At 38.7% G+C, this 144,179-nt stretch overlaps 2 protein-coding genes across 7 annotated transcripts; both read right to left on the bottom strand.

The window, feature by feature from the left end:
* Nucleotides 1-44,557: 44,557 nt before the first annotated feature.
* On the bottom strand, nucleotides 44,558-91,808 carry LOC141917957 (uncharacterized). Of its 4 annotated transcripts, none has more exons than XM_074811755.1 (13): nucleotides 90,277-91,808; nucleotides 82,559-82,650; nucleotides 79,079-81,547; nucleotides 76,410-76,592; nucleotides 72,807-72,974; nucleotides 71,001-71,102; nucleotides 67,405-67,515; nucleotides 65,573-65,751; nucleotides 54,268-54,425; nucleotides 52,971-53,013; nucleotides 49,942-50,128; nucleotides 47,916-48,051; nucleotides 44,558-47,180 (listed from the first exon to the last, which is right to left on the bottom strand). In XM_074811755.1, the coding sequence occupies exons 1-13, from the start codon at nucleotides 90,384-90,386 to the stop codon at nucleotides 47,081-47,083; spliced, it is 4,038 nt and encodes a 1,345-aa protein (XP_074667856.1). In that variant the 5' UTR covers nucleotides 90,387-91,808; the 3' UTR covers nucleotides 44,558-47,080. The 4 variants fall into 4 exon arrangements, with proteins under 4 accessions (XP_074667856.1, XP_074667858.1, XP_074667857.1 ...); XM_074811757.1 differs by having other exon boundaries at nucleotides 91,339-91,388; XM_074811756.1 differs by lacking the exon at nucleotides 90,277-91,808 and adding an exon at nucleotides 84,965-85,608.
* Nucleotides 91,809-91,946: 138 nt separating this feature from the next.
* On the bottom strand, nucleotides 91,947-106,758 carry NUDT12 (nudix hydrolase 12). Of its 3 annotated transcripts, none has more exons than XM_074811761.1 (7): nucleotides 106,458-106,758; nucleotides 105,306-105,519; nucleotides 101,175-101,770; nucleotides 100,121-100,288; nucleotides 98,225-98,338; nucleotides 96,515-96,714; nucleotides 91,947-95,254 (listed from the first exon to the last, which is right to left on the bottom strand). In XM_074811761.1, the coding sequence occupies exons 2-7, from the start codon at nucleotides 105,509-105,511 to the stop codon at nucleotides 95,144-95,146; spliced, it is 1,395 nt and encodes a 464-aa protein (XP_074667862.1). In that variant the 5' UTR covers nucleotides 105,512-105,519; nucleotides 106,458-106,758; the 3' UTR covers nucleotides 91,947-95,143. The 3 variants fall into 3 exon arrangements, with proteins under 3 accessions (XP_074667862.1, XP_074667863.1, XP_074667861.1); XM_074811762.1 differs by lacking the exon at nucleotides 106,458-106,758 and adding an exon at nucleotides 106,310-106,443; XM_074811760.1 differs by lacking the exon at nucleotides 106,458-106,758 and adding an exon at nucleotides 106,137-106,270.
* Between the last annotated feature and the right edge of the window lie 37,421 nt (nucleotides 106,759-144,179).

Genomic DNA, 144,179 nt, shown 5'->3' with positions numbered 1-144,179 from the left:
GTAGTTCCCTGGATCCTCCTTCTGGTCCTTCTTGTAGATGGGCATCACATTTGGTCACTCCCCTCGTTTGCCAGGAATGATGATAAATGATGAAAAGTGTCTTGGTGAGCATTTTCATCAGCTCCCTCAGTACACTTGTGTAGATCCCATCTGGTCCCATAGACTTGTATATGTTTAAGTGGTGTAGCAGGTCACTAACCATTTCCCCTTGGATTATGGGGGCTTCATTCAGCTCCCCATCCCTGTCTTCCATCTTAGGGGGCTGGGCACCCCAACAACAACTGGTCTTACTATTAAAGACAGAGGCAAAGAATGCACTAAGTACCTGAGACTTTTCCTCAGTCTTTTTCACTATGTTTCCCCGTGCATCCAATAAAAGATGGAGATTCTCTTTAGCCCTCTTTTTGTTGTGAATGTATATAGAAATATTTCTCATTGTCTTTTTATGGCAGTAGCCAGATTAAGTTCCAGCTGGGCTTTGGCCCTTCTAATTTTCTCCTTGCACAACCTCACGACATTCTTGTAGTCCTCCTGAGTTGCCTGCCCCTTTTTCCAAGGTCATAAACCCTCTTTCTTTTCCTGAGTTCCAGCCGAAGCTCTCTATTCAGCCAGGCCAGTCTTCCTCCTCGCCGGCTCATCTTTTGGCACATAGGGATGGCCAACTTGTGCACCTTCAAGATTTTCTTCTTAAAGAATGGAATTATCAACAAGATCATTTTCCACATGCTTTCATGTCAAGGTAGTCTGATGGTACCTGGGGTGTTTCAGCAGCCATAAGCGTGAAGTAAAAACAGCCCTCTTTAAAACCTCTTCAAAGGCTAAATGGCCAGCTGTGAAAATGGCCAGTTGTAAAAGGAAAGAAGCACAAAAAGTAAGGAATTTTTGTGGTGAATTATGAGATTTGTAACAACAGCTCAGACGTTTGTATTTTAGGATGCTTTATCTTGGAATGTAACTTTGCAGAATGAATATTCAAAATTTTAATGGGACAAAAAAAAACTAAAGCCAAAAGCCTGAATGTATTCTTTCTTAAACTGACTTTACAATTTAAGTGAATCCTCCCTTTTCAGTCTGGGCTTCCAGAGAAGGCCCAAGTCTTGTAGGGAGTAGTGTCAGTGGTGAAGCAAACAGCTGTTCCCACTGAGATTAGTTATGCCCTCGAATGGTGATATTGGCACCTAAACTGCTACTAACAAATGAAAAAAAAAATTCACTGAGGTTCACTGAGGTCCTTGTGCTGTATTTTCAAGGTGATGAATGTTGTACTTGATGATGTAGCTGTTAGATACTGTCTGAGAAAACCTGAATATCCAATTCAAAGCATTAAAATATTAGTCTAATTTTTACAATATTTGAATGTTTTTATCTGTTGTCCAGTTTTGGAAGATCAGTGATGCATTTTATATGACTCTTTTTCTGTCTTCTTAGATCTAGATTTAAAAAACTTCAAGAGAAAAAGATCTTTCTTAGCCTAACATGTTCTTGAAGTACAACGTATGCTTTGTATTACCAACTGCAGACTAATCTAAGATGTTAATCAGTATTGAAATCACTATTGCAGTCATTGATAATTTTACTATCTGGCCTCAAAAAGAGAAATTTTTTTAAATGCATCTAAATGGTATCATGTTCCCTACTTTTATGATTTAGCCTTCAAGTCAATGGGAAAATGGCCATTGGTTTTAATGATAGAGGATCTGGACTTCAGAAGCACAAAGCTGTAACACTCTATTTTGACATCAAACCTTCAATCAGCTGCCTGCTTCCCATCTCCTATTTTGTGGAGTTTTTATTGATTAATTTAGGAGAACTTCAGCCAGAAGGAGGTTGTCTCAAGTGGGCAATTTTCAAGAGGAAAAATCTTACTTGGCTTATGTGTTTGAGAAATGTTCTCAGTTGAGACTTGTCTATCTCAGGGGAAATAATTTCGGGGGGACTGGTGCCTTTTTATTTTTATTTGATAGTGAGCTGTGGGAAGAAGGCAGAAACCTTAGTCTGATAACAGTTAATGCTTAATACTAATTTATAAAAATCCTGCCACAAAAAAAAAAAGCAATAATTATATATGTGATTAACTAGACGAGAGATGACAATGACTTCAGACAGTAATTGGAACCACATGCCAAAGTGGTTCTTTTAAAGACAACTTAGGAAAACAAACCAAAAAGCATAGGTATCTGCAGTATTCTCCTTGCATAAATGAAAAGTTTTCTCGTATCTTTGATCTGGGGTGAAATGATAGTAATCCTGACTGATCAATTGACAGAAGCTTAAATTTCCTGTAGTGACAAGATCCGCAATGCTGTTCCCTGACGCAATTTCAACACAGCAAGTAATCCTTCCTATTAAAGCTCCCGTCGAGACAGAATGTTTTCTCTGATTGGAAGACTAAATCTGTCCTTAATCATCCAGATAAGATGACATCACCAGCATGCTATAAATTGTCTGAAAGATTAGATGCCCACTACAAAGTGCAAACCTAATCCTGAAGTTGGAAAACCAAAAGGCTGCTTTTTTTAGTTCCGTAATCACCACTAGTTAACATGAACTATAACTAAATACTATAGCTGAAGAACAAAATCTCTATTAGAGTGTGTGCTAAATATAGTGAGAATTTTTTTGGACTTAGTAGATAATTGCCTTCTCAAAGAACTGTTCTTGGACAATTTATGGAAAGATGCTCTTCTGCACTTGGTCTCAGGTGACACTGAAGACTTACCCCAAGACATATTATTGGGATACCTCTGTAGTTAAAATTACAATACAGTTAGGTTTATAACTGTAATAGGAGAGAGGAGGTCAAATAAATCACACGTGCAGAATTACTCCACATAAATTCAGCATGTGTTTTAATTATGTAAAAATGAGGCAGTCCAAAAAGCAAGAGAATGCTGGAGATGACTTAGTCAAGCAACAGTCAGAAGCCAGTGTGTAATATAGACTTACCCTTCAAGTGCACTGGCTGCAGACAGATATTTCTGCATGTTTTGCTGATTAAGGATACCAATTAAACTCAGACACCAGAGTGAAAAGAGTAGGCGTATTTTACTAGAAATAACTAAATAATATATCAGAATAATACAGAAAACATGCAGTAAGAAAAGACAGAATAGTGCACTCAAACAAATAGGAAGATACAGGGTAATGTATCAAGTCATTACTACCTGAGAGAGAGAATAGTGATTAAGAAAGATCCATCACCACTTGCATACGTTACCATCATCCAGATCCGCAGTCGCTGGGGAGCCCCGGTTACAGCGAGGATTTGGAGAGCCTGTCCCGGCAAGTGGGAAATCCTACGCGGTGCGTCCACCCATGGGTGAGGCTTCCAAAGTCGCTGTGAGCGGGTCCAGCCTTATATACCTGAAATCAGTAAGCCAGAATAACTGGCACCTTTGTTTCAGGCAGAAATATCTGGTTTAAATTTCACATTAGGTTCCCCCCAGAGCCTGGCCAGGGCTCAAGGGAGAAGGTAAGGGAATTTCTCTGCTTATCTAATTGGATTATGCGCAAGGTCTCACATCTGGCCACAGTGTCAGACAACGGTCTCCATGACCGTGTTATTTTATCCTCACACAAAGAAAGATAAATATACATTCAAGATAGCTACATCTTCCATACATATTTCACTAATGATTACATACTGAGTTAGCAGCTTTGGCTCAGGGCCTGTTGTTCAGGCTTCAATACTTCCACTTTTTACGTCAGAATAGGTGGTTTGTTATAACTTAGTATAATACCTATCAGCACAATGGTTATCAGTTATAAAACATACAGGATTCATCTATAGGTCAACACTGGCTTGGGCCTACTGTCCAAGCCTTAGCACTTCACTGCACCATCTAGTTGTGCTTTAACAGCTGCTGCTTGATCTGCACACTTAAATACATTTCTAATCAAGAGGACAAAGGGACACAGGAAGGACATGTGTGGCTGCCCATCATAGCTGAGGTGGTGCCAGGCTATATTATCTTGCAGTGGCTTAAGTCAGCTAACAGTACAGTCCAACTGGAGACACAGTTAGTGCAAAAAGACGAAGGTTACTGAGAGCTTGGAAGGGGAAGCAGGGGCTTTCAGCAGCAGCAAGTTCTTAGGTCAGCCCAGCTGTCCACAACACTGCGACAGCAGTTACTGTCAGGAACCCAAATTCTGAAAAACATGGCCAGACATTTGGCTGCAGCATTGCCAAGCTGCAGTCCTGATGCCTCATTTATCATTTGACTTTTAGCTTTGATGTCCTTAAAAACTTTGTCTTTAATACATCATGCTTTTATTACTTAATACTTGCTATATGAGACTATCAGAGAGAAACAGGAATGCAATCCAGCTGGCCTAGTGTCAAAAATTGTTTTGTTTTGCCATGTCATGCTATACTGCTTACTCTGTGAGTGTCTCATTGCATTGTCCAAACACCTCTTAGAGAGTCAGTCAGTGCACTGCAGGCTTCTACAGCAGCTAGCAAAACTGCGGGAGTAAGGGTCTCTTTTTCTGGCTCACATCCCCCCCCTCAAGCGCTGCTGTGACTCCACTACTTGGTTTGCACATTCAGATATTTTTCTCCAGTGTTGAAACACAAGAATTATCTGTTTATTTATTATGTCAAAAAGGAAATGATTTTGTTAACAGAGGTCTTTCTCTGGAGGCATCTGTGTATTTTTAGAGTGAGAGATCATGACAGAATACAGTAACTTATTTTGCCAGGTGGTCTTTCTTCTGCTTTAGTGCTATTTTCACTTTGATATTTAATCACTGAAGGAAGATTTTGGAAACAGTTTATGAGACAAAGACAGAAAAGCTTGTTATCCATGTAGCAAAGATGCTAGCGGATTTTGGTTAGTGTTGGACTGCAAGTAAATGTACTCTTTTTCCAGTATCATGAAATTAATTATGTTATCCTTAACAGGCAGAGGAAAAAAAATGCATTAATACTGAAGCATGCGATTGCACTGAATAAAAAGCCAAATGAAGTTGCAATATATTTTGTATTTATTCAAATCTATATTTAATTAAGTATTCATTGTTTTGTGAGATTATTATAGGGCATGTCACCATTGTCACCCTTTCCTTTAATTTCAGGGTAGATTCTGGACATGCAGTGTACCATATTAAACTGTTAGCAGATTTTATAAATGTTGCAAGTTTAGTGCCAACTGTAAATTAATTTTACAGGTTCATCAATTGCTCTGCTTTTGGTTTCATTAGATTTTGCAATTAGGTTATATCTAGAAGAAGGAAGAGACTGATAACTCATACTCTTAGCAGCAATATATATGCTGTAAAAAGTTGGTAAATGTATCTATGGAATACAAGCTAATAGAAATCAATGATTTCAAAGTACTTTCAATACATCTATCAAATGAAAGCTAAGACAACTGCAGAAATGGATGAAAGGAGATAAATAAAAGCAGGTTTTTCAAAGTTGTCTTGATTAATGTAGTTAAGTAACTTAAAAATTTTGCTTTATTGGGCAGCAGTGAAGGACATAGACATACAGTTATATCTATAGGGTCTTAGCTGTTGCCATTTAAGTCAAGAATCCTATACAGTAGGTTTAGTAACAGCAACATTGTAAATTAAAGGGAGTGCTTTTTAGAAGTTAGTGGGAAAACTGTTACTGATTTTATACTAGAAAATCTTTATTACCCACAGTAATTAAATGTAACTATCAGGGGAAAAATGGATTTATGGATAAATTCTTTTGGACCAAGTGGCACACTCATATACTTGTGCTCTGGAATAGCCCCATACATATTATTCCCATAGTTTATTTTGGAATTCTTACTTTCCAATTACCCTAATGGTCCTAATTAGTTCTATTTTTCTCTGCATCAACACAGCGCTAACTTAATCTCAAATTCAGAGTTAACAAATGATGCAATCAACTCTCGAATAGTAAAATTAGAAAGTACATGAAGCATTACTTAGAAATATAAATGCACACCTTGCATGGGTATTAATCTTCTGGTGTGTATGTGTGTCTGTGAATGTAAGCTATTTCTCAAGATCAAAAGCCAATAAATTTCTGTAATATGCTGTGGAGCCTGGAGGCAAACTGAGTCCCACGTGATGTGGCAGTTGTTAGGGTAACTAGCATTATTTGTGGATGCTGAATCTAAGAATTTTTATTAAATCAGAGGGGATTTTTTCTTTCTTTCTTCCTTCCTTTCTTCTCTTTTTTTTCTTGCTGAACAAAGGAATGATAAGCAGCAGTCCATTTCCACCCTGTTTTATGTGGTGATGGGTGTTTGGCCCTTACTTTAACAAATAGAAAAAGAGAGGCCTTCACAGGTGTGGGCCCATCTATATGCAAGTTATGTTGAATTTTAGAAGAGCATATTTGACTTTTCCATGCTTTTCTGTGTCAGTAAATTTTACTCATGCTGACAGCAGAAATGCTTTAAGTAGAATAAAATTAGCTGGAAAATGTTGAGCTCTGTCATCTTGCTTCTTATTATAATTCACAGTCTGATTTCACATGAATCCAAAGCAAAAACCAGCATTTGCAAAAAGAGGATAAAATGTAACAATTTCATAGATTTTTACACTAGCAGCTATGGAAAGAATACAGTATGTCACCTATTCATAGCAAAAAAAATGAGAGGACTATAATCAATGCAACGAGTTTGCTTTTAATTTCTTCCTTCTGTTTGATATCTAGTTACTATTAATTTTAAAGCACATTTGCAAGAAACTTCTCCTTAAAAGTAGTATATCTATTTCTGATCCTTTTCATAAAAATTGTGCTCACTGAGGACAATTTTGCACAAAACCCAACAAAATATTTTTTACTGTGAAACTGGTAGAAATGTGCTATTTGATATGATTTTATAGCCAAACCAGCATTTTTTTTGTTCTTTGATGAAAATAAATTTGGAGGGAACTTGAAAAGAGTCCATTATTTCCAGTGCAGCCTTAGCAACCAACCTGCTTGGTTTCAGAGGATATTGCAATTTGTTCTACTTATGTGAAAATTAAATGTCACAACAGTTTCTTTAAATAATTAGTAAAATAATTGCCTTGCTTTCAGTCATTTTTCTCATATCCTATGAAAAACAATGCTCTTTGAATCTAAGCACCAGCATTTTAAGTGTATGTGAATTTAGCCGTTACTCCTGAACGTGAATGATGTTTCATTAAAGATATGAATACCTGCTGCTTCCGCTGGAGACAGCAGGTTCAAATATCAAGCATGGGTGCAAATTAGGTGATTTTAGGTATTCATGTCTGAAAACTGTAATTGACTTAAGCTGAACAATTCTGCTCTGAAAGAAGAAGAGATTGAGTCCTGAGTCCTCCTTATGGTTTGGAACCATACAGATGACCCTAATCCCACTCACCAGAGATATTCTTTCTTTTGGTTTTAGGCATGGTAGTTGACGTTTTTAAAATAAAGAACATATTTCTGAAAAGAAATTAAAGACAGGAAAAAATTATTTGAAAGATCTGAATCAAAGTGATAATTGCCTTTAGACGTTATCAAGTTCAGTCTGAATTTACCAAACAGTTTTAAATGAAAACACTGCTGAAAGTGTTCTCTTACAAAAATGAAGGAAGCGCTCCATTTTCACCCACTAACAAGTTCCTTAAGAGAGACAGAGTTTGCCTGCATAGGTCATCTTGCAGGATCAGAGCCTGAATTTTAAACTCTTCTTGATGGATCTTGATTCTCAATGCTGCATTTAAGAGACATTAGTGGTTCTATAAATTAGATAAATTGAAGAACTAGTGTTGTATTTAATGTAGTAGAACTAAAGCTTAATTAATGTAAAAAAACACCTTAGGGTTTTTATGTAGGAGAGCTTATAAGAAGACACAGTTATGATAACATTTCCTATTTTAGATTGTGTATTCATTTATTCCAGTGAATTTGTGAAGTGATTTGATATTTCTGCATGTCTCTAAAAAGCCGATGTCTAAATGGCAGAATAAAATACAATGGTGGGAATCTATTTTTAAAAACAACCCAGTCAGAAATGTCTCTTGTAGTTATATTTAGTTTTATAAACAATCCATGCATGCTGGTTTTGACTGGGATAGAGTTAATTTTCTTCATAGTAGCTAGTATGGGGCTATGTTTTGGATCTGTGCTGGAAACAATGTTGATAATACAGGGAAGTTTTAGTTATTGCTGAGCAGTGCTTACACAGAGTGAAGGCCTTTTCTGTTTCTCGCACCACCCCACCAGCAAGTAGGCTGGGGGTGCACAAGAAACTGGGAGGGGACACAGGCAAGACAGCTGACCCCAACTGACCAAAGGGATATTCCATACCACATGACATCATGCCTAGCATATAAAGGTGGGGGAAGAAGAAGGAAGTGGGGCACGTTTGGAGTGATGGTGTTTGTCGTCCCAAGTAACCATTAGGCCTGATGGAACCCTGCTTTCCTGGGGATGGCTGAGCACCTGCCTGCCAGTGGGAAGTGGTGAATCAATTCCTTGGTTTGCATTGCTTGTATGCGCAGCTTTTGCTTTATCTATTAAACTGTCTTTATCTTAACCAATGAGTTTTCTCACTTTTACTCTTCTGATTCTCTCCCCCATCCCGCTGTGGGGTGGAGTGAACAAGCAGCTGTGTGGTTCTCAGTTGTCAGGTGGGATTCAACCACAATACCATGACTGCTCTCTTTGTGGAATGACCCTCATAGGATTCATGCTTCAAAAGAAAACAGAGCTATATATCAAAATCATATATTCAAATGTATGACTATTAACAGAGCAATTTAGTTATTTCTCAACTGAATCAAATTTACTTAAAACAATGTAGTATAATCATGAAACTAAAACAATGTCTGTCTTGGATGTAGCATGCATCCAAGCTTCATATATAAGGCAATGAAGAACTATTAGAGCTCTAAGAAAAAAAAAATGTTGAATTGTTGAACTGTTAACCTATGAAGAAAGATTATAGAGGCAAGATATGTGTCACAGCTTAAGAATGACTGGAACAGTATATTCCTCATGCATTACTACTGCTCCAAAATCCTATGGTAATATAAACAATACTGTATAACAAATATCTGGATATCTGGTGCCGGGCTGCCACAAATGCTAAAGAACAGCATGTAATGGTACAAGAGCTTGCAACCTAGGACATCAGGGATTATAATGCCAACTAAAACCAATATAATAAGAATGAGTATTAAGTTTTTCTTTTGGCACTTTAATGTAATGAAATAAACTGATACAATAAACTGAGTCATTTGTCTCATCAAAATAAGCACCATGATTTTAGAAGGATGTTAACTGGAGATGACTCTGTAAGATAGACAATTTATTTATTTAATCACATTATTTAATGTCATCTGTGTGATAGCATGAAGTATATGCTAAATATTATTGTGGGTTGATTAGTAAGAGGAGAAATCTGAGGTAAGACAAGGGGAAAGGAGGTGATACAGTGATAGGTATTAATTTTTAATAACCAAATATGAATTTTCTGTGACTGGCCTGTGTTTTCACACATATAGCTAATTAATTTTAAGATTGCTAAGAAACATTTTTAAAAATAAGTAGAAAAATGGTGGTAAAAGATCAACATTTCTGCCCTTAGATGTTTATTTTTGTCTGTATTTGGGAGCAGAAGTTGAAATGTATTTTTACAGAGAAGTTTTCAGGCCCTCTCAGGTGAAATGAATTCATGTACTCCAGTCCAACACTTTCTGTCTTCACTTCCAGATTCTAAACATATTCTCTCGAAGTGTTGCACAGCATGAAACAGTAGTGGTGTTGATTTAGTTGCATGATTTCTGTGTGTGTGCACACAGCTGAACAGCTTGGTGCCCCATAGCATCTGTAGCTGCATGGTAATGCAGATGAAGGCAGTTTAAGTTGATCATATGTTACAGCAGTGTTTTGTGCCTGTGTTACCCCAGCTTGAAACTCATGACAGAATGAAGTTATTCCTCTCTCTTTAAACATTTCTATCAGTTAAGTAAGCGGCAGTTTAAAATCGCATCACTTGTGACTCAAGAATATCTAAAATACAGTGAAAATTCAGATAGGACTTGGGAACAAAAAAAAAGTGGAAGGATTGTTAGACTGACTATTGGTCATGAGCTGAAATGTTTTTCCTGGGAACTGAGGGTTAAATATGGCATATCTAGTGAAGGCTGGAGAATTCCTGCTACAAGTGTTTTTCCGCTCTCAAAAATATGAAAGAATGGGGAACCTGAATGTTGTGGCCTGGCTGGGCAGTAGGAAATTGCCTCTCTGATTTAGGTATCAGAGGTGGATGCTCAACTTTCTCTTCCACCTGTTCAATCTAGAAATCAGGAGCATTAAGGAAACATACAAGTAAGATCAATTTTATTTTGAAGAAAAGTTGTTTCCCTGGAAGGGCCTAAAGTATTTTGGCCTAGATATCATAAATGAGAATTTTTGTTTTCAACAGCTTCCTAATTATTTTCTCTTTTCAGTTGTGACATGTCTATTTTGATCTCATTTTTAATGAACAGAAAATACATGCATGAACAGAATTAAAATCCTCAGTATGGTAAAAATTAAGTGAGTAGAATAAAAATAGCCAAAAAGAATGATTTAGTTTTGTAAAAGATGCCACTCTTTTTCCCACTGAGCACTGACTTTTTAGATTATTTCCTTGATCAATTATTGCTTAAGACTGCTGTGTAATTATTCACTCACAGTGTCATAGTGCCTTTATGGGTACATTGCATAAAATGGTATACTCAAATTTACTCCTTCTCTCACAACTAACCATCTGTAAGACCACAACTAATTTGACTGTTTCAGTTTAGTATTTCTTCCAGCTAAAATAACACCATTATTTTTAGGCCAATTATGTCTCTGAAGTCATAATTACTAGACTTCTCTGAATATATATTATAATTTGAGTTTTCTGTTAAATTATTAATAATTGCATCTTCCCTGGATAAAAAACACCTCAGGGTTGAGCCTGAAAATTGGGATTTTTTTTGTCAGGATGTAGTTGTCCTGATAATCAGGAAAAAGAACACATTGAAAAATTGGTTTACTCCAGGCCACTGACATAACAAGAAAGCACCTTATTATTATTCAATTACAATATTTGAATTAGTTCCCCTACTAGCTGAGTATATCTCCTAATGCAAAAGATACCAGCTGCCAGGTTCTGCTTTGTGGTCAAGGGCTGAGGACCTACAATGTGGTCAGTCTAATGTCTTTTGGCTGTTTATATGTGTGTAATGTGGCAGCAGACTGGATGATCCTGTTGATTTTGGCAGGAATCATAAAACAGGAATGGGGTGATGCACTTGCCTGGTCGGCCCACCTTCTCCCCATCCCAATTGTCCTCTGCGGCCCAGAAGAGCTTTGATGCCATGTTGTAACGTTGGCACCATGAAGACTTTTGTTGATCTCACCCTAGTAGAAAGGTATAAAATAGGAAGAGGGAAATCTGTCACAGGAAAGGAAGCATGTTGTCCTGTGCCCAGAGAATCCTTGCTCAGGCAGGAGCCAAACTAGTGGCTCCTGCCTGAGCTGGTGGAAAGGAGAGCTGTGGGAGAAAATGGTACCTTTGGTATGGGACCAAATATGTAATGTAAGCTCATAGAGAACTTGTATGTGAACAAAACATACAAAAGTTAGAAAGAGGGGGACAAACACAGTCCTGGCAACAGGAAAAAAAGTGAGCAGGGCAGGAGTAAGTAATGCTTAAAAGAAAGAGGAAGCATATAGAGCCCATGACATGGGAGTGAGCAACAAGTAGGGGACAGTGGTTTTGAAGAAAGTGGGACAACAGAGCACTTTGAGCCCCAACTTTGAACCCTGGCAGGCTCATCCTGAGGGAATTGCAGGGGATTTCCAAAACCAGAAGGAAGTGTATGGAGGATTGTTTTGCTGATCAGGGATATCAATTAACCTCAGACACCAGAGTGAAAAGAGCAGGCGTATTTTACTAGAAATAACTAAATAATATATCAGAATAATACAGAAAACATACAGTAAGAAAAGACAGAAGAGTGCACTCAAACAAATAGGAAGATACAGGGTAGTGCATCAAATCATTACTACCTGAGAGAGAGAATAGTGATTAAGAAAGATCCATCACCACTTGCATACGTTACCATCATCCAGATCCGCAGTCGCTGGGGAGCCCCGGTTACAGCGAGGATTTGGAGAGCCTGTCCCGGCAAGTGGGAAATCCTACGCGGTGCGTCCACCCGTAGGTGAGGCTTCCAAAGTCGCTGTGAGCGGGCCCAGCCTTCTGTGCTAAAAATCAGCAAGCCAGAATAGCTGGCACCTTTGTTTCAAGCGGAAATATCTGGTTTAAATTTCACATTAGGTTCCCCCCAGAGCCTGGCCAGGGCTCAAGGAAGAAACTAAGGGAATTCCTCTGCTTATCTGATCGGATTATGCACAAGGTCTCACATCAGGCCTTGAGGACAGACACCTGTCTCCATGACTCTGTTACTCTATTCATATACAAAGGAAGGGAAAGATACATTCATCATAGCTCCATCCTCTATGCATATTTCATTAGGGATTACATACTGAGTTAACAGTTTCGGTGCAGGGCCTGTTGCTCAGGCTTCAATACTTCCACTTTTTACATCAGAATAGGTGGTTTGTTATAACTTAGTATAATACCTGTTAGCACAATGGTTATCAGTTATAAAACATACAGGATTCATCTATAGGTCAACTCTGGCTTGGGCCTATTGTCCAAGCCTTAACACTTCAAGGATTCATAGGGAATCTGGAAGAGAAAATGAAAAGGGAAAAGCAAAGGCCTTCTGGAGATGTGCAGTGAACCTGAGCTTTCAGTGGATAGAGAGCACTCAGGTCCCTTGTTCACACCACCGCTGGAGAAGTGGGGCATACAAGTGTGGGTCTGCAGGTAGAACTGTGACAAGATAAATAGTAACAAATGCCATGTGTATAGCTAGGGTGAAACGTGCAGTGGCTTTAGGTGGAAAGCCAGGAGCTGCTTAAAATCATATTTTCAGAAATTTTCTGTGTTTGTTTCAAAAACTCTTGGACATTTATTATGATTTGTGGTAAGCTGTTAAACTAACATGAAGCTTTTTGCTAGGCACTCTTTTATGCCTGTAGATGCTTAGGTAGGGCTTACCTGTTTCCATTAAGATCCCCAAAACAGAGGTTTTTCTATCTGATTTAAATCAAAGTCCAGTGGAGCAGTTAATCAAATGAAGAGTTGAAATATAATCTTAAGGACATATTCTAAGATTTTAATGAACAGAAAGATGAATGTGAGATTCATAGAGTGCTGAATACTCTGGATATAAATCAATTCCTGTAGCATTCAAGTAGAGGACTGTTCTTCTACTTTCTTTACCATTGTACTGGGTCTGGCTGAGCTGGAATTGGTTTTCCCCTATAGCAGCCCTCATGGTGCTGTGTTTTATGTTGGGAGCTGGCAGGGTGTTGATAGCACACTGGTGTTGTGGCTACTGCTGAGTAGTGCTTACACAGCACCAAGGCTCTTTCCAACATTTTTCCCCCCTCAGTGGGATGGGGTGGGCAAGATCTTGGGAGGGGACACAACCAGGACAGCTGACCCGAACTGACCAAAGGGATATTCCATACCATATGACGTCTGCTCAGTATAAAGCTGGGAGAAAGGAGGAAGGGGGTGGGGTCACCCTTGGTCCTCCGAGGCAACCACTACGCGTATTGGAGCCCTGCTTCCTGAGAAGGCCCGACATCGCCTGTTAATGGGAAGTAGAGAATAAATCTGTTTTCTTTTTGCTTCCACGTGCAGACCTTTGCTTTGCTTTGCTTATATTAAAACTGCTTTTGTTTTACCCACAAGGCTTGTTTGTGGTTTTTTTTTCCTATCTTATTTTCTTTCCCCTCTTTGCCCTGTTGAGGAAAAAAAGGGGAAGGGGGGGGAAGTGACAGAGCGACTTGGTGGGTACCTGGCATTTAGCCAAGGTCAAACCACCACAGTCTTTTTTTGGTGCCCAACATGGGGCAAGACAATGGCAGTTTTATATTAATTGTGCTATAGCTATAACAGTTATTAAGCGACAAGCTCTTGTGCTGGTCACGGGTTTGTTGATTGCGCTGCTTATCTTTATTTTGCTAAGCTCGGGAATATGCTGGAAGAAATTGGGAACATCATGGGTGGTTTTATTCTGCAGGCTCCCGAGGTACTTATTCATTCTTATGTTAGCTCTTTGATACTGTTCATTAATGCTGTTGGCCTATTGTGGGTTGTGTGGAGCTCAGTATGTTTTTGGTGTAAGAGAAGGCAAATTTTGGGTGAGTCAATGCCAAAATGTGCCCTGAGGTGGCCTGTCCCTGGGTGGTGGAGGGAGTGGAAGGATTTGGGCAGATTCCTAGGATGGTTATCACCTCCTGTAGACAGGGATCTTACCCCTGAACAGGCAAGCAACCCCCAAAATTGACACAACACCTGATAGAAGGGTGTCTTGCTGAAGTGCTAAGGCTTGGATGATAGGCCGAAGCCAGAGTTGACCTATAGATGAATCCTGTACATTTTATAACTGATAACCATTGTGCTAATAGGTATTATACTAAGTTATAGCAAACCACCTATTCTGATGTAAAAAGTGGGAGTATTGAAGCCTGAGCAACAGGCCCTGAACCAAAACTGCTAACTCAGTATGTAATCATTAGTGAAATATACATAGAAGATGTAGCTTAAACATCATAAAACATGTCTATCTTGAATGTATCCTTCTTTGTGTGTGTGAGCAAGATAACAGGGCCACAGAGACAGTTGTCTGGCCCTGTGACCTGGTGTGTGACCTTGCTCATAAATCAACTAGATAAGCAGGGAAACTCCCTTAGCTTCTCCCTTGAGCCCTGGCCACGCTCTGGGGGAACCTAATGTGAGATGGAAACCAGATATTTCCACTTAAAACAAAGGTGCCAGCTATTCTGGCTTGTTGATTTTTGGGTATATAAGGCTGGACCCGCTCACAGCGACTTTGGAAGCCTCACCCATGGGTGGACGCACCGCGTAGGATTTCCCACTTGCTGGGACAGGCTCTCCAAATCCTCGCTGTAACCGGGGCTCCCCAGCGACTGCGGATCTGGATGATGGTAAAGTATGCAAGTGGTGATGGATCTTTCTTAGCCACTATTCTCTCTCTCAGGTAGTAATGATTTGATGCATTACCCTGTATTTTCCTATTTGTTTGAGTGCACTATTCTGTCTTTTCTTACTGTATGTTTTCTGTATTATTCTGTTATATTATTTAGTTATTTCTAGTAAAATACGCCTGCTCTTTTCACTCTGGTGTCTGAGTTTAACTGATATCCCTAATCAGCAAAACACTTGCCTATCCCAGTGAAAATCAGCAACTCCTAGCGCTGTACTGGGGCCTGGCCTATGCTTATCAAGCTGCAGCTCAGTACTCTCAAAGGACTGCGGTTGAGATGGGAACTCAACCAACAACAACAACAACAAAGATTGCCCCAGTAGTAAAAAAGAAACAGTGGACAAGGAGAACAACAGGCCCATACCCTTGATTAATAAGGGAAGAGAAAGAAGAGGAAGAAGTTGGTCCTTCAGCAAAGGGATTGGAAGAGGGAATAACAGAACTCAAACAGGAGGCAGAAACTACTCGGTCCCTGACATCATCAGAACTGCGAGATCTGCGGAAAGACTATAGCTGCCAGCCGGGTGAGCGGATTGCTGCCTGGCTGCTTCGATGCTGGGATAATGGGGCTGATGCTCAGCAGCTGGAAGGTAAGGAAGCCCAACAGCTGGGTTCCCTTGCTAGAAATCGAGGAATTGAAAGGGAAATTGGAAAAGAGACAGCAATTTGCAGTCTGTGGAGATGGCTCCTTTCAAGTGTTAAAGCAAGATATCCTTTCAAGGAAGATCTTATGGACAACTCCTCAGGGAATTGGACTACTGCAGATGAAGGTGTCCAGTACCTGAGAGAATTAGCTGTGCTGGAAGTCATCTATGGTGATCCAGATAATGATGAAGACCCTAAAAATCCAGAGGATGTCCTGTGCACATGGGCCATGTGGAGGAAGGTGATTAAAGGTGCACCATCCTCGTATTCTGTCAGCTTCGCTGCAATGTACTGTCCAGAAATGGATGTGGGAGAAGAACTAAGATGTCCACCAACTGTGGAGGCAGTCTCTTCCTGGCTTCAGAACTTTGAAGAGAGTCTTGGTACGTCCTCATCTCTACGGGCGAGCGCCCTGGATGTCTGGAGCACCCCAAGAAATCAGTTCTCTTCCGCCCCAGTCAGAGGGAAAGGGAATCCCAGGCACATGACACGTGTCAAGCTTTGGTTCTTCCTGTGTGACCAGGGGGAGGACATGAGGAAGTGGGATGGTCAACCCACCTTTAAGTTGGAAGCTCGTGTACATGAATTGTGAGGAAAGACCCCTGCCAAGAAGAAGACATCCAAGAAGGTTGTTAATGTAGCTGGTGTAAAACCACAGAAAGTAATCAGCGATCTCCCAGATACAGGAAGACTGAGATCACCTCCCTTGACCCTGATGAAGGAATCTCCGGCCTGGCATGGCAAGGGTCAGACAGTGAATACTCCGACCAAGAATGGGAATAGAGGGCCCCTGCCTCCAGCCAGGAGGAGGAAAGGGATGATCGGGTGCATTGGACAGTATAGATTTGATGGCCTGGCACATCAAATCCACAGAAGTACCAGGCTTTATTTGACATCGGGGCAGAGTGTACATGAATGCCATCAAGTTATAGAGGGGCAGAACCTATCTGGATCTCAGGAGTGACAGGCGGATGTCAAGAGCTCTCTGTACTGGAGGCTGAGGTTAGCTTGACTGGGGACAAGTGGGAAAAACATCCAATTGTAACTGGCCCAGAAGCCACTTGTGTCTGGGGCATTCAAAGATGCAAAAGGATACTGATGGGCTTTTGGTGTGGCCAGTGTGAACACAGAGAAGGTCAAACAGGTGACTAATCTGCCTGGCCTCTTGGAAGATCCTTTTGTTGTGGGACTGTTGAGAGTTGAAGAACAACAGGTGCCAATTGCTATGAGGACCGTGCACCGATGGCAGTATCGCACAAACCAACACTCTCTGGCTCCCATCCAAGAACTGATTCGTCAACTGGAGAACCAAGGTGTCATCAGTAAGACACGTTCGCCTTTTAATAACCCAATATGGCCGGTGCGAAAGTCTGACAGAGGGTGGAGGTTAACAGTAGACTATCGTGGCCTGAAAGAAGTGATGCCACCACTGAGTGCTGCTGTACCAGATATGTTAGAGCTCCAATATGAACTGGAGTCAAGGGCAGTCAAGTGGTACGCCACAATCGACATTGCCAATGCATTCTTTTCAATTCCTTTGGCAGAAGAGTGCAGGCCATAGTTTGCTTTCACGTGGAGGGGTGTCCACTATACCTGGAATCAGCTGCCCCAGGGGTGGAAGCACAGCTCCACTATTTGTCATGGACTAATTCAAACTGCACTGGAAAAGGGTGATGCCCCTGAACATCTACAATACATCGATGACATCATTGGTGGGGCAATGAGGCAGAAGTGTTCAAGAAAGGACAAAGAGTAATTGAGATTCTTCTGAGAGCTGAGTTTGCCATAAAGAAAAGCAAGGTCAAGGGACCAGCCAAGAGATTCAGTGCTTGAGAATAAAATGACAAGATGGACACCGTCATGTGCCTATGGATGTGGTCAACAAGATAGCAACTATGTCTCCACCGACCAACAAGAAGGAAACATAAGCTTTCTTAGGGCTTGTGGGATTTTGGAGAATGCATATTCCAGGTTACAGTCAGCTTGTGAGCCCTCTCTATCAAGTAACCCGAAAGAAGAACCATTTTGAGTGGGGTCTTGAGCAACAACAAGCCTTTGAGCACATCAAACAGGAGATAGCTCGAGCAGTAGCTCTTTGGCCTGTTTGGACAGGACCAGCTGTACAAAATGTACTTTACACATCAACTGGGGAGCATGGCCTCACATGGAGCCTCTGGCAGAAGATACCAGGTGAAACTCGAGGTCGGCCATTAGGATTTTGGAGCCGGGGATATCAAGGATCAGAAGCCCACTACACTCTGACTGAAAAGGAGATACTGGCAGCATATGAGGGGATTTGAGCCACTTCAGAAGTTGTTGGTACAGAAGCACAGCTCCTCTTGGCACCGCAATTGCCTGTATTACATTGGATGTTCAAAGGAAACATCACTTCTATGCACCATGCAACCAGTGCTACCTGGAGTAAATGGGTAGCATTAACCATGCAACAAGCTCGACTGGAAAAACCCAACCGTCCAGGGATCCTGGAAAAGATCATGGACTGGACAGAAGGTAGAGATTTTGGAGCACGGCCTGAGGAGGTGGCTCGTGCCCAAGAGACACCGCCATATAACGAGTTACCAGAAGATGAAAGGCGTTATGTTCTGTTTACTGATGGATCTTGTCGTGTGGTAGGAAACCATCGGAAGTGGAAAGCTGCTGTGTGGAGTCCCACAAGACAAGTCATTGAGGCCACTGAAGGAGAGGGCGAGTCAAGTCAGTTTGCAGAAGTAAAAGCGATCCAACTAGGCCTAGAGATTGCTGGATGAGAAAAGTTGCCAATACTGTATCTCTACACTGACTCCTGGATGGTGGCTAATGTCCTGTGGGGGTGGCTATAGGAGTGCAAGAAGACCAATTGGCAGCACAGAGGTAAACCCATCTGGGCTGCTGCCTTGTGGCAGGACATCGCTGCCTGAGTGGAAAACGTGGCTCTAAAGGTACATCATGTAGATGCTCATGTGCCCAAAAGCTGTGCCGCTGAAGAACATCAAAACAATGAGCAAGTAGACAAAGCTGCCAAAATTGAAGTAGCTCGGCTGGACCTGCACTGGGAGCGCAAGGGTGAGGTATTTGTAGCTCGATGGGCCCATGAAACATCAGGGCATCTCGGGAGAGATGCAACGTACAGGTGGGCTCGTGATCGAGGGGTGGACGTGACCATGGGGGCCATCACACAGGTCACTCATGAATGTGAAACATGTGCTGCAATCAAGCGAGCCACACGAGTAAAGTCTCCCTGGAACAGAGGGCGATGGCTGAGTTTTCGATATGGTGAGGCCTGGCAAATTGACTATATTGGACCACTGCCACAAACATGCCAAGGCAAGCGCTATCTACTCACCATGGTAGAAGCAACTACTGGTTGCTTGAAACGTACCCTGTAAATCATGCCGCTGCCCAAAATACCATCTTAGTTCTTGAAAGGCAAATTTTATGGCGACATGGTACTCCTGAAAGAATCGAATCAGACAATGGGACCCATTTTCAAAATAATCTCATAAACTCCTGGGCAAAGAAACATGGCATTGAGTGGGTGTGTCACATCCCTTATTACCCACAAGCGTCTGGAAAGATTGAAAGATGCAATGGACTGTTGAAGACTATGTTGAGAGCATTGGACAATGGGGGATGGAAGCACTGGGATATAAATTTATCAGAAGCCACTTGGCTAATTAACACCAGAGGATCTGTTAACCGTCCTGGTCCTGCCCAAACAAAACCCCTTCATACTGTGGGAGGAGATAAGGTCCCTGCAGTACACACAGGGAAATGGCTGGGGAAGGCAGTGTGAATTGCTCCTCCCTTGGGAAAAGGCAAACCCACTCGTGGGATTGTTTTTGCTCAGGGACCTGGATGTACTTGGTGGGTAATGCGGGAGAATGGGGCTACTCAGTGTGTGCCTCAAGGACATTTAACCTTGGGGGGAAAATAATCTGTGAGGTGAGTTGTATGTTGCAGGAAGTGATGGAGGAAGTAGGAACGACGAAGAGTGAACCAGATACGTGCAATGATGACCCAAACCTAGCCGGTGCTGGAGTCCAACAGTCAAACATACTGCTCCTGTCCTGAACATCCATCTTGACAGATGGCAGCCAAGTCACTGAACATCTGGAGGAGTGAAGAAAGTTTACGGAATGAATAAATGAGTGTTATGTGGGACCTGGGCATGACGTAAATGGTATGGAATAAGGGGTGGAGACTGTACCGGGTCTGGCTGAGCCAGAATTGGTTTTCCCCTGTAGCAGCCCTCATGGTGCTGTGTTTTATGCTGGGAGCTGGCAGGGTGTTGATAGCACACTGGTGTTGTGGCTACTGCTGAGTAGTGCTTACACAGCACCAAGGCTCTTTCTGACATTTCCCCCCACAGTGGGACGGGGTGGGCAAGATCTTGGGAGGGGACACAACCAGGACAGCTGACCCGAACTGACCAAAGGGATATTCCATACCATATGATGTCTGCTCAGTATAAAGCTGGGAGAAAGGAGGAAGGGGGTGGGGTCACCCTTGGTCCTCCGAGGCAACCACTACGCGTATTGGAGCCCTGCTTCCTGAGAAGGCCCGACATCGCCTGTTAATGGGAAGTAGAGAATAAATCTGTTTTCTTTTTGCTTCCACGTGCAGACCTTTGCTTCGCTTTGCTTATATTAAAACTGCTTTTGTTTTACCCACAAGGCTTGTTTGTGTTTTTTTTTCCTATCTTATTTTCTTTCCCCTCTTTGCCCTGTTGAGAAAAAAAAAGGGAAGGGGGGGGAAGTGATAGAGCGACTTGGTGGGTACCTGGCATTTAGCCAAGGTTAAATCACCACAACCATTCACAGACTAGACAGAAAAAATCTTGATTGAATTAAATGTTAACCTCAGATAATTTTGCTTAAAATTTTTAAGTAACATTTAAATGTTTTATGAATTAAATACTGAGCTTTCAAACTGAAAAATGAAAAGAAATTTTTTTCTTTCTTTTAATGTTATTTTTTAATTAAAACAATGGAAATCCAAATTAATTTTTAAAGCAATTTTCCCAGTTAAATCCACATATTTTAGAGATTAGAAGTTTGGCTGAAAAATCTTTTTCCAGGTCAACTAAAGAAAATCATATACGGTGGGACTCTCTTCACTAATCTGTTAATAAACTAATCTGTGATCATGCCATATACCCTTCTGTGTTCAGATTATCATTGTTTCCTGTGTTTTTTTCTGTTACATATATTAAGAATAATAATAAAAAAACCAAAGCAGAAAGCCAAAATAGTCAACTAAATATGTTTGCTTTGGACTTAAATAAGTTTGTTTTTCCTGTTCATGCAGGTATGTACTCAAAACCCTTTGGACAGGTTGAAATGACTGGGATATGTCTATATGAGGAGACTAGAAGAGTGTGGAGCCCACAGAATGTTGTATCCATCCTTTTATGACTCTTATGCACACTGTCACGGATGAAAGTACAATGATTTAGCAGCAAATCAGGATTTATTAATGACTAGCAGCACTTAATCATTAACCAGTTTAAAGATTTACAAAACAATTCAGTAAAATATGTTAAAATTAAAATAGTGACTTAACTACAGATTCAAAGATGACAGGATTCACACTAACTTACTATATGGTACCTTAAATCAATACATATATACATGTGCATTCACAAACACAAGACAGACAAACACACAGACAAACAAAAGTGTTTGCATCCAGTGAATTAAGTACGTACCCACAGTCATGAAAATAACTGTGTATACCTAAACACACTGGTAGGTAGAGAGAGAGAATGGGTGAAATAGAAGCTAGGTCAAAGTTTGAATTTCCCTCTTCCTGAGTTTAGAGTAAATACAGTGCATCAGCATTCCTCAATGGGTGATAACTGAGACTGAGGAGGGTCGACTTCACCCCGGCCTCCCATCAGCATTAGCGGCAGACAGTACCTTAAGGTTTTTTTGGTACCTGAGAGGCATCCCAGCTCAGGGGAGGTTCTGGTCACAGGCCCGCTGCGATCCAGGAGAGCTCAAAGGGTCTCACTTGGGGTTGCTATTTTTAGGGTCCAAGATAACTGACTTTCATCAGGTACATTTCCACTCCAGCCCAAGTCAACTGATGAAATATTCTGGTGTTTCCACCAGTTGTGCAGGCTCAGACTTTCTGGATGTGCAGTTCTGTTATTGCCCTCCGTCGGCCACATCCCAGATACAGATGTACCAGCCGTCAGGAGGTGATGGACTGTTATTACCATTCCTAAGCGATAGGGGGAGCAGGACCCCGGCACGTCAAGGGGGTGCCTTATCGCTCTGGTCCACTACCATTTGCAACCCATACTGTCCTAGGTTGGTATGTGGCCCAGGAGGGGGGTTGGACTCACACCAAGCACTGAGCAACCTAGTAAGGAGAGGCAGGGAGGAACTGCACCAGCAAACACACAGAACATGACTGAGGGCTAGGGCTATTGTCTTGCGCCCAGCATTTGGAACCATAGAATCATTTAGGTTGGAAAAGACCCTTAAGATCTTCAAGCCCAACCATAAACCTAACACTTCCAAACCCATCACTAAACCATGTCCCTAAGTGTCATTGTCTGGATCCACTGTTGGGGGAAGTTTGGATATGATCCCAAGAGCAAGATTAAGACACAAACGAGGTCAGATACTGTACACCCAAAACGGTTTTTTATTATTAAAAAAGTGAAGAGGGGTAGCGATAAGACAGGATGGGAGGAAAAGACAGAAAAAAAGCAAAGATGTGGGATAGGGCTGCAAGAATAGTCACCACCATGGATCCAGTGGCATCCCATTGGTCCTCAGTCTTCAGTTCTTCGGTGGTGGGTGCACATGATCTAGCTTCGATGGTGGATGCACACTGAGCAAAGTTTTCTGTTGCCTTTTTAAGTTTATAGTATTTGCTATTAACATATCTGCCCACCTTTAGTTTTTTTTCTCGGGTCCAACAGGTTTTGTTGCATCTGGCTTCAGGGCAGGAACGTTTGCCTCCTGTCAGTTCATTAGCAAGGCATGCATGGGGTCTGGCCTACACAATAGAGCCACAAATGGCTACAGGATGGGGCCAGCTCAGCACACGTCTGCCCCTTTGAGGCTTGTCTAAGGAGTCCCACAATGCAACTGCAGAGAAGTCAGGGGGGGGGGTGGGGGGTGGGGTGGGGGGGTGGGGTGTGTGAATCCTTCAATACACTCCCCCTTCGCTGGGCGACATTCCTCAGACCAATTCACAGGCCGCAGCAGCTTCTCTTGGAGGTTTGCACAGAGACAAGCAAGCTTTGAGACAGTCATATGACATTTCAGTCTCTCACAGACACATCTACATGTCTTTTAAATATCTCCAAGGATGGTGACTCAACCACTTCCCTGGACAGCCTGTTGCAATGCTTAATAACCCTTTCAGTGAAGAAATTTCTAATATCCAATTTAAACCTCCCCTGCCGCAACTTGAGGTCATTTCCTCTTGTCCTATCACTTCTTAGGAAAAGAGACCAACACCCACCTTGCTACAATCTCCTTTCAGGTAGTTTCATTTGTTTCATCCTGAATGGATGTGAAATTTGTTGTTGCGCTATTGCCAAATGGAGACGTGGTGTCTTCCTGGCCTAATGATCTGGGTCATCCCTGAGGTGATTTATTATCACCCATGCATTCACTCTACTCTAGGGCCTGAGTTCTGGAGCACAACATTAACACCAGCAGAGATAAATTTGGCATACAAACAGACCTGTCCCGACTGCTGAGAGACAAGAATTCAGGCGCATAAATTGGAGCACATGTACTTAGGATCTGAACTTTGTTTCCTCTGATCAGGTAATCTTATCAGGAAATGATCTGAACCGTTAATATAAAATGTGCCATGGAAAGACCCAAGATAGATATAGAGGTTTAAATGGGGCTAGGAGAATAAAGTTCTCATGCACATTGTTAAGGCAACTCTTAAACTGATCTATTGATGAATATGTAGGAGACCTGCACTAGTGGGGACTGTATCTGTTTTGAGACAATATGGAGAAATGTCTGGCTACTGTCTACATTGTGTGTAAACATAGTCAACATAAAAATAATGTATTTCAGACTAAGAGAGTAAATGCAAAGGAATAAAGCTATAAAACAAAATAATTCAAAACATCCCACCTGGGAAGAACTAGCATGATGGTATAAACTGGGAATAATTACCATGTTTTTCTATAACTTACATCCACACAGGAGTTTCTTATAAAACTGAACAAATACTACATTAATAAATAAAGCTACTGTTAATAACTTGGAACAATGAAGACTTTTGTAATTGGATATGTAATAGAAGAAAATTTATTGTAAAGCATGCTAGGAAATTATTGGTTATAGAACCATTTGAAAGGATATTTCCCTCACTGTATTGAAATAGATATTTTAAATCTGATATTAAACTGGTTTAGATAAGGTTTTTAATTAGCATTGAGATAAGAGCATACATAAGAAGTCATGCTGCTCATAGATTTCTGATAAATTGCATTACATGTTGCATATATTAATATGAATATTCATGAAAGTATCTCCTTGATGTAGATTAACAGTACTGACACTGACAAAAGGAATGGGATACATGTCATTTTAAAATGGCATCTCTATATTTGTGGGGAATGTCTTGAAGTGGTTTTAAAATTATTTTTCAAATGATATTTACCTTTATTTGAATTTCCACTGAAATGATTTAAGGAGCCGTTGCCTGACAGCTGATTTCTGTGTTTTATCTGAGATGTGTTTGTTACCTGTTAGCACCTTTGGCCAAGGCTGAGCCAATCAGTGATGGCGGCTGCATCTCTGCAATAATGTATTTAAGAAGGGGAATCTGAGATGGGGTTGGGACTTCTGAGGAGGAGTTATGAGAAGGTTACTCATGTGAATACTGAGGTGTGTGGAAGGAAGAAGGAGGAAGAAGGGGCAGATATGACAGAGCAGAGAGGCCCCCTGTATCCTGTGGTGACATGGGAGGGCCTCCCTCTCTGCCACCCATGGAGGTCAACAGAGGAGCACCTGTGGCTGGTGGAGGACCCCTGGGACTCCATGGGAAGAAGAAACCCCTGCTGTTGTAGTTTGGTGCTGGAACAACTGCAACATGTGGTGACCCATGCCAGAGCATCTGGAGAAGAATGCATCCTGTGGGGAGGACTCATGACCGAAAGCTTGTGGAGGACTGTCTCCTGTGAGAGGGACACCACGTGAAGCAGGGGGCAGAATGCAGAAGAGTGCTTCCCCTCGTTCCGTGCAGGACGAAGCAGTGGACTGACTGCACCCCCTATCCCCTGCCCCTGTGCTGCTGTGGGCGGAAGTGGAAATATCAGGAACAAAGCTGAGCCAGGGAAGAAGGGAGGGGGTGGAGTAGGTGTTTTTAAGATATGGTAACACTTCTCAGTGTCCCATTCTGTCTGTTAAGTGTTGTTGGTTTCAGAGTTTGAATTAAAATGATGTTCTTTTCTTTCTTCCCCTAAGAGCCTGTCTTTTGTCTGTGCTTGTAATGGGTGAGCTACCCCTCCCTGTCCTTATCTCAACTCCTGAGCCTTTTGTTTGTTTTGCTCTTTCCCACAGTGGAAGGGAAGGGGTGAGTGAATGGCTGCGTGGTTGCTCAGTTGCCCTCTGGGCTCAAACCACAACAATCTCAATCTCAATCTCAATCTAAAAATCATCTAAATCATCTAAATCTAAAAGCATTACTCCTTGTCCTATCACTACACTCCCTGATAAATGTCCCTCCCCATCTTTTCTGTAGGCCCCCTTTAAATACTGGAAGGCCTGTATAAAATCTTCTCACAGACTTCTCTTCTCTAGGCTGAACAACCCCAACTGTTTCAGCCTGTCCTCATAAGGAAGGTGCTCCAATCTTCCAGTGTTTATGAATGGCCATATACCTATCCTGTATGTCATTTGTGATATTAAAACAATAATTTTGATAGCCAGTATCCCTGATAAGTATAATAAGTAAACATTTTAAATGTCAGGATTGTTGTTTTACCTTTGGTAAAGAATAAAATTTTGAACTTCATTTGCAGGCAGAAACCTTCTGATCTCTTTTCCTAAAGCTACGGTATAATGCACAGGTTTCCACCATAGAACAACTGACTTTAAGGTTATTGCATTTTTTTCATTCTTAGAAAATACGTCACAGTTTCAGATCATGCAGCAGAGTGATTTTTGGCAATTCCATTTTTTTGGTAGTTGGGAGTAGCATACTACTTACTAATACTAGTACTACACACTAAAAAATATAAAAAGTTAGAATAAACCCTGCTGAACAAGCTTATCAAAGGCCAGATAAGAAAGTCTTGGTGTGTTATACAAATGATCAGTCTGGACGTGCATGGTAAGAGATGTGTTTTTAGGGTGAGTGAGTGGAAGCCTGGTTACAATCTTGTCACGGATGAAAGTATTGACATGGTAATGATTTAGTAAGAAATCTAGGTTTATTGATAACTAACAGCAATTTATTATTACAAAATAATTCAGAGATACTGAAAGAAAGAAAAGCGACCTATTCACAGATTCTAAAATGACAAGATTCACACTAACTTAACGGCACCTTTATACACATATATATATGCGCATACACAAAATGGACAAACACACAGAAACAAAGGTGTTTGGATTCAGTAGAATAAACAGAAAACGGACAAACACACACAGAAACAAGGGTACGTACCCCCCCCCCCCCCCCCCCCAATAAACAGAGAAAGGACGGGTGAAAGAGAAGCTAGCTCAAAGAAAATACAATGCCTTGGCATTCCTCAACAGGTGATAATTGACATTCCAGCGGGTGGACTTCGCCCTGGCCTCCTGTCAGCTCTGGCAGCAGACGACACCTTAAGGCTTTGGTACCTGAGAGGTGTCCCAGCTCAGGGGAGATGCTGGTCACAGGCCTGCTGGGATCCAGGAGAGCACAAAGGGTCTCCCTGGTGGTCGCCATTTATAGGGTCCAAGATAATTGACTTTTGTCAGATACCATCTGGTGCCTTCCAGCAGTTGCACAAGAACTTCATGAATGTGCAACTCTGTTATTGTTCCCATCTGACCACATCCCAGGCACAGGTGTGCCAGGCCATTGGGAGATGATGGACCATTACAGCCCTTTCCAAGCAATCGGCAGGGGGCAGGAGCCAGTCTTGTTAACGTTATCAGTCCTTATCTCCACAGACTGGTGTATATCTCCGGGGATGTGGGTGGAATCGCACCTAGCACCAAGCAGCCCAACAAAGAGGGGCGGGGTGTGTGTGTGTGTGTGTGTGTCTGTGTAAGAATTGCACCACCAAAATCTGCAGTCCATGTCCCTTGTACTCTCCCAACATCCATAGTCACCATATTAAGGCTGTTAGAAGATACATTGCTGCTTCTTCCACCAGTATCTCCTTAATGGACCTGTGGTCCATCAATTTGCCTTGCCCCTCTTTGCTGAAACTGTCCACTTTCCTGCCCATCTGCAAGTTCCAGATACTCACTATGCCCAGTATAAAAAAAAGTCTACTTTCTTATGCATGTTTTAAACTGATCTCCCTGTTTCACTGAGTGTTTCCTATTTGGGGTTTCTAAGATTTGGTAACAGTTTTGCATTCACCTTATCTGTTGCCTTTATGATTTTGTAAATCTTGATCATATCCCTCCTTGCCTGGCAAAGCAATTACTCCTTGGTGGATAGCTGCTTCATTTCTTTGTTCTCTTTAGTCAACATTCTTAGCACCTTTCCTCTGACTCCTCTACCACCTAACTAAGTTGCAGAGGCCAGAACAGCCTATAGTATGCAAGACGTGATTGTGCCAAGGTTTTGTATAGCAGCAAGATGGATAGAACAATGTATCTCATCACTCAGTGTCCTTTGTGATCATGGCCAACATTTTCTTGGGTTTCTTAACTGCCATCGGACATAGAGCCAAAGCTTTCAGAGACCTTTCAGTGACGACTCCAAGATCTTGTTCCTGAGTTATAATCGCCAGATCTGAGTTCAGCATCTTTCAGGCAAGATCTAGATTATTTTTTCCTATAGACATCATCTTAAATTTATCTTTGCTGAAGGTCTTCTGTCACCTTTTTGATCACTTACCTTTGTAAAGTTCTTCTGGACTATGTTGCCATCAGCATGGCATTTGACATGAATTGAATAAGTATCTCCCAAAGACAGGATCCCCATAGACTGTCAACCTCCTGCTGTTCACCCCATTCTCCAGGCTGGCTATTTAAAAGCAAATAATTCTGCAATAATTTTTCATAATTATTTTTTTGATGAAGTGAACTCTGCTACAATTAATTCACTTTTCCAAGTACCACCTCAAATTTTGCAGCCTCTTCAATTTGTGGTATTTCATCTTAAGAAGCGGAGCAGGGATTGAATGCGTTACTTGGCTGTTGATCTCAACAAAGCACAACCAAAAGGTGTCCTGGTTCAGCTAGGATAGAGTTAAGTTTCCCCAGCAGTGGGGAGGAAGCTCTAGATGGGTTATTCAATACCATGCTGACATCAGGTCCGGGCACCCAAGCGCGGGAATATTGTTAACCACGCGGTGTGTTAACCACTCTTCTCACTGCTGTATTGGTATATCTTTGTTCTGTTTATTGTTATTACTGTTATTGCTATTGTCATTATTCTTGTTGTTGTTCAGTTTGTTGCTGTTACACTGTTGTATTAAATTTTTCCTTATCTCAACCCCGGGGTTTGTATTTCACTCCCTGCCCCGCCTGGTTGGAGGGTGGGGGAGGGGCAGCAGCAATGTGGTCTTGGGTCACGGCAGGGCCTAAACCACCACAAAAGGGAAAAACTTGTGTTTCTTTGTGTGTACTGTCCAACTGTGTACTACCCAACTTCTTTTTTCTACTTTTTTTTTTTTTGGTCTGAGTTTTGCACCTGACAGTGTATGTACAATTTCTTGTCCTAGATTTGGCTCTACTGAAGTTTTGTTGTTTGTGTATACCAGTATGTATCACTCTACCAGTCTTTGTGTTATCTATAACCCTGTATTTTTTTTTCTTCCAGGTAATTGATGCAACTGCTGAACAGCTTCTGGCCCTATACTGACAATGTTGGAGATACTGATTCTGTACAGGAAACTACTTCTGGAGGTTTGCCACTCACTGAATTCTTAATGTGTAATAAAATGTTGGGGTTTGATGTTGGATGGACAAATCATAGTATTCCTGAAAAGAACATAAACAAAATAAGCACAGAGGTATCTTGTTTTCTCCCCTAACATATCTAGAACATTTGAGACTTCTGTGGTACAAAATTCAGAGATACTCTCTGAAGAATCCTTATTGTTTATATGTTTATGTTTGGAAACTTAGAGCTAAAATTTAATCTTTAAAAAAAGTATATGATCGGGAGATGTTTAATACTCTATTAAGATTATAAACAATGATATCAAAAGAAAACTGATCTCTGATGTTTTTGAAGAAATCAAGTGATTAATTCTTTCCATTTGGATAACTTCCCTTTTTCATAGTTTTAAAAATGTGTCTAAGAGCCTCCAAATGTATGATGACAAGAAATTGTATTTAACCTTCAGTAGGGTGATACCAATGGGAACTGTCCCCTCTTCTTCACAATGTTTTTCTGTAACAGCTGTTCTCTTTTAAAACCTGTGTTTGTGCCCCTTGCAATCTCTTAAATCTACTCTAAATACTATCTTAAGAAGTCAAGAAGCTTTTTCTGACAAAAAGCAAGAAAGGTTAAATTCTCGATTCACAGAACCCAAATGTAGTTATAATTTAAGACAAAAAATCATTCTCAGTTGATCAGTTGATTTAACTAGCCTGCAGGGCTCTCAGTTTAGCTCTCAAAAGTCCAGGGAGTTCTTTTGTTACATAATTTTTTTTTCTTTTCTTCTTTTTACATATCTATCCACCTTCTTGATTTTTTTTTTTTTTTTTAATAATGAGGATTCTGGATTGAACTAGAATTCTTCCTTGTTGAACCTTTAGAATTCAAATGCAAATGGAGGAAGTGATATCTCTTCTCTGGGAGTTGATTTCTTCTCTTTCTCTGGATGCTTTTCTTTTCTACTATGTTCCTTGGAATTTTGGAATTCTTTATTTGCCTGTTATTCTTGCCATTAGTGTGGGGAGACTTGCCATTAAATATTAAATTATTGTCTGTTCAACAGCTTTATCCATTGTTTCACTGCAGAATTTATCCTAAATCTAATTGTAACAAACATAGAGCTAATTACTGATTTTTTCACTTCTGTAGATGAGAACTTATTTGCAGATATGGCCTCTCCTAACCACAGCAGTTGTGGTTTTTATTTTAAAATATTCTCCATAATACTTAAAAATGTATTGCTCAACACAGAGTTTTTACTAAAATATTTGTAGTATTCTCCCTCTATTTCAGAACACAGCTTGGTTGCCAATTTTAAGGGGAAATTCATTAATCATCAGAGAAAGATATAAGACACGAGAATTGGGTCATAACAAACATTTTGTCTGCTGAAAAGTGTGTTTCTAAAAATGGGTATTAAAATAGCAAAAGATTTTTCTTAATTTACCTATAACAGAATGTGTTTAGATCAGTGAGATAAATAACTTAGAAGAAAAAAACCTTTTATCAGGAAAAAGTCACATTCTCCGTACAACTCACACTGGTACACAGTCTTTTTGTAAGTATGCTCTAGTACTCTATGCTGCCAAAGTAAAGGGGTAGAGGAATTGTCTTCATTTCCTTTTGTGGATTGCCAGGCATACTGTGACCTCTGCAGTCAGTGCTTTGTCAACATACTCTGGGCTCCATTCCTCACTTGCTGACCAGTACAGCTGAGCAGAAACTAGTTTAGCTTGTTACTAGGATGGGCCACCAACATGCTAAAATAATCTTTTCAAGAAAGGTGATGTTGCATTTTGAAACACCTTATTCTGTAGATGCTAGTTCTTTGGATTCAGGATTGTTCAGCCTGTCTTCATGCATCAGTCTATGAGCACCATCAACAGCAACCATGAAGGAAAAAACCAACATTAGTGAAAAACTGATTTCACTTCACTTTGATCTCAGAAGAGTTAGCAATAGTGAAGGACCACTGTCTATCTGGGTCTAATACACCACAGTAGCCTGCATAGAAAGGACACTTACAACCTGTCCAATCTCTTGAGTTGAATGTTTTCATTAAGTATTTGAGAATTAAATGTGAACACATTGTGAATGATCTATTTTAAATGCATTCTGCAAATAATAGTTACAAAGACTAAAGATAGATATATCTGAAACACAGATTTCCTCAGAACGTAATCCCTTCACTGCTGGATTTGATTCCTGTCTGTTCTGCTAGTGCTCATCAACTCTGCCTACAGCTACTAATGCAATTAATTAGACAGATTTCACACAAACATATACTCTTGCACATCCCAGATTTTTTCTCCTTTAATCATAACAATAAACAGAAAAAGAGGGACAAAATAGAAGTTCTACAGAGAGGAATGGAAGGCTTTATCTGGCCTGCAATATATAACTCTGATCTCAAAGTACATGACAGGTAGGTAAGTGTCAGGTTCTACTAGGTGCAGAATTATAGTCTTCATAACTGAAGTATTTTTTCTCTGTTGGTCAAAAATGGAAGGAAGATTTATCACTGAATTTAATATCTTGTTCCACCTTCAGAGTCTTGGCTTCAGTTCTGCTGCTTATTGTCTGAACTGGCAGCTGATACTCAAGCTAGTGCACCACGGCTTGGCAATGTTTGTGAGGAACTTGCATTGCATTTTAATATCTTTGATCTCTCAGTCATGAGTGAGGCAGCATTTGAATTAATTTGTTTATGAAATTTTTACTGATATCTTTCCATACAGAGCAACATTTTACAGTTGCAAGTTCTCTGACAAACAGGCTATACTGCCTAACGGTAGCATATCTCAGTCACTATTCAGAATTCGTACCTACAGGGACAAGCACTGTATTTCAAAACAGCCAGCTCAGCTTTGGTCAGGGTCTATGTTTAGTTCATTATCAGTTTCCTATATTTCCTGAAAATAAAGAAAGCTTTGGGTATATGAAAATTCAGCTTTTCATGAGGCATATTTATACTGCACCAAGGGTTGCTAACATTCATGGGGTTTTTTCAAAATTTTCTGTATCTATTAATTAGATATATAAACATATTATATGCATATATGTTCTCTATGTTAACTGCAGTAAATTCAGCTTTTTGGAAAACAAATATGCAATACTGAGACTGAAAATAACACAAAATAATTAAAAGGTTGCTGACAACATAGGTAGAAATTGTGACATACTTTAGCTTGTTATAACAGCACTGTGAGAAAATCTACTGAAATTTATAGCTCTGCTTTTTAGAGAGACCAAGTGCCTGCAGGCCCCGTTGATTCCTGCTGAAGTGGATATTCAGCCTTCCTGGCTCTAAGTGTCTGCCACAAATATCTTTAAAATAGCCATTACTTGTTTATAAAGAGTATTGGCCATGAGCTCAGCAGTTCCCAGAAAAAAAGTCTGTCCTCCTATGATTCTTCAGGAACTGTTAATGAACAAACACTACTCCTTCCAGAACTCTGATATTATTACTGATGATGCTGTTGCACAAATGTGTTTTGGTGTGATAAGGAGCTATGTAAATTGAAGATATTTTTCAAAACAAGAGGTGTTTAGTTTCTCCCAGTCTCAATTTTGTTTCCTTCTGTGCTGCTTGCCTCACCCATTTAAAAAAAAAAAAAAACCAACAAAAAAGCAACATAAAAATAATTAAGATAAACTTATTTAAATGATGTGTGCATTAGAAGGAAGAAAAAGTTGGAAAGAAAATACTGTCTGAAACTTTTAATCAAAATGTATTAAAATGATGTCAGTGTGAGTATATATTTTGTCTGATTTGACGACCATTAAAATCTATCACATATTTCTGGGTCATGTATACAATGTATACTGCCTTGAACTAGATTATGTTACTTCTTGCTTTAGTGGAAAGGAAATTTTGAGTTTCCTGTTATAAGAATATTGACAGGGGGAAACTTCTAGTCTCTCATATCTCTACTAATGGCTACAAATACGTATTTAAGGTGAGACACTTCAGCTAAGCTCGTTATAACTCAAATTTGCAGGGAAGGAGGGTGACCTTTGAAAAGGGTATGGAAAACAGGGATGATTTCAACACACTGTGGAAGAGGCTCATTGCATGTTTGGGCTGTAATTACAGAGATTTTTTTCAGTGCTTCCTATCATTCTCTTCTGTGGCTGCCAGACCGGTAAGTAAAATCTGCACTCAAACTTTCCACTGTAGCTCTGTAGTATGACGTCAGATGCATGGATCATGAAGCTCAAGACGTTTTGAGTAACTAGGGAATGCTGTCTGTATTTCTTTTGTACCTGAATGACAGGTGGTTTTGGCCTAGTTTCTGGCCTTTGACATTACCCTTGCAGGACACAATCAAAGTCTCTGTGCTTTGACGCTTGGGATTTTAGTGCTGATTTCTTTTGAAGAAGGCTGATTAAGGAGTGTTTCCTGATTGCAGTCTATTTTTCTGGTTACAGGATGGAAAGTGAAATGTTGCCTATCACTAAAGCGCATAGCATAGCTTTTTTGTTGAATTTCACTAGCTTGGTTTTGACTCCAAGATGATCTACTGCTTTCTGCTGCCTTTAAGAATAGGTATCTGCATAGGTAGATAACTATATAACCATATAGGTATAGGAATGGGTACAGCAACTGCATTGGCTCTTTGGTGAAATGCATTTAGTATAAAATTCTACACGTGCAAGAAGAGCTTTCTGGTGACATGACAGGTGTAGAAACAATTTAACATTTCACACCTATTTCTGTTTACTTGTTTAAAAGGGATTAATCTTGTGTTTAACTCCAAGGAGAGAGAGACAAAACACAAACACACAACACAAACTCTTTGTTGTGAGAGACCTCAATGGAATGAGGTAGCACCAGAGATAATGTGTAGATCTGAAGTACCACAGTTAAGTGTTTCCTGATGATCGCTATTGGCAATGAAGGCAAATGAAGAGTGTACACAGACATGATTTGAAGATATGAATGACTGGAAATAATACTGCACTGTAGAGCAGGTCATATGTTTTTACCAGGTTTGTTGACAATGACTTGCTGCAACAAACAGTTCATTCTGCAGCATGAAGCCTGCTGTCATCTTTATGTGTTCACACTGACACTCCAAGGTCATCTAGAAGCTGAAATAAGAATTCAAACATTTATTCTGTGAAGCACTATTTAAGTGATCTAACCTATTTAAGTTAAATAGGTTACAGTTTTAATGGCTGTCTTTCCAGAGTTGCTGTACAGAGGAAGGTGTGAACAGACTTTTAGGTTACCAGTTTCTTCAGGTTTTACTGGTATCCGTCATTACACAAAGATGACAGTGTGTCTCAAGCAAGGACAATCTGTCAAAACAGAATGTTCCCCTCCCCCACCACTGCCTGAAACATTTAAAGATGTCTTTGCTGTGCATGCAATAGTTATTATATGTTATTTGCTCACTTTGCACTCCTGTCAGCCTTGCTCCTCCAGTCCACATGAAGCAGCAGCTTTGCTAAATGACTTATATTCTGCAGCTTGGCCTACCCCACCACCTTCATGGCTGGCTGTCTTCGCTGGCATTGTACTTGTACCACGTTTCCATGTACTCCACAAATTCTCCATTTTTTTTGTTTTGCTTCTCTTCCCCCATCTGTTTTTGCCTTTCCATTTTTCTGCCCATCATTGTCTCCCTATAGTCTCTGGCAGGTACTTTCTCTTATGCAGTCCCTTTGCTCTGGTTAAGTCCCTGTACATGCCACGTGTTCTAATCATCACTGAAACCCTCAAAATTAATTTCCTCCAAGAAGCTGTTCTAGTTTATTTGACTCACCTGTTGTCTCATTTCCTTGGTTTGTTTGGGTGTCTGTCCCCTCCCTTTTCTATTTGACCTTTGTTGTATGCTGCCATAATATGTGGCACAGAAAACACATTAATCTGGGATTGAGAATCAACTGCGTGTTACTCAAGGCTGTGGCAGGGTCACAGTGCCTTTTCTGCCCTTGATCCACCAAAGATACAAAACTATTATAGCTCGGGTCAATATTTTATGCTTTTAATTTTGACAGTTCAGTTGGTTGGCCAATGCAACAGCTGCCACACACATGTTTACAGAATTTCTTTCATTGTCACCAGTGGCTATTTGATTAAAAAGAGATCAGGATGGTCTAAGCCTGGCTCTAATGAAGTTGTTACATAAGTTCACTAATGATTGTTTCCTCCTCACACTTTCTTGCTTGCTCTTTCAGCACATGGGCTGGACCAGTTGGTTTTTCCCATCCTAGGACACCAAGGATGGTGGATATGCTGCTGGGGCTAGAAGGCTGAAAACTTGAAGCTGACTTGTTGAAAGACTTCTTACTGCATCTGTAAGATACCTTTCTTCTTTGCATACCCCCTAGCAAATACTTTGTACTCTTTGAAACTGATATACCATTGTTTGCTTTAGTGGTGATAAAGCCCACCTTTAGATTTCACTCTGAGCTGTGTGTGGGGTTCTATGTACACAATATGTGTTCAGACAACATATAATCCTTTTGAGACTGGCACCCTAGAACTGTTTAAGTTTTGGAACCCATCATGCTTTTTGTTTTTAATATGCAGCTGACTATAGCTGGTTTTGCTGTATGCAGTTATTTGTTTCTGTTCTACAGTCTGAATGCGTTTACGTTACTAACTCATGAGCATTTTCATGAACTGCTTGCTCTCTGGCATTCAACGTACATGCCCCACATTTGATTTGAAAGGTTCTTCACCTCTGAGTTGAATCCTTTTCCTGCATTCTTAAGAGAAAAATGTTAAATTGCTGCTGGTTGGAACCTCTGGAAAAAAAGCCTGTGGATATACTTATGAGTGCTTTTATTTGTATAGGAATAAATTATTTTAAGGTGTGTTTTAGTGCTTAATGCTTTCTAATTTTGCCTTGCAGAAGAAAGAGTAACTAATAGGAAGAAAAGTCACGTGGAGGGAAAAGAACCAGCAGAAGTAGTGGGTCTCTTTGCACAGTTAGAACAAAAAATTATCTCAGATGATAGTGCAGAGAAAAAGTGTGATTTTGGTGCATATCACGTGATCAGATACTGTATAACCACTATTGTGAATAGTGACCCTGAGATAAAGACCCCTAAAGGTACGGGTTTTTACTAAGATTGTTTCACAGCTGATAAGAAAAACTACACTGTGTTTTCCCCCTCTAAATTTGCTTAGTATGAAAGATTTTTGAAAACTTTAAAATCTTAAATAGAGGCTTAAATTATTATAAATTCAGTTGGTTATGAATAGCAGCAATAAATCATTTTAGAAAAGAAATTACTCCTCCCATCAGCCTGTAAGTGCAGTTTGAAAGCCCCTTCAGTGTTTTAGGACACCTTTATGATATGGCAAGATGAGCACTAGCATGTATAAAAAGTTGCAGCATCTCTAGCAGGTCTTTCCTGGTGTGAAATACTTTACAAGTTCTTTTCCCCTGATCTTCACTAATTACATTGCATTACTTGTCACCCCTGAATACTACTTCAGTGTCCAACACCAATACCCTCTTTATTTTGTATTGTAATCTTACTTCCTACAATGCGAGAGCTTTATTTTCATTGCAGTGCCATTTAGAAGATGTTAAGGGCAAGCAGTTGGATGCTGTGGATATGTATAGATATTTCTGCTGCATGTTCTTCCACTGATACAGCAATTAGACTGAAGCTGCAAAGGAGCAGGAGAAGAAGAGCTCTTCCTGTGCAATTCTCTCTATCAAGCTGCACATATCTGAACTGAAATTTCTGGGTTGTTTTTGTCAGAATGCCAGTTAGGCACTCTAAGCAAACAAATGAGCAAATAAACTGAAACCAAGTAAATGCAATTAGGAGAGGTCTGGTGTTCTAGTATACGTTTTATCCTCTCAGCAGCTAGTATGGATATCTTCAAACTGTTCCCTTGGGGGTTTTTTGGTAGAGAGTTTCCACTCTGTAGAAAAGCTTTTACTGGACAGCTATCTCCAGAGAAAATGTCTGAGCTACTAGACAGTAAACAATAGCACAGTCCCACAGAGTCTAGGGTGACCTGAATAAGGTTAAAACTAAAGGTAGCAGTACAATCATTCCAGAGTGTCTCTGCACATGTGCATGTATAATGTTGACTACGAATATTTTAAATAACCTTGGTCAAACCTTGTCGTGTTTTGAGCGCAGAGGGCAATTGGGCACCACGCAGCCATTCACTCTCCTTCCCCTCCAGTGCTAGGAAGGAGCAAAAGAAGCAAAAGTCTCAGGAATCGAGATAAGGACAGAGCTCACCCATTACAGGCACAGACAAAAGACAGGCTCTTAGGGGAAGAAAAACTGACCTCACTTTAATTCAAAACACTAACAACAGGACACTTAACAGACAGAATGGGACAGTGAGAAGCATTACCATATCTTAAAAACACCTCCCCCCACCCCTCTCTTCTTCTCTGGCTCAGCTTTGTTACGGAAGGGCAGGGGGCAGGGGATGGGGGGTACAGTCAGTCCACTGCTTTTTTCTGCAAAGGCGAAGGGGAAGCACTCTTCTGCATTTCTCCCCCTGCTCCACGTGGTGTCCCTCTCATGGGAGACAGTCTTCCACAAACTTTCTCTGTCATGAGTCCTCCCCACTAGACACATTCTTGAGATGCTCTGGCATGGGTCATCTCCACGTGTTGCAGTCCTCCCAATGCCAAACTACAACAGCAGGGACTTCTTCCCATAGAATCCTGGGGGTCCTCCACAGGCTTCAGGCAGGTCTCTGCTCCTCCAGTGACCTTCATGGGTGGCAGGGAGAGCGGCCCTGCTGTCTCACCATGGGATGCTGGGCCCTCTCTGCTCTGGAGAGCCTCCCCTGCTTCCTCAGCCTTGGTGTTTGCATAGGTGTCCTTATAACTCATCCTCAAAGTCCCAACCCCCTCTGCCATTTCCCTTCTTAAATACATTATTGCAGAGGTGTGGCCACCATCATTAATTGGTCTGGCCTTGGCCAGAGGCAGCTCCGACTTGGAGCTGGTGGAGCTTTTTGAGAAGCTTTTCACAGGGGGCTGCTGCTGTAGCCCCCTCTGCTGCTACCAAAAACCCTGTCACACAAACCCAGCACAAACATCAAGCAAAACAACTTACTAGCCACTGTGAAATAAAGGACGTTTTTGATATTTACTTTTATTTCCATATATAAATAAATTTGGTTACAAATGTGTCAGAGTATGTCTTTCTCAGTCCTTCCAATAATTTATACCATTTACTCTTTTCAGCTGTTCTTTCCTTGTATGTAGGTGCTCCATAATGATGTCATGATGAATATGATTAGATAACTTTATATATCCTTGTCAGCACCAGCTTACTGGACCTTTCTTAATAGCAGAAACAGTGAGTCACTTTCCCTCTGGTAAAAAAAGATGTGTATGCTCCATCATATGCAGTGGATAATGGCTCCTCTGCTCTGGGATGCAGCTGTGCTTCACTGAATTCTCACCATGATCAGGCTGCTCCTCCACCCCAGCCAGAATCCATGACACCCTATCCTTGTAAACACCACCCCCCCCCCCCCTGCCCCCCACCCCATATTTTTTGTGCTTTTGTGAGAAGGAGAGAAGAGTCTTTTGCTGACTTTGTCCACTCAGTGAGGATCCTTGATTCAAATCAAGATCCTTGATCTGAATTGTTTTTCTGCATGACATTTTTCTTCTTTCACATTGAATGTATTCTGTGGGATCACCTTACTTGCACTGCCCTGTTGTAGGTGAAACTCCTACATATCCACCTATTCCTATCAGCTCAAAGAGACAGTGCTTCCTAGATGGACCCTAAAATGACTTTTAAAAGCATCTGGCCATACTCCTTCACTCTGCTATTACTACTTACTGTTTGGATTATGCTGTACTTGGCTTGCAATCCAGATAAAATTGTCAGTGACCTAATGATCTAACAGAGTAACTGCAAATAAGCAGCCTTTGCAGCAGTGAATGTACTCTGCATGGGAAAGAGTAACTGTTGCATAACCATATCCTGGGCTACATCAAAAGAAGTGTGGCCAGCAGGTCAAGGGAGAGGATTCTACCCCTTTCCTTCACTACTGAGAGACCCCACCTGGAGTACTGTGTGAAGCTCTGGGCCGCCCTGACATAAGAAGGACATAGACCTGCTCAAGAGTGTTTGTATAAGGGCCATGAAGATGATTGGGGGGCTGGAGCACCTCCCTTATGAGGACAGGCTGAGAGAGTTGGGGTTGTTCAGCCTGGAGAAGAGAAGGCTCCAGGGAGACCTTATAGAAGCCTTCCAGTACTTAAAGGGGGCTACAGGAAAGATGGGGAGGGACTCTTGGATCAGGGAGTGTAGTGATAGGATGAGGGGTAACAGTTTTAAACAGAAAGAGGGCAAATTTAGATTAGATATAAGGAAGAAATTCTTTACTGAGAGGTGGGTGAGACACTGGAACAGGTTGCCCAGAGAAGTTGTGGCTGGCCCCTCCCTGGAAGTGTTCAAGGCAGGTTGGACAGGGCTTTGAGCAACCTGGTCTAGTGGGAGGTGTCCATGTCAAGGGAGTTGGAACTAGAGGATCTTCAAGGTCCCTTCCAACCCAAACCTTTCTATGATTCTATGATAAATATGCATACTTTTGTTTTGCTAGCACTGGTATTTACAGTCATGAAGGCATAGGAGGCTGGAATTCAGTTTTACAGGCATTATAGGTTTTTGTTATGATTTCCAACCTGTGCAGGTGGATGGCAGCTTGTCTTGTGTCTGTTAGTATCTAAAGACAAACTAGGGCAGATTTTCCTATCCCTTCTATAACCACACTCTTTTCTTGTCGGATGTTTGTGTATCCAGTCACTGTGTGTACTGCTGATCTTTATTTAGTTAATGGTGACTACCTAACTTTTTTTTTTTTTTTCTTCTACCTTTGCACTGTGGTTTTAGTCAGGATGTTCTTCATTTCAGCTTTCATGCTGTCTCCATGACAGTGGATTATAACGAATGTAGTTTTGGCCAGGGCTGTTTCTTGGGTTGTTACAGACTGAGTTTGAAAACTTGTTGCCTTCTGGTGGCTCTTACTGCTTCAATCCTTTCCCTCATCAGACTGCTTTGCCATTTCCTTAGAGTGAGGTTTGTTTTGTTGGCAAAATCTAGGCTGTTTTTCAAACTCATTTGTGAACCACAACTTGTGGTATCTCTAGCTGTCCTGGTTTAACCAGGATAGGGTTAAGCTTCCCCAGCAGTGGGGGGGGAGCTCTAGCCGGGTTATTCAGACACCATGCGGAAGTCACATCCTGGCGTGGGAGCGTGGGGTGCGTGGTTTTATACATCTGCTCCTCTCACTCCTGTATTGGTAGATATACTTTGCTCTGTTCATTGTTATCACTGTTATTCTTATTGTTGCTGTTTGTTGTGTTGCTATTGCACTGCTGTATTAAACCTTTCCTTATCTCAGTCTTGGGGCTTTGTGCTAAAGATTTCACTCCCTTTGTGGGGGAGGGGCACCGGCCGCGTGGTCTCAGACCCCGGCAGGGGCTAAACCATCACACTAGCCTACATAGAAACACAAAGTTCAAGCTGGTGTGCTGGCTCTTTCACGTGGTGCTCTATAGAGTCCCACTGGACCTTGCTTCCATCAGTCATACAGCCTTGCACTGGCTGCACTGCTAGTTCCAGTAGTGAGATATTACTAGCTCTGATGCCTGCTCCCTGTGTGCTATAGATATGAATTTAGAGACATACCTTTCCAGATACATGCTTTTTGCTTCGTGAATATACTACTTCATCTTCAATTAGTAGTTCCTTTTGTGTTTCAAAACCATCTTTGCAGCAATGGCAACTGCTTATTTGGAGAAGAGATTTCAGGACATTTGCTTAATTAAGGTTTACCTATTTTATGAGCATTTTTTCAGTGCTTAGTTCACCGGGCCACCAGCAAGTGGTCTTTTTGCTCTGTGTGATTTGACTAACACGTGCATAATACCAAATTTCCTTAAATCATTGGAAAATCATTGGCTATGCTTGCTGATCACTGTCAAACACTAACACTTCTAATGTAAAATGCAGTTGTACAGAAGCATCAAAGACCTGGTTTGGTATGGGTCCTAGACCAAAATGCCCAGAGCCTCACTGGTTATAATTTGTTCCCACTGAAAAGAATTAATTTGTATCATGTCAATGGAGAGTCCATAACAGGCTAAGCATGCTGTTTTCCCTGTATGGCATATTGACTCATCTGGCCTTCTAGTCTGGTGAGGAGTCTGAGGAAGAAGATGCCAGAGCAGTGCATCCACTAGTCTTTCTGCAAAAGGCCTCCAGGTGTACAGAAAGGGGAATCACACTTCATTGACAGGGAGGTGCAACCTGGGGGAAGTAGTTGCCTGTGGAGTATTTAATGGCTGCCCTGAGAAATTGTCCTTCCCAAAAGCTAATTTTCTTATTTCTCCCCATGTAGCAAAAACCATCTTAATTGTAAGAATGGTCCCATGGCAGTTGACAAGTAGTAAAATAACTGGTTAACATTGGGTCTGAGTACAGTTATCTGTCATCATATTATTTTAGGATACCCATTGCTATGGCAACTGGTTGTGCTTGTCCTGTGTCAGGAAAAAGTATTTTTATTTGTGAAAATGAAGATCAAAGTAGTGAACTGAATCTATTGAATCTGCATAGTACACCTGCTAAAGTCCCGAGGGCAGCTACAAGTTCAGCAGCTATACTGTACGTGTGGAATTATAGAGGTTTATCAGGGTTTGCAATTTATTATTTGAGGTTAGCTTTTAAAGAAAGAATATTTATCTAAAGACTTCATAGTATTGCTAAAAATGTTGCATGTCTTCTTATTTCAGAATTTGGAGCAATGACACTATTTATAGAAAAATCCCAGCCTACATCCAACAGAAGATTAAAAAAAAAATCAGTAACTGGTTGTATATCCCTTAGTATTTACTCAAAATTCATAAACTTATTTCTTAGTAATCACATATCAAATTTTGTTTTTTATTACTAGATAGAACAAGGTCAAGTATGTTCAAAATTTCTTGCAGAATATCCTTCTTCCAAATGTTTGTTTCCAAACATTTTCATTTAGAAATGTAGAACTTAATTTATACTTGAAATATTTCATTATTCTTTAAGTGTAAAAAGGCTTACAATTTATTTTTGATTGAACAATATCTTCTTCTCTATCAGGTTTTCAAACATTTTTTCTAAATTACAGTGGCTGGATTTTGTTGTAATGAAAACAAGACATTTCAGCTGGTGCGAGATAACAGCTGTTCTCAGAAATGTAAAGTTAAGAAAATACTAAATTGTAAATTCTAAAAATATATATGATATTATACATTGTTATAACTGACTCCCTAGAATAAATAATATAATATAATATAATATAATATAATATAATATAATATAACATAACATAACATAACATAACATAACATAACATAACATAACATAACATACCATAACATAACCATAATATAAACATAATATAAACATAATGTAATATAAACATAATATAAACATAATGTAATATAAACATAATATAAACATAACATAATATAACATAACATAACATAACATAACATAACATAACGTAACGTAACATAATGTAATATAATATAATATAATATAATATAATATAATATAATATAATATAATATAATATAATATAATGTAATGTAATGTAATGTAATGTAATGTAATGTAATATAATATAATATAATATAATATAATATAATATAATATAATATAATATAATATAATAATATACAAATAAAAAACCCACCAAATATGATTTTCAAAACCTCTAGCTGTCCTAGAGTACTAAGAAATTACTTTAGGACTTTTTTCCTGTGTATTTTCATAAACAGGAGACCTTGTCCTAAATGATGAAACCTTTAGGCGAAAGTAACATTTTTTTCACAGAAAAATAAAAGTATTTCCTGGCTCTGTCAGCATGAGGTTTTTTTTGTTACGAAGTATCTGTCTTGGCTGGCATAAATTGCCCTTGAGAAGATCATCTTGAATAAGAGATGTGAAATTCTACATACTGCTGAAATCTTTCCCCTCTGCTCAGATAAAATTAGCATGTCATCTTGTGAATGAGCACAATGCCAAGGGAGGGAATAGGCATGTGTTCATGTGTCAGCAAAGTCAGATTTCTGTCCTAGAGTGCTGCAATGTTTTGGCTTTGGCTAATGTGTATCTCATCATTGCTGTATTTGAAAGGTGGATTAACTCAGGAAAATTCAGTATTTTCCATGAAAATGACTTTCAACTTCTGTTAAATGAGATTCCAGGGTCTGGGAGAAAGAAAGTGAAAAACTAACCTCAACACCTTTATCCTTCAGAAACATGCTACAAAAGGGAATTATGCACTTCACAAAAATGTTTTTGTGGCCTCAAAGTGATTCCTGCTAAATAACTTAGCCCTTTGTGGAAAATGCCTTTGTGACCTTCTGTGGCTTTCCCTCTACAGAACTTTGTACAGATTTTCTGCTGAACAGGGCAGAAAATGGGTTCCATTGGGGTGCAGCAAACATCTGAACAAATCATGCTTCAAGTACACGACACAATTTCTTCTCAGTGGAATATCATACTCTGCTAATGGAAGTGTTCTGGTTTCAATACAGTTATATTTTTCCTGGCAGTGAAAGGAAAACCTTGAATGTGGGTATAACAAATATAAAGTCTTCTATACAAACAAATGAGCCATGGTGACATACTGGCATACAGAGATTGCACAGCTGTGCTGATCCCTTGCTGACATGAGACATCAGTGAAGTAGCTTGCCCCAGTTTTGCTTTCCATGTTTTGTTTTGAAGGAATTGCAACAAAAGCTTGTTAAAAGAATTACAAATGGCTTCCACATTTAACTACATCTACCATCTAGTAACTTTAGCACATTATAGGTACCAAGTTTGCCCTGCGATAAGTGAAAGGGATGTTTTTTTGCTTTTGAACAACTGCAATTTCTCCATCAAATCACCTTATCCAGTGCATTACCCTTTCCCAGCCCAATAGATCCAGGTTTCTCTACTTTCTTCCACAAAAGCCTTACCCAAAACTTCTTCATCACTTCTCTCTGCACTTGGTGTAATAACATTTCCTCTAGTATAAAAGGTATTTGGATTAGCTGCTCAGGATAGTGAAAGGTAAGTGAGCAATCTGGGTATCCTTTCGTTGGTCTCTCTCCTACCTTCAGGAGACATTATTGCATGACTGAAAAAATGACCATTCACTAGAGACAAGAGACACATTAGTGTTTCACTACAGCAAATACCATTTGGCTGTGTTGCAGAAAGGATTAGAGTTAACAATCTCACTTCAACTTTTTTTTATAAGGCATAGCTGACTTTATGACTATGAGTAACATTTGTCCTGTAGTTATATTTATGCCAAGCTCAGTGCACTTTGTCTCATACTAGAAGTATTGTCCAAGAAATGGTGTGAATACCCATTAAAAAATAACAGTAAAAGCAGCTATTGTAGTGAGGATTCCTCTGCTGACAATTTTCATGCTATTGATACAGAGGCAAAACCTCAGTATATTTTTCAAAGTGCTTTTGGTCCTGATAATAATGGGAAGAGATGAAGCGTGTTACAAAAATGACTGGATGGCAGCCTTCCTCTATGGAGATCATAGCTACTTCACAGGAAAATAAGAACAGCCCATAAGCTACTCTGATCTCTTCTCAGATGTACAGAAAGGAACCAGACTTGTTTCAGAGAAATGTAGCAAGCTTGGCTCCTCCTCAATTTTCTTGGGTTAGAAACTAGATAATTCCAAAGTCTGATAGCTTTTTTTTAAAGAATTTACATTTTTTGTAATTTTTCGAAGTTTATGGTCATTTGAGAAATGATATCATTTACTACACCTTAGTATTTTATTTGAGTTTGGCAGTATAAAATCATAGAAGAGAAAGACAAATCAAGTCCATTAAACAAAAAGATTTCAATAAACTCTGCTGATACAATACCCAGTTAAGCAAAGAGACCCAAGAAGTCTACTGTGTAAATACACAGTTTTACAACAGAAACAAGATTTTATTCTATTTAGTACAGGTCTACACTTGTGGCATTTTTGATTCATTTTTGACTTGCATCAAATGGGAGGAATTACATACATTTTTAAGTTTTCATGTTTGTTGTTTGTAACACTGAATAAAGCACAAATTGCTACTGTAACACTAATATACTTTGGAAGTTATTGTAATTATGGGGGAAAATAAACTCTAATTTATTAAGGACATTATAATCATGAAAATTTAGTGAGACAATAAGAGAAAAGACCATATACTGTAACCTTTACTCCCATTGAACAGCTCAATTCTTTTTGAACCCTGCTATTGAGGTTATTGAATCTTTCTTTGCTGTCAGTTCTTTGTGCCACATATGTCATTATCATATGTGTCTTCAAAGGTTTATGTAAACAAGATATTTGGTAATCATGTGATTCTTTCTGAGGATGGCTGTAAGTGGCACTTGTCAAAAGGAAAATGTGCTGAGTAAGCCAGTAACAATTGAAGAAACAACTGGATCCCATGGGGTGACTCAGTTAAATATTCGGGGTTTGGATTTTGGTGTTGGTTGGTTTTGTTTGTTTGTTTGTTTGTTTTAATGGGAAGAACATTTGTTGTGTTTCTTTCTGCTTGCATCTTTTTTACCTATTGCTTGTTTTTCTGCTTCCTAGCTCTGAACTGCCATTCTAAATTGTTTATTCTTCTTCTTCCTAGCTCTGGACTGTCATTCTGAATTGGATAACTGTTCCTTAGGAAATGTTGTTAGTTTCAGGTCAACAGCACTTGTATTTCACTCATATGTGCTATTTTCTCCAATGTGGAAAAGAGTAAGAAAAAGAAGTCATTTATACCTACTTCGTTACTTGTTCTGAGAGTTGTAGCAGAAATATGAATTTCATTCCTGAACATGAAAATTTCAAAATACTAGCAGTAAATGTAGAACATGACTGAGATGACTGCTTGTTTTCAAATACGGTTATACATTTTACCTCAGAGCACAGATTTATACAAAACAAGAGTGTTAACATATTTGGGGTTGGGTGCCTGTTTTCTGAAAATTGTTTACACTGTTCAACTAACCATTCTTATTTTTGAATTAAATCACTCAAATCACTGTAGCAAACCATTTGAACTGATTAACAGCTTTCTTTGAAGTACAATTGCTTCAAACATCTGAGGCTAATGAATAGGTCTCCTAAAAAATTACATTTGTGGTGGTTGGGGTAGCACCACTTGCTTTTTAGCTTTTTATGGCATTACAATCGATATTTTCAGTCTAATAAGAGCAAGCATGTAGCTGAGGTTCTGGTGCGGTCAAATGATCTCAAGGTCTAAGGACCATGATAAGAAGACCAAGTATCACAGGCTTTGTAATAAAATCTCACAAACTGGCAATTTTTTTTGTCAGTATTGGGTGCATATTTTTTTTTCCTTTCTGTACTTTGCTGCAGCATTAAATTGTAAATTTCTTAGGATGAGATACTTAGTTAGCACATGTCTTCAATAAATAAATGGAACTAACTTTTGTTATTTCACTTGAATTAGTATTTTGGGAAGCCTGGAAACTGAATACCCAGATTTATTCACTGGAGGAATTATTTTAATGTTAGGAAATAATGTCAAACCCTATGTATATGACCAGCTGTAATAACCACAGATGTCTAACCCTGATATCCCTGATGAAGATTTATGGTGCTGTCTATTACTGCTAACTTTGGAGTAAACAGTATCTTTGATTCCTGAATTGATTTCTCTCCACAAATGTGCTGTACTGTGATGGGAGGTGGCTAAACCAGAACCACTGTAAAATTAAAATTTATGTTAAGATAGAATGTACAAGAACAAAAGTATTAATCCAAATCATACAAGTTTATTCCATTGCCCCAGGCATGCTGTAATAGTTATGTAGCTGCTAACCTTTCAGTCAGCCCAGCCTGTCACAGCCTTAAGCCCCACACCGCCTAGAAACTTAAAGGCAAACTCATATATGAAACTTCTTGATGGTAAAGCAGAAGTCTTTGCAAAGGGTGCATTTGCAAAAAAAGGGGTGCAGATATAAAACATTGGGGAGTACAAAATGTATATTGAAATACAGTGCTTTCTGTTTTGTCTGTGTCAGATAAATGTTGATGTCAGTTCACTGCTGTAAAGCAGGCTTTATATATGGTCTGAGTTGAAGCAGAAACACAAAATAGAGTGCCACAAAGAAGGCAACATTATGTTTATTTACTAACATTTACAAAAGTTGTGAATCTATAGCAATGCTAAATATTACCTGCTGCTAGAGCATCTTTTGAGATGAATCATAAGACATAGCATGGAATTTTTAAAGGGAAACAGAAATTGAGGGGAAAAAATGAGCTTTCTTCTCACATCCTTGTCTCCTCCAGTGGTCTGTTCATGAAATCTTGGATTGCCTGGTGTAGGGGTAACCACTTATTAATTGAAGCTTTCAAAGCTGTAATCCACCTAGAATAAATGAAAGACCAACAACTGTCCCTGATCAAGTGTTATGCATGCATTTTTATGTTATTTGAAACATGCCTTTTATAAACAGTGTTTGTATAGCTGTGTTACTATCTATGCTTATAGTAAATGGATTGGAGCAAGGCAGGAGATAGAGGAGTTGACTATAACAACAAATCTTAACACCCATTTCCAACATACAGAAAAGCTTTGTCCTTTGTTCATTAAATTAAACCCCGAATCATGTAATTAGTAGGCTTTAGACAAGAAGAACTCCCACTCACAGCAGTGGAATTTGGCTGATTATGATGAGGGAATTCACCCCAAACTTGATTTCATAGGCCAATTTTCTTTTTTAATTCTAATGGTCATTGTTGGAAGTAAGTCATTCTTGGGAATGAGGAGGATATACTTTCCACTGTCTCTAATGAGAGGTACCATAGCATTCCTGTTCAGTGTAGTCACCCACACATCATTATGAAACGCATTTATCCAGGTTTCTTTATGAATCTCTGCAAGCCAGCCTTGCTGTAGTTCCAGCACTGACAATAGCAGAACTGATGACTCACGTGTGCCAACATTTTGTACTGCAGTTTAACTAAAGTTACAATTAAGAGGAAATCTGGGGGAACAAGTGCAAACAGAATGAAAAGTTGTCCCTAAATCTTCCCAAAGCTACAGTGTTCCTGCTCTCCTAAAGTGTGGCAAATAAAATTAAAAAAACCCTGTTTGATTTACCTTTTGTTTTCATTTACATTCTCTGCACTTAAGTAGAAAGTTTTAAATTCTTCAGATGGAGGTTTGAGTTCAATTACAGATCTCTTGGAGCCCAGAGGCTGCTCGCTCACAACATACCCCTGTAGGTAAAGACCACCTGCACAGAATAAAATAGCACGCATCATTTATATTGCAGATACCATTTATGAAATTATTGCCAATTACAAGCATACAAACAATTCTTGCAAGTTGGATTTTCAGGTGCCTTCTGTTGGGTGTTTCAACAGGCTGTACAGAATTTTCATGTAGAATATTTAAAAATGTGAAAGTTCAGTGGGTTTTTTCTGAAAATTGATTTGAAAAGAGTGTAAAACATGCTTCCTCTCCAGCAAATGATCAGCAGTATATATATTTATATATATAATATATATTATAAATATCAGCAGTATATATTTAGCTTTTCATTAATTATGATGTGACAAAAAAATTTTCTTTCTTTTTGATATTCTTTTTCTTTCCTTTAAAAACTAAAGGGATATGAATTTCAACATTAAAAAATTCATAGAGCCATCATTGGTTCCCTTGCTGCCATTAGTAAATGGAACATCATTGCAGGCCACATTAGCCGGCTGTGAAGGAAAGGTATTAGACAGAATTTGTTCTTCAAGACATTTTGATTTTAGTTGTTTATATTTTTTTTTTTCCTAGACCTCACTTCACTTTATACATACATGGTGAATAGCCGAAAATACCTGTGGAGTATTAACTGCAGTTGATTGTTCCCATTATTGCCTTCAGGGTCTGTATTTTTTTGGGGGGGGTTTCACATTTAGTGACAAGAGCAGCAAATTAATGCTATACCATTGAGAATGATATGGGGGAGTGAGAATCTGTAGTGAAATTGGAAAAAACAGTAGTTGCAATAACAAAAGCGAAAACATTACTATGTACACATAGTAGGATATTTAAATACCAGAGTGACATATTTAGCAGTAGGAGCATAGGCATGAGTGTCATCAACACATAAGACTTATTTTTTGCCTTTCCACTAATTCATTGCTTAGCTCTGGCAAACCTTAACTTGAGTTTCATGCAGAGAGAAAATCACGTGTATGACCTTTGACAGATGAAAAGTGCTATGTAGATGGTGTAGACTATAAAGTGGAATGCCTCTTGCCTGACCATGTGGCAAATAGCACAAACCTTAAGAAAACAGTTTTTTCTTTTAACCTGAAAGCTGGCTAGTAAGCAAAAGTACGACAGCATTTTCTTTCTGATTCTTCTGACTGCCAGCTTCCTTAGCACAGGGAGAGAGCATTTGCAGGTCCTGACTCATTCTCTCTCCCTGGGGCACTTGTTTTTTTTTTTTAAAATACCGACTTTCATAGAGTTGTGCTCGAAGGCTCTCCTCACTGCCTGAAACTCAGCTCCTCTGCTTGCAGTTGACCCCAGTAACCTCACGTTTGCTGCTTTCAGAGAGTGGCCATACACTCTCTTCTGGTATGGGGAGAGCGGCTAGATGGCAGCTTTAGCTGCAAATGACCGTGGCCACACCCTGGAGCATCAGTCTCTGCTGGAGTAGGGACTTTCTGCCTGTTGGGTGGACTAGTTTTGCCAAGGTCATGTGAAAACCTGCTAGTGACAGAGAAATCAGTCTGAGTTTATGATGTCCCTCCCTCCAAGGATGCTAGCTAACACGCAGGAGTCAACAGCTTTCAGCAGACTCCCATACGAGTCACTGACTTAAGCCACTGTAAAGTCCTTTGGAAGGGTGGATGTTGTAGCTGATACTTGCTCCTGAGGTAGTGTGTACAGATCCTGACTACCTCCGTTCCAGAAAGAAAAATTCAGACCATGGGAGGAAAAGGAAAAGAGGGGAATGAAGTGGCTATTTTATGAAAAGAGACTGATTCTGCTCTTCATTCACCTTCACAGAACAGGGTGAGTTTGCTGATAAGAAACTCATTAATGGTAAAAGTTCTATTTGGGAACTGCAGTGAAACATTTCTGCTTTAATAATCAGTTAAAATCCAGCAGCCATCCCTACCTTGGGCAGGTGTAGACCGGAGAGTGGCATAAAAGTACAAACAGCCATCCTTCAGAATGCAGTAGTGCTGAATCCAGACGTCCTTGCTTCTGTCCAGCTGGTGGAGAAGCCCCAGGCACTCTGGGTTTTTGATAGCCAAGGGTGGAAGTGTAGTGTTATGCAGTGTGACATCTACCCACACATGGTTCTGTAAAGTAAGCATGTAAGGAAAAGTTCTCATAAGAAATTAAGGAGGACCTACTAGTATGAAAAGACACAAGCTCTAGTCCCTTGTAGGACATTACCTTTCATTGTGAATTTGAAAAGTCAACACTGAAAATGCAATTAGAAAAACCTATATTTCATGGCTAATAGTGACAAATTTCTACTTTCTTCTTACAATACTAACTTGTCTTTTCTGCATTCTATTTTGTTTTTCAGTACAAGTTTTGCTGGTATAAACAGTATTATGTCAAAGCTGTATGAAGAAGCTTTTTTAAAAAAAATTGTCTTGCTGATTGTCTGACTTCAGCAGCCTTTACTGTGTGTATTCTGGCAAGACAAGGTTCATCATCTACCCTCTGGGTTTCAGAGAACATGTGGTGGTGTCTGAGGCCAGAATACAGCACTCGGATGGAAGCACTACTGCACACAAAATGTTTACAGATGCCTTCCCATCCCTTTCTGAAAAGCAGAGTCTTTTTCATTACTAAAATTAGCCTATTGTCATTTACAGGTGAAGAAAAAGCTCAACCCATGAAACATTGCCCTTGTATAGGTTATTTGTATGATAAGAGAATCAGGAAAAAATAAACTGTTGTTTAATAAGACCAAGTTGTCTAATGTGAGATTAAAGCATTTCTTCTTCTTTAAATCTGAGAGGTGTTAGGAGCTCAGCCTCTCCTAGTGTGTTTTGCTTTTCTGCAATACATGTTTCCAATTCTACATCAACCAGTGCCTTGTCATTTGAAATCCATGGGGAGAATGTAGGCAATATCAATAGCAAACTGTTTGTTTCCATGGGGGTTTTCTTTTGCATTTATTTATATTTCTTTAGTATCCTTGATAAGGCAATGATGGAAAAAAGACCTGGCACAATATAGCTAGCTGTATTCTTTGTTATGAATGGGAAACCTGCTGAGACTTATTGCAGCAAAGTGCAGAAGAGGTCTTCAGTAATAGTAACTGTATTCATAAAATAGTTGTATTTGTAGATTCATTAAGATGACATAGTATCAATATATTGGTCTGTTAAATCATTGTGTTGTGAACCCTACCGTAACACACTAGCTATTGCAAAAAGTAACAAACAGTATTGCAAACAAAAAAGAAGGAAAATATAAACCTATTCTATTCAACTGAATGGGAAGTCCAGTTAGAAGGCAGGAACAGATATACTGTTAGGCAATGAAAATGACATAGTAAATCAAACATTTCTTTCAGAAAAGGATATTGTTTGCTCAAAGACAAAACTAAAAAAGATAAAGCAGTCAAAAATAAGATGCAGTAACACAGAAAGAAGCCAACTTACTGTGTTGTTAATGGCTGAATGCCTGAGAGATCCTTCTGTCTATATAATGTTGAAATATAATAATGGAACATTTTAGCCAAGTTCTTTTTGCATGTTACACTAAAGAATGACTCATTTGATGTGTTTTCTTTTGTGCCTTCATCCTCCTTTTTGGCTCAGGCTATTTGTTGTTTATTTCAGCTACAGTACACACTTTAAGTGGTTTGATTTATTTTTACTATTTCCAAGTATGTGGATTGCTTTGCATTCTTTTAAGAAACACTGCCAGGTAGAATATACATAGAAACAAATCTGGCTTTGCACTTACAATCTTATCTGAAAGCTGAAGACAAAAGAAATCTATGTTTGATTAATTTTGTTTCAGTGGAAAAGGAATTAAACTAACAATTAACACCTCCTCTCACTGTTTGGAAACCCATTACTAAAGCACACTGCTGAAGGAGTAACTCATGTGCCCTGAGTTGAGAGAAGGAGGAAATTAATTTTCTTTTTTCTTTTTTTTTTTTTAAAAAAACCCTGCATTAATCCAGGTTATAATCTGTACCTTGCAATATTCTTATTTTTTAATTGATGATTTTATTTCATCTGCAAAAAAGGTAGACTTTGATACTTACGCTGCATTTGAGCCTCACATTCTTTCTGCTAAAAACCAAGCTCGTTCAGTAGCTAAGCATTTTTAAAAAAAGATTTTACAGATCACCGGCATATAAATGCGGTCTGCCTATAGGAGGAAAGAATAAGAATCATGGAGCCAGGCTAAAGTGGATTTGACCTATATGGTTACAACCCTGGAAGTACTAAAATGAGCTTTACAGTTCCCAGTTCAGGGGTCAACCAGGGACTATTCATACTAAATTATGTTGGGCTGAGCAAGGTCTCTCTGTAGCAGCTTAAGATCAGTTATGGCTATGTTTCTCCCAGCTACAGGGGCCAACAGAGACTGTAGCTGTATAAAGAGATAGGGAGATAAGCCAAAGTTCATCACCTAACTTATCTTTCTTCATCTCTGAAAATATGGAAAAGAAGAACTGAACAGTGTGTCGTCCCGTCCCCCCCCCAACCCCCCCTCTTTCTAACATTTTGTCACAAAAAGCAGGTAGCTTGCAACCAAGGCAGAATTGCAGGGCATACTTAAGAATATGTAGCCCTTCTCTCCCTTTACTCCAAATAGTATTACCTAGGGCAGAACATGTGGTTGTGAGTCATCTCTCCCCTTCCTCCCTTACTGATACCTTCATTTTAGGTTACGTTTCTGAACCAGCTTAAAGCAGCTGATACCTGAAAAGGGAACATTTTGATTCGTTTCACCATATGGCAGCAAAGCATATTTACTGAGTCACAATCGTGTCTGTATATGGCTTTAAAATTGAAGCTGACTCACGACCCAGCAGCCCAATACAAAAAAGTATGCAGCTTCCACATTGCTGTCTGCATCTGACCATATACAAATACAAGTTCTGTCTCTCAGTCTTCTGCACAATCTGGTATACATATGCTTCTCATATAAATAAAGCATTACCTGATGGACAGGATGCACTGCTTTATCCATAGCCTCCAGCCATCTATGATATGACAAAAAAATGAGAATAGCTTAGTGTGGTAAGTAGAATAAATGTGCTTCACTGCCTCTTTTAACTCTTGCTGACAAAGACAGCATCTAAAAGGATATGCAATTTTCAGGACCATTCAAGGCTTCAAAATAGGAAAATAGTGGATTAAATCTAAATAAACATTGCTAACTCTCAGAAAAATGTCTCAAAGCTTGCTTTGTAACACACTGTAACAAGTTGTAATATTGCAAACAAGGGAATCTGTATATTTTGAATATGGTTCAACATGTCAGGTTAAATGATTACTCTTCTTGTGTCTTTGTTATAATGTAGGTAAGGAATTTGTGGGAAACATAAAGAGTTCCTGAAATTGGAGACTACAGAATAAAGCAAGTTATTAGTTGGCAATGATTTTTGCACTATGTATGATATAGAATTTGGAAGTGGAAAATGATCTGATATTACAATGGTTGGTGCTATGCTAAGTAGTAAGATGTCATACAAAGATGGGTGGATGAATACCAAATGTCACCCCACTTCACAGCTTTCTATTCTGATAATTCACAATAAAACAAAAAGGGAAATAAGATTAGATTTTAGTACATATTGAAATTAAAATCTAAGAAGTTGTTACTTGTGGTTTGGGTGATTTTAGTCTGTTTTGTCAGCTATAGTCCTTGGGAAATGCAAGAATAATGTTTTTTAAGTTTAACTCTGAGTCAAACCCAAACTCATTGCCTCTCATCACAACCAGTATGCTTTTGTGGCATACTTGCATTTTAAAATACTAAAATGATAATATGACAGAATGACAGTAACGGAAATGGAAGATGGGATTATAGTTATATTACTAGCACTGTCCTTGCTGGGCAGAAGAGAGATCATTTGTGTGAAATGACCAGTAAGCAACTTTCCATCTACAGGAAGATTTACACTTCCATTTGATATAACAATGTGGGACAGGGCATGAGAATATGGGTGAATATTTTTTTCTGGAGATAAATCAAGAATTCAGGGGGATCTTGAGCAAAGCATGAATATTAAAGACTTTATGAAAAAAATATTCTCATTAAAAAATATGAAGCTGAAAAATAATTTTTGAAACTTCTGTAAATGAAAATAAGGACACCATCTTCCCATAAGTAGCTGACTATTTTTTTTTCCTACTGATCAAGGCAGGTATTATGAACATCCTCCAAAAATTCAGACTCCCTCTCTCTAAACTGGAATAACACAACTGACCTTGTAAAACGAAAGATCACTTACCTCTTCATTTCTTGGTTGGAAGTTGCACAGAAGTAGAAAATCCTGCTTCCAGTTTGAGGTACACATTTAAAAACAAATGGTTTACCCAGACTGGTGTCAACACCAATTTCCGCTCCTTCCAGCTTTGTTACTTCCAGGGGTCTGCACTTCCCTTCATCCTGCAATTAGAGAGAAGGAGTGCCAAACTTCAGAATTAACATGAAACCAGTCCCTGTGAGATGGGGATAAACTCAGGGAATATTCAAAGATATAGAAGCTGGTGATAAGCTCTTATGCTTTTGAACCATCATATGGTTTAAAATGATCAGTAGCCTCAGAAAATACAGTGCAGTCACAAAAGATAAACTAGTCAAACACCCTCTAAATTTGTATCTCTATTTTTAATCTTTTAATTGGTTTTGGTTCATCAGGAGTCATATCTGCATGTGGAAACACATGTAAATATTCCAACTTTTGAGAGCGTAACTGAGTGAGAGTGGGATTTTCAAAGTGTGCTGAAGAATCTAGGAGCATGAGACCCTACTAAACAATGCTGCTTGCAGTCTGGGTTTATGCTGAAAACTTCACCTTGTATGTGCTGATAGAGGGAACAAAGGCTTACATTCAGAAAACAGTGAGCATAACTTAAAAGGCTGGATTTCAGTTCCTTTGCAGAGTTGACCTAAATATCATTATGTTCATAACTCTTCCCCTTCATTTCAGACAACTTTCAGTGGAAAGCATTTCAAAACCTTTTGTACCATATTGTTCCTGATTGAGTAAAAGCTCTTTCAGACTGAAGGGCATTGTAAATGTCGTTGTGGTTAGTTATAAGAAGCCATTAAGCTCCTTAATGTAAGAAGGTAGCTGAAGCTGTTCCTCCCCCCACTTTCCCAGTCCAGCTTCCCTCAGGTATGTCTTAACTCAAAACAAAGGTGCACACATCTGGACAGTGAACTCTAGCTGTGTTTTAAACAATAGTTAGCTCTCTTGCTTGAAGATTGCTAGAGAGCTTGAAGACCTATGACTGGAGCTCTAACAGTTGCATCAGATTTGGCAGCAATAAAACAGAAAACATGAGTTAATGATGGGACACAGGAAGAGCATTAGTGCCACTGGTAAAATCGTGGAGTCTCTTAGAATAAAAACAGTTGATTACTGGGAGTTAATTAAATGTTGTGAGTAGGAGCTGAATTGTAAGTGCCCTGTGTAATTTTTTTATTATCCTAAAAATAAATAAATATATTTTCCACAAACAAAATATGCACCTGTGACTATTAGATAGTTAAATACTTGTTTGTATGCTCATCAGCACACGTAATTATACCTTTGTTATACATGAATCTTCTGTAGGAACAAAATAACCCTTAATACTGAAAACTAGTATAAATAAACCTTCATGAATGCATTTCCTAGGTTCTTTTGCTTTCTTCTTTTTTCCTTTTTTTTTAAAATGCCAAACTAAAGTCAGTACAGAGGATGAAGGCAATCCTGAAAGTCGTCAGTGCTGTGTGACCTGCTTTACTTATAATGTCTTCAGATACAAAACTACATTGCAAAGACAGCATAACCAAAATATGTATTCAGGCTCCAAATCTCATTCCTAGTGTAATAAGAACAATAAGTGCTAGGTTGATGAAGTGTTACTCAGCAGGATCCTGTCCAAGGCAGATACTGAAGTGGCTGTATGACCACTATGATTGCACATCCCTATAAACTCCTTTTCTAAACACTTTCTGTGCTGTCTAGAATGAATGCAGATAGAGCTCTATGGCATCAAGAATGATTTATGAATACTCCATTTCAAATGAATACACTTAGGAAAGGAATAAGATGGATATAAGGCATTCAAAGTGAGACCAAATGTCCTTCATTGACTAGTAGGCAGTCATGCTCCCCTAATTCTGATAAGCCAATAAGGGGCATTTCTTTTCACTCATATGGCTTTCATGAATATGTCCTAAGAGAATTCCTTTGATTAATATCCCTCTGTTACAAAAAGTGCCAAAAGTATATTGCTGAAAAAAATAATTATAAAAGTAACATCTTTTGCCTGTGACTGGTGAGTAACCTACTGATGATACTGCCGCTGTGGAACCTAATATAACTATGTGATGCTGCTTGAGTTGATGATACGTGTAATACAGATTTTAAAAGAACTATCTCAGATTTTAGCTACTACTGTCCCATTCTGCACTTAAGTAAGAAGGATTTTTTGTTCTCTCAAGGTTGATGTCAGCTATTTCATGGATTCCTGGCAGTCTGCAGTATCTAACATGGATGGAGTCGTTTGGGTAGAAGGGAGAAAGCTTATGCTACTTTGGTAAATGCTGTTCTAAGAATAATAGAAACACCTGAAGTAACCCTTCCCTTGCTGCTAGTTATCTTAAGATGGCCTGAGTTTTAGGGGAAATGTTTCTGAAAAAAAAATGAAAATATTAAACAATGCATAACTATGAGAGAGAAATAAAGGAGAAATAAGAATAGAAAGTAGACATCTCCTTGCTTTATTGTATGAAATGGTCATTATGGTAATGTAGGTATCCTAGGAGGGTTCACAAATGAGCCCTATTTAATTTGGTGTAAATACTTCCAGAAAATAAATGAATCGACAGCATTTCCTGAATGAATCACTGTGTTCAAAGATTTTGAGCAGAGTTATATTTGCTATTCTTGTTAAGCTTCTTTGTCTATTAGAAAGGAGAAGCTGAAAAGATATATGAACATTTCATGCTATTTGCAGTGAAATGAATCAAAATCAACAACAGGAATCACTATGAAAAGAGACTAAAATGAATCTACACGAGAGACTGCAAGTACTAGGAAGATGGAGTAAAAGTATCTTTACAGAAAAGAAGATCAAATCCTAGATGAAATAATAGAAAAAAATGTAAAACACAATGTGAAAACTGAGCAGTGCTAGAAAGCACAAAGACTAGCAGTGGAAAATATTAAAGCAGTTGCCCCTAGGTCACTGGTTCAGACTGGTTTCAGGTCAGCAGCAGCATGACTGAATTTTTGACTGTCTTTCAAAAATGTCTTGCTGGATGTGCCCTTGTGTTCTTAAAATAGACAGGAAAATGAACTCTTTTTTTCTTTTTGCTTCTTATTTATCATTTGCCTGACTTTCTCCATCACAGCTGACATGGCCACAACTCTCCCTGGCTCAGGGTTGCAGCATTTTCACCATCTGTTATTTTCTGGTTTTCTCTGACCAGCTTTTTGCTGACAACTACTGGTGCTGCTTACTTAGTAGTACCTCTAAATTCTTCCCCTCCCTACGTCTTCTTTTTAATTACTGTGCTTTGTGGTAGGCTCATTGTTTGGGTATTTAGGAAATTATAGCTAGAGCCTGTTTGCATTTCTTCTTCGAGCTGGACACACTGGTGAAGAGGAGAGAGTAAGGCTTTTACATCTTTTCCCCCTACATCTTTTTCCTTTCCTTTCCACCGGCCTTCTTGGCCACCTGGGCACACTGCTGGCTCATGTTCAGCCGGCTGTCAATCAACACCCCCAGGTCCCTCTCTGACTGGCAGCTCTCCAGCCACTCCTCCCCAAGCCTGTAGCGCTGCTGGGGGTTGTTGTGGCCCAAGTGCAGCACCCGGCATTTGGCCTTATTGAAACTCCTATAGTTGGCCTTAGCCCATCGCTCCAGCCTGTCCAGGTCTCTCTGCAGAGCCTCCCTACCCTCGAGCAGATCAACACTCCCACCCAACTTGGTGTCATCTGCAAACTTACTGAGGGTGCACTCGATCCCCTCATCTAGGTCATCAATAAAGATGTTAAACAGGAGTGGCCCCAAAACCGAGCCCTGGGGGACACAACTCGTGACCAGCCACCAACTGGATTTAACTCCATTCACCACCTATTTGTATGGCATTTTTCTTCAGGAGAGCTGAGTTTATTTATTATTTTGTTTTGTTTTGCTTTAAACAATTCACATCTAAACTAGAGAGAGTAGAAACATACTGAAGAGCAAGACAACAGGGGAAAAAGATGTAAAAGCTCCTCTGATTTGAAGAACCTAATTATCCTGCACCTAACTGTATTGGCTGTCAGACTAAGTACAATCAAGTGGTCTTGTGATATGATTAATCTTCACATTCCAGTTGATTCTTTTGTTGATGTTGAGTAATTTGCTGCAATTTATTGCACAAAAGGTAATGAACTTTACAGGACCAAGCTTCTTAGAAAGAACTATTGATTGGGTCAAAATTTTGAACAGCCTGAATCAGGTCAAATTATATAACTGATTATGACACTTTCTCTGTGTCAGGGTATGCAATCTGTTAGTAGGCCAAAATTAACTTGAGTATCATATCAGCCAGCATTATTTCTTATTTATTAATAGAAACAATACAATGGAAGTATTGGAAACTTTGGATTCAGCAGCTCCTTAAATGTAAATTGAAAAATATATCCTGGAGCCATAGGTGTAATGGAAAACATAGAGAACAAATCAGATTGTATACCGGTTCTAAATAATGTGGCAGCTCACAGACTATGATGATAAAACTCCAAGCAAGAATGAAGAACAAATAGAAGTGGTATCTTTATGAGCAATGGCTCAGACCTAAATCTATTTATAGCTAAGCCTTTTGTATAAAGTGCTTAGGCTTAGTGATGAACACAGAGGCTTGCTCAAGAGCACAAAGGACTGAATGTTTGTCATAGATTGAAATGATGTGAAGGGTCAATGCATGGCAGGCATGGGATTTCTTTCTTGGTCTAATAATTAGACTATGTATATACCACAGAAATTAAAATAATTTAAAAGCATTTTTTTCCCTCTCTATTGTATTTCACTGGGAACAGTCCTAAGGGTACATGTGAGAAACCAGAAGCATGTACTGTTGTGTCTGAATGACAAAATTTTTGTAAATACACTTTGTAAAATGCCCTGTTTCCATTTACAGAGAAGAGAATTGTAGAAAGAAATGGGAACATCTAAGTCTGCATTTAAATTTCCTCTCTGCATTTAGGGAGTGCTTTCACTTGTTCTATGAGGCCTGGGTAGAAAGTGATGTGTCTTGATGTGAATAAAGGGTAAATGGAAGACTGGTATCCATCTGGTTATACAGGCTGTGTAAATGTTGCTGTTGAATCTTATTTGGAATAAAAAGAAATGGTAAATTGTAATACAGTTTCCAGGGGTTCTCGATAAAGCAGAGGGTGAGAATGGAATGATTTACAAACACAAACATACTCTAATAGAGACAACTAAGGAACAACAATTTCCTTCATAGAGACACTACTAATTAAAGAATATTCAGTGAAGAAAGCATTCTGCCGTTGAGAAAAAGTGAAGGTTATGGACCCCTTTGAATGTAAATAGCACTGTATAATTATGTGAGCAATACTTAATTGTCAGTGTGCTGGCTGTGTTAAAGTACAATAGACAGAGAAGACAAGATTCTATTGAGCTATTGAAATGGACTGGCTTCATAATGGAAACAGGAATATGACCTGACATCTGGTCATTTAGATGATGTAATAGCTGTTTACCAGGCTGGGATCTGATTGCTTTTAGATGTTAAGAAATGTACATCTTTGTTCTCATTGTCTTTGTCTCAGCTTTGAGAAACTTTGCCTTAGCCACTCACACTATGCCTGAGTTTCCTAGAGGCATTAAACTTTTAAGCCTAAGAAATGCAAATCATAATTCTTTTTTAAACTGACATTACTATATATAATCACAAAAAAGATAGAGAGTACAGTCCTCTCATTCATTGCTGCCACTGTGTTCAGTGAGAGTACTTCTCAAGTATATGTTGAGGCGTTCTTACATCATGTTTCGGAGCATTACAACCATGAACTATCATGAAGGCCATTTCTCTCAGGCTTGGGCTACATGTGAAGGTGACTTTGCTCTTTATTCACAGTTCAGTCTCTTGCTACGTCTGAATCTCTAAAGCATGCTCTTTTCTACTGTCAGAACAGTGATTTCCAATTTAGCTACTCCTTCCAACTTAACTGCTCCTACTTCCTTTCTATTACAGTTTCTTCTTTTGACTTTCCTACTTTGATTCCATACAAAATGCTGGTAACACACGTATACTCTTTAGACATTTATGCCTAATTACTGTTGTTCCACATCATTCTTAGCTGAGAGAGTTAGAGAGAGAAATGGAATAAATGACAAAGGTAACATAAGGACCTGACAGACAGAGCTGATTTGACTAGAATACATCAGTCTCTGATTTCTGGAAAGGAGATCTGCAAGGGAGATACATTGATAACACTTCCCTGTTTGGAGCCAGTCATTTTTATAGCTTCTCCTAGGCCATAATCCGAATGATATTCACTTCATATTTTACTTTTCAGGCACTAGATTGGTTATCTGTCTCACTTTCCTCTTTCCCATAGTCTATTTATGACAAAGGGACAGGAAATAATTCCCATGAACACAGCAAGACACAAACCAGAGAGGATCTAGGGCATTGTTACAAACATGATCTTTTGTTAATTCTTTAATTTTATCAACTCTACCTTTTTTTTTTTTTCTTCCATGACTCATAAAAATCACTTGTAATACATGTGTTTTTGACCAGCCTTACATAGCAAGAAAGCAACAATTAACTGAAACTAGGAAATTCTGGCTTTGGCTGGCATTTCTAGTGGGTTTGTAAATTCCAGCATTTAATTAGCATTTAATATTTGTAATGAGCCTAGAACACTGTTAGCTCTTGCAGGTATGTCCTCATGATAGAGGAATGCATGCTCCACAGCTTTTAAACCCCTTATTTGTTCCTGGGTCACAAGAATTATATTCCTTCTTTTTAATGGGTTTGCAAGAGCAGTATTTTTTTATCCTGAAGGCTGCTGCATACTGTAAAGTTTCTAAGCCAGGTTCTAAAGGTGACTTGGTGATGCCAGCTCAGAGATCTGTGTGAACTTACTTAAGATGTTGAGGTTCTACTGCTGTGGTTAGATTGCTTTTGTTATCTTACTGGTCCTACACTGAAGAATTCACCATAAACATTTTGTGGTGACTTTGCAGTCACTTTACTGTACTGAACAACAAAAGCTAGTTTTAGAGGAGCAGACACTGCTATCTGTAAAGAAAGGACCAATGCTTGACTATGCTGATGTGCTTTCAGCTTTCCCTGAAAAAATGTTTAAGTTCAACTTGATTGCTTATATTTGCCTCCTAATGTTAGGACTTAAGTGTACATCACTGTCTATCTATCTTCTCACAATGTCCAAACATATTTCTTTCAGAAGGAAAACTGGGCACATCACTGGCACAGAAGCATGTTTGAGAAGATCCAGTGGTCTGGGCAATGAAGGATCAGAACTGTAGTCTGTATAATGGAACTCCGCTGTTGCTAAGGTAAGCAAAAATATTATAAATCATTATATCTCCAATGATCTCAGTAATTTACACAAACCAAGGTTCTAACCCAATGTGCCCAGTAGTTCTGCTGTGAGGTGGCAAATATAGCTATGTTCACTGAGGTGGAAAATGTGTTTTAGTTACTTATATGGATTGTAGAGTCAAGGTCAGTTGCAGCATATGTTTGAGGGAAAACAAAATGACCTTGTATGTTAAGTGACTCTATCTGTTGCAATGGGTGTCACTTCACCAATATGTGATTGGATAGAGATGAGTCTGAAACAGCAGCAATTACATGGGTGAGTCAATATGTAAAAAGCTCTAGAAACATCAATCTTTTTTAATGTAGGTGGAGAAAGGAAAGTTCACATGGGTAATTTCTTCCTGTAGATAGCAATTATGAGGAAATGTAGCTCTCTGTGTTTGTTGATATGGACTAAAGCAGAAGACGAAACACTGTTTCCTTTCTCCATGACAAATCATTATATGCATCCCTTCAGGCATAAAGAAAAGGCCTGATTGTCTTCTTACATAGGTGCAAATCAGGCATGACCTTGCTGGAGTCACTGGAATTACACCTATGTAAGTTGTTGTTCTTAACATCAGAATCAAGACCTGGAAATTGATAACTGGTTAATTTGTGGGATACTGACATGCAGATTATCCTGAACTATTTTGGTCTCCCTGAATTATTCTTGCCTTCAGTGAACTGTTTCAAAGAACATCTTATATCCACTAAGCGGAAAAACTTTTCCTTCTGAATGAGTCAAGGCCTGGAACATAATGTTTCCAACTTAATCATGCAGCTGACACGTTACATAAATGCTGTGTTGAATTAAGAACATTGTTTGTAATTCCCTTAGAAAAGAAAGTGGGATGAGCAGCATCTATATGTATTGTTCTTCGTATGCCCTGATACATATCATATCAAAAGAAAGAAGTGCCAACGGGTCCAGTTGAGCTCCATCTTCACTTGGGTATTGGATCTCTTGGTAGTGAAGAAGCGTATTTGTATTTAAGTATCTTTCTTCCTGTCTTACTAAATGACTCTTCGGAGTACTCTGTAAGCACATAAGGCGGTGAAGAAGATCCTTGTGCTTTCAGTTTCTAAAACAGTTGCAATGTTTCAGTGTATCCTTTGAGTCCAGAGACAGAGAGATAGGTAACTGGCAAAAAAATGGTGTGAAATAATTTAAAAAGCAGTTGAATAGCACTAGCCCTGGATAATGCATGAAAACAAGCAGTAATTATTACTATAACATGTTTATGCGGTGCTTTAAATTTATTTACTCTTTTTAAGCAAAAACAAATGCATGATTTCAGTGGCTAAAGAGCCTGCTAGGAAAACATATGTTCGTATGATTGAAATAGCTAATTTTTTAGTGCAGTAAATAAGACAAAGCTAGCTGGGGAAGAAAAGATAATCTTAAAAAGAAACTTGCTAGATAAAAGAAATAAAAGAAAATTTATTAATGTAAGATTATGGGGCACCTTCTAATCCTCAATCCAATTTATCTAACACTCTTTATATTCAGAGGTACTTAATTGATTGGAAAGCGGAGAGCGTTTAAAAGACATGACTAGATTTTTTTTTTTACATTTAAGGAGTTTGACGAAGGACCTGACTAGGATAAAATAAAATCTTCTCTCCAAACAAATATTCTTATATTTTGTATCCTTTTTAGTGTGAGATTGATTTGTTTGTTTTTTATCTTGAGACCAGAATAGGTAGTGTTGAAATAAAGATGATGGAAAGCCAGACTGCTTTGTTGTATAGCCAGTGGTTCTGCAGCATAACCCTGATTAGATGGCTAGTGTGTGTATCATGGCATATGCATAGAAAAAAACAGATTTTCTGCTGAAAATGTCAGGTGGATAGACAATTGTAGAAGACCAAGCTCTTTCTACAATTTTTAATTACTTTTCAGAATATGTCTTTTTCCCACAGAAGTGTCTGTTTTTGATCAAGAAGCTTAAATGTTGAAATCCTGATTAATTTCAGTTTGGACATGAAACTGCAGTGCCTCATGTGAATTCTTTTCTTTGTCTTAACAGTATTGTCCATGAAAAACTATGCTTTGGATCACCCAGAGGAGGGACCAGAATGCATTGTTGGGGGTGTCAGAGATCTTTAACTATAAAGACTAACCCATGCCATCCTCCAAGTACAGTCCTTGAGAACCATTGCATCAGCATCTTTCAGGTAAAAATAATTTGATTTCTTGTTTTAACTAAAAAGGAAAAAATTCAAGTGAGGATTTTACTGGAACAGCTCTAGAACTCATGTAAAAGTGAAAAAATAGGATAATACATATGAACAAAAAATGAAATACAAAAATGGGAGACTGATGTATGAAATAGAGAGAAATGACATAGTGGAAAAAAATATATAAAGGTAGATTCCAGATCAGTAGTGAAGTATTAACTTCCCTGTTATCTACTGTTGGTTGAACTTCCTTAACACCATTTTGTTTAGATTATATTAATGTTTTTTGCAAAATTGTGCTGTTATGTCTACATATGTACATGTGTACATGTACGTCTACGTCCTTCACATGCTGAGCTGACCAGGTGGTGTGTGACCATGTTAGGAAAGATAAAAACTATTTAGAGTTCAAGTACCTGATGCCATGCTCAGGTTCTCGTGTAGTTTTTGATTATGGGTGGACATGGGTGTATTTCACTGGTATGTGTTGAAACTGTGTACTGGAGACAAACATGTTTCCACCTGCTTCTAACCAGCTTATATTTCCACTGATGCCCTTCCTAACTCAGCTAGGAGATGCCCTGGAAGCTGCATAGGCTTCTTCCAGTGATAAATCCTTCACCAAGGCAAATTTTTTCAGCTTCACTAAGTTTTCTTGAAATCAGGTTAAAATGAATACTAAGTGGATGACCTTGAATCTTTTTTACAAGCTGTAAAATGTTTTACCACAAAAAGCCCTAAACAGTCTTTGAAATCAATTTGTTTTATTTTATAGCATAACTTTCTCAATGAATAACTTCATCATGAAGTTACACAGGGGAAGGGATTAGTAACTTGTAATTACATGCATCACCCACTGAACTGCCTCAGAAACTACAGTAAAATGCTACTATAAGGCAGGTGAGTTCGCTGGTTTCACTGTGGCCAGGGCCATGAGCTGTGCCTGCTGCCTGGTGCCTGTGTTCCCCACCCTTGGAGCTAACTGCTGCAAGGGAAAACACCCTTTTTTTGTCTTCTTCTCCTTTTTTAAAGTGCAATGCCTTTATTTATTCACTTATTTAGTGGTGAATAACTGTGTAGAATACTCATATGTTTGTAGCTGAGTCGACTGTGAAGCCACTGATTTAGGGCCATTAAGAGTCATACAACTAGAGTGTTGTAAGTTTTTTATATCAAAAATGGAGCCTCAGGGTAAAGCCAAGAAAATATTTCTCTTTATGAAGCTCCTGTTTTACTCCTTTTTTGGATGTCTACTGTTAGATGAATTTAAAGTCTTATATATTACTTAGAAGTATTAAGTACTATACAGGCCCCTGCTCACATGACAGAGAATGAAGTGCTGAGTAATGCTAATCTGAAGAAACTGAGCCTTCCTAATACCTCTCTGTGCTGTTCCATGGCTTATTTGTACACATAGAGAAGTCTCATGATCATGCCTGTTTAAGAAAATACACGATAGAATACAGAGCTCCTACACATCCAAAACCATTTAATCCAAAGCCTCCTAGAGACTATTAGATTCACAGACTTCTTGATAATCAGAACTAAGAGATTAAATGTGAATCCATAAAAACCCAATGGTGTCTACTATCTGTGACTAGGATATAGGAAGGCAGAACTGCTCAACAAGCCTCCTCTATATACCACATACAAAACCATCTTCAGTGCTGGTGCTATTTTGTAAATACTGTAAGTCAAGATAATTATCTGTAAATTTGAGTACAATACTGCTTCACTTTGTAGTTCAGGACATGGCTTACTTCCTCACCAGCCTCTCTCCTTACCTTCTTGTGTTTGTAATAGTGTAGGTAGCCATTATGTTTCAGAACAAACCACCTCTTTCTCCAGCCCTTCAGTATTGCTGACTGTGTTCGTTTGTGCAAATATCCTCTGCAGGTAGGTCTGGGGGTGTTAGGGTAACGGCTGATATCTGATCCCACCACCATAGTCAGGATATCAGGACCTAAAATATTACATGAAGAATGTGAAAACATATGTCAAAACTATAATCTGTTAATATTTTCGAATACCCCTATAGAGTATGGAGCAGGAAAGTAATATTCTGTCCCATTCCCTTCACTTCCCAGTGTAGCTTCTAGAAGCAGCAAGGAGCAACCTAGGAAATGATGAATTAAATCAAGCAATATTTGGCCTCCTTTTAACAGAAATTCAAGAATGAAACTAATTTTGTGTTGAGGACTAGTAATGGAGCCAGCTATCTGAAGACACCTCAAAACAATTTTTGTGACCTACTTTTGCAAGCAGCATCTTAGGTGCTTGCATATTTTATCAGTTTAGGGAAGTGGTTGGATTTCATTGCTCAAATGGGTATACATAACTTGGGGTTTATATAAAAATTTCTGAGAATGTTCTTAGGGGCACTCTCAGTCTCTGTTATTTTACATACGCTCTTAAGAATTCTTTCTTTTCCATGTCTTGGAGTCTACTAACCTTTTGTGCTGTCTGTGCCCCTCACTGAGGGGACTTGCTGTTGGAGTCTAATCTGTGCTAAAGCGTTTACTTATAATTTGAAAAAAATAAGTGCTCAAAGGAGATGTTGGGTTGCAAGATTGTCTAAAAATGTGTTATTGTTGTCAACAATGAGTCACAATTTCATAATATTTGCTGATGCTATCAATACATCTATGGCTTTGACCCTTAAGGCCTAAAATTCTGATTATATCACATACTACTGCAGAGCAGGTGGCAATGCTTTAAAGAGGATTAAGAAATGTGACTATGACACATTTTCATTTCCAAAATATTTGCTGGATTTCTCTTTTGAGGACATTTGACTTTGGGAATGCTGTCTGTGTGCCAAGATTTAGGCCAGGGATATTCCCTGAGGAGTTAAAAATACCCACTAATCAGAGATTTATCTACTAAAAGATTCGACATACTCTTGAATATAACAGTGTGAATGGCACCTCTATAATTAAAGAACTTGGTATGTGTCAAGTTAAATTTGTCACTGTCTTGTAAAAGCATTTTAATTTATTGAATTTCCTGTGAGCCCTTGTCAAAACCATATCTGGCGTCAATAAAAGAATGGCAGTAGATTAACTTTCAGCATGCAAACATGGGTATCTTTGGTCATTTAGACTTCATTTTAGTCATCACAATTCTAGGAAGAATATATATGATTAATATCACTAACTCCTTGTTTCTGTGGTGCTGCAAAAAGATGCCTCATGAAATAACCTCCCTGCTCTCCTGACTAGACTTCAGGTCTTTATGACACAGAAATAACTGCTTGGTGCACTGAACCAAGCTGTGAAGTCCTTTCCTGAGGAAGCATAAGGCTTAAATAAGGTATTGGTGTCTCTCCAGTCACTTTCAGGACTTTCTCAGTCACTTTCTTTAAGGCAGGAGAGACAAAAGTATTACTGTCACATGTGCTCTTTGGGGAATATTTTGTATGTCCATTTTTCTTCTGTTTTCCTGGCAAGGTCTAGATAAAAAGTGACTTAAGTAGTAGTACTGTATTAAATAATAATGCATTAAACTGTTAATTAAGATTTCTGTTGCAACCATCAACCAACTTGTCTGGATGTATTTGGAGCATCATACAGCAATCCTGACCTCTCCGTGTAATTTATTGTGACCTCAAATTTACCTTTCCTTGCCAGATTGGCAGCTTCTGAATGTGGCATGCTGGTGACATCAGTTCCATTCACTGCTATCAGAATATCCCCGACCTGAAGCCCTGCTTCTTCAGCTGCACTGTCTGGAATAAAAAAAAAAAAAAAAATTATTTAGAGTTAGGATATCAAGCATGTCTATGTGATCAAGTTTTTCTAGCAAAACAGGTATCTGTACAACCAGTCAAGCTCTGGGGCCTTTGTGATATCAACTTGGAGGTGGAGCAAGTTTTTCTGAGAAAACTGTTAGTCATCTGTAAATGAAACTTCAGAATTCAGGTACTGGTTCAACACTAGATAATCACCGGCAGTGGAGAAATTTTGTTAAAAATGCCATTAGGACTTACAAGCTTTAAGATGCAAATAGGCATTTCAGTATCTGAGGATTTTGTCCTAAAGTGCAAACAAATGCCTGATGCAATGTTCAGTAAAGTTAGTAGAAAAAAAATCTATTATTCTGGTGAATTTCGGATTTAAGACCAAGAGACTACTTTCTGTCCTGATGTTTCTCTTACTGGTTAACAGAATTTGGCTATAGTATTTTGTGGGTTTTTGTCTTTAGGAGGAAAAAACATAGTAAATTAACAAAGAGTCAGTGAAGGAGGGACGGAATCAGATTTGTTAATATATCAACCTTTTGTTTATTCGTTAATTGTTGCAAAGTACAGACACTCCTAATAAAATACTGCTCAGACACATGCCAGCCAGGAATGGTGGCAATTTAGAGAAGTCATAAATACGCTTCATTCATGGGCACCAGTACACAGTTACTTAAATCCCAGTTACAAATTTCTCAGTCTGTTTTTTCCTTCTCTTTTATAATTAAGCAATCCTAATGTACTGGGAAAAAAATGGTTTTGGAAAATATTGTTCCATGTCCATATATATCACGTATATTTTTAAAGATTTTGTACCTTATTATGCAGTAAATGTGATTGTTCAGTGCATTTCTGAGGCTTCTTAAAAGTTGTAGGGAAGAGAATAGTAACAGCTTAATAATATACAGGCACAAAAAAGCTGTGGTTCACCCTCATGTGTATTACAAATGGCAGCACATTTTGAGTTGTGCTGGCCTTGAGGATCTCATACAAGACTTTATGATCATAAGAAGTCTTCAAAATATTATTAAAATAATGTCTCAGTGTGTAATCAAAAAGAGATACAAATGCAATTTTGGTCTGTTTTAATAAAATTAGTCATATTTTGAGAAAACAATTTTATTAGAAATTTGTAAAAAAGAATACTCTTTTTTTGTTGTTGCTATTTTAAAGCAACTGCATTTGAAAAGAAAACATACAAACATACAAATAAATTTAAGAGGAGTGATATACAATATGAGTAGCTATACTTAATTTTAATTAGTAGGTATTAGGGCTAATGTTGTGTGCATGACCTATGATTTATATTTAGGTAAAACACTTTCCCACATTCTAATTTGAAAGACCTCTTCCGAGGTTATACTCTTTGACAAAACAACCCTAAGGGAATCTGTATGTTTACAACTGGGAAATCATGTAAAACTTTTCATTCTAGAGAGAAGAAACATTTCTTTGCAACAGAGATAACTTTGTATGAATAGATACTGAAATTCCCATCAATCTGATAATAACAGCTAGTTGTCCAGGCACACACACATTGTCACAGTTGTGCTATTAAGACAAATGATGGCTGAGCCCAGCAATTTTGTTTTCTTAAAATAATCAGCAATGAATGATACTGATCTTTAACATTGCAGTCAAAAGTAACATTCTAATAAGATGAGCAGAACAAGTTTTTTAATGCAAAATTACTTTCTCTTGTTCACAGTAAATAATTTTTCACAGAAGTTATACTGTGAAGACTATCTAGTCTCAAGGATTATGAAAATATGTATTCTGGACTAAAATTAGGTAGCTGTTTCAGGATGAAGAACATTACATAGCCACTTTAGTCACAATACTAAGTCCTTTGTTTAGTATTCTGTAGGCAAAGGTTTTTTAGATTTACATTATCGGTAAAGCTTCAGTTGATAAGGGAAATTCCTGATTGTATTCAGACATGTATAAATACAGAATGATGTTTAGGATCTGGTGTCAAAATCATGTTTATTTTCACATAGTTTACAGCAAAATATTACAAGATCCTTTGAGAAACTATAGGCATAGCCATATAGAAAGTAAAATTACCACTTCCAACATTTTCCCTTATTTCTTTTGAACAGGTCTGTCCTTTGCCTGAGTTCCTCTTCTGGACTGAAGGCTTTATTTTAGTATTTAATAAGTAAAACATTTGTTCTGAGGCAACATTAGAATGGTTTTTAGAACTGAACAGCAGCATCATGCAAAAAGCGTGACTGAGGTATAAATCTAATTGTGTTGAGATGTATGGGTTTTTAATGCAAGTCTTAGACTTGTAAAGTATTAGTAAAGTGTTGACCTTTTCAGATATTTTTTTTTTTTTCTGTGCATATTGCTCCCTGGCTCAGATTTCTGACTTTTCTGATCTTCCCTAGTGGAGTTTAATGATGACCCTATTTAGCAGTTTAGCAGGCAGTTTTTAAAATGATGGGTTCAACTAATGGATTCACAGGCTTCTGAATTCACAGGCTTTCCCAGTGTTGTCAGGAAGCTGGACAATATAAAAAACAATGCTGGTAAAGTGACAGAGCTATACTTAGATGTCTTGCTAGAGGGCATGCACTGCCATTCTTGGTCTAGGGTGGCATTTTTCATGATATCTGCCTTTGGTATTAGAAATCTGTCAGGGTCTCCTGTACCTTCTGCTCCTTCTCTAGTTCTACTGTGTCCATCCTGAGGATGCAGAGAGCAGAACAGCAAGCAATACTCTAGATTTGGATGAACCAAGGTTTTAGGCAGCAGCAAAATGAATGTGACTCCCTGTGTCTCATTCTTACTGCTGGTACTGACAGAGCCAGCTTTTAGACAGATTTCTAGGCTGCCATTGCACATAGAGCCAATGATTTCAGAGACCTTTCAGTTGTGACTCCCAAGATCTCATTCCTGAGTGTAACTGCCAATACTATGTTTTCCATCATGTAGACATGGTATAGATAATTTCTCTCTAGAAGCATTATCTTACATTTCATCTTTGTTGAAACTCATCTGCCACTTTTTTCTCACTCATTCAGTTTTGCCAGTTTCTTCTGGCGTTCCTCACAATCATCAGACTACTCTGCAGAAGTTAACAGCATGTCTGTTAAGATTTACAGATGGCTCAGTGGAAACCCATCCAAGCAGAAGTGTCCCCAGCTAATAAGAGTTTTGGAAATATTGTTATGAGGGTCACTGCATCCTTCATTTCATTCTTAAAGGCCTGTTGTCATTAAGAGATGTCAGTCCCAAAAAGTTCTGGACTTTACATCTGGAGAGAGGCTGGATGCAGACACTTGCATAAGGTACCAACTGGCATGGAAGGACACAGAGCAGTGGAGACTGGTTTACTCACATATTACATATTATTATATAACTGATGTTCTATATGTTGTAGATAACATATATTATATTACTAAATATTATATATTTATTTTAATACATTTTTATAGGAGAATTTAACTCGTACGAACACAACTTACTTGTGTCTACTTCAGTCACAAGGATAGGCTTTGAGAACTGGATCCTGAAACCCCAAGGGTAATTTCCAGTTCCTTTAGCGATCTTCACCGTTCTTTCACGAACTGCAAAATAGGAAAAAAGACATCCCCTCTTCTCTACAAGCCAAGTTCAATTTAACAAGCAGCAGCCTGGTTTTAAAACTTTTTATCTATAGGCACTGACAGTTATTGATTTTGCAAATGGCTGGGATGCTTTCTGTATCACTCCTAGCTGTTTGGTGCTGCTCCTCTGCCAGCGTGTACCTCCCTCATGCCATGACTGATTAAATGTCTTTCATGTCAGGGCAAAGACAGACAGTATCAATGAAGTGTGCTTTCATCTGCAGTTTAAGTGCCTGGAATTTGTAATGAAGAGGTGGAGAATCATTCACATATTCCACTCTACCAATGGCGTTGTGAGAGAGAAAAGTGCTCCTGCTCTCAGTGTCAGACTTCTAAACTGCAAATACAAAATATGCTCTAAATTCTTAAATGAGTTTAAATATGTTTCTTGTAGTTTTATTCTTCTTATATTTTAGAAGGTCTTTTGGATACCAATTTTTCCTTTTGTTTACCCATTCCTGTCCGCTCCCTGCTTCCACTGCCTTCCAATCCTCTAGTCAATCATCCCAACCACACTGGCATCTCCTGACACCATGGCTGTACCCATGTGAAATGTCTTTCAAGTCAGCAGAATTTAACACATAACGGGAAAAGGAAGTAAAATGGAAGACCAGGGTCTAATTGCCTACTTCCAACATTTTCTCAGGGTCTAGTATTATTTGTGTCTCAAATGGTCTGGCTCATTAATATATCTTATACTCATGAAGGACTTCAGTGTAAATATGAATTCTCAGGGTGTCTGCTTTTGATCATTTGACTGTCTTACTGTATTTGTTTAATGGAGGGCAACTTAATAATTTATGACAGCTGTTTTGTCTTCAAATTATGTACTGTTTGGAAGATAGAAATTGCTTTAAAGGTCAGGCCAATTGATGTTACCTGTTTAAAAGAGCCTGTATACTTCAATCCCTACTTTAATGATCTCGCTGAACTTCTGAGCTCTCCCATGGGGGAAGAGGCAATAAAAATGGCTCTCCAGAATATTCTTGTATATTTCAAGGGAGATTTTTCATATCTGGAGATTTATACAGGACATTTGTTTTCTCTCATATTGTGAATGATTTATAAGCTCCATCAAAGAACTATCTCCTGGAAAGCTACAGGGTGTTTCAGTTTGTGTTAGTTCTTTGAACTCTGTTAATTTTCAGTAACTTAACATTTGAAAAGTGAAGGGAAACTTCCCACCCCCCTGAAAAAGTTATTCACTATACCTGTTTTGCATGACAGGGTTTAAACTACACACAGAGCAAAGCTTCATACCCATAGCAAACTTGATTCTTTTCTTTCTTGATCTACTATATTTGAAATTTTGATGTAGAACAGGTTTTATGACCATTGTAATATTTTATGTCCATAAATAGCTCTCTATGATTTTGCTATGCTTGGAGAAATTATGAAATCGCATTGCTTCTGCCCTTATCATGCAGCAAGAGATGAGGTTTAATTATGACCTTTTACCAGTACCAGTTTTGTCAAGTAATTATGACATTTTGAAAGACAGTAGCTAAATAAGAACTACTTATTTACTTTTTCTTATAACTTTTTAGTTCCTTGGGTTGCTCTTTTTCCTGTCTTCAGAATCTACTCCAAAATATTGATCCCGTGGAATCCTCCCAATAAATACAGTTTTATGACATTTATTACCTGCTGCTTTAGATAACTTACTTGCCACTGGTCTAGGCCTTTTGCTGAGACATCTAGGACTATTATCCGGAGAGACATCATCTCCTCTGAAAACCCAGGAAGCAGAATGAAAGTTTTCTGAATAAAAGCCTCTGTCCTCATTTTCAGAATGTAGTCTCAGATCTACTGACCGAGCATCCTCTGAATTTACTGTCATGAGGATAAAACAATTAAAAGGAATGTGAGTAGGGAAAATGCATTAAGAATAACAGACCTCATTCAGTCAGCATGGAATAATTGCCTCAAACTTCTTAATGAACTGTTTGTAACATTTGTACTTAGTTCTGCAATTTTGCTGCTGTTAAAGGGGCAGTCTGCAAAGATGTCCAAATATAAGATCACAATATTGGATGCTATTGCATATTGAACTCAAATGCCAAGTAAAGTCTTAATGCAAATGGTCGAAAGAGGAGCTTGCACCTCTTTAAGAGAAGTCAGGCTTTAGCCAATTGTTAAGCTTTCTTATGCAGCTCATTTGATTAGGAAACCAAACAAATTTTCTAGAAATTTAGTATGAGATTAGTGCATATGGGAAGAAAAGACAAACTGAAAAGTAACTGGGATGACTCAGGTAATAGTACACAATGACCATATTTGAAGTTTGCTTAATCTTAGCTCTTTCAGATCTATGTATTTAGTTTTATTAAAAGGGAGGTGAGGAAATAATAGTTTGGATTTTGTTTTTATTTAACATAAAACTTCTGGCTTGTCCTAGGCTGTTTAATATTTATATGATGTTATCATGAGGAATTTCAGGTTCATATTTTATCTTAATTTGCATTCACAATGTCTTGTAATGAGTTCACTGGGTCAAACCATGTCACCCAGATAAACACGGAGAGGGAGGAAGGCTCTAATGCTCCGCTAAAGGAAAAAGCAATAATGTTCAGGTTCACAAGGAGATAGGACCTCAGGCAGCTGAATGTGTGACAGGCAGGCTATAAACAGCAGTTTGACTGTGAAGAAAAAGGCTATGCAATAGTATGACAGCTGTTGAGCTGGAACTTCCAATCTAAAACTGGATAGTGAAAAGTATATAAAAGTATAGACCATCAGAGACTGCACTAACAGATAGACTAAAAAAATGCTTTATTGTAAATTATCTGAGGGAAAAAAAATCATATTCCTTTCAGTACAAAATGCCTGGTATAATGCAGCTAGATTTAATGCAGCTGGAGAAAGGATCTGTTTGCTTTGTTTATCCTGTGTTTGATGTGGCAATTATGAAGAATGATTTCCTGTTTCAAAACAGAAAAGGTAAAAATTAAACTTTCTTTAGTTTTGTTCAGCAAGTTACTTCCTGAATACATCTAAATGGTAGTCCTTTTTCACTTTGACAGTTTGCTTAACTGTGTCTATGTAGACAAATACTCCACATCCACTGACTTCTCCCTTATGCAGAAAGTATGAGGTGGCATGATTAACTGTATAAAAAGATGACAGGATTAACTGTATAAAAAGCTGCTAGTAAATAAATAAAAATAAGCAAATAAATAAATACTACTAGGCTGATATGTTTAAAGCACATCTTAGCTTGCTAACAGGAATTTCTAAATTAAGAAAACCTATACTAGCAACAAGCGATTCAGTACAGCACAGTTTTTTGCCAGTTTGATACAGAATTGTTATAATTGTACTAGAACTTAAAATGTGACAAATAGACAAAAACAGAGAAGTAAATGCTGCCATGCTGGCCTTATGGAATTATGCCAAGACATTTCTTGAATGTCTTTTCACCTCTCCCCTCCTTGAGCTTTCAGCACTGATGTCAAACTGAGCAGTTTATGCGCATAAGGAACAAGTTGCACTTAGGTTCTTCTCAGCTGCTGGAAGTAAGCATGTTAGGAGCTGCTGCTTCCAGATACTGATTTGAATTGTCTCAAGTCTGCAAACACCAGTGAACAGTCTAGCTACCAAAGCAAAAGGGACAGAAGGCTCAGGCCTGTAGCATACTATACAAAATGTTTATATACTAAGATATGTGACAGAATTGTCTGCTCACTCACCTGTTCTGGAGACCACTTCAGGTTCATGCCATGTGCTATCATGCCATGTGCTATCAAAATCTTTGATCCAGGGAAAGCAATGGTAGCTCTTGCAACTTAGTCGTCTTCTTTTTTTTTTTTTTTTTTTTTGGATTGTTTGTTTATTGGTGGTTTTTTTTTGTTTTGGGTTTTTTTTTTGTATTTTCTCTACGAAATCAGCATGTGCCTGATCTAGTAAAATTAATGGTCAGTCTTATATTCAACAGACATTACTGTTGAAATCAATGAACAGTTTATCTCAGTGTATCTCTCTCCTGGTAGGCTTTTGAGCTTTGGTGGTTTGACATGGTAACTTTCTAATCTCCTTGCCATGGACTTGAATCTGTCTTAGGGGCAAAGCATGGAAACTGCTACTGATAAACAGCTTTTTAATGTTCATGTGACACATCATTCATCCCTGCTGCTTTAATAACAGGCATTAAAAACTTAAGGATTGACTCAGTTATCTGAACACAGGTGACTAGTACCATATTAGATGCCTTAAGATATCTCACTTGCCATCCAGTAACTGCTTTAAAAAGACATGGGTTGCCTGTAGGTCACACATCTCAGAAATCTATTGGCATCCCATCTGGCAACTGACACCTATGTTTAGGTAGTGAATTGATGCCCTGCTGGTGTAGAACTTACCTCTTCAGCACAGGGACAGAACATATTTACAGTTTATCTTCTATTGGACCTGCACTGAAGCCTTACATCTCTCAGTCTTCCATAGGTTTACATTTAACCTTCTTCAGAAAGGAGGTTATACATTTACAGATAAAACTTCCCTTGTCAAAAGTAACCATCACAGCACAAAATATTTCCACAGAGAAGTGCACATTTCTTCATCAAAGTACTTCTTACACTACTAAAATAACAAAACAGGAGTCAAAGGTGGTGTGAAGTAAGTAGTAGCACATATGTTCTCTCCTAGACTGTACAGTCCTTCTTCAGGGACTCCATTTGCATGAAATGTAAATTCATTAAGCAGTTACTCTTTAAAATTCCTTCCCATGTGATTTAAGCTGATGAGTTTGGTACAGGCTCAAGCATATAGCAATGTGACAGATTTCTTAATGAGACAGTTATGGGAATAACTGTTTCAGTAACTAGAGGGGCAGTGAAGGACAATCTAAGCAACAGCCTGAAGATAAAGGTGGATCAGGTGGTAATCTTAGTGGAGAGAGGACTCCCAGCTCACCATGGCTTTGACATAAGCAAAGTAGGCATCAGAAGTATGACTTTCATTACACTCTCAAAGCTGCTGCTGTATGTAATTACCTGTTTGTCTGTGCTTAGAACTTGTCTTAACATTAGTTGCATATGAACAAGAATGGTACAAACAACTGTTTTTCAGTCAGATTCTTCACTTGGTTATATGAAGGAGAGAGGATACTAACTCCCATAAGTGAGGGATAGTTCAATTGGATAAAATATGCTTGCTTATGATAATGACTAAGACATAGACTGAAGTTATGAATTTTCTTAGCTGAAAACACTGTCAGAGTGTCAATCACATGAAAGAGAAAGAATACAATTGTAAGGCTGAAGTACTCACTTGATCCCTCAGTAATTGTGCTGTTTATGGAGCTTCCTCCAGTTGAACTGCATTTTTTGCTGTCTTTGAACTGTTTCCGTCTCCTGGCCCACTGGTCTATTGCTTCTTCCTGGGAACTATCACTAGCTCTGGTGTCTTTCATCAAAGGCAGCTTTCTGGTTTTATTCATTTCCGATTTCAAGTCTAAATTATAACCAGACATTTTAAGGAATGCGTAAGACAACTTAAGCAATTATACTGTTTAAAATTTTCACATTCTAAATAGGAGAATAACCTAACCAACATAGAAGTGAAAATAGCAAATAATACTGAAAATATAATATATCATATAAAATAATACTGAAAGTATATATTTTAGACTAATTGAGGTCTTCATGCAGAGAAAAGTGCATGTGATTACCTTGTGGTAGTTGTATCTGTAGTTAAATACCTAGATAGCCATTTGTATGGCACCATTTTTATGCAGAAACATGTAAATTGCTCATAGATTTTATTTACAAGTGCTCATACATTTTTGAAGTGGCCGGTATGTAGATATATGAAGTGCTGTTTAACCATTAAAAATCTTGCAAGATGCACATGCAGATAAAAGGAGAATATACCTATCTACTTTCAGTTTCTTTCTAGGTAGGGCAGTATAAATTTATTTGTTGTATTACTATTTCAGCTAAAACAACAATTGGAAAGCAGACTGTGCTGGATTCCATTCTGAAAATGCAACTGAATCCACTGGCAAGGATAGATAGGGAGAAAGTGAGCCCAGCCTCAACAGACTCCCTAGAGGACTGTGTAAGTGCTGTCTTGGCTCAATAGCCTCTTCCTGGCTTCAGTCAGATCTCCATCACAGACGTGTGCCACTGAGCCCCTTCTCCAGGGCAGCTGATTATTGCTGAGAGTTAGGAAATCAATTACTTGTAGTGCCCTTCTAGTGTCCTTTGCATGAGTCCTTGCCCCTCTGATAATGAGTAAGTTCCCACAGCACCAGCAGACTTCTAGATTGCCTGGACTCCTTTCCCCCATCCTCTTTACAACATTTGCATCTGTTTTTCTCCTCTGTTCTAGATGTTCTCACTCTTTGTTAAAAAATGACACATTTCCTTTCCAGTGTTACTGAATTACCAAGCACAGGAAGTCCCACACTGTCCCTTGTGCTCAGTGTCTTGACTAGGTAGGCTAGTATTCCCACATTACAAGTGGGCTTTGTTTCATATTAACAAGTTTTAAAACTTTAAATGCTTATACTTCTTTCTGGATGTACACATTTACTCCTTTAAGGCAGGACCTCCACAGCATTGCTAAGAATAACACGGATGGAAAATCAAAACACTGCCATAGACCAAAAGAGGACCAAAGTTACAGACCAGGTGAGGTGATAGGTTAGAGAAAGAACACACATAGATAATTCTTAGCAAGAGGCGAAAGGAGAGGAAAGAATAAAATCAAAACGCGAGAAATAACTACACCTCACTTCTGTGCTGTGTGTTTAACCATGGAGATCTAATGTATGAGAAGTCAAAGTTTTTGAGCATGTAGGCTTCCTTCAGTGTCTTCTTTCTATATCTTGTTCTAAAGAGATTTCTATTGAATTAATTCCCTATTTATTTTAGTATTTTAGATATTGATCTATATAGCAATATCTAGTTATATATCTATATAGTCTATATAGACTTCAGGTATTTTTGAAATTTCCATTACCAGTGCCAAACAGGACAACTTTAGAGGACATACCAGTAAGATTATTAAAAACTTTCTGATGCTTTTTACTAAGATTCTCGAAGAAATTTTCCCATGTATTTTTGACCAGTATAAAACTCCTAACTTCCAAACCTGCTGGAAACATTCTCTTCTGGAGAGAACAATCTTAGTTATATTTGCATATAACTTGATTAATATTAAAATTAAAGTGTTTGGAGTGATATTTCAAAAACACACACTCACATATGTGTGTGTACATATTCACAATATAAGAAGCTTACTTTGTAGTGTGCAGTGTCCCAGTATGGCTTTACATCTTTATAATTCAAACCACTCCTTTTAAATGACCAGTTATGGATATGAGTAGATGGATTACAGAAGGGAATACAAGAACTTTTGTAAAAGATTAACTATTAAAACCAATTATTTTTCATACGCAGTTTTCTTAATGACATAAAGAGAGGAGAAAGAAGGTTAAATGATCTAGTATGGTCATTCCATGACATGTAAAGACTCATCCAGAATTAGGACTGAGATGTACTTAGAATTCAGTATTCTCTTAGATCATATGGATTCCAAAACCAGATTTATATGGTTTTAAACACTGACTAGACCTCTGAGTCCATGCCACATGTCAACTGCAAAAAAACGCTTCTTGTTTTGGTATTTGCTTCTCTTACTAGAAGCATAGGATGGGCTGACTGTTTAATGTAGGAAACGCACTTCTTGAACAAAGCTGTATTAAAATTTTCTTTATTTTTAAATTTAAGTTACTTAGCTCTACAAGATGGCTCCTAGGATCCTCAACACAATAACTGTATATTATAACCAAATGGTCTAGCAAGCCAATATAATCTCTTCGTAAAGTTATAATATACCTTCATTTTCAAAAAAAAAGATGTCACCAAAGCAATAAACCACCTATGCAAAAGGTGTGTCAATGATATTAACACCCAAAGTCTTATAACACCTACCTTTCTGACTAATCTGTTTTACTGATGATGGGGGAATATCTGCATTCTGATGAAAATCTTCTTTCATTTCAACCTTTTTCTCAATTTCACCAGAGTTGGGTTTGGTTAACTGAGGTAGTTGATGTGCTCCAGGCTCTCTCTTTAAGCTATCATCAGTTGACTCTTTACTGCAAAAATTCTTTGGTCTTTCCTCGACATTTGACTGTTCTGGGAAACTCTCTTTCTTTTCTGTATATGCCAAAGAGGTAGATAATATGGCAGCCTGTGCGGAATCATTATGGCAATCAGATTCAACAAGAATATCCCCAGATATGTCTTGTATCTCTGAGAAGCTTTCTGATTCATTATTTATGTCATGCTCCTCAGGATCTAATAGCAAGGATGACAGCAAGGATTTTTCTTGTATACTACAGGGAAGTTTAGACTCTTTTCTTACTGCAGAGTCAAAAGAATCAGGTATCAATTTAGTGTCACCTTGGATGAGCCTTCGTTCTAGTTCTCCAGTTATCACAGTGATTACTGACCCTCTCCTTTTCTTTGTTACCTCAAGCTCTGCAGGGGGTAGGTGAACATTTTGCTGTAAAGCTGAAAGTTGGTTTGGGTTGCTTTCTGTGGATGCATTATTAGCACTTTCCTTGTCATTATGTATTTCACCCAAAGAGCTTCTAGAATGTGGAGAGATGTCTACCAGCTGAGCTTTGTTTTGTAATTCAGTGTGTTTTTCTAGATGGTTGTACTCTGGTGTCCCTTCATCTGAAGCATCTTCAGTAGACTCAGAGTCTTCTTCCCATATGGCTAAGTTTCTCAGAGGCTCCTCATGACCATGTTCTTTTTTCTCATTTATAGCACCACTGGACTGAAGACTCTCCGTTAATGTTTCTTCTGTTTCTTCACCTTGCCCCACATAGTCATTCAGTAAACAAGTCCCATCTAGACTTTCTTCAGGCTCAGATGGATAAATGGTAATATTATGATCAAATGACGTGAAAGCATACTGATATGAAGACTTAAGATCTCTCAAACTTCTCAGTGAGGAGGTCAAGTCAGGACATTTAGAAAGTTCTGTATAGCTGATATGAACATGTGAGTTCCTGTTACAGGCATCTCCTGCTTTGGTCTCCTTAGGCAATACTTTTAAGGATGGCAATGAATAAAACCCAGAATCCCTTCTAGGGTGAACTAGTGATGGTACATCAAGGGTAGTATCTGGGAAAGACTTTCTTCTTGCTGGTTTTAGCCCTGTGTCTTTCCATTTTTCACACATATTTATTTCTTGACCTAGTTCATTGTTCTTACTGATATACTCCTTCCCAGTGTTTGGGTTATTTAAGGTATTACTAGCTACAAAATAATTTGTACTATTTATTTTTGAGAAAAGTATTTTATCTTTTGAAAAATCTTCTTTTTCACTGGTGTGGTCTTCATAGTCCTTTTTGCTATGTTTATGAAAACAATTTTCTTCCCCCCAGATTCTCAAGGTTGTAGAGAGGCTGTCAGATTCCTTTCTGTCATTAACAGGGTACGAAGATACCCCCTCTGCAATTGTATCAAAATGCATTTTGTCACAGTCCGCAAATTCTTTAGGTGGAGGGAGAAGTGTATATTCATCTGGGAATGTATAGTCTACTTTTTCATAAAAGCTAAAAGATGACTCACAATCTGTATTGCAAGGTGCCTCTGTTACAGAGCAATCTGTTTCAATCCAATATGTATCTTCATGTTCCCTGTTGCAGGTTTTGCTCTGTGCCTGTTCACCAGGTTTGATGTTAACCTTTACATTTTTCTTTCTGTTGGTATATTCCACTTTAATTTCATTTGCTTCAGTGTTGATTTTCAGGGAGGCATTTTTATTGATGGCACTCTGAATTTTATGTTTAGAAGATCCCTTGTAATTCCCATTGTGTTCTGCTGAACGGTCAGTTGAAGAACACTGGTACTTCGAACAGTTCGAACACTGCCTTCTCTGGTGTCTTTCATGACAACATTTATTGTTTGAACTTTTCCTTTTTTCAGCTATGAGTTTTGTTTCAGAATCAAACAAAGAAACATTCTCAATTTCTACTTTCACATTAAAAGAACCATATTTTACTTCAGCAGTAATTTTGCCAGTAGCCAAGCTAATGGACTCTGCAGAGTCTGGCTTGCCCCACAATGTAATTTTTCCTGTGGATGAGCCCTCTGATTCACCAAAAGTTACTGTAGCTAGGATTTCATCTTGCTGAGGAGAGAACATTTGCGGAGGGTAGTTCTTTTCCTTCTTTCCTTCTTTTTCGCTGTCTGATATGTTATCAAGGTCTCTATTTTCAGATGCATCTGAGCTACTCTGATTCTTGTTTTCATGATCTTTTCCATCTTCTTCAGTACCTTTTACATCCACTGGCTCGGTGAAGTGCGCCAGAGCCTCATCTGCTTTATTTCCAAGGTTTCCTACATTTTGCTGGCATTTACAAATGGGTGACAACTGTTCATCTAATTTAAGGTAAAAAAAGAAAAAATATTTTTTCCATGATTTGGTAAGAAATGTCACAAATGTCTGATAAGCTTTGAGACACTTTTCATAGAAAATGCCTATTTTATCCTCAAGGTGTAGTGTATTTTTTACAACATTATTTTTTTCATTTCAGTATTAACTTCTTTTGTCTTAAGTATCTGATAAGTAATGTGAAGTCAGATAAACAGGGTAGGCCATGTTAATTCACTCTGATTGGAGGAAATTAATATATTTTTTTCTCAGAAAGTTTTACAGTTGTTAGAGGATAAGGTATTCTATTTGCATATAGAAAGATCTACCCTTTCTACTTTCATTACTTCTCTCAGTATTTACTTCATTCCTGTGAACACACTGGGACAATCAATATCCCATTGCATGTTTGCAGTTTGGGGTAAATTACATGGTAGTTGACTTTTATAATCCTTTTACAGATGAGCAAACAAAGGGATAATGAATACTGTCACACTCACACAGCAAATCAGTGGCACATTGCCAGGAGGATATGAGCCACAGTTCCCTGTTTGAAGCAGAAGAAAATACTGTTTCCTGGCTGGAGCTGTACTAGGCAAGATTTCATGGCATTCATACAATTACATAAAATTCTGCTTTGCTTGGGCTTTTTTTAGAATAGGCCATGTGCATTAGAGGATAACAGTTTACAGTGACATCTACCTAAGTAGGATTAGAACAAGCTGTTAAATTTAGACAACACTGAGAAATTTACAGCAAGAATGCTGAAAATTTGAGGCATTTAAACATCAACATCTTAAGAAAGACTTTGCCAGAAATAGCTAGGATAGCAACTCAACTAAAATAAAACAACTGGCCTCATCAAGACATTACCTGTATGTACCCACACTTGAGTGTAAATATTTCCAATTTGACAAACAGATTGGGGCACAAAGATGAATTTCTGTCTTGACAAGTAAATGGAGAATAACCACCTATGATTCTGATGTTTTTCAGGTTAAACACTTATGTAAACTTACATTCTCTGGAATCAGAGCTCTTTCTGCCCTTGCAGCTTTTTCTTCTTTTTCTACTCATTTCTAAGAACTGTGGACATCTGGATTCCACTCTTCTGTGTGGGAGGGAAAACATTGGATAATGAGAAAGTTTCTCTAGAATAATTTTGCTCTCTAGCTCTCTCAGGCTCTTTAACTTGGCTTTTCTCCTATGTAGGAACTGACTGGTTATAAGGAAAAATAGAAAAGTGCTAGAGGAGGTACTAGTGCCTCTATTCTCTTCTCTTGATTATTTGGTACGAAATTTTTAAAGGTTTCCAAATAATAGCTTAAAATCAAGGTCTGATGATCTCAGCTGTGGGGCCTGAACCAATATTCTTTGATGATTGTGTGAGATTTTTTCAGTGGCTGACCTTTCCCAGCGTATGATTTTATCCAATTCTGCTTTTTAGAGATTAATATTTTGTTTTAAGCATTCATTTTAAATTCAATTTTATTTATATACATAATGAAATACTTAGTAATCATTGTTTTTTTCTCTTGAGAAAAATTCAGACTTAATACAGGAGAATAAAAGGCCTCATCTAGGATTAAGTGCATAACTGAGTCTCATGCAGAGCAAACCAAAACCAATCTGCATCCCACAGTTTGGGTTGTCCCTTGCGTTTGTTTGTTGAAAGAAGAAAACTGTCCTAGATGAATTGTTCATCTCATAGGGGAACTTCTTAAATGTAAGATTAATTGTTAATGCTGTCTTAGTATTGAAGACCTACTCTACTCAAAATTAATTGGTAAGTGGAATACTTCTAATAATTAATTCTTAAATATTATTCTTTTCACAAAATCAAGAAAATAAAAATTTAAAAGCTTAATTTTGTTTCTCCGTGGACCTGTGGGAAATTTCACTGTCTGAATTTAACAGGCCTGAAGAAACATGATATGAAAGAAGGTTTAGCCCATGGGAAACATTATGGATGCTACTATTTGTGTGCTTTAATAATTTGAGACAAATTAAGAAGCCCTAAACCCTCAACTAGGAGCTGAGCTTTGCATCCATGTTTATTTAGCTAGTCAGCCAGTTTCTTGCAGTTGATCACTGAAGTGAGACCTTAAATTTATATCGAATTTAACAGAATAGCTAAAATCCAAAGTCATCTACCATTCCTATCATGCAATGGGGCTGAATGCTGACAGAAGGCATGGTAGTGATGGAAGAGGTCTGTATCCCATGCAACGTAGACGCTATTTAACCAATTAGAATTGGTAGCGTTTTCTGGGATTGATATTTCATTTGATAATGAAAATAATCAACTTTCCAAAATAAGTCAATGTGTTAGGATTTGTTTCTGTTTATTTAAGCCAAAGATTTTCTATTGTATTCTACATGACCTTGGAATAGCCAATTCACATTACCTGAAATTAGAAGTGTTTGAACTGCTCATTCATCATCGGGATAGTCTTGAAAATCAGTAGAGTTATGGTAGGAAAAATCAACTGACTGCAAATGTTAATAGCCATAACCATCTTTAGATGATCATCAGTATATCAAATGAGTCATTGTGGAAAGAGCATGAGTGAATTTTTCAGGCTGTGAGTTTACCTGGTGTAATGGAGATGTATGGATTTTGTTATAAAAATGAGGATTAGGATAAAGGTTTTTAAATCATTGCACTGACACTGCAAGACACATTTTACATGCCACTGTGTGCAGTTATCCATAGCTAGCCAAACAACCGGGAAAAAATTCTTCTTTCAAGATACATTCTTTGACTTCTGAAAACTTCTAATTTTGTGTGAGGCTAAATGACTGAATATGCTAGTGCACTAACACATCCATTAGCTGGCTGCAAAAGTGCAGGCATTCTCCCCCATCTTTTTGGAATACACTAGAGAGACTGAGAAAGTTTTGTATTTATTTCACAGTAGACACTTTGTAAAGTTTATATTGTCAAATTTCAAAGCTTGACAGACAGCCAAACTTGCCAGCTGAGCTCTGTTGTCCATGGGAAGAATGATCTTAAAGCCAAATAGAAGCCTTTAAAGGACACACAGGCAAAATCTGGGACTGATATTTATCTGTAGTTTTGGATATGAGACAGTGTCTATTACTTCCAGATAAAAATCATTATTCTCTTAAAGGGTTACATATGCAAGTATGTTAAGAGTATCAAACTCCTATTTAGAGGTGTCTTATGTAAGATCTGCAGATTGGTCATATATTTATGACAATAGGAAAAACAGTCTAACAGAGCTCTGAATCTGATTGTGATACTTGAGGTTTCAGTTACATTTCATTAAGTTGTAATTGAGAAAATATTTTTACTTCTAGGAATTCTCTCAATTCAACCTAAGGAAGATGCTACACACTCAGTTCCTTCCCCTCCCCTTTCCCCTTCTTGACCTTCATGGTTGTCTTTCCAAAATACTTACCTTTGTTATACTATTTTCTGTCGTTCCCCAGGAATTCCACTTTCATTTTTTTCCCCTATCCTATGGTCAGTAATGAAATGGTTAATCTCAATATAGGAAGTGCAATTGCTAAGCTTCATTGCTAAAATGCTGTTAAAAATTATTTGCAGATCAAGAACAGCTGCCTGTTTTACTCTTTGCATTTGATAATTAAGTGTACAGCTGTATGCACTACAGATTACTCTAAAGAAAATCTGAATTTTACTGAATGCTGAGTACACCTTACAGGACAGGAATATATTTAGTACATAAAGTGTTTAAGGTCTTTTTGTAGGAAAGAATAACAGGCATGACTGTAATCAGTTAGGAGTGGTTTTGAATTATGAAGGATTTGGGGATAAGGTTAGCATGGTTCAAGATGGATGAAGGACTAGAAAAGTGAAAAGACCATTGAACGATACCAAAAAGAAAAGAGGAAACACTGCAAGAAGGATGCTGAAATATTGAGGAGGTATAAAGTATTGTGGATCAATTCAAATGAAAATCATATTCATTTAAGTTTCTTCTCATAGCTATATGTTTTTGCCAGGTTTTGTCATGGCAAAACATCATAAAACTTCGCAAAATAAATTCTAGGTCTGAGATGGTCACTAGTTCCACTACTATTCAAATAGCGTTTAGTGGCATGGGACAATCTGAAAGTAGTGAAGGCAGATAATGTTGGTTCTCTGCATTCCAGGATTGTCAGAAAGGATCTAGTACCTTCTAAAACTTAATAATCTGAGCATGCAGCCATAAAACCATCAGTAGAGGTAGCCACAGATCGAAGTTGCTCAGAGTGGTAGGATATTACAGATTTTGCTATCTGGTCAAAGATGAGGCATAAGACCTAGGTGAACAGGATGATTAATCTATATTAGTCTGGATATGGTTTTTTTTTAGTTATTTCTGTAATTGGTTGTAAGTAGAACAAAATTATAATTTAGAATGATTGTTTGCACTGTTCATTTGTGATTAAGACATCTCTCAGATATTAATTTTCATATTTATATATTATTGATTTTAATCATACATGCAGTGTGTTAAATTGTTGATATCTTAAAGCAATTTTTAAGTAAATATTGGAAAGAACCTTTATGAAGCCAATAGTTTTGTTGTCTCTACTACATTTCCATATGTTAATTTATGCTTTCTCCTCTAAGGTTTACTACATCAGAAGAGGCACCAGTTCTTTGTTTTTGACTCATCTTTTTTTGTGCATGTTTTCCTTGCATTGTCTTTGTCTGTTCTTGCTTTGTTGGTTGTACAGCTGAGATGTGCTAACAGAATTAGGAATCTCATTGCCTTCAATCCTAGTCACATGAGTGACCCATTGACTTGAGTAAGGATTAGATGTATGCATCAGGACTGCAGGGTAAGACCCTGCATTAGGGACTATTCTGTCCACTGCTGGACACTAGATGAACAGTAGTCCAATTAGCTTAGATGAGAACAGAGACACTCAGCAGTTCACTAGATGGAAGTCAACATCCACTGACATAGTGCTCTACGTGACAGGTTATTCTAAACAGCACTGTTTGGGTTAGCTCAGAATAACTTCTTAATTTTGAATCAAAGATCACTCTCCACCATAAATACAGTTAAAGCTCCGTCTAGGATGTGTTCATTTTCAGTGTGAATAACATCCGTAATAGTATTTCTTTCAGGATAATGAAGGTGATGAAAAGCTTTGTGATAATAAGGGTAAAAAAATAACAGAATATTTTTCTAACATATGCCACTGAGATAATCTTGTTAGGCAGGAAAAGTTCTCTTAAAAAATGCTGGTTGGGAGTGAAATTGAGAATACAGGAGTTATTTTGCTTCACTGTTGCATACTTACAAAATGGAGATTTTATGTGAAAACATGTGTGTACTTAAGTTTTCTAAGCAAGCATGTTCAGTGAACCTATACAGTAATGATGAGACACTGGCAGAAGAGACAAACTAATACAAAGTAAGGAAAATATGGAGAAAATATTTCCTGGAATCAGAGAAAGGTTTGGGTTGGAAGGGACCTTGAGGATCCTCTAGTTCTAACCCCTTGCCACAGGCAGGGACACCTTCCACTAGATGAGGTTGCTCAAAGCCCCATCCAACCTGGCCTTGGACACTGCCAGGGAGGTCTCAGCCACAACTTCTCTGGGCAACCTGTTCCAGTGTCTCACCACCCTCACAGTAAAGAATTTCTTCCTTACATGTAATCTAAACCTTGCCTCTTTCAGTTTAAAACCATTTCCCCTCGTCCTATCACTACACTTCCTGAGAAAGAATCTCTCCCCATCTTTCCGGTAGGCCCCCTCTAAGTACTGGAAGGCTGCTATAAGGTCTCCCCAGAGCCTTCTCTTTTCCAGGCTGAACAACCCCAACTCTCTCAGCCTGTCCTCATAAGAGAGGTGCTCCAGCCCCCTGATCATTTTTGTGGCCCTCCTCTGGACCTGCTCAAGCAGGTCCATGTCCTTATGTGGGGGCCCCAGAGCTGAACACCAGCTCTGGTCTCACGAGAATGGAGTAGAGGGGTAGAATCATCTCCCTGGACCTGCTAGCCACAATCCTCTTGATGCAGCCCAGGATACAGTTGGCTTTCTGGACTGCAAATGCACATTGCTGGCTCAGTCAAGTTTTCCATCCACTAATACCCACAAGTCTTTCTCCACAGGGCTGCTCTCAATCCCCTCATCGCCCAGCCTGTATTTGCACGTGGGATTGCCCTGACCCATGTGCAGGACCTTGCACTTGGCCTTGTTGAACTTCATGAGGTTTGCACAGGCCCACCTCTCAAGCCTGTCAAGGTCCCTCTGGGTGGCATAGCTTCCCTCCAGTGTGTCGACTGCACCACAGAGCTTGGTGTCATCAGCAAACTTGCTGAGGGTGCACTCAATCCCACTGTCCATGTCGCCAATAAAGATGTTAAATAGCACTGGTCCCAATACTGGCCCCTGAGGAACACCACTCATCACTGCTCTCCACTTGGACATCAAGCTGTTGACCGCAACTCTTTGAGTGCAACCGTCTAGCCAATTTCTTATCCACCGACTGGTCCATCCATCAAATCCATGTCTCTCCAATTTAGAGACAAGGATATTGTGTGGGACAGCACAAGTCCAAGTATTTAATAATGTTGAATCAGAATAGAGTGGTGATACAATATATTTGCAAAATATTTAATGTTCTTTCAGGAAAATATTAATTGCTGTTTCAGATGGTAAGTTTCTTATAATTTCAGTGTCTTATATTGTAGAAGGCATGGCTATAAATACGTTCAGTGGCAGCTCACTTAATACTTCCCCTCTGAATCCTATACTGTTCACAGACTGTAGAATACTGTTACAGAATACCCAAACAAGCCTTTCTGAAACAAAAACCTTCTACTTCTCTTTTCTTCTGTATTTCAACCATGTCAAACCCTTTTGATTAATTTCCTCTCTTTGGATACAGAATCCTACTTTTTATCTCCATTGCCCTTAGATAACCTTAACTACACCGAATTTTGTTCTCATTGACTTCCATTGACTCTTCTTGTATTTCTCAATATTCTATTCCATACTGATCTTTGCTTTGACTTTCCTACTCAACTTAGCAACTATGTTTGGCCCCTGCTCTCACTGCTTAGTTCCTCTCCTCCTTCTCAAATTATTCTTAAAGCTTGATTTTTCCTTGTGAATTTTTCTTTTTATTCTTCTGTGTTTTGTGGCATATTACCTGCTAGTTTTTATGCACCAAGGCAGATGCCCCACAGATCATTTACTCTTAACGGAGACAATGCCATTAGAATGAGTTGTGTATGAGAGCCTAATAATGCCATACAGAGAGTAGGCAAAAAGGGCTCATTATTGATTTACCTCTTATTTGCCTCCTTCAAGTATGTCTTTTTGAAATACCTTCTGTTTTTGCCTTTTTTTTCTACAAAAATGCTCCAAATCTCTTTATCAAGCTCCCACTATTACCTTATTTGCATAATTTCTGAACACTCATTTCTGCAAGACTGTTGCCAAAAAATGTATTTTATGCCAAACACATGCAAGAAAAGCGATGTTATCAAAAATGTCTGTCTTAGCTGTGTTTCTTACTCCCTGCCTCAGCTGGTATGTATCTCATTTTCATCTATTTATAGTTTTGTCTACATATTCTCCTGAAAAGACTGGTTTTTAAAAAATGCCTTTGCAAAATGTTTAGAACAAGGGAAGCAGGCAGCCATTTGCAGGGACTGTAACAGGACCCTAAAGCATTTTCCAAAATTAATTAAAACGTGACTTATATGGCTGCAAAGAATCGGGTTCCATTCAAATGGAACTCAGTAGTTATCTGGCAGTATACAATTAGCTATGAGAATAGTGCATCCAAACGAAATGCTTAGAAAAGCATGGATAAGTGAAATTAATCTGCAACAGGTATTGTATTGGGACCCAGTGATCAAGTATTTTATTTCATGAAATGTGCTGTGGGATTTTTAATGAGCACACCAAATCAGGATTTTGCTTTGCCAGATCATGAGAAGATAGCAAACATCAGTCAATAGTATTTCTGCAGTTCTGATTCTCAAGGAAGGTTACTGTCTAAGCAACTAAGAACATCACTCTTGCCATAAATGAGCATATTCAGGAAATCCAAATCCCCTGTAATTAGATTTTGCATTATTTTGGACTCTTCTGTAAGCAACAAGTGACACCAGACAAAGTGTTAAATAGGTTTTGACCAGTATTTTCTAAAGGAATAGTGGGTATACCATTATTGCCATTATGTTAAAGATACCTTCCTGCAGACAGGAAGCTCTTCATTTTAGTTTTAAAAAAAGCTAATAAAGTAGCAGTCAGTCAAATGTTTTCAAGATTATTTTAACTAAGAATTGAGAATGTAAATGCCAGCAAATTCATGGTAAAAAAAAGTTCAGCCATCATGGGCTGTATATGCACAAGCATATTTGTCTTTTCAGGGAGAAGTCATAGGTCCAGCTTTCAATTCTTAAATTCTGCAAAACCATATATAAAAGTAATTTTCTTATAAAGCTGCTACTTACTTACTAAGCTAATCTTGCTGTTTAATTATTTTGAGCTTTTGCCACAAGAAGAAGAAATAATGTATTAATAAAGATAAGCATGCATTTTATATTTTGGAGATGTTTCATTTCTGCAACAAGATTGTTCATTTCTGCCCTCATTTAAAGATATGCACTGTTTTCCACTTCAACAAAATGGAGAAATAGGTAGCCTCTGTGCTGTAAATGGACCATACAGAGATCATGTGATGATTTTAGCACAATGAATATTTTTAGCATAATGAATATTTCAACTTACTGAGCAGATTTTTCCAGTGGTGTCAGTTTATTGCAATGGATGTATTTATTATCATGTATGTAAAAACATATTTTTAAAAACTGGCATAGAGAACATACTTTACTGTGCATTGTATCTCTGTTATACTGGGTAAAATAATTTTGTCTTCAACAAAAGTTCTGAAAAGATATAAAAAAAAAATCCCATGAATTGTCATTTCTGTTGACATTGTTGGACCTCTGCTATTCCTCTTTTAGAGACCAAAGGAAAAACTGCTAATTTGAATGTTAGCTGGATTAACCCTTTTCTTGTCAGTGAGTTTGTCATTCTGATATTTAGTATGCTATCTTGCATTTTAGTCACTTTTCTGTTTTTGCATGTAATTCATGCTTTGTCAGTATCGAACATGACAGCAGGTAAGTGAAATACCCTTCAGATGTGATGTGGCAATTGGTCATGAAATTATTAGAAATCTCACTGTAACACATGACCATTTCCAATAATGAAATATAATTTCTATACTCAAAGATGTTCCTATCAATGAAGTGCTACAATTCTTTCTCAAGCTGAACTATTCAACCTTTTGGCCTTCAGAATGTTTCATCCATTGTAATAATGTAAATCCAGAATCTTTGATTATACTTGAAACTCAGTTCACCAAAAGAAACCTGCACGATAGTTGTACACTGTAACAAGTTCATTCAGGTAGGCTTTCACTTCTAAAATTATATACTAAGACACATTAAGTCCCTATATGCTAAAATGACAGATACAGTCTTAGGAATCAAAAATCCATCTTAGAAATCCGTATAATTTAATACAACTCTCTTATTTACTCACAGTCAAAAATCCACCTGAAAAATCCCTTCTATTTGGGAAACTATCATTCTTATTTTTTCAGAAAACTAAACTATATACTGAACTATAACTGAAATGCTTTAAACTCTATGTACTATGAAAAAAAACCTGCAGAAATCCCATATTTTTAAAAGCTATGATGAGTTACAACAATTAGTAACACAGAATACTACCTGACAGGGTGTAATTTCAATTAAAAAAAAAAAAAAAAATGTTTATACTTACTGTTATACTGAGCCAGCATTCATTTTCATCAGATATTTGCTTGCTATTACGGACTCTCTGAATAGTTTGCTTTTCTAAGCTCATGAAAGATGGGCTGGCTGTATTGCTAAGGCTTAATAGGATAACAAGTTCAATTTTTTTTTTTTCCTTTGGACTTAACCGCTTCTGTACTGTCAACCCCAGTCAGCAATGATATGCTGTATACACATATCCTTCCAATCACTGAACCAATAAAAGACTACTAGTTATTTAACTCTTAACAGCTAAAGCAGGTAAGAAAAGTAACAACTAAACTTACCAGGGCTTTACAAAATGTCAGCTTTGTCTGAAAAGTCTTAATCAATCAGATTACCTAATTAAAATTAAAGATAAAAGAGGAAGCAACATTGTTCACAGTCTTGCTCCACTTCTTTTTCTATTTCTGTCTCCTAAGCTCAGAATCTGCTTAGTATATTTAATTCCATGAAGCATCATGACTGGTCTACCTTTAATCAGCCTGTTGACATCCACTCTCTTCCTTTACCTGTTGCAGAATTCAATATAATCGTTTACCAACTTGGTAATATTTCTATACAAAACACAAAATATAATGTTTGTGTATATATATATATGGTATCAACACTGGAATGATTTTATTTTCCATGTGTTTACACATATCCAATATGAAAAATGAGATAAAAGAAATATACTTATAGTGACCAATCCAAAGTCTGTAAAAATCTCACAATCCGTATTATATGAGTTTACATGAGATGGCAATACATCACATGATCTTACAGTTTAGTAACAGCTAACAGTTATTAGTATCAATTTTGTTTTGTGTTTCAACGCCATCTTTTTTTTTCTACTTTATCAAATTACTGTTCCTATTATTTGTAAATTATTATATTTTCAAAACCAGATAAAATACAGAATATTTACAAATTATACAGTGAAGTTAATTCTCACTAGTATATAGGTAAATTGGGAGAAAAGGCATCTCCAGAATTTTCTGCCTTGTACGTCTGCATGTAATGAGTACTCTTTTTGCTCTGGTACCATTGTAGAAGCAAGGGGGAAGAGAATGAGATCATTATTACACAGCACAAACAAAACCTCTCTATTTTTAGTGGTTTAAGGAATACTATTTTCTTAATGTACTGCACTAACTTAGTGGCAAGAAATAGCCTACTTGCAAAACTGCAGTCTTTCGGATAAGGCAAACAACCCAAATCTTATGGAGGTCTTGCACTGACCATATTCCAGTCAGAACCACCCTCTGTTTAACTGTTGCTGAATTTAATTTGTCACATTTCTAAATTCCTCTAGTTGCTAAATAACTACAGCATTTGGCTTTTCAGTTAGGTATTTCATATGTAATCTGCAAACAATAACTACCCTTCAGAGAAATTCTATGCATAGGTATTTTCAAACTAAAACTCAATCTTACAACCTACAAACAGGTCAAATTAAGCAATAAAAAGAAGTTTCACTTTAAGTAAGAGATTTAAATTATCAAATTAGTTTTCTTAAACAAGGGGTGTTTGTCATTTTCTCTGTGAATGGTTCATGTGTTGGGGAAGGAAAAAAGAAAAAGCTTAAAAATGACTGTTGGTTTAGCTTTTGAAAATGTATACATATTAAAAATTGTTGCAACACCAGAATTTATTAGAACTGAAAGATCACTCTCAAACTGAAAGACTACTGAAGTGTTGTTCTCTTTCTGAAACTATTATTTTTCTGCTTTTTTCATGTAGTAAAATGAAATTTTTCAAATTATTACCATTGTAATTAATTAAAGATATACATTGTTTATACAGATTCTCAATTAAAAAAATAGTCTGATTCTTAATATCAGTATTGGTTATGGATACATTCTTCTGAGTTTCAGTTACAAACCCATCTCTATAGCAACCCACCATAACTTCCTACATGAAAACCAAGTATTAGGATGGGTCTTATACACGTATTTTTAGTTACTTCAATGTGATAAATTATTTATCTTTACACTACCTATATTTGCGCTTTGCTTTATCCTCCCTCTTCCCTCTGCTCCTCATTTGTTCCTTGTTCATCCTTTATGTGTAATCATCATAGTGCTAGTTAAAAATTCATTCCATTGCTTAGCTTCCACCACTGTTTGCATACTGTCCAATGTTCTCCTTTACTTGTATGAACAACCTGCAACTAGGCTTCCTTCTGTCCCACATTTTAAAGATTAATTTCACCGATAACATGTGGTTCTGCTGGTAGCTGTAGTTCATGACAGCTTTTCTATTCCCCCTTCTCTGTAAAAGCAATTTTTAAGGGAAGCGGTGTACTGCTTCCTTCTCATTTCCAGATAGCTCAGATAACCTGTTTTTCCTCATTTGTAGGTATAGCTGAAACAAGAGAATGAAGCAATGTAATGATTTGTCAGCTGTTCTAAGGCTGTCAGAAATGCTTCTTGCTTCAAATTTTGATATGCACTGCCTTAAAAAAAAAGGCTGCTGAGCACAGTATAACATTGGATGGAAAAAAAAAAACTATTAGGACTTGTAAAACATTTTTACTGATTCCAATTTGCAGATAATTTGAAAGAAATCTGACATCATTCACTGATTCAAAAATATTAAAATTACTCTGAATAAACAAATCACCATATGATAATAATCTAATAATTACAACTATAATTGTATTTGCTTAGGGTCATTTGCATTTCTTTTTGTATTACTGCAATGAATGCATATTCACATACTACTGAACCATTACATAATGACATTAATAATACAACCAGAATACTTTTGTAACCTTCCATTTTGAAAGAATATTAACTTTTTTTTCAGTAACACAACAAATTAAGGCACAAATCTGAACTGCAGCATTATATTAATACATAATTTTAATAATATAATGATTATTAATATAAATATTTCAATTCCTATATTGCTTTTCCAGTCTTATAGCTGGGGTAAATATTTCTTTCCACTGTAAAATTCTTAATAGCAGTAACAATCTTAGTGTCTCCATTTCCATAAAAGAATTTTGTACAAATTTTGAGATAATATGTCTTGTTTAATTTATCTACCTTTCTCCTCAATTACTCTGCAGTTCTATTTCTAATTATCAGAGAATGAAATAACTCACTGCCTAGGGTCAATAAGTACATTATTATCTTATAAAAATACCTAATATTTAGGCTTTTGGGGATGGTTCTCCAATACCTTTTTCATAAACAGAATATTGTGTTATACCTTTAAATTCAGGCTGATGTACAATTGGGTAAGTGCAGCCAAATCACACTGGAGGAGTAAATACTCTTAGATTATTAACGTAAAAGATACAAAGTACTACATATTCACAATTTAAGTGTGCTATTAGCTTAAAAATAACCATTGGTAAGACTTTCAGCACTGTGCCAGGCAGAATTTAAAGAATGGCGATAGGAAAAATGAGAAAGACAAAATATGAGGATGTAATTACAGAGTTCAAACAACAGGCAAGGTCAGGCCTCTTTGTAACGCTGTGACTCCTTCCAGTGGGGGACAGGAAAGACCAAATCAAACATCAAAAGCATAATAGCAAAAAGTGTAATAATTTGATTCTAAAATGTAAAAGCAGCCTGTGCACAACAAGGTACCAATTTTACCTATTTGTTCCTTGCTTGCTTGAGATAATCACTGGGTTGTTGTCCAGTTCTAACTTAGATCTGAAAAACCTACAAAGGTTTAGCTGAGAAACCAAACGAAAAGCTCAAAAATTCATGTGGTTGCATATTTACTAAATGAAAAGCTCTTTCTAATTTATTCCTAGTTTAGCATTCACTGGAAGAAATCAATTATTTGAACTAAAGATTAGCATTCATTCCAATCCAATGTTTTATCAACTGGTGTGCAATAGCTTGACTTGGTGGTATAAAGAAAGAACGCTGGTTTCCTTTAATGAGAACTTCCGTGACCTGCAATAAAGACATTTTTTTTTTTTGTTAGAAGGTAGTATAATATACTATATGGAATCTAACATTGTATTAATGCAGGAATTATCTTACTATGATGATCAATGAGTCTATCATTACTAGAGCCACTACTAGATTCTCCAAGACAGATGCAGAGAAAAAACCACGCAGGATTCTGTGTGAACTCTGACAGTTTTGAGCTCAAATGTGCCTCAAAGGAGACCGTCTTTCTAATACAACTGTGGAGATTGACTGCTAACACAGTATTTAAGGTTTTTGTGAAGCCTCTTTACTGTAAGGACCACCAGATGGTGCTCTACACTGTTCCATAAATTATTCTGTTTTTTTTCCTCCACATGGAGTGCAGAAGGAAATGTGTTTTGCTGGTTTTCTGAAGCAGTTGCAAGCAACACAAAAATACACTTTTAATTTACTACATTTCTGAAGTACACTTATTTCCAATTCTAGACCAACCTGCATGTGACTAGCTGTATTCAGAACTGACATTCATTTAAAATAATGCTCTCAGCGTTGTCAAGAACACACTGACATTATAGGTGATTAACTTTGCCTTCAAGTTGACTTACAGATTCAAAACACTTGCAACTGCTAGGCAGAAATACACTGTTATTGAAAGTTTAGCCTGTGGAAAAACCTGTGAAGACTACATTGTGTAAGCAATCTTTCCTTTTTCCACTCATGAAATTTTTTCCTCTCTTTTATTTGACACATTTTAAATACTCAGGAAAGCTAAGTGTAGAATATCCTATTAATGCACAGTAAACTGCATTCAATACCAGAGTATCAAAGTAGTACTGCATGGAAAAAGATGCTCAAACTAAGTCCCACAGTTTTTACCTAAACCTCCCCCCTGCGAGCAACTCTGGTAGCATGCTTGTTTGGAGAAACACAGATGTTAAAAGCTACTGAATACTACTTCTGCCAAAATGAGAAGCACAGGCTTGCTAAGGAAGTGGGTTAAAATAACAATAATTTGGCTATCTCCCAAAAGGAAAAGGTGAATAGCTAAGTGGCAAAAATAATATAAAATGGGCGTGCAAGTGACTCAGAAATTACCGTAAATATCTGCCTTTCTCTGGTTGTGTGTAATCTGTAATTCCAATATAATGCAACTGTAGTATGATAAAATAGAGAGTATACATGCTCATTCAACTTGCTGAAAAAAGCAAGTATCTATTGTATGCCAGAACCAACCCTGTCACGGACTAATAAATACAAGAAGGAAATTAAATTGAACTTTACCTGTTCTCTAGTGAACCAACGGGCATCCTCTATTTCTTTCTTGTCAACTTTAATTTCTGTAGACACTGCAACAGCTAAGCAGCCAATCATTAGGGAGGAGGGCATTGGCCATGGCTGACAAGAGACATACTGAACATGGCCAACTTTGACTCCAGCCTCTTCTTCTACTTCTCTTCGAACAGCATCTTCTATTGTTTCGCCTAATTAAAAAGGGCAAAGAGCAAGCAGCTGATGAAGATACCCCAAGCAACGATTACATCCTGTGCCTTGAACTGACTTAAAAGATTTGAAACTGCCCAAAACAATTATCTATAGAGATCTAGTTCACAGATCAGGGTGCAGATCCTAAGCACATGATACAGAAGTCTAATAAGGCAAAACTAGCCACTAAAGCAAAATGGAACTTTGAAAATAGAGTGTGATTTCTCCATCATAATACTTATTTCCTGAATTGATAATTCATCATACATGCAAACTATTAGTACCACACCTAAAATGTCAAAAATTGGGTAGGAAATACACTGTTATTTTAATTACTTGAAATGCTGATCTGTTCATTTATAAATAGCAGTGTTATTTTTTTAGATTATCAGTATGATTGTAACAGCATGTAACAGAACTTGAAAATAAGTATTTAAAATTACAATAGTAAGAAAATAGAGACTTAAGAAGACTTACACACATTCCTGCATTGTATTATTCACTTTTCCTGACTCATTCTCCATTGTCTTAACACATACAGACAATTCTCCAAACTTAAACTGCAATGAAAAGCTTTACTTCCATATTCACAGAAAACTGCTAGATCTGTATGTGGAGTGTTGATGGTGATAGGCTTACATATGCATACATGTACTATGTTGTAATCACTGATTACAGGTTCATTAAACTGAATCTTTATCTGATACAGACAGTCCATGTATCAGAGATAGAAGTTTTAGTTCAGCTATGTTCAGCTGATTAGAAGCTGATGACAAGATCAGCTACTCTTAAATTTTAGTTTATATACTTCAATTCAGCATCAGAAGGTAGTAAGGCCAGCAGAATAAAGAAAGAAGTGAAGGAATAAACATCTTGACTTTTTTCAAATGATACCTGAATAAACTTATTCATGCTGTCACCATATTTCACCTGCACACAGCTATTGAATATAGTTTCACTGGTGACTAAGATGCATTCCCAATATAAGAATGCTTTACAAATTGTTCTGCAGCTACTAAAAATTGCAACTAATTCCAACTATTATTCCTGAACACAGCTAGCAAAATATCTCTTTCCTTTTGAAATTATATAATTTCTGTTTATCTTCCATCTAAACAATCAGGCCCTAAACATGTAAGCATATGCTTAACTTTATGTTAACTTTAAGTTATGCTTTAACTCTTATTTTTCCTTTGCTAATCCCTTGCTAAGTGTCACCAAAGAAAGGACCCTGTATGTGTTTCAAAATATTTTTTCACTTAAATACATGATTTAAGAGTGCATGATGAGAAAATTATTTTTAAATCATATTTACTGGTTGCTTTTTTGCTTTTTTTATAAATCAGCTGCTGGAAAGTACAGATCAGGCATATTTATTGTAACAACTTATCTAACAGGAAGCAAAAACATTTATTTGACATAACACTGAACATATTTCTATATTATTTTTAATGTACAATACTGGTATGTGAGAAAAACTGTTTGGTAAGGGAAAATGAAATTACTCACCAGGTTCTACAAATCCAGCAAGACAGGTAAACATTCCTGGGGGAAACCTCTTCTGCCTACCTAAAAGGCAGTGATTCCCATCTGGATGGATGACTTGCATTATCACAACAGGATCTGTAAGGGACATGAAAGGAATATATTTCAACGTCTGAGAGACCTAGAAGCAGTGATAAATTTCAGCCTATTCAATACCAATGCATGTAAATGCATGTACCTTTAAGAGATTGAAATCAGAATTGTACAGATGTGCAGAGCAAGTTATTATTTTATTTCACTTTTGGTTTTTTTTCCATGTAAGATATCTGTTTATTTTGTTTCACACATACATGCTTAGTAGAAGCAGTTTGCTAGCCAAGGCTTAAAATGCAGGACATACCTGCAACCAAAGCACACAATCTGTTAAGAGTATCAGCAATACTAACCTAGCCATGCATCCAGCAGATAGCAATAATTTCTACAGCAAAACAATTTACTATCACCTCCTTTACACACACAGGCCTGAAGAATGTACTTTTGTCTGAAATACCAAAGACCAGCTAGATACTCTAGTTACAATGTAAATACTGACTAAACTTTCCACTTTTGACTTTGTTGACTGTTTGCTATCAATCTCTCACCTGATGTTGCACTTTTATTTACTTTCTCACTTCTGGTCATTTTATGTATCTTTTTCTTTCTTTTCTCCTATTGGTATCATTCTTTTTGTCATGCCTTTCTTCACAGTGTTCGTCTATGATCCTTTCACCCTTTTTATTGTTATCTAGCTCTTAAAGTATCTTAATGTGTTGTTTTTAATTTTTTCTATCTACCTCTGCCTGTATATATTTGCTCTCTTGCTATCGTTCTTCTGGGACCTTTTTTTGGTCCAAAACACCAGTATTTTCTCTGTATGAAAAGGCTTGATTCAGCAACCAACAATAAGCAATAATTTCAAAGATGGCTGTCCTGCTCAAAGATATCTGCCACATGGCATAACATAGAATATGCAGTGTTGTTGTTTGTAAACTTTCTTCAGAGAGAGGCATCAGTAGAAAATGCTAGTTCATCAGGCTTTCCTATATAATCCCACTCCTTCTCTAAGCTTGTTGTGATAGAGACTGTAAAGAAACAGCCACTAGTATTTTAGCAGGCTTCACTATAGTCCATAAGACAAAAGAATATGGCACAATTGCTTTGATTACTACAAAGGTATATGTAGGACATGTAAGAGAACATCCAACACACATACAACATCCAGAACTACAACTGCAGAAGAGAGGACAGGGTAGGGGAGGGAAATGTGGTCAAAGAGTTACCAAATGATCCAGGAACAAAAGGGTAAGTTTTTTTCCTTCCTTGGTTCCCCATCAATAACATAGTATACTTCCTTTGCAACAGATGAAAAAAAGGACCTATAAAAGACTTTCTATACAAGCTTATATTCTGAGTAGAAATAGGCCTGGCAGTTTGCAACTGACAATGAATAGTGAAAGCCAGCGAGGATGACTAACACAGTCAAAACGGCACTACAGGAAAATGAGCACTGCATCAGAAATTTGATACAGGACCAAATTTCACATTTCAAGCTCGGATGGCTTGCAAAGTGAGAAAACAATATGCAGGGAAGGAAAAAAAAAAGTAAAATGTGACCCTTTGTATTGATATCTCAGTTGTTGGAACTTCTAACTGATATTACTCCATTGTAATAGATTGATTTTGTCACAGACTACTGAAAGAAGAGAAGCCTGAACTACTTAATGCTAAATAGAGCTGAGACACATGTACTCTGAGGAGAAACAAGTATGTAAGACCTGGAACAGAAGCAAGCAGTTGAAATAACAAAATAAATTGATTTACAGGTATATAATAGTACAAACAAGCCACTTTTTGACCAAGTTTATCCTACAATATTCTCACCAACTCTTGGGTATGATGTGTTGTGAACACCTTGGAGACTGGGACAATCTTCTTTTAAGCAACTTTTCTTGTAACCTCCTTCTTCAATCTTGGTTGCACTCCCACATGTTGGGCAGAATCGGTAGCGGTTGTGCCATGCTAGAACAGATCTAGCCTGGGCTACTACTCCTTTAAAGTAATACAACGAAAACACACAAAATTATATACTAATTCATGTAAACTTTTAAAGGTATAGAAAAAGCAAGTAGTAAAGTTTAATATAAAAATAAAGGTAAGACTATGGCTTGAATTGTAATCTACTACAAGAGAAGTTGAGCAAGATGAGTAATTCAGATCTTTTCCTTTGTAGCACAGCTTACGCAATAGAGCACAGTACTATGTAGCTACAGACCAATTTATGGGTTCAGAAACAAATTTATCCAGATCAATATACCCCATTTCTCACAAAAGTTACTTTGTCTGGACAAAGTGCCATAATTATATACCACACCTTTTCTAGATGACCATTTTAGGGCTACTACAGGTACTGACATAATAATCCATTGTTTCATTTAAACTTCAGGTTCAAGTCAAGCTTGCCCTTTATCCTTCTGTAAAAGCAAAATTGTTACAACTGCAGTTGTTAACATGTCCATAATGACATTAATTCACTTTGGGATCCTGACTTTCTAACACTTGCTCACAGTTTACTTCTCAGACAGGTATCCAACATACTTATTAGGGACTTCGTTTAATTTCTTGTAATGAAAACTCAGTAATGACAGATACGTTTCTTCACTTTAGAACCATAATGCCCATGCGTTAATCTTTAAATAGTACCATGATGATCCATAGATTTTACAGTCTAATACTTGCCGTTGCATGTTAGCCCTTTGCAAGCACACATTTTCTTACATACAAAATTCTTCACAAAACCACTGTCAGGGTATTTCTAAAGCCACTGAAAATACCTGATTCCTTTGCAGTGGTTTCTCCTTGCATTATACCTCAGTGAATCCCAAACCGTATCTTTCTGATTACACATTTGATAAGTGCTGCATTTTACGCATCTTACCAGCTTCTTTTTCAGGTAGCTGCAGTAGTGCTGGCATTGGTGGGTGAAGAAAGTAACAGTCCTCATGCTTCTGTTGAAATTTCTCAGCAGAAGCAGAATCTATGCTAAGAGCAAACCAAGCAACTAACTGATCCTCTTCATCTTCTTGCAGAACTCCTCCATTGCAAGCAGCGACCAGGTTCATGTGGAACTGGAGTTCAACTCCAAGAAAAATCAATGTGCCTTCTTCAGTTTGGTTCATGTACTGCTCCACATCTTTGTGGTACAGCCTGCAAAGCTTTACTTCCGGCTGCTGGGGGCTCCCTATTCCCCCTGCCAAAGTAACCAAAGGACTTAGATTTGAGAAGAGGATGTATACTGTATTTGGATGACTTTGTTTTTTGCTTAGCCACTTGGAATCTGTTCTTTTATCACTCCTTCTGTCCAGAAGTGTCAAACCAAAATAATTTTCATATTCTTTCACATCATTTGACAGAAAATTAGGCACCTGCCCACCCTTCACATTAGCCAACAAATTAGCTATGTGCTTGTACCCCCAAAGTTTAGCAATGTCCAGAGCTGTTTGCCTTGATTTATTAGTGATGGACCTGTCACACCTAAAGAAACAGAAAAGAACAGTGGTTAACAGGGTAAATATGTTTAGGAAGAGTCCTGATGCTGTATTATTCTCACTTACAGCATATACATCTGATACTCCTAAGGTGCAACGACTTTTAGACACTCTGTCTATATTGGGGCACTCTTTAGGCTAAATACTTAGCATTATGGTGATGAAAAGTAATCATACTTCATTTTCTTTTGCTAAGGCCAGATTCTACATTTGTGTTGTTCCGCTCCAGATTATCACTTACCAAGGCTCATGCAGTACTACAACAGCAATGAATTAAAATCCCACACACTGTACCATGCCAAAAAAAAAAAAAAAAAAAAAAAGGCTCAAGATCATTAACAGAAATTTGGCTACAGATCTCTTCTGAATAACCAGTAATTAAAAAAAAAAAAAAAGGCAGTTTAACTTCTAGAACATTACTTTCTAGAAGATGCTGAAAACAGCATCAAAACGTTTACAATAAAACATTTACCATTAAATAAGAACCAAGAATACAGACTCTGCTTAGTGAGAGAAATAGCACCCTTACAACTGTGTGCTGGTCCCTGTAGGGATCTCTTTGTTATCAAAATGTCTGCAGAACGACACAGATGAGGAAACATTGCCTCGTGATATTAACAACAACAAAAAAAAAAAATCTGAAAGTTTGGGGTTGATTGGGAGGTCAAAAATAATGCATTTATTTTTTGTCAATTTAAACTCAAGTGGATAAGTAAACCAGAAATTTCAGTGTAAACTACAAATTATACAGTAGATGTGGGGCCACTCATGAGTTTTTAAAACCAGAAGATGCCAGTATCAGATCATGTTGCTGATACACTGGTAGCTGTACCACTGGCAAGACTGTTTTGACTTGGGATTTTATATTAACCTCAATAGAAAAGCATTCAAAACTTAATTTAGAAGATTTCAGTGCTGAAGAAATTACCGTTGCCCAGTTATCTTTAAGGATTAAGCTTCCTTTAGGCAAAATCTTGCCTAATTTCCTTCTTAATTTCTTATTTCTCAGCAACCAAATTTTGTTCTGATTTTGTCTTCCCCCTTCTATATGCTCAGGTATGTGCAGACTGTGATTAGGCTACCTCTCAGTGTCCACAGCAGTGGCCTGAACTCTTTAGATCGGTAAGATCTTTTTTTCCAGTCTACAAACATTTCCTGTAGCTTTTTTCAAATATGGATGAATATAAAAAAAAAATTGACAAGCTTTCCAGGATGAGTCTCTGGAATGTTATGTAATATTACCTTCACAGACATTCACGTTTATATATCTAGCAATTGTATTTTCCCAAATGATTAATATGAGTAAGCATGAACTAAATGAGATCAATGAGGCCACAGCATCAGGAACTGAGTTCACCTGCCTGAAAGAAGGGGCCTGAAGGGGACATTTACAAGCAGATATTCACGGGTTTTTTTTTTTTTACAGTAAGCATAACTTAAAAAACTGTTTTCCTATTTACCAAACGGGTAAATTCCCCAAAATCTCAAAAGATTCCTCAATACACAGATGATTTCAATCCATAAAGTCTGTCAGTGAGATATTCCTCTACATGCTGGAATGTCCTCTATGTGCTGGAATGTACTGATTACAGTAGAAAACAGCAACCCCAGCAGAGGGCACAGCATCTGGGTAGGACTGAAAAAAAAAAAGGTAGGATGATCACTGAAGGCTGTGGAATGCTGTGCATCCTGAGATTACTCATAACCACAGAATGAACTAAACTTGCTTGGTTCTGTAATTAGGGTTGCAGAGAGGAACAGAGTGGGCTTGATTAATGTAGAGTTCAGCTGAACTGCAACACCCGACTCTCACCCTTCATTCTGAAATGTTTTCCATTGGAAATATTTGGATCCTGACTTTTATTTGGGCTTCAGAAGAATCTTCTTTGGTGTCTCAAGGAGAGCGTTGAAGCATTCTTTGCTTTTCTGGTTGTCTTGAAAAACTAGAACAGTTGACTTGAATATAAACAACAAATATGATAGGAAGTTTCTGACAAATGAACATGCTTGGTGTTATACTGACTGAAGAAAATAATGTGACAACTCAAGGAAGAAGGAGGAAGTGAATTGTCCAAAAACTAAGAGACAACTGAAATTCATCAAGGAGTAACTTTGGTAAAGGTGTGTCTGTCATGTCCCACTTAGCAGCCAGTACATCAGCAAACATTCTGCAGTGTAACATAGATGCAAGCGGTTTAGAGAAAAAGTCTAAGTGGAACAATCAAATACACCAAATTTATACTCAGTACAGTGGTTGGAATGGGATACTACAAATTCTGTTCTATTCTCTTGGTCTCTGCTCTGGGAGGAGTGACAATATATCCTTGAAGATCAAAGGAATAATTTTAGAGATGCTCACAACTTTTAATGAGTTTCTTAGCAAATATGGAAAGCATGCTGCAATAGTAGAATCCAGTTATAAACAGACACAGAGTATATTTTAATAGAATCATAGAATGGTTTGGGTTGGAAGGGACCTTAAAGATCATCTAATTCCAACCCTCCCTGCCACGGGCAGGGACACCTTCCGCTAGATCAGGTGGCTCAAAGCCCCGTCCAACCTGGCCTTGAACACTTCCAGGGAGGGGGCAGCCTGTTCCAGTGTCTGACCACCCTCACAGTAAAGAATTTCTTCCTTACCATCTAATCTAAATCTGCCCTCTTTCAGATAAAAAACTGTTACCCCTCATGCTATCCCTACGCTCCCTGATAAGGAGTCCCTCCTCATCTTTCTTGTACTTCAAGCACTGGTAAGGCCGCTATAAGGTCTCCCCAGAGCCTTCTCTTCTCCAGGCTTAATAACCCCAACTCTCTCAGCCTGTCCTCATAATGGAGGTGCCCCATAATCATCTTCATGACCCTCCTCTGAACTCACCTGAGTAGCTCTATGTCCTTCTTATGTTGGGGGCCCCAGAGCTGGACACAGCACTCCAGGTGGGGGTCTCGTGAGACTGGAGTAAAGGGGGAGAATCACCTCCCTCAACCTGCTGGTCATGCTTCTCTTGATGCAGCCCATGATACAGTTGGCCTTCTGGGCTGTGAGGGCACACTGCTGGCTCACAGTGAGTCCTATATCCACTAATACCCACAAGCCCTTCTCTACAGGGCTGCTCTCAATTCACTCATTGCCCAGCCTGTATTTGTGTCTGGGATTGCCCTGACCCAATTGCAGGACCTTACACTTGGCCTTGTTGAACTTCATGAGGTTTGCACAGGCCCGCACCTCAAGCCTGTCAAGGTCCCTCTGAATGGCACCCTGTACCTCCACTGTCATCAGCAAACTTGCTGAGGGTGCACTCAACTCCACTGTCCATGTCACCGACAAAGGTGTTAAACAGCACTGGTCCCAATACTGATCCCTGAGGAATGCCACTAGTCCCTGGTCTCCACTTTCTTGAGTTTTAACCCTGAAAATTCTGCTACTATCTATCTATATAAGTTTACTTTTCTGAGATCAAGTTGAAATGGACAAAAAGGGACTCAGGTTAGAGCTCTTCAATGGGATCTACTGAACAGCTTACCTTTCTTCAAGAAGAATCTGGACAACCTCAAGGTGTCCATTTCTGGCACCATACATCAGGGCTGTCCAGCCGTTATCTGCAGCTGCATTGATAAGTGAGGGATAACGACTGAGCAATGCTTTCAGTTTGGCTGCATCTCCAACAGCAGCAAAATTATGCAGCTGAGAAATGATGTCCTGATGGAGGTTCTTTTTAGAGTCTGTCATTTTGGCAACTAAGTTAAAAAAAGAAAACAAAAATGCCTGAAAACATGTCCACCGTTAGTAAAAGCATTTAAGTAAAGCAATTAACTTTAACGCTACACAGATAACCATTGTTATCACCAAAAGTATGGACACAACAGTCAAATTCTTCTAATTTGTATGACATTGCTATTTCCAACCAAATCTTAGTCACACACATCTCCAAATACAGTGAAATTTTATCCTAAAAATCAAGACTAGTTTTTAAGAGGCTTAAGGAGAGAAAGATTTTGCTGTGAAAGTGAAGCTTCTTTGCATGTGAAAAACGTGTCCTCGTTTTCCGATCAAACACAGACACAAGACAGAACAGTATAAAACCCCCACTCCAAGAAACGAGTCTGATGCGTTGGAAACAATGAAAAATAATCGCAAAAAGGCAAGTCCCTTCGCAGGCTGGGGGAATCCTCCGAACAGTGACAGATGACTTCAGTATCTTTTGCTACGCCTCCGGCGGCCGCCCACCCCTCCGCCCCGGGGCAGGGCCGCTGGGACCGCAGCTGGCAGCCGGCATCCGCGCAAAACAACGGAAGTTTATATTCCGTAGTATTCGCTCCACGATCACCTCTCAAAGACACACACAAACGCATACCACTGCCTCCACGGACCCGAAACCTGGATGACCCCGTAACGGCCTTCCGACCGCCTGGCGGTTTAGCCCTGCCCCTGAACGCGCTGCGCCGGGGCGCACACCGCGCCGGCGCAAAACAACGCCACCCGCCCCCGCCTTTCCCGCCCGCCGCAGCGGCGCGGATTTGCAGCCACCTGCCCCCGAGGCGCGCTAGAGTGGCGGCGGCCGAGTGTCTGGAGTGTGCGGGGAGCAGCGGTCACGGAGGCGCTTTAGGGCAGGGCGGGACCGCGCGTGAGCTCCGGGCTCGGCTGGTGGCGCCGCTGCCGCAAGGCACCCTGTTACCGTGCGTGGCGGGCGCGGCGCGGCGCAGCGGCCGCGGGGAGCTGGGCTCTGGGCGCTCTTCCGCCGCGGCGGGGACGCGTCCTGGGTCCGCCCCGCCCGGCGGCGGCCGTGGTGCCGCGGGGGAGAGCCGGACGCGGGTGGTGGCCGGGTGCACACAGTGGGGCTGGGCCGGCCGGAAGGCCCGCCGCGGTGCGGTGCCGGCCGTGCGCCGTACTACAGCGTCCGGTCTCTGCAGCGGCCGTCGGCCTGCAGTGCCGCCGGCTTCCCGGGGGCGGGGGGGGCAGCGAGCTACCGCTGGTGGAAATCAGCCGCGTGACCTGAGTGCTGCTGCCAGTTGGGCCAACTTGCTGGACGGGTGAAGGAAGAAACTGCCATTTTGTCTTTCAGGGAGGAAGCTTATGGTTATAGAAAGCAATCACTCTTTTTTAGCTTTGCTTCACCTGCTAGCGGAAGGCAAAACCGTGTAGCAATAGAACATGCAAGTACGTGTAAGAAAATTGGAGTAAGCGAGATATTACGGTGGGGGAGAAGAGTTAGCAGGGAAAATGGAATGATCTTGGAAGCCAGAAGATAGTTCCAGTAAAAGTGTGTGCTGTTAGGCTAAGAAAAGCTTGGGGAAGTTAAGGCTGTACTAGTCCTAGAGAAACGAACATGGGAGTGTTTCAGTCTATTCTACTGTTTGCTTCTGTTGACTACTTAACAAGCTTTGTGCTTGGTTTACAAAAGTTGTTAACCAAGTGACAAACATAGTCTCAAGTCCTGATGTTGGCCATGAAGTTTCAGAGAATAAGAACACTATTGTTTTAAAATCGCTTTACTTGAAAACAAAAATACGGGAGTTTCTTTTTACTTGCCTTTGGAATTTTTGAGTTGGGAGGATTCACACCTGCAAATTTATTCAACACCACATACCTTCCAAACCAGAAGAACTGGACAGCTTTTGTCCCTGGTGCTTTAAGAAAATATGATATATTCCAAAGTCCATATATTACCATAGTGTCATATGTTTCCAGTATTGAGTGAAGAGGAGGAGAGAAATTGTGACTGGGTCCTTTCAGTCCCAGTAATGGCAGATGTAACTGCTATATCTCATGTAGTCATGGATAGAAAAACTTAACGTTAATTTTTAAAACTCAATTTTTATCTAAGTTATTTTTATTATAAGTTATAAAGTTTATGTAAGTTACTGTTCTTTGCAGCTTGTGCAGTTCTAAATTGTTTTTAGATGGTCACTGTTAAAAATTTGCTTTTATACGTAGTAAGTGGTTTGTTGAACATAATAGACAGTACAAAGTTTATGCATGTATTGTGTGGTCTTTATAACTCCTTGATAAGCAAACTTTAAAGTTCATGATTGGTGTTAAGTTCTGTATTCTTCTTAAAACTTCCTCGGCAGAGGGTCAGCCGTGTGAGAGAAAACTCCCCTTAGAAACAATGCAGATACAAACCAGTGAATGTGCATAAAGAATTGATAAGATAGTAACAAATGAAAAAGGTAAGGGATGTGGTTTTAATTTTATTCACACAGCTGGAAACTAGCCATATCCTCTGTGATGTGGGTCATGTACCTGTAAGCAATTTTTTCCACCTGGTGAAGGGGTGCCATCAGCCCTTCAGTAGCTAATGCTCAAAGTAATTTTTTCTTCCTGTGGTGATTAATGGCTGAAGAAGAAAATAGCTTTATCATTGTAATAGACAAAGCCACATTTCTACTTCTTACTAATGTCTTAAATGTGCCATTTATGAAGTTATGACAACTCAGCCTTACATCCTGCTCTGTGTAATGATTTCCCTGGTTTCTTAAGTGGGCTAACGCAGTCTTTGTGTTCTTTATTTAACTCATGGTACCCTGTCAAGGGCTTTGAAACTTGTTTTCTTTGTGTGTAAAACTCAAGAAAAAAAGCATTCTAAATCCTGGACAACATACTAGGAGGGAGACTAAGCTGAAAGATGGATGTTTTGGGATTCAGAAAGATACTTCTATGACACAAGTATGTGCCATCTCTTTAATATTCCTTTTCAAGATAATGAGACATGTAAGTTGCTTGTGTATAATCTATATACACACAGAAAATATGGCACTGTAGCACTGATCAACAAGTATCTGCTACATGGTGAAAGAAATACTATAGACTAAAAGATCAGGTTTGGTTTGGCGAGGCTTTTACGATCTTTGGTGGTGCTTCTGGCAGTACCTTTGTCATCTATGGCACGTACAATGTGAAATGGAGTTTCAGATGAGCATCTAACTAAACTGTTTAATACCCCATTATTTAATTATGAGGCTTTTTTCTTGTAATAAATTTGTTTTTTAAAGGCTAAAAAAAATAGTGGTACTTTTCAGTATTGCTAGAACTTTTACTTTTTGCCTTAGAATTTTTCTATGTGTATATGGGTGTCAAGTTATCTCTTTTAGCATGACGCTGACTTCAGTATCAGCTAAATATGTGGAAGATTCTTTCCTTTAAACTCTTGAACAAAATGTATGTATACTTTGTATTGCATCCATAAGGCATGTGAAATCTTGCTTGTGCAATTAGGGTATTATAGCTATGAGAATGCTCCTGCCTCCCCTTTTTCCTTCTCCCCTAATTTGCTGTTAGGAAGTTTTGACCATATAAGTCATGTGTATATTGGATCCTACAGAAACTTCTGTCTCTGCCTCCCTGAAGGAAGAGTCACTTTGAAGGAATTGTACTTGTGAACTTTCTTCAAAGTTTCTTTTTTTTTTTTTTCTCCCTGTTTTCCAAACATAAAGGAATTGTTTCAGCTTTAGTATCACTAAAGGCTTTCTCAGTTTGCAAAATCTGAATCGTTATTTTCTTCCTGAATGATAAGCTATTTGGACAGAAGAGTTCTTGTTGTTAATTTTCCCAGAGTTCTATACATGTTCCAGAAGTGCAGTACAAGGTGACCAATGCTTATTTTTTTAAGGCTCCTTTTCCATTTTGGATGGAAAAACTCCTTGAAATAGAGAAAAGTTCGCATTTTTTAGAAAATGCAATTTATGTAATGAGTTAAAATTAATTGTTATACTAAAAGTTGTATAGCTTGGGGTTTTTTCATTCTTCCCCACATGCTTTCTCATATGTTAAAAAAAATAAAAAGACCAAGTAGTATCTGAGATGTCAAAATACAAAAGTGATACTGCTACAGTAAGATCTTGCAAAACTGATTGCAGTTACTCCAGTTGGGACATGCAGGTTAAGCTAAATCCAGTTCTTCCACCTGTATTACCTTTTTTGATTCGTCACTTGTACTTCAGGTGGAATTTATGCCGTCTCCCAGTGCATCATTGCAAAAATAATGTGGTACCCTTTGTCTTAACTATTAGTAAGTATAAAAAAAAATTGCATGGGAATTTAAAGTGATCATAACATATCAACTCGTGAGTTTGATAATGTTTTAGTTCTGCTGACAGCTTTAGTTATTGTGCTGGATAAAATGTTACAAATTCTTATAATATGTAGAACTTTATTTAATCACTGAGTTGAAATTTCTAAGAACAATTTAATGGTTCTTCAGAATTAAAATATGCAGTGGAAACTTGCTTTAAAAGCTGTGTTTTTCTTTGATGTATTCAACATCTGAGTAAAGCTCAGAGGTCAAAGTGGTGCCGGACTTGGGTGTGCCATGGTTCCTGAGTTTTGTAATAAATAAATAAATACTGGCCAGTATAGGATTTGACTTGACTGATTCTGTTGGCTCTTTAATAGTGGGGTGCATTGTTGTAAAGGTGTATTTGTAAGGCTTCTGGAGTCTGAGTGAGGTTGTCAGTGTGAGAGTGGAAATGGATGTTGTGCCACTAATTTACTCTGATCCTGGAGGAGACTCTGGTGGCTCTGTATTGATAATGACTAATGATAGTCTTTTCAAAATGCTTTCTGATTACTGCAGACAGCAAACAGGAAGTAATATCTGAATGCCCTGATGCCCTATTCATTTTGTGCTGCAGCCTCTAGAAAAAATTACATGTGCCATAAAGAATGCATTTGGCAGAATTGCAGTGTGCAGGCAAAAATAGAGTTGGAGTGCCTGCAAGAAGTGAGACAACATTACTCCTTTTAGCATGTTTCCCTGTTTGAGCCCATTCACTCATCCCTTCCTCCACAGCTCTGGGAAGGAACAAATGAAACAAAAGGCTCAGGAACTGTATCTGAGGACAGGGAGGGTTAACTCACCCATTATGGTCACAGGCAAAAGACAGGCACATTAGGGGAAAAAACCAAGAACATCACTTTAATTCAAATGCTAACGAAACCAACGGTTAACAGACAGAAGCATTACTGCATCTTAAAACATGTCCCCCCACCCCTTCCTTCTTCCCTGGCTCAGCTTTGTTCCTGATATCTCTATCTCCTCTGCGGGAGGTGCAGGGGCAGAGTACGGGGGGTGCAGTCTCTCTGCTGCTTCTTCTTGCATGGGAGCAGAGGGAAGCACTCTTCAGCATTGTTCCCCCTGCTCCACATGGCGTCCCTCTCATGGGAGACAGTCCTCCACAAACTTTCTCCATTGTGAGTCCTCCCCATGGGATGTGTTCCTGAGGTGCTCCAGTGCGGGTCACCTCCATGTGTTGCAGTCCTCCCAGCGCTGAACAGCAACAACGGCGGCTGCTTCTTCCCATAGGGTCCTGGGGTCCTCCACAGGCTGCAGGCAAATCTCTGCTCCTCTGGTGATCTCCATGGGTGGTGGTGGGGGGCGGGGGCGTCTCTGCTCCAGTGCACCTTCCTGTCCTTCCTTGGTGTTCACATAGGTGTCCTCCTCACAAGTGTGCCTCCCCACCTCAGGTTGCCCTTCTTAAATACGTTCTCACAGAGATGCAGCGACCATCACTAATTGGCTCGGCCTTGGCCAGAGGTGGGTCCGACCTGGAGCTGGTGAAGCTTTCTGAGAAGCTTCTCACAGGGGGCTGCCGCTGTAGTTCCCTACACTGCTACCAAAACCCTGCCACGCAAACCTAAAAGATAGTACAAATGGGAGAGAAGCAGTCTGAAGAGAAGTGTTGATCCCCAGTTGTTTCATAACCTTACCTGCAAAAGCTTAGCAATATACAGTTATTATGAAAACAGGCTCTTAGAATTACTATGGAAAAGTGGTAGAAGAGACTGCTCTCAGCCAGAAACTACTGTAAGTTTAGGTTCTACCCAAGCATGTAGCTGTTCAGGAATTCCAAATGCCTGAAGGGTTAAAAAAAATCTTGAAGAAACTTGAAGAGAATACTCTGAGCTTCCTTTGTAGGTTAAATAACAAAAATTTACTTAGCAGAAGAACAACAGTAATGATAGTAGTCCAAAACGGGTAAAATGCAGTAGTGGCTCACTGAGCGGCGACCGGTACAGAGCCCATCCCCAGCAGCGATCTCAACCCACAAGAGAATCCTGCCCAGCTAATGCGGAAACTGAAAACAACCCCCTGAGAGAGCACCCCCGCCTATATGCTGAGCATGACATCACATGACATGGAATGCTCCAGTGATCAGTCCGGACCCAGCCCTCTGGCTGTGCTCTCTCTCAGCCCATGGAAAGTTAACTCTGTCCTGGCCAAAACCAGGACAGTAAGGAAAACTAACATCTGAATATATGACTTGTGACCCTCCTTCACTGATTATTCTTAGAAGCTGTATCTCTAGGATCTTACTGTTTCAGACTCTCAAAGCCTGTGTGTCTCTTCCAAATTAGTAGTTAGAAGATAAGTGCAAAAATAAACGGGAATATGGACTACTGAATTTGGAGTATTTTTGGGGGGATGCATTCATATTGTCACACCTCACATACAAGCACTAACTATTTTTCTGTAGTGGGTTAGTGTAATCAGATCTTGCTGTAAGGTGCAGATCTTTCAATGCCTGGCTGTTAATCCTGGGAATTTAGGTGCCTGACACTGTAATGCTTTCAGGATTATGCTCCCAGGGAGAGATGGCTCTGAGACTTGCAATGTGTTGTCCTTAAATATCCTTTATTAAGTGCCATTTTGGAGACTTGTCAGTCTGAGAGACTTACCACTTCGCTACATGCAGAAGGCATTATGAACATACTGCATCTGTAAAAGCCACAAGCTATGTGGAAACCAAGAGTACACAAGAGTGAAGAGAATGTGACTGTTACTCCTATGGTGTAAATTCAATAGATTAGTCTGCCTTTTTAAGCCTAATGGGTCTTGTGCTTGCTGACCATGTCACAAGCCTTATGCAGATATCAGCTCTGCTTGGGCAGCTAATATCTGTAAAGAAAGGGGCCAGTAATGCAATTCTAGGGAGGAAAATTGTTTGTGGGTTTTTTTTGGGTTTTTTTTTGTTTGTTTGTTTTTCTGGAACTGACTAGAATAAAGGAAAGGACGTAGATATGAGGTATCTGTTTTTCAAGCCCATGTTGTCAGGCAATATAGCTGTGGTCTGAATTACCTTTTAAGTCTTTGAATCAATAAACTGGACTGAGATGTCTGGAAAAGACTCTGCTAACTATCAGTTCTTTCTGGGCTAGGGAAAATGGCTAGCTTAGTTACTTAGGCTAATAGATTTATTAAAAATAATGCAAAATCTCATTAATTTTATGTTTATATTGTTTCAACTCTTTAGAGTGAGAATCTGCATTGATTCCTTTTTAGTGTTGGGGCTAGATTACACACAAGAATATTTTATCACTTTTCAGACTCGGTAAAACAGTAGCATATCATAGGTTTGCTAGTTCTTCATTTGGGCCTGTACTTCATTCTTACCTCTTAATTTCAACATGTTTTATGAAGGCTCTCTTTTTCTGGGAGTCACTGTGCTAGCTGAAGGTTTAAAGGCAGCTCTGGTTTTAAGTTGTGCATTGGAAGAGAAACAAAGTAAGGCAGTGGACATGTGAAAGGAATGTGTTGCCAAACAGTTTATGTACAATGAGTTATAATAGACTAACCTTTTAGCACTTCTTGGTAGACGTGCTTGGTAGCTTATATTAGGGATTCAAGGCTGTTACAAGGTAAGCAGAAATCAGTATTAGCTGACAAGGTTTCTTGAACTGGCATGGCAGCATTCCGTAATAGTGTACTTTGGTGTTTCCCACCAGGACTTTGGCACAATCCAACTATTTTTTTTCCCAAGCATCTCCCTGATTGGTTTCCAGGCAGTCCTCCCTGAGAACTGATTGGCTAAAGGACCCGATCTAGGGTCCATTGGTATAAATATGAGTCACTCATGAAGAGATGGAACCTGGTTGATGTGAGTTTTCACTTTTTCTTAGGAAAGAACTGTAGCAAACCCCCACTTGCTCCAGTAACTCACGCTGGGATCCTCCCACTTGCTCCAGTCTCTGACACAACAGGCCAGGGGCATCCATGGTAATTATTATGAAAGAAAAAAAAAATTATTTGCAGATACCAATTAATTTCAGTTAACCCCCTCAAAATACTATTAGGTGTTTTTAATACTAACTCTGGGCCTCAGTTGGTAGTCTACAGAATGGGGAGAGTAAGAGTTCTTTCAACTCAAAATTATTTCAGTTAGCTAAACTGCCTTAACAGAAGTTTCATTCAGCTGTGGAGTGTACTGCAATGTATGCTGTGCCTGACAAGGAAACAGGAATGCAGGAGTGCCAATCTGCTCAGAATGTGTTCCTGGAAATTGGATGGTCTGTGATATGATGGTTAGTGAACCAAATTTTCCCCAAACAATTAATGGAATGGGGGAGGGGGGTGGGTTAAATTTGCAGGGATAGTATGCACAATGTGGAGGACTGGAAGGCAGGAGCAGGATAATCAGGACTCTGTCCTGGGGAGGTGTTAGCTTTTCAGGAAGTGGCTTTTCAGAAGCAATCACTGCTCTGAAGGGTCCCAGGTCCCTCATCTGTGAGATTGAGCACCTGACCATTACTCCATTTTTCTCTCCTTCACCTTGCTTAATTTGCTTAATCTTGATTCATTAGAGAAAGGTGAAGGCAATAAAAATGTTACTGTTCAAAGATCTAACCCAAAATGTAACCCCAAGAGGCAACAAGAATGTTTACAGTATAGTAATCTGCTGGACTCATCAGAACCTGATAGACTGTGTTAAGGTTACAGAGAAAAGAAGTGATATCTTAAGGGCAGGGATGGGTGGTAGGGTATGGGTAAGAATATTATGTGTGCTTGTGTTTTCAGTTTTCTCCCTATTCTAATTTAGTTTTGTTTGTTAAGAACTTGTATTTAATTGCTTATGAATGTGGCAGCATGGCTCCCTGAGTGCTAGAAAGGATAATTTAGCTTCTCAAGTTTCTCAGGTGGTGGCTAAGTTTGTGTTTGAATTGTTTAATATGGGTTGATTAATAAGAGTGGTTGTAATGATCTGTCAGTGTCTGGCTTACAAATGCTTCCTCATGATTAGTGAAATTGTATTTGCAGCAATTTTGAGTTGAAAGAACTGTTAACTCTTCCCATTCTGTAGGCTACTAGCTGAGGCCCAGAGTTAGTATTAAAAACATCTAACAGTGTTTTGGGTTTTTTTAAGGTGAAATTAACTGATACCTGCAAATGGATTTTTTTTTTTTTCCATGATAATTACCTTCATGCATCTTGGTTTGAATTCAAAGGATGACTCCCCTTAAATTAAAGGAAAGTTTAGAACTAGGAAACTAGTTTTACTTGTTTGGGGAAAAAATAGACTTTCTAGGTATCCATGGGAAATGGTGGAGCCAATACAGGGATAGAGCTTGAGCTCTCTAAAGCAGCTTTCATAAAACTGTTCCTTCTCTGCTTTAATTCTTTGCCTTGATCAGTTTCACCATCTACTTCCAAAATAAACGAGGCAGGAAACATGCAAATTATTTTCTTTTTCAAAAGAAAACCTAATTTTGTTCCCAGAACTCAGAGAATGTACATTCTGCATTGTACATGTAGATACTACCATGAAAAAACAGTATGTGGTCATGTTGTGGGAGTCCTGTTATCATCTATATGATGAATTAAAGTGGCATTAATTATGACACTTCCTAATTTTAGTGTTTTACTTTGCAATATTGAAAATCTTATGACTTTTTATCGTTTGGGTTTTTGTATCTGTATGTGAAACTCATGAAGTTCAGCTTACTCTTTTGTTGGAGGAGTAGACAAGGAATACTGTTTGTATTTTCAGCAGTAGAGTTGGCACCTTAAGATCCACCAGAAAGATTTTTGCGGGCTCAACTAATGATGTAGGTGGAGGTGATCACTGAAGGGACTGGTATCAGAAAAGAAACAGGGTTTTGTCACCGAGTACTCCCTGTAAACAGATAAATTTAACACAATTTTGAGAGCGCTGTCTGATACAGCTATTAAGTTATGTAGGGAGTGTGGCTGCCTCTTCTAGGCGAGGCCCTCTTCTGCCCAGCTGCTGGAGTCCAGGCTGGGAATCTGAGGTCTCTGCGCAGGCTGAGGGATGAGGGTGTTTTCCCATTTGCAGGCTTAACCAGAAGTGAAGCTGAGGACGTGTCCCTGTGACAGACACAGACAGACATGGACACACACACCGAGGACGCTGACAGCCGGTCACTCGCACTGCCCCAGAGGAGGTGCTGCCTACGACAGCACCCCCACAGAGGACTCAAACAACCACTAGGTCAGACAGCCCAGACCTCTTCTCCTCCTGGGCTGGCAGAGACAGCAGGTTGCTAGTGCAGCACACACGGGACACTCTCCAGGTTCACAAGCACATACACATTCGCGGATCCCCCGAGTACCGGCACCGCCCCTCTGCCCACCCGGCATCCCTGCCTCGATCTCGGGTGCCTTTGAAGGGAAGCTGCTACAAGTATACTTGAAATTGCTAATGTACAGGGACCTGTAAAATAAGACATTTAGTTTTAACGTTAGACATCACTTGTGTTTTACTAGCTTTTATTTTTCCTGTATTTTTCCTGTATTTTACTGTAATGTATATAATTTCATTCATACTTTTTCCTAACTACCCTTTGTAGTCATTACCCACTTATAAGATGTTTTAAAAGCTTTAACTCCTTGCCTAGTAAAGATAAGACAGACCTTGGACAGTCTGAAAAACTCCCTGAGTACATCCCTAATAGCAGACACCTAAAGAAAACAAGTGCCTAAGAAGATGCCAGTATCAAGATAAGTGACTAAAAGCTGGAGGAACAAACAGGAGCTGAAGGACGGATGAAGTAACTCTCTGACCATATATGGACACTAAAGACCTAAAGTTCACTAATGGACAGTGTGCAAAAGGCTGTGGGGACCCCTTAGGAGGGGAGAAGACCCTCACTCTATTTTTACTACGCATGCTCAGACTATGTAAATGAATTCTAATGGTAGCATAAGACTGCCTTTTCTAAGAAATCTAATGCATATGTATGCTTTTTGTGTATATTAGTCAGAGAGTTTTGTTAGTAAGCACGGCACTTGTGGTGGAGCGATCCCCAGTGCTGCCCAGCGCTGTTAGTAAAGAATACCTGCTCACAGTTATACTCAATTCTGACTGTTGAGTGAAGATCTTTGTTTTACCCTTGTCTGTCCCACAGGTCCCTGAACTCTCTGGCGGGTCCAACTCGGTGCTCGCTGCAAACACGCAGCACTCGCACGCTTGCCCCAAAGCACTCCACACTTGCAGGTCTCCCTGGGCACACCAGCACAGACCCTCTTGTGTGAGACCACTGTCCCGACCCAAGCTCTCTGACTCGTCGGCTGGTCCAGCTTGAAGATTACACACACACACGCCCAAGCACACCCTGTTTGGGGAGGATACACAGACCTGCCCCCCAGCAGTGAGCACCAGGTACATGGGCGGTTCTATTCCAGCTACTGGCGCTGAGCCTCTCACTCAGGCGAGTGCCCCCCAGTAGCTCGTTTTTGGACACACACAGTTCTTGCCCCGTGGCTGGAGGGTAAAGACCCCCACTTGCTCCAGTAACTCACGCTGGGATCCTCCCACTTGCTCCAGTCTCTGACACAATAGGCCAGGGGCGTCCATACCCCAGGTCTGACTCCAGTGGCTGGCACCAAATTCCACTCACACACACACAGGTCTCCCGAGTATCTGGCACAGAGTACTTGCAGCATGTGCACACACCTGACAGAGAGTGAGATTAGGCAGACAGGTAGTTAAGAAAAGTTTTGATAAGCAGATGTAAGAAGATAAGACAGACTGCAGCTATCAGGCATGGGGCTCAGCCAGACAAGTGTATTGACCAGCCCTTACATGTGACTGGACCCTTTTGTATTCCTTTCTGTCTGCCTTCTCTTTGTTACTCCCTGGTCTGCCTTCCCCTGCACATCTCTCCATGGGTCTGTATATAGCTCTATCGATTCCTGCACCCCTCACAGCCTGGGGCCCCTGGGTTTGCAGACTTACCAGTTTTAAAGTTCAGGTGGATCTTCCCCAAAGTGGTGGCTCTAGTTTCTTGATAGCCCATTGTTGGAAGTGTGGGAAAAGCAAAACAGCAAAAAACCTGCAAAACGCAGTTTTTTTTTTTCCCTAACACATGGTGCCCAGAACAAACACAGGATGGGGTGAAGATCAGGTGATTTGTGATGCCATGGCAACAAGGAGGCGTGTGAAGCAAGGTGGAGGCTGCCCAGTCCCATTCTTCCACTTTTCTCAAGGAACATTTGACATGACTATGCAGATTCATCTCCTGCTCTTCCCTTTCTCTCAAGGACTGTTTTGCAGTACTCTGCAGACCTTATCTCTCATTCTTCCTCTTTTCCCACAAAACCAACGCACACCTTGCACCAAGGAATGCGCAAGAAACAATGGCTTGACCACAGTCACACACACACACACATACATACTTAGATAAATACTACCCCAAGTTTATGTCTAACGTGGAGGGATGATAAACCAAATCAGAGGGACAGATCGACAGGTTTATGCTCCTCCCCCCCCCCAAGGGATGCCTCTTGGTAAGATTTGAGCCCTCGGCTATGCAGAGTGATTACCTGGGAATTAAGTGTGTGTGATTGCAATCATTTTTGTGTGTAGTGCTATATCGCCAACCTGCAATTTGTGCATTTATCGTAGGCAATCTCAAAGAATCTGTAGATGTTGCATAAGAATAAACCGTACTATTCATGAACCTGACTGCTTCTCTTGAATGCAGCCGGACCTACAGCATTCAGGCTGTTTGTGCATCTGTGTCAGGCCTATAGTTACGGCCCTAATTGGCATACCTATTAGATAAGTCCAGCCACCCCTAGCCCCTCTAATCTCTGAGGACTGGCTAGAATGCAAGGGGATTCATCTCTTACCAAATTAATTCATTACCTTAAATGCAACACCCATTGTTACTGTAAATTTGATCTCAAAAGAACCCTCTAAGGCTTAATTTGAAGTTTTAGAAGGCAGGCATTCTTTATTGCAGCACTAGATGCATGGGGAATCATTCCACCTGATTTGTGGAAAAAGACTCTACAACTCGGATAGAGTTATAAAGCAGGTATGTTTTACTCCGGCGCCGGGGTGCAAGGGGATTTCTCCACAAAGCTTGCACACCCACAGCACATTTTACCAAAAACTTATAGAGTGTGGATATACATATTCATTGGATTGCATAACACAAACATACATATGCATGAGTAAGGCTGGGTTAGTTCGAAAGGCTGATGTCAACAGTTTATGTTATCTGTTACCTGCGCAATTGCCTCCTGTGGTCGTCTTCAGGGGTCTTTGGGAGGAAGGCTCGTAGTCTTTCTCACCTTGTTTTTTCCCCGGAGCATGCGCAGATTCTCTTAGCCAATTCTCTTAGCCAATTTCTTGAACAACAAAAATGTTTTTCAGCCGGTTTACTCATCCTGTCTTATTTAGGGGAACCAATGAAACTTCTACCATCCGTATATGGCTATCTTTACTCATTACCGAGGCCCAGCTTGTTAGAGCACAGCTGTTCCTCAAGGACAAAAACATGGTATTTTGCTGAACACTGCAGTTCTTGGTAGATTTTCACAGTAAACTGCTTTGTTTTGATGGACAGAGTAGTCCTTGGTAAAATTCCACAGAACAGTCTGGGCAAGCAGGATTCTTAGCAATATTAAAAAAATACTGTAAGTAATACTATAACTTGCTATAAGTAAGTAAATAAGTTGCTAAGCGGTTTTCTATAAGTAAATAAGTAAATAAGTCTTAAAACAAGTGATCATTTCTCTGTATCACACCTAATGTGCATGCCAAAAGACAAGGGTACACTTATTACATACAATAAAAGAAATAAATATGCATGTAATTTCTGAGAAGTACACACCTATTTCCAGAGAATATAATGCATATGTTAATACATTGTGCAAGCGTACTAAAATTTGGGGAAGGGCCTCTGAGGGGTTTCCACAGGTGTCTGCTGACTTATCTGCCCTGTCTGGGACATACCCAGTTGCAAAATTATGTCCTTGGGTGCATTCTTGTCTGGGGCCCCTTACAGCAATTAGCATCAACTGCTTGCACGCATCACTTAGCAGGCATAAACTCCCCCCTTTTCTTGAGACTTTGGAGTCACAAATCCAAGGTCTCAATACTCAATACCCATACCTTATTTTCATACAGATTTGGCTACACCAGCTACAACACTGAATCATAATGCAAGCTAAGATACAGATGCAGACTACTACTATTATTACAAACAGATTTCTTAACCATACCCAATTTAGTAGCCATGAGGTAAGTTTGTGCCACAATTCTTCAAAGCTCCAGGATGTATCGTCTTTGGTGGTCTGATGCAAGACTCTTGTCTGTTCCCAAATTTCTGCCACCACATAGCCAATACCATCCTATTCCTTCTGTTCTGGGTACAGGCCACCCAGTTGAGGGTTTTGGTTTGTTTTGTTTAAATCTGTGTAAGAGAGCTAGATCAAATTGGCCATCTACATATTTCGTATAACTGTTAGACACGTTTAGTCCTACATCTATAGTACTGTTGTTTTTACAGTATGGAGTTGCATCATTTAGATGGCATCGCTGTATGAAAGTATAGTTATAGGATACTTGCTGTTCTTCTATTTAGATTTCTTATTGAGTAGTCATCTTAGCACTGCCCCACTGAAAGTTTGCGCTCATTGTAATCTGTCCATAGCTCTGGCCTTGAGTAATGGTGATATTATCATATAAGGGGGTATCGTCAGGCATTGGAATCCCTATGTACTTTGGTGTTCCTAAAGAGTGTTCTGGTAAATGTGTACAGACCCAACAATCATTTCTGTGTATTATCTGAGTAATTTTTTGTGTTAAAATTAAATGGATATTCTGATTCCATTTTGGGTCTGGCTAGACAACCCATGGCTATCGTAATTGTCACAGACCGAACATAAAACTGTCATGAACTTCTTAATTTCAATTTAAGAGGAGACTGCTGCCCCACTATCCATGGAGTGGGAGCTTTCTTGATTCTTGAATAATGAATCTAAGGGCCTTTACCCCAAACCTTGACTGCTGTATAGGTAGTTAACAAAACTTGAAACAGTCCATTCCAATTTTCTCTCAGAGGTACAGTGTTCCGTGATTTGATGTACACATCATCTACAGGATGATGTAAAGGATGTGCTGGTGTGTCAGGTTCCAAAGGTCTATTTGTCACAACGTATTTCTGGAGCTTCTGTAAGGTATTCCCTAAAGATGTCAAATAAGTTTTAAAATTTAGTTCTCCCATGATATGAGTGGCACATGGCACATGTAGAGCCTGGTGCAGTCATCAATATAATAGCTCATATGGACTCAAATTACCCTTTCCACGGGGATGGATTCTAACTCTTAATAATGCTAAAGGTGGAGCCTGTACCCAAGTCATAGGTGTTTCCTGATAAATTTTCCCAAGCTGCTGTTTGAGAGTATAATTCATTTGCTCCACTTTACCACTGGATTGTGGTCTATAAGTAGTGTGATAATCCCAAATTATATACAAAGCTTTGCTCAACTGATACAATAACTGAAGGACATATTTAGACTGGTTGTTTATGCTAACAATTTGATGACCCAGATGGGACCTAGCTCTTGAGCCTCCACAGATCCTGGGGTCATGGAACTTCAGCTCACACCGAGAATTCTCGGAAAAGACCCCGATCCCTGTACCGAAGAGCCCTCGAGGAAAGGACCACTGGTTTGTGAGTATTAAAGCATTCTTTTGAAAATCTCGTTGTGTTGCCTGCCTGTCAGATGCAACGAAAGCTACACAAGGTTGGGCTAAAATCCTGGGTGAGGGGTTAGAGTCCCCATTTGGAAAAGGGTTAGAATCCCCATTTGAAATAACAGAGGGTTACAGTCCCTATTTGAAATAAATGCTGAATGTAACTGCGATAATTGTCATCCTAACTGTTTATTTATTGTAATAATGATTTGTTTGTGTTGTTGTGTGAAAGATCCGCTTGTGTGTGTAATCTCTTGTGTTTAATCGTGATCCCTTGTGTTTAAAATGAGTACTGGATCATCTATGAATGGGGGAATTTTAAAGAAATCACCTTTGGGTTGTGTTTTGACACATTGGAAACAGATTGCTGGATCCCTGGTGCACACTTAGGAGAATCCAGATGGACCATAGCCTATTTTTCCAAACAACAGGACACAGTGAGCCAAGGATGGCCTGGATGTTTAAGAGCTGTCTCAGTGACTGTACTGATGATACACGAAGCCCAGAAGTTCACCATGGGAGAAAAGATGACTGTATATGTTCCCTATATGGTACTTACAGTACTAAATCAAAAAGGTGGACATTGACTATTTCCAAGTAGAATGCTGAAGTACCAAGCAGTACTTTTGGAACAAGATGATGTGACCCTGAAGAGCACATCTATGGTAAATCCTGCAATGTTTCTTTCAGCACAGCAGACTGAAGGGAACCTGGAACATGATTGTCTGCAAACCATTGAAGAAGTTTATTCAGGTAGGCCTGATTTTAAGGACACTCCTTTGTATACAGATGGCAGTAGCTTCATCAAAGAAGGGAAATGACTGTCAGAATATGCTGTGACAACTATAAAATCAAGAGTTGAAGCTCAGACTTACCATCCAACACTTCTTCTCAGAAGGCTGAACTGATTGCCCTGACTCGAGCCTTGCAATTGAGTAAAGAAAAGTGTGTAAATATATGAACTGATTCAAAATATGCATTCAGAATAGTGCATGCACATGGAGTTATACAGAAGGAACAAGGACTCTTGTCAGCACAAGGAACTGAAATCAAACGTAAAGAAGAAATTCTGAAACTTTTAGAAAGTGTAAATGTACCTGTTGCGGTGGCCCTTATGCACTGTGAAGCTCATCAGTCAGGACAAACCACTGTTGTTTTGGCAAGGGAATAAGTTAGCCGATTTGGCTGCAAAAACAGCAGAAAAAGGCATCGAACCCAAAGTGCTGACTTTAATACTAGAAAAGGAACTATTATTGCCGGAGAAACCAGTGTATGATAAAAATGATTTAAATCAAATAACAGTATTAAAAGCAGAGAAACGGGAAGATGGATGGGCAGTCACCCCTTTTGGTCAAGTAGTGGTACCATATTCCCTTATGAGTAATGTAGTAAAAAGAGAACTTGATGCTGTACATTGGGGAACAGAGAATTTGGTAACACATCTTCAAAAAGCAATTATCAGTTGAAATATGACAGAAATGGTTAAGTCAATCACTGAGAGTTGTGAAATATGTTGCAGGACTAATTCAAAGACAAAACAAAATTCAATTTGGAAAGATGGCAGAAGGATAGGCACCAGGAGAATATTGGCAAATAATAGATTTTACTGAACTACCTAGGCATGGAAGGTTGAAGTATGTGTTAGTTTTAGTGGATACCTATACTGGATGGTCTGAGGCTTTTCCCTGTTGCAGCAGTACTGCCAGAGAAATAGTAAAAGTGTTACTAAAATAAATAATTCCAAAGCTTGGTGTACCAATTGGAATGTCATCGGATAGAGGCCCACATTTTATAGCCAAAATAGTTGTGGAATTAAGCAGGCTATTAAACATTAAGTGGGACCTACACACACCTCCTAGCCAGTATCTAAAGGAAAGGGATGGTTTTAGTTATGTAGAATGTGTGCCAGGAAGAGCCTTCCTTCCAACTGATGAGATGATTAGGTAGTGTAGTCCCGAACATAACAATTGTTAATAAAATACACCATCATGGAGGATGGGTTCAGACTTATGTTCGGGAGGTAAAAAGAAACCCAAATCCATTAATAGACATTTCATAGTTTTGTGAGATGGCTCTTCCCACAGTTAGGGGTCAGTGAATTAAAAAAAGCCATTGTCAATGTGTCTTCAATAATAGAAACAATCGCAGATGAGACCTCGGATGCAATTAAGGCCCTCCAAGAAATCACTTCCTTGTGCAAGATAGTATTACAGAATAGGATGGCTTTAGATATGCTGCTAGCTTCACAAGGAGGAGTTTGTACCCTAATAAATACCAGTTGTGTTTATGTAATCAAAGTCAAAGAGTTGCTACAGATTTACAAAAAATTTGGGAACAAACAAAGGTCTTGTATGAAGTAAATAAGGATGATACTTCTCTGGGCTTTGAAGAAGTTTGGGACAAAATAATTGCATGGTTGCCTAGTTGGTCTTGATTAACGAAGCTCTTTTTGTTATTAATCTTCATCATAGCTGTTTGTGTGATCACTTGCATAATGGTACAATGTTGTAATTACTGTTCTAACCTTTGCTGGAAATGCAATAAGTTTGTGTAATAGTGAGGGTTGAAGCTTATTAGCTACAAACCCTCAAAAGAAAAGGAGGGATTGATACAATAACTGAAGGACATACAGTTCTTCTCTTGCTGAAACTGCATTCCTTTCCCACTGAAATTGCACAGCTAGGCCAAATGCTTTTAGATAAAGCAGCTTGTTCTGAGATGCTATCCTTGAATAGAATAAGATAAAGGGGTAATATTAGTGTAAACTGGTTCTGTAGGTAACAAGGTAGGTAAACTTAGTAAGAAGTAGGACTGAGCATGCGCAGAAGCCGAGTTCAACTAATGGACACAGTGAGGAACCACCAAAGACCACTGAAGAATATGAGGACACATGCGTCAAAGTCATTTGCATATGTTAATGAATTCCAAGAAATTGTATGAATGTTAATAATTTCTCAGAAAACTAATGAATATGTATACATTAACCATATATATTTAGTGCTTTTAGATACCCCAGCATGCCATTAGGTGGAGTTATCCCCTGTGCATCTGGCACTGCAATAAAGAATACTTACTTTTCAAAACTCTAAATTGAGTCTTAGAGAGTTATTTTGGACTGGTTGTTTATGGGTAACAACTGTTTCACAATTTCAGCAATAAAATGAGGCCCATTACCTGATGACATCCCCAAAGGTGTACCAAGTCACAGGATAATTTCTTTTAACATATCTTTAATTACCTCTTTCACTTTGTTGGTGTGACAGGGGAAAGCCTTGGACCACCCAGTAAAGGTATCACCTAAAACCAAAATATATCTATAACCGCCCCTCCCCCCCCCCCCCCCCCCCCCTTCTGGCTAATTTAGTAAAATCTATTTACCTTTGGTAACCCCTATCTACTTACCTTTGGTAACCCGAAATACTAGTTTATTGCTAGTGTTCGGGTTATTTTAAGACGAATTTCACACTTCTCTGTAATGGACCGAACAATTTCTGTCATAGCTCTGCTCATAATCATTTTCTGAAGGTGTTTCATCAAATTCTCTGTTCCCCAATGTACCTTATTATGTTCTTTTCTAGCAATTTCCCTCATCAATGAGGGTGGAATAATTACCTGTCTGGTGGGCATAACAGCCTACCCATTCACCCATTCACCTGCTCCTTGGCCTGTAATTTAGTTATCAATTTTCCATCCTTTTTATCATACTTGGGTGGTGTGTCTGGTAAATTATTTCTTTTCCAGGTACCAAGGCTAGGATGTCTTTTTCTGCAGCCTCCTTTGCAGCTTCACCTGCCAACTGATTACCCAATTCTGGTGTGGTTTTACCTGTGTGGTGGGCTTTATAATGCATTTTTGAATGCTTTCCAGTAGTTTTTGAGCATGTTTAATCACAGTTTCTTGTGCTGATAACAACCCTTTCTTTCCAAATAGCCCTGTGGGCATGGACTACCCCTAAGGTATACTTGAAATCTGTACATAAGTTGGGTCCTTTTCCTTCACTCAGGTCTAGTGCTTTCTTGAGGGCCATTAATTCAACTTTCTGGGCAGACTCCTTCGAAGACAAAGCTTGTGATTCTATTACCTTGTCAACAGTGGTTATGGCATACCCAGACATTTGCTTTCCATCTTGAACAAAGCTGCTTCCATTGGTGTACAGCTCCCAATCCAGGTTCTCTAATGGGATGTGCTTGAGGTCTGGTTGACTGGAGTAGACTTCTTCGCTGGTCTGCAAATGGTCATGCTCCGGCACTCCTTCTACTTAGTCAGTCAAGAGAAACACAGCTGGGTTAACGATTGAGGTGGTTTTAAGATGAACATCCTCCTGTTCTAGCAACACCACTTGGTATTTTAACACGCGGCTGGGAGCCAGCCAGTGCCCTGCTTTTTGTTCTAACAAAGTAACTACCATGTGTGGAACACATACAGTAATCTTTTGTCCCAGAGTAAATCTGTGGGCTTCCTGGATTAGCACACTGTCGCTGCTACCACTTTAATTTCTTAAATGTAGTTCTGGCATTATCAGTTCAATCAAGTGTAGGAGTCTGGGCTGCGCTGAGGGAAAGTTAGTGCAGGCAGAAGAATGCAAGGACAAAGACAAGGCCAGCAAAATAAGGCTGGCAAAAACACACAAGATAGCAGATAAGTGAGAAACACCTGTGGTCAGCAAAAGCACACAAGTCTGAGCAAAACAGGGTATGAGACAGGGGAGTTTTTGGCAAGTTTTGGGCTTTACGTGCTAATTGCAATTAACCAATGCAAATGCTTGTAGAGGCACATGAACAGCGCATGTAGATAACCTGTAGCCTATTAGAAGATAGATGGGTGCGTGTACGGAACTTAGTAGGATATAAATGTAACTAGGACTGGAAAAAAAAAAGATGGACGATCTGATCGTCACATTGGTGTTGTGTCGTTCCTGTTCCCACACGAAGAAATAAGGACCCTGGCTAATGGTAACCCCGACAATCAAGATACTCATTGTGGGAATCTTTTAACATCTCATACAGAAATTTCACTAGTAATCCATAGTTAATGATCCATAGGCAGCACCAGCCCACCATTCCCAAGAATGCCTGTAATTCTTTAGAAGTTTTGGGCTCAGGGAGGTGGCAGATGGCCTCTTTGTGCTGGATCCTAGCTGTCTCTGGCGTTTCAGGATTTCAAATCCCAAATATGTAACCAATTCTTGGGCAGTTTGGGTCTTGTCCTTTGACACCTGGTATCCGCTGATGCCCAGGAAAATTGAAAGGCTTCTGATCAGGGCAAGATATTGTTCCTCAGTCTCTGCTGCAATCAAAATGTCATCCACATACTGTAATACAGCTCTTTGGTGATTTTCTTTTTTCCAAATTTCTAACTCTTTTGTCAATTGATTTTGAAAGATTGTTGGGCTATTCTTAAAGCCATGAGGTAAAACCGTCCAGATATATTGTGTTTTTCTCCCTGTTTCTGGATTTTCCACTCGAAAACAAAGAACTCCTGACTTCTATCAAGGGGAATGCAGAAAAAGGCATCTTTCATGTCTAAGAGTGTGAACCAACTGTGTTCTTCAGTGAGGGTTCATAATAATGTATGGATTTGCCACTACAGGATGAATATCCTGGGTTATCTGATTTATTGCCCTCAGGTCCTGGTACAGAACATGTTCCCCTGTATCAACTAGGAATTTAACTGTCTCATTCCCAAGCTTAACTAAAACCAGGGTTTTGGGCTGAGGAGTTTTAATTCCTCAACCCCTGGTCCCCGTCAATCCGAGTCTTCTGTACCAATCATAAACAAGTCTGCCTCCAGAACGGGTGCAGACAGGGGTATCCAGTTAACTGACTGTTTCTCTGGGCATTCATTTTTCCAGTGTTACTTTCCCTTGCAGATCACACACTGATCCCTTCCCAGAGGGATTCTGTTTCTCAGATTTCCTCCTGTTCTTCATCCTCTTGGGAAACCTCTTCCCCAGAGGAGGTTTGTGCTTAAGCAAATGCGATTGCTAGAATTGTTGCATTTTCTGTTAATGGAGATGTTGACATTCCAGACATGCCTTTTACTTTTGTGACTTTCTTCTTATAGCTGGTGCTGACTGACTTATGAACAAAGTAGTCAGCTGTTGATACTGTTTATTCATCAATCTGCCTGCCCCTGTGTTTAGATTGCAGCCTGGCTCTTGTGCTGGCATAAAACAGTCTGGACCATCCCTTGTATTTAGTCTCTCTTCCTCCTCCTGAGCTTTTTCCAGCACCACTCTCTTTTCCTCAGGCGGGACCAGCAGACTTCTTCCAATTCATTAAATCTGATACTGAAAATGGCACCTTTATTCAACTGATCTCTCCGTGCTTGCCTGAGAGGGGCTTGTATGTTCTGAGCATTTCCCCACCTAGTCCTACCCACCACTGACGTGAAACCTTCCTGCTCGTTGCAACTGTCTACGTCACTATTCTTTTGTTCCCTTTGCCTTCCATTCACCCCCTTTTCACTTCTCCAATATATCACTTTCACTTACAATCAAACCACATTCCTTATGTACATCATCATTATCCCGTAATGCAAAGAACAAATTCACACATGGCATCTCATTCCATTTTCCTTCACATCTACAAAACAGTATCAGTTGCAACACCGTATTATAGTTTATACTTCCATTCTTAGGCCATTTCTCCTGATAATCTAAAGTATATAAGGGCTATCAGTGATTACAATATTCAATCAGTTTCTTTCAGGTCAATGATTCTCCCCCCAGATCTTTCCAGTGTTTCAATAAGCAGCCTAAAGGACCAGCCCTTAGAATTCCTCCATTCTGTGATTGGGTAGAACCCATCACAAAAATAACACACAAAACAAAATAGTACAATAACACACAGAACAAGCCTGCTGTATGCTGGTGAAGTGTTCCCACTGTGCTTCTTAAAAGAGAAAATTAATTAAATACTTACAAAATTCAAAGGTAAGACAAATAGAATTTAGAATGCTCTGTTCAGGAGCTGCAGGCCCTCTTATGGCACAGGTGCAGAGTCAGTGTATGTTAATGATTTTTTTTTGAGTGTAATTTCACTGTAAGAAGTGAATTAGGTCCCGTTGTTTCTGGTCTAATCACATGAGTTCCCAATGTCATCAACTGTATGGACCACTAAGTCTGCCTTGATTCCACCTTATCTAGTAAGAGGAAGAAGACTGAAGAAACCCAGAGAAAAGATGTAGTATAAAAATATCGTGTCTAAATTACAATCTTTCAAGGTTTTCCTAAAGTGTTAGCTGATCCTTCATATTCTGCTTGGAATCCAAATTGTCTTACAGGTTTTCAGTAGAAGACAGATTAATAACAATAAGAGTTTAAGGGGGTCCTAATGGTTGTGTCATTTAGAGAAGAAAAAAAAGAGATGTTAAGTGTCTTACAGATGATCAGTTTTTCCGTAAAACTTACCCACTGAAATATAGGACTTTGTCAACTCTGGCCTTTGATCATCTATGTATTAAATTAAAGCACAACTCTTTTCAAATCAATATAATGAATTGATTTGCACACATTTCAAGCAGGGCTGCTTTCTTTGAAGTTTTGGTATTGAATTTGCACTGCAGTTAAAACATCTTTTCTATATAGTTAAATCTACGCTTGTTGACTTCTTCACTGAGTTAAAAAGCAGAAATGTAAGTTAAAGCAAAAATATACAAATTTATTACTTTTTAAAAAAGGGATACTGAGATACTGTTGTACAAAGTATAGCAAGTGAGAAGGCAGGGTATGCTGTGTTTTAATCTATTTCAGTTGTTTTAACTAAACATCTGAAAAAAATTGGTGTTGTATTTAAGTAATTTCAAGGTTTTCACAGAAGTACTAAGTTGCTTTCAATCAGCACCTCTTGGTTTTTACCCATTTCTTTATGACCAGGCAAAGAATGTGTCTATACTGCCTTCTAGGTATTCCCGAGCTTTTAAAATAGCCGTTGCTATATTAATTGCAGCACCGAAACCCAGCAGGGAGCTAGATTAAACTACCTGGCTATGAGCATGGCTCCAGTTAGACCTCTAGGACCTGAAGTAGCTCATGTAGTGTAACCTAATGATAGAGCACGTGTGGTAGTACAGAGCACGTGTGGTAGTACTGTGCTATAGGTATGTTGCAATATGTATTGATGTTTGGGATACATGAAAGATTTGAATATCAGTACCTGTTTGTGTCAAAGGAATCACAGCAACAAATAGTGTATATAAATCAGTGGAAAAAATTAACATTTAATCATGCAGTTTTGTCTGAGTGTGGACAAGTTAGGGCAGATGTTACAAACAGGAATAGTTTTTCACCATTGCAAATTAGTAGCATGGTCTGAGAATCTCAGTCAATAGAGGGTGCTCATGAGACTTGAGCTAGTATAAACCAGTGGATCAGTCTGATTTCTGAAGAGCTTAAACCAAACAAAAATATCCCAGATAAAAGGATTTAATGTGTAAACAAATACATTTTTTTGACATTGTATGTGCTGGTTGAATTTTATAACAAAATACATGCTTTGCAATACAGAAGCTAGGGAGTGTGTATTTATCTGGTTTTGTGTGTGTAAGGTAGTGACACCAAGAACACTTGTATATGCACAATACAGACAAGTTGTTGCTTTTCTCATCCTACAAAGCTGAAAGACAACAAAGCTATGTGTGTGTGTTTTTATCTCTATACATACACATATGTATGATATGCATTTGCTCCGGGTACCTATATTAGTTCTAAATTTGTCATCTGTAGTTTAAAGTCACTATCTTAAACATGTACAGAATCTGTATATTACCTGATCTTGAGTGTGATTTACTCTTTCTTTGCAAATACTAAATTGTGTTTTGTTTTTGAAATGTCAGTTCAGATGGTTTGTTTAACTGAAATCTGACACAAAAGAGTACTTGCCAGGGGAAGCTTTTCATTCTCATTACCGTGGAGAACCACTTGCAAAAGATAGAGAGGAAAACTATTAGGATAAAAAGAAGCTAATGTACCCTGTGAATATTCAGATAATCTCCAGTTATGCTTAAAAGGCATGAAGAAATTGAAGTTAGGTATTTGCATTGATTACAAGAAGACTGTGGAAGAAGTTGCAAAGGAGGTGAAGTGTTTGGTAAAAAAAAAAAAAAAGGCATAAGCGATAATTACTAAATGTTTACAAACAATTATTTATTTTACAGCAAAGAACTCACTTCAGATAGTTGACAGACATTGGAACTAGAAAGCTAGGTGTGAAAGTATAAGAATTTTGCTCATGAGCCTGAGAGCTTATATGCTAAATTTTCTTCATGTGTACAAGTTTAGAGATGTTGTAACCCACATAAGAGGGGAGAGATTGTAGCTTATTTTCAGGCCTATAATATGTACAAGTAAAACTCATATTTTCGGGTACATAAAGTCATTTTGCTGTGATACCGAAACAGTAGCTTTAACAGTATTTATACATGTAGTATTTGCTAAAATGTTTTCTCAACCGTATGCTACAAAGCCGATTGTTTCTATCCTGGTTACCAAAATGTTCCTTATTTTTGTTTAACACTATTTGGTGTAGCATGCCTGTTTAACAGTGACCTATCTGTAAATTAGTATGGACTTGTAGGGAAAAATGTTACTTATAGAAGCCTAGAATCAGGCCCCTTTCTGTAAGTTCTATATAAATGATTGAATTGGTGTACATTAGTTTTAATGGTAATCCATTTTAACTATTATAAAGACAGTGTTGTAATCAGTTTTTATGGAACAAAATGAAGAATGGAGCTAAATCTATTTTTTGGAAACAGTTCAAAAGCTGCACACTGCTGAATGAAATACATTTATGAAAACAATTGCATGCAATTTTTGGTACACAATGTCTGAAAAACTGGTAATAGCATAAAAAAGATGCCCTTGTTTTGTCAAAGTCAGCAACATCTTTTTTTGGTGGGGAGGTGCCAAGTATACAGCTGTGTCAACTCATTTTGAATACATACACCTCTAAAACTAGGCCTTTATGTCCTGTTAGTATAAATTAACAGCATAACATGACTATTTACAATCTTTAGTAGAAGTTAATGGAATATAATATTCTCTTTGTTTTGATGTGATGGTTTATAAAAATTACAAAATTTCTACCATCTCAGAATGCATCTGTCTGACATAGGCACGCTGCAGACCAGCTGCAGACTTTTCTGTGTATATCTAATGTAGGTATCCCTTAGCCCTCTGTAAGACATCTACCAATCCCTCTGGCTTAGGGTAAGGATGTATTTGCGCTGAATATCTTTATCAAATTGAAGCAGTAATTTGAATTGTGCTTTCATTGCTTCTATCTCATTCTGAATCTTGAATTTGCTTACAACTAATTTTGTTAATACCTTAATTAAAAATTCATATAAATGTGTTCAGCTGTTGTGTGGCACGAAGTAAGAGAGAGCTGAAATACCTGAGAAAATAGGTAAAAATGCATTTAATATAAGGTCTTGCACTGATAGTAAAGTCAAGAAAGGGTTTGAATACTTAAAAATATGGTGTTTTGCCACTAGATGGTGCACAATGCACAGGAATGGCAAAAAGGGGAACAAAATCCTTTACTACTTGCGTGCTCCTCAAGAGCCCGGAAAAACATGTTTGAGGAACCTTATATGTTTAACATTTCAAGGAGCATTCAGAGGTTCCCGGAGCATTTCTCTGTCTGAATCTGCAGCTGGCTGTACTTAGGATGGATTTAATAACAGCTTTCTTCACCCAAATCCTCTGAAAAACAAAGCATCACTGTTTATTCCTGCAAACCTAAAATATGCTTAAAACTTTTTAAGAGTACTGGAAGCAAAGAAGAATTTAATTTTCTATGATAGTTTTAGGTATTATTGCCTTTTGTGCTCTGAACTTTATAGGCACTTTGCACAAACTGAATGATTAAGAGTTTACCTGTAAAGCTTCCATAAGAATCTCACTTTTACTAGATATTGGAGTGCAGGTGTTGCATATCTTCAGGGACCATTTGGCAGAAGGACAAATGGAAGTGTAATAGCAGGTGATACATAGGATGCATACTCTACCTTTTTAAAATTACTGAGTAATTTGAATTACTGAGTGTGGTTATTCTGATCTATTTGGTTTGATCCTCGTTCCTGCTTTCTGTCCAAGTACATGTTACGTGGTGTTGTCCTCTGAATGGTGTTGCTTTTCTGAATTTAGTTTTGGGTTCCAGAAACACATGAAGTAAGAAGTTGGGAGTGAAGTTGTCTAAAATATTAACAGATTTTTTGGGTCTTTGCACGGGTTGATGTGAGAAATGCCAGGCACATTTAATACTTAATTTTCAACTAATTAAAGGGTCTCTGGTGGAAGCAAGACATATGCACAGAACCAGTTGGAGGATATGCGAAATGTATGGCTACATGGAGTGCTCATTTTCTCAGGGTATTCTTTAGAGGCCGATATCCTTGGTCTGGGGACATCAGCTGTAAAGGATCTCATATATCAGAACACTAGTGTGAGGGCTGGTAGCAACAACCAGCCAGGGACTGAGATAATCTCTGTGTATTCTCTTCTGTAACGTTGTCAGAAAGGATAATTGTGAGGGTCCTGTGGCCACAGGGGTTTAGCACACATAAATTGTGTTTTATCTTCCTCTTTGCTGGCTTAGTCCAAGCTCGGGTCCCCTTTTTCCCTATGTCTTGGCACCTCTGTTTTCCTGGAGCCAGCTATCAGGCCTGCCTTCTGGCAGTGCCTTTTGTAAAAAGAAGGAAGCACAGTTAAAAACCCACAAAAGAATACTCTGACTAAACTGTATTATATAGTTTGATTATTTCAGTGAAGGCAAAGGTTATTCCTTTCCCTCCCACTCCATCCTCCATGTAGTTAAATTCCAGACCATCTGGTACTATGAATATTTCTACTGTTAAATTTCACAGAGATCTCTGAGCAGCAGAGTTAAGCGGACGCGACGTTCATCCATATCCTTACCACTCTTCATAAAGGCTTGCCATACCTAGCACATCTTTATGAAGTGTGTAAATTCTGAGCTAAAACACCTCTTCCAGGGCAAAAAGAGCAATTCATTTCATAAAGCACTGTTTCTGCAACCATTCTTTGGAGACTGCCAACTCTTGTTAACCAGTGTCACATGTAGTGGGTTTCTCGACATGGAATAGATCACTGAGCACACCACATTTGTTTTATACGAAACTTTAGGACATAATTGCTTATGGCATTCATCACTATCATCTTGTGATGCATTTTGATTTGTCCTACAGAGTTGAAAGGCTCTTTGTGCCCTTACCAATAATCTTGAATTATTCAGGCCACTTGTTTTAGGTTGCTTGAAATACTTTGTAAGCAGTTGCAGGTACAAACTATGGCACTCAAAAAAAAAAAAATCAAAACAATAGTAATTTCATTAAAGACTGTTAACGATATGCACCATATCATCATGAGAAGAAAGCAAACATTGGGAAGGAGTAGAGACAGGGAATATGAAAGGAAGAGGCGTGTTTTCAGCATGTTAGAAAAATGACTGAAGAAGATTCAAGAAAATTCTTCACTGCTATGCTTCCCTTCCAGTTTGGTGGGTGGAGAGAAAAAGGATTTCTTGGTCCCTTCTAAAAAGAGGCAAAGGTTATCCTTTTGTGGATTTTCTGTATTTTTTTAATGTTGACATTGTCATTAAAGTGTTTTAGGAGACACAAAGTAACAGCAAACCAGAAAATAGCTGCCCAAAAAAATAATTTAGAAAAGAAGACAGAGGGAAGCATATACAGTATTAGCCTTTTTACATATATACTTGTACTATTTTTTTTTCCATTTTTCTTCTGCTCGCACTTGCTTCACACTGTTTGTCTTTTGCTTAGTTCTGCCATGATGTTTCATGATCACCCTGTACACTGTTTTTCAGGATCTTAGTAAGTGGCTTACACACTGACATTGCTTTAGAAAACTGGCCCAGGAGCTGAGTCAGACCAGACCTGTGAACTAGAAAGATCATTCTGATCTTTGTGTTGTGTGGCTGTTGGAGCTGAAAGGGTACAAAGGAGAGTTCTTCTTTCAGGGAATGAACTGCACTGATTATGGAACTGATTAAGCTTTAGTAACCTCTTGACTGTCTTTTTAAGTGAGCTATGATCTGGCATTCCTAAATAGTATGAGGTATAAACAACATACAATTCTCAAAATCTGAAAAGTAACTAAAATATCTGAATTAAACTTAGTAGACCATGAATATATTTTATTTTTCATGCAATTTCTCCATGTGCTTCCAAATTAGAGAGTTGAGAAAAGGAAGGGACTGAAGACAGGATGAAAGGAGGGGTCTGTGTGGCTTCGTAGTGTGCAGTCCATCAACACCAATCAGGGGCTGGTTTATATTAGAGTGATTCAAAATGTAGCATGAGCAAAGGCATCAAACTTTTTCCTGTGCTTTGCCTCTCAGAAAGCATACTATGCCCTTCAGAAAGCATAGTACATAGTTTAGCATAAAGGATTCAGCTTGTCCTAAATTAAGAACTTGTGCTTTTTTTCCTCTTTGTAAGAAAAAAATCAGATGTTTCATTCGTGCCAAATCTAGGCATGGAACAAAACTGAAGGTAGTTTTAAGCTAGACCTGAGGCCTGCAGGATAACTTGTCATTTAAAAAGGCTAGTGGCTGCTTTGTGATTACAGTGGTGCTGCAAAGTATCTGCAGGATCACTGAGAATGATAACCTGTGCTTCTAGATTTATAAGAAACCTCATATTTTTGATACATTGGGAATAGTTTTGCAGACAATTCTTTCCCTAGTGCCTTAATGTGTTTTTACAGAAACAGGGTGACTTGACTGTATTTCTTGAGATATGTTGGGGTTTTTACCTAGTGCAAATCAGGATGGTTCAAGAATGTATTCTGTTGCTCTCCTGTATTTTGTGTAATTGATTCTGTAATTAGCCATGCCAAATGTATGCTTAGTGAACATGTCCTTTTTAAGTGCTTGCCAGAAGCATGTGACTTATCGTGTCTTTTATAAACCTACAGATATTGCCATATACTAGCAATTTAAACTAACATTTGTAAGTTGATGGTGTAACAGTTAAATTACAAGTGTGGTAATTACACTAAGGTGTCCCAGAATATAAATGTAACAAACACTACAGCTAAGTCATTTTGCTAACATAAAAAGGACATTTGCCCAAACATGCATAATCTATATTAATTCCAAATTTTTACTTTTTTAAGTCTATGCCTTCTGTAGAGAACCACATGTGTTTCTTGATCCCTTCTACATAAATATATGTGTTCTCTGAAGTAATTTTTTGTAAGATCCTGAAAAATCTACAACTGGGTAATAGAGACTGCTGAGCATGTGGTAGAAAAAGACCTGAAATATTATTCTACTGAGACCTTTCAGTCAGCTATTGCATTTCACATCAGAGGAAAAGGCATTTTGCTGGTGGCTGAAGTGATACATGTATAACCTTTGCCAAATTATGGGAATGTTGTTAGAATTAATTAGCTGACAAATTTTAACTTTTTGAGATCCTTAGGTAAGATGCCATAGAAGTGAAATAATTACTTTGTGCTTGTAAGAAATTTTGATCATAGTAAATGAATAGAAGATTATGGTGGAGCATTATATAGCAATTCTATAAAATCACTATTAACATAGAGGAATTAAAAAATATTTTTACTTTAATATAATTAATAATTTAAGATTGTGGCAATTGCCATCAAGATGTAGTATTGTAGGTCCTTGAGATGACTACACAGTTTAAAGGTTTACATAGGAAAAAAAATCCTTTTTTGCTGAACACACGTATTTTATTTGAAAATGTAAATATTGCAAAATTTATTAAAACTGGATCAATTTCCATGATTGCTAATATTGTTTTCATTAAGAATTCTTATAGTCAGAGTATCTAAACTGCATTATGATTAATGAGAAGAGGCAGATGAATATTTTTGACTTGTAGCTCCCTTCACTAAACCTGCTTTTGCATTAAAATACCTATTGCTACCTTGTTACAGGACAATGTAATGTAATACTGTTATAAACTAGTGAAATGAGCTCTGTTTTAGAAGTGGAACCTGCAGTAGAGCCCGTCTTTCCTCATGTCTATGTGGTCATGTTTTTTAGATGGAGCCTGCCTTTGTCAGGCACAGAGTCTTCATAGCCTCACTGAAAATAGTAGTTACAGTCCTCTTTCTAATGTGAGATTGGAGTTAGATGTGTGAGAATAGGCTTTATTTTTCAGACTTGCCTCCAGAAAGGAAAGGTGCTCATAACCATTCATCGTTTCTCTTTCCAGAAGAAAAAACTCTGAAGTTCCCATGCTGTGACTGTGAGGATCACTCTTTAGACCTCATCTCCTAATTCTCTGACACAGAGATTGACTGTAACACATTCCCAGTACAGCTCTACAAATGTCTCTGGCTTTCAACTGTTTCTGAAGAAAAAGGTGCCAGGTTATTGCACTACAGCCAGGCCTGTATCTCTTAGAGAGAAATCCAAACTCAAAGACAGTTGACTGAGGGTATGTTTCCAAGGCATCATGCTGACAGTATGGTTGCTGTCCATCAATTAACCTGTCTAGTCTGAAAGCATACCCATTGTATAACTGTGTATATATGTATAACTGCCCTGTGGCTTTAGAACTTGCCTTTCCTACAGCTTTTTTACATGGTCAAATGCTTGGATTCTTGTGCATCAGCGTTCAGCTAGGTTGAAAAGTCTTGGCAAGCAGGAAGTGGAATAGAACTCAAAAAGAGAATAAGTCAAACTGTCTCGTGAAAAGAGCTTTAAAACACACTTTGGAGTTTTCTACTCTTTGGACCTAAATGTGCTGTATTGTTCTCAGGCATAAATGGGTATAACCTGTGAGTACAAAGAGATGTGAGCAAGTTTGTTGACTCATTGCAGTAGTGAGACAAATAATAATTTTAGGTAAATTGTAATGAAAATTAAATGTCTTCCCCCCCCCCCCCCCCCCCCCCCCCCCGAAAGTTCATGGTCTGATTAGTCAAAAGAGATAAATAATTCTTTATATTTGCATTCCTTTTTACCTACTGATATGGATTTTTCCATTGCTTCATACATATAAAGAAAGGAAACTGACTGATAATGAACTCACTGAGCATCTCTAGCCATGAAAAGAACATTTTAAAACTGGAATGTAAAGGTGGGTTCTGCACATGGAACAGTATGAATTTCCTGTCAGAGTAACAGGACTGAGGTGGTCCAAACACACCTGGTTTCTTCTCAGTTCTGATGGCCTTGTGGGAGGCTTATGGTCTTTGAACAGAATAGGACATTTCTTTTTGTCCTTAGATTATCAGTTTTCTCTGTGCATGTTTCTGGCTATAGAGGCCTTTTTCATATCCAGGAGAAGGAATTGAATAGGTGTGTTTGCTTCTATATGCACGCTCATTCCATCTTGTAGGGTGGGTGATGTGGCAGTATCCCATGGGAGGAAAGGCAGGTTTCAGAACCTCTATACAAGAATGTTTTTTATACATTCTAGAATGAGTTTGACCTGATACTGCATGTTTGATTATTTAATATACTGAGTATTTTACGCCTATAATCTTTGTCTATTCCCTTTCCGAAGAGGGGTATGGAAGAAAGACTGGGAAGTGAAAAGTAAATTACGTGCCTCATACTCACAGGAAGGGTAGCCTGGGAGGAATACAGAGAAACTGTCCGGGTAGCCAGGGATCAGGTTAGGAAGGTTGAAGGCCAAAGCCAGGGATGTGAAGGGCAACTGTAAGAGAAGGTTGGGTTCAAGACCATCTAAGGAACCTGAAGGTGTGCAAGTGCATGGGACCTGATGAGATGCGTGCATGAGTCCTGAGGAACTGGTGGATGAAGTAGTTAAGCCACTATCCATCACATTTGAGAAGTCATGGCAGTCCAGTGAAGTTCCTGCTGACTGGAAAGGGAGAAACATAACCCCCATTTTTATAAAGGGAAAAAAGGAAGATGCAGGGAACTGCAGTCCAGTCAGTCTCGTCTCTGTGCCTGGGAGGATCATGGAGCAGATCCTCCTGGAAGCTATGCTAGGGCACATGGAAAGTAAGGAGGTGATTGGTGACAGCCAGCATGGCTTCACTAAGGGAAAATTATACTTGATGAATTTGGTGGCCTTCTACCTTGGGATTATAGTGATGGTGAATAAGGGAAGAGCAACTGACATAATCTACTTGGACTTGTGCAAAGCATTCAACACTGTCCTGCGTGACATCCCTGTCTCTAAAATGGAGAGACATGGATTTGGTGCATGGACCACTTAGTGGATAAGGAATTGACTGGATGGTCACACTCAAAATGTGGTGGTCAATGTTTTGATGTCCAATTGGAGAGCAGTGACAAGTGGTGTTCCTCAAGGGTCTGTTTTGGGACTAGTGCTTTTTAATGTCTTTGTTGGGGACATGGACAGTGGGATTGAGTGTACCCTCAGCAAGTTTGCTGATGACACCAAGCTGTGTGGTATGGTCAATATGCTGGAGGGAAGGGATGCCATCCAGAGGTACCTTGACAGACTTGAGGTGCGGGCCTGTGCAAACCTCATGAAGTTCAACAAGGCCAAGTGCAAGGTCCTGCACATGTGTCAGGGCAATCCCATGCACAAATACAGGCTGGACGATGAGTGGATTGAGAGCAGCCCTGTGGAGAAGGAATTGTGGGTATTAGTGGATGGAAAACTGACTGAGCCAGCAATGTGTGCTCGCAGCCCAGAAAGCCAACCGTATCCTGGGCCACATCAAGAGGAGTGTGGCCAGCACATCCAGGGAGGTGATTGTACCCCTCTACTCCACTCCTCTGAGACCCCACCTGGAGTACTGTGTCCAGCTCTGGGGCCCCCAACGTAAGAAGGACATAGAGCTGCTCAGGTGAGTTCAGAGGAGGGCCATGAAGATGATCAGGGGGCTGGAGCACCTCCCTTATAAGGACAGGCTGCGAGTTAGTTGGGGTTGTTCAGTCTAGAGAAGAGAAGGCTCTGGGGAGACCTTATAGCAGGCTTCCAGTACTTAAAGGAGCCTACAAGAAAGGTTGTGAGGGACTCTTTGTCAGGGAATGTAGGGATAGCATGGGGCGTAATGCCTTTAAACTGAAAGAGGGTAGATTTAGAGGAAGGAATTCTCTACTATGAGGGTGGTGAGACACCGGAACAGGTTGCCCAGAAAAGTTGTGGATGCCCCCTCCCTGGAATTGTTCAAGGCCAGGTTGGATGGGGCTTTGAGCCACCTGATCTAGTGGGAGGTGTCCCTACCTGTGCCAAGGGGTTTGGAACTAGATGATGTTTAAGGTCCCTTCCAACCCAAACCATTTTATGATTCTCCGTTTCTATGAAATCTGGTCCACTTGTATTTGAATAGTCCTGGATATTTCTTGCATTGATGGAATGTAGGAAACAGGACTGAAAAGAACTTTTTGGGTCAAGTACAGACCTCTGCTATCACATCTGAGCACATGATTCATATAATCCTGTTCATCAACTTATCAAACTGTATTTTAAAAATAGACTTACTTATTCTCCTGCATCTTTTGGATGACTGTTCTGGAATGCTGTTCCAAGTTTCACTCTTCTGAAGGTCAGAGACTATAAATTGGAGAGTTGGAGAGTCTGTCCTTTTATCTGATGTGAAACTATTACTACATATAAAATCACTCAGAATATGTATGTTTCCACAGTTACGTAAGATATACTTTTTTTGTTTAATTAGTTTGGAAAATTTGGTGGTTTTCTGAGCTTTTGAGATTCTGTATCTTTTTTCTAACTTGAGATTCTGACACTTTTTTCTAATATAGAGGTAATGGTGGCTTTTTTTTTTTCCTCTGCTGACCTCTGATTCACTGATACACCTTCCCTCATAGCAATTTAAAGCACTGCCAATGAAAGATGTTTTGCTATGTGTTGAATCTGTCAAGCTTTTAACTAGTTTCTCCTCAGGTGTCCATTGAAGATAAAGCAGGTTTTGAACAAATGTGTCTCGGGGACTGTTTGTTAGCTAATTTTTCTTCTGAGTTTCCAGACGAACCAGCAACCTGAGTAAGGAAGAAAGAAGGTGATTTTCAAGACGAATGCTCTCTGAAATAGGATAAGCAATGCAGTGTTTGCCATTTGTCTTTTGAGATAAGTTACTTTAACCAGTTACCTTCATCTGTTACTTTGTTATCGCTATGTTTAAGTCACCAGCACTACAAAATTTGACTGGAAATACAGGCACAGATCTTTAAAGCACATTTTTCTAGTATTTCCTAGAAATTTATGCAAAGACTGCTATTTGTGTCGTAGGAAATTTCAATTTTGAAAGAGTTTTGGGACAAAGGTCATTCATAAAGAGTTGGCAGTGTCTGATAAACTTATAAGTAGTTGTTTCATTATGAGGTAATAAAGGTAATCAAATAATCTGTGTTTCAGATGAGTGTATAAGCAGATAAAATGCATAAGGTCATATTCAGACTATTCCTGATAATGCCTCCAGATGCTGTCCTTTCTCAGTATTATTAAATCGACATTTTCTTACACTGCACATTAAACTAGGTAAAGAACTCCTGCAAATCACCCACACAGGACTGAAGTCCAGGAAAGGCTTGACAGGAGGAGCTGAAGTGATAGATGTTAAAACATTTGCCATTCTGCTTGGCTGCAGGTGCTGCTTGCAGTATCCTATCTATGGCTTTTCTTATATGGATACTGCAGCATGTGTGTTTTCTGTTTTACTCTTGAAGATAGAGTCTTCAAACAGTTTCCTTGCTTTGCCATTTATTTTAAGGTGAGCATCTTTAAGTAGTATAATCAATTCATTTGGCCTTTTAGTTCTTTCATCTCAGAATTCTGAGATGTGTAGTGGCTTTACCAAAAGTGAAGGTATATGGGGTTTTTTCTTTTTTCATTTTAATTTTTGAGTTGTATTACGTGACAGGTTGGGCCACATGCACATTTGAAGTAAGCTGTCAGATATCAAGTAAACAGAAATGCTACTGATCTATAATCTAAGATTTGGTATGCTATTTTTTTTGGTGTTGGTTTATTAAATTATTGTTGTAGATTAGGCTTTTGTAGATTGATCCCCATCATTTCTTTAAATGTATGTGACTATTAGCAATATATTGTTCAGTAATCAGCCTGTATCTGAAGGTCCTAATCACCTGTATTCCATGATGTTGTTTAACATGTTGTTTTCTTTATGTTGATACACCTTCAGTATCAATAGTTGATACACCTACAGTCTCAAAATAACAAGATCTCACTCTGTCTAGAACAGAATTTGGACACACAGGAAATTTTTCACTGCTGCTTCTCAAGCTGTACATAATCAGTACAATTTGTGTGAATGATTCATTTCCAGGATTTCCTACAGCATATTTTACAAAGGCTAAAATTCAACTTTGAAAACAAACACTTACTTACTTCTCAGAATGCTAGCAGGTAACTTTGCCTAATGTTTTGACTTTAATAAGCTGGGTGCTTCTTGTTCTCATGAGTTTTGCTTTCTTTTTTAGTCAAAATACAAGTGAGATTTCAGCATTCTGTATCAAGTGTTCTATTGTACATTTGAAAACAAGTTACAAAAGGAGAGTCAAAGCAGTTTCAGGGATGAGGTATCACAAAGCTGTTAAGAAATCTTTTCTCAGCTGGAGAAATGTGATTGTGAACCAACAGTTTCTCTCTTTGAGGTCAGGTACTTTAAAAACAGAGTTCACATGAACCTAGTTTTTAGTGAAGTAAGAGACAGTATCAGTATTGAATTAATATGTACACAGATAATGTAGCACACAGTTCTGGATAAATAATGAAAATTAGTGGAAGGTAAGTATAAATTTGAGAAGTAATTTAGAAATAAGTCATACATTTAAATATGTGCATAAGTGCTCCTGCTAGACAGGGAAATGTATTCTTTTGCCAGTTATCTAACCAATGATTTTCTAATTCTTCATATCCTCTGAATGACCGAGTTTATGATTCAGAACATCCTAAATTAATAATAATAGCAAAACATATGTCTTACAGGACATTCGTCTAGAAGTTATGATTGCAGTGTGCTATTTCTACCTTTAAAATTTTTAAAATGGAAATCCCATATAGCGATAATAAAGGTCCTGTATCATCTTGAAGAGTGATGTAAACTGTATAATGATTTCAGTAAGAAAATGTTTGTCATAAATTTATGTAACAAACTGAGCCAAAAATAGGGTGAGTTCACCTGTATGGTAAATTTGTACTTCAATGTTTTCTTTGGGTTAGTGGGGGTCAGGAATAAAATTTGTTTATATGTAGGTGGCAGGTTATGTATTCCTGTTATTGATTTCATATTTGTGTCATGCTTTATAGTTCCTAATTCTTGCCTCTTTAATGGCTTTGATGGAAACAATGCTCTTTACTGCTCTTACTGTGTGTGACCAACCTCCAGACAAAGGATTGGGAGAAACTGGTAGTTTTACAAGTCCAATCCACTTTGCTATTCATAAAGATTTCAAATTGAAATGAATACGCTTCTCAAGACTATCACCTGGAGACTAGAGAAACTGCTACAGTAGGAGTGGTTAGGTATTGTACGGGAAGTAGCTATCTCATATGCAACAAGTGTTTCTTGAGCAGTAGTAGTATTCATTTTTGCAGCTTAGTGGATGAGACACTTGGCTAATTGTAATTTTTTCTCTTCACAGCTTTTAGCATCTGTGTTATCCATCTAGAAATGCATTGCTGCTCATGCTTTATAGATTGCAAAGATGAAGTGGAAGATATGAAAGGACTAAAGTTAAAATGAAGTAATAACCTCAAAACAAAGCAAGCAGGGAAAAATGCAAAAAACTTTCAAGGTTAAGCTAAGAGCTAGACCCAAATGTTAAATGTCTTAAAGTCCTTTTTCATTTTGAATCCTTACTACAGGTAGAAATATGTGGACAGGCTTTGTTTAAGTGTGCTTGTTGATGGAGGGGTTGTCAAATACTCTGTTATTTCTTGAGGGTTTTTTTTGTTATTTAGAGTGAGATCAGAGGAAATATTACCTTAGCTTTTTCACTTCTGTATAGGGTGTATGTATAGGTGTAAATGTAGGGTGTATGTGTGTAGGTTTCGGTAGTGAGAGTGGAGGGCTGCAGAAGCAACCTCTGTGAGAAGAGGTGGGGACTGCCAGGTGCTGGACACAGACGGTTCCAGCTGGCTCCAGTAGACCCACCACAGGGGATAGCTGAGCCCCTCAGCCAAGATGGTGGCATCTCTGTGGAAACATATTTTAAGAAAGCGCAAAAAATGCCATGCAGCAAAGCATGAGAGAGAGGAGTGAGAAAAAATGAGAGAAACAGCCCTACAGACACCAGGGTGAGAGAAGGAGAAAGGGTAGGAAGTGCTTTGGGTCCTGGAGCAGGTGTTCCCTTGCAGCCCATGGAAGGCCACGTTGGAGCAGATTCCCCTGACAGGAACTGTGGCCTGTGGAGAGGACCCCATGTAGGAGCGGGTTTATCCTGAAGTACACATGCTGGAGGAGGGGAGAAGTGTGAGGAGGAAGAAGCAGCAGAGAGGATCTGTTGTGTGTTGACTGCAAGCCCCGTTCCTAGAGAAGTTGAGAATGAAGGAGTGAAGGAGTTTTTGTATTAGCATGTTATTGACAGGACCCAGGTAGAGTTCAAATAATAATCCTGACAAAAAGGAGTTGGGGAGAAGGTGGTTTAGCTTTCTGGTTTTGTTTCTCACAATCCAACTCTGTTTTAAGTGGCAATAAAATAATTTTCCATAAGTTGAGTCT

The sequence above is a fragment of the Strix aluco genome, chromosome Z (genome assembly GCF_031877795.1).
Source record: "Strix aluco isolate bStrAlu1 chromosome Z, bStrAlu1.hap1, whole genome shotgun sequence".
Classification (NCBI taxonomy): domain Eukaryota; kingdom Metazoa; phylum Chordata; class Aves; order Strigiformes; family Strigidae; genus Strix; species Strix aluco.
This window is presented reverse-complemented; position numbering and strand designations above follow the sequence as displayed.

Bases quoted from the DNA above. Each gene is read 5' to 3' on its own strand.
- LOC141917957 (XM_074811755.1), bottom strand. From the start codon at position 90,386: ATGCACAGTAAAGTATGTTCTCTATGCCAGTTTTTAAAAATATGTTTT. The intron at 81,548-82,558 runs GTAAGTTTACAT...ACCTTAAATTAG, and splicing joins GAGCTCTGATTCCAGAGAAT to ATGAACAGTTGTCACCCATT. The intron at 54,426-65,572 runs GTAAGGAGAGAG...CTCTAATTGCAG, and splicing joins ACTATTACAAACACAAGAAG to GATGAAGGGAAGTGCAGACC.
- NUDT12 (XM_074811761.1), bottom strand. From the start codon at position 105,511: ATGACAGACTCTAAAAAGAACCTCCATCAGGACATCATTTCTCAGCTG. The intron at 98,339-100,120 runs GTGAGAATATTG...TGTCCCTTACAG, and splicing joins CACATCATACCCAAGAGTTG to ATCCTGTTGTGATAATGCAA. The intron at 95,255-96,514 runs GTAAAGTTCAAT...TCTTTATTGCAG, and splicing joins GTTGGTTCACTAGAGAACAG to GTCACGGAAGTTCTCATTAA.